General features: G+C 41.3%; 4 protein-coding genes across 8 annotated transcripts in view; 3 read left to right on the top strand and 1 right to left on the bottom strand.

The window, feature by feature from the left end:
* Positions 1 to 31,911, top strand: part of clstn3 (calsyntenin 3) — a 102,538-nt gene extending 70,627 nt beyond the window's left edge. The window contains exons 14-19 of the mRNA XM_061947868.2: positions 12,201 to 12,427; positions 15,659 to 15,820; positions 19,335 to 19,480; positions 19,558 to 19,687; positions 30,899 to 31,083; positions 31,164 to 31,911. Coding sequence (XP_061803852.1) covers positions 12,201 to 12,427; positions 15,659 to 15,820; positions 19,335 to 19,480; positions 19,558 to 19,687; positions 30,899 to 31,083; positions 31,164 to 31,322 — 1,009 coding nt within the window. The 3' untranslated portion in view covers positions 31,323 to 31,911. The remainder of the gene's footprint in view (positions 1 to 12,200; positions 12,428 to 15,658; positions 15,821 to 19,334; positions 19,481 to 19,557; positions 19,688 to 30,898; positions 31,084 to 31,163) is intronic.
* Positions 31,912 to 38,620: 6,709 nt separating this feature from the next.
* Positions 38,621 to 70,101, top strand: pex5 (peroxisomal biogenesis factor 5). Of its 4 annotated transcripts, none has more exons than XM_061947833.1 (17): positions 38,621 to 38,850; positions 48,850 to 49,008; positions 49,092 to 49,130; positions 49,204 to 49,321; positions 49,403 to 49,549; positions 54,197 to 54,281; positions 55,512 to 55,602; positions 55,789 to 55,911; positions 58,679 to 58,792; positions 59,055 to 59,138; positions 59,368 to 59,487; positions 59,583 to 59,726; positions 59,810 to 59,880; positions 61,842 to 62,063; positions 62,140 to 62,305; positions 63,461 to 63,618; positions 69,200 to 70,101. In XM_061947833.1, exons 2-17 carry the CDS (start codon positions 48,895 to 48,897, stop codon positions 69,444 to 69,446), a joined length of 2,043 nt encoding a protein of 680 aa, XP_061803817.1. In that variant the 5' UTR covers positions 38,621 to 38,850; positions 48,850 to 48,894; the 3' UTR covers positions 69,447 to 70,101. The 4 variants fall into 4 exon arrangements, with proteins under 4 accessions (XP_061803817.1, XP_061803833.1, XP_061803842.1 ...); XM_061947841.1 differs by lacking the exon at positions 38,621 to 38,850 and adding an exon at positions 42,880 to 43,047; XM_061947849.1 differs by lacking the exon at positions 58,679 to 58,792 and having other exon boundaries at positions 38,622 to 38,850.
* A 1,253-nt stretch (positions 70,102 to 71,354) lies between these two features.
* Positions 71,355 to 87,260, top strand: cdca3 (cell division cycle associated 3). The gene is made up of 6 exons (XM_061947799.1): positions 71,355 to 71,486; positions 75,762 to 75,931; positions 81,132 to 81,237; positions 81,309 to 82,088; positions 82,168 to 82,232; positions 86,975 to 87,260. The coding sequence occupies exons 2-6, from the start codon at positions 75,800 to 75,802 to the stop codon at positions 87,068 to 87,070; spliced, it is 1,179 nt and encodes a 392-aa protein (XP_061803783.1). The 5' UTR covers positions 71,355 to 71,486; positions 75,762 to 75,799; the 3' UTR covers positions 87,071 to 87,260.
* A 28-nt stretch (positions 87,261 to 87,288) lies between these two features.
* Positions 87,289 to 120,484, bottom strand: gnb3a (guanine nucleotide binding protein (G protein), beta polypeptide 3a). 2 transcript variants are annotated; one of them, XM_061947821.1, is made up of 9 exons: positions 120,235 to 120,484; positions 115,853 to 115,928; positions 109,982 to 110,127; positions 109,797 to 109,860; positions 100,004 to 100,166; positions 99,868 to 99,934; positions 95,457 to 95,658; positions 95,171 to 95,387; positions 87,289 to 88,033 (listed from the first exon to the last, which is right to left on the bottom strand). In XM_061947821.1, the coding sequence occupies exons 2-9, from the start codon at positions 115,907 to 115,909 to the stop codon at positions 87,927 to 87,929; spliced, it is 1,023 nt and encodes a 340-aa protein (XP_061803805.1). In that variant the 5' UTR covers positions 115,910 to 115,928; positions 120,235 to 120,484; the 3' UTR covers positions 87,289 to 87,926. The 2 variants fall into 2 exon arrangements, with proteins under 2 accessions (XP_061803805.1, XP_061803797.1); XM_061947813.2 differs by having other exon boundaries at positions 87,291 to 88,033; positions 115,853 to 115,966.
* Between the last annotated feature and the right edge of the window lie 9,876 nt (positions 120,485 to 130,360).

Raw genomic sequence — 130,360 nt, 5'->3', positions numbered from 1 at the left:
AGGGCTAGTTGATTCGGCAGGTGGGTTGTTACACACTCCTTAGCGGGTTCCGACGTCCATGGCCACCGTCCTAGCTGCTGTCTATATCAACCAGGGTGAGCCCCACCCCTTTCGTGAGCGCACTGCGCGCGGAGTGACCCCTGTTACGCGCCCCCGGCAATGGGGGTGGCGGGCAGGTAAGCTGCGCGGGCGGAGCGCGCGGAGTGACCCCTGTTACGAGCCCCCGGCCACGGGGGTGGCGGGCAGGTAAGCTGCTTACCTGCTGCGCGTGACGCCGGCCGCGGCGAAGGCGGACGAGGCGGGGTGTCGGTGCGGTGGGCGCGGTGGTGACCCTGGACGTGCGTCGGGCCCTTCTCGCGGATCGCCTCAGCTACGGCTCCCGGTGGGGCCCTCTCGGGGGAAGGGGCCTCGGTCCCGGACCCAGGCGAGGCGTCGGGGGCCTTCTCCGCTCCGTAAAAGTGTCCATCTCTTTTCTTTTTTTTTTCTTCTGTTGTGGCATATGCAGCAGGTGCCTGCTCGTTTTTCGTATGTGGGTAACAACATTTAACTATGTATATATATTTCCGAATTGGTTTAACTGCCACCCGCCTGAATCTATTTAAAATCTAATTGTTTTTATTTCAACCGCCCGACCCGACCCGACCCGACCCGACCCGACCCGCGGATAAAATCTAATTTTTTTAAATTTCATCCGCCCGATCCGCGGATAATCCGCGGACTCCGCGGTTGTGCCCGCAAACCGCGCATCTCTAATATACATATATATATATATATATATATATATATATATATATATATATGTATGAAATACTTGACTTGGTGAATTCTAGCTGTCAATATACTCCTCCCCTCTTAACCACGCCCCCAACCACGCCCCGCCCCACCCCCGACCACGTCCCCACCCCCCACCTCCCGAAATCGGAGGTCTCAAGGTTGGCAAGTATGGCTTTACATAGTGAAACCCAATATCTAAGTTACATTTAAACCAGTGTGGGTGGCACTGGGAGCAGGTGGGTAAAGTGTCTTGCCCAAGGACACAACGGCAGTGACTAGGATGGCGGAAGCGGGGATCGAACCTGGAACCCTCAAGTTGCTGGCACGGCCAATCTACCAACCGAACTGTACCGCATATATAGGTAAATAATGACACATTCAAAAATACCATGACCTGTTTTGGCATGCTGACGTGTTAATGATTGTGTAAAATATTAATGGATTATTATTTTTAACATTGAAATAATATATTCCAGTGTCGAACTCTTGTTCATGACATTATTAACTGTCATACGAGTGTAAAAAAAAATAGGTACTGGAAATTGTAAGACTTTTTATGACAAACTGGGAGAAAATGTGACACAAAGTGAAGCACGGTAATACACGTTCTTCATAATGTATGTCTTAGAACCTTTGTGTCAAAGTCAAGGCCCATCTATGGCCCCGAGGATGATATTTGATTAGTAATAGAACCGGCCCGCAGGCCACAGCCGCCTGCTGGTGTTTTGCACGCACCAATACTCCATCAGTGTTGGCGCTAGGAATTTTCAAAATGGGGTGTCAGGGACCCCATCAAGTCATAAAAATTGGGTGCCACAGTAAATTTTTGTTTGATCTCACTGTAGATTCCTAATGAAGCCTTAGCTTGACGCTCCTCTTTGTTGTTGCTGCGGCAACAACAAACAAAACTCCAGACGCTCCTCTTCGTTTTGTATTGTTTACTTGTGAACTTAATCATTCAAAAACGTAAAACAATAACAATGTGGGAACAAATGAATGGAAAAATAAAGCGAGTTAGAAAAAGTAAGAGTAAGGTCAAAAAACTGTGTGGCTCGATTCCCCCATACCTGACTGCCATTACCCATAATACCTTGTGTCCAAACCATATTACCACACAGCTCCTTCCGCCATATATGCAATTAAACAGTTACGTCATCAAATTATTTAGACAAATGCATACCTGCCAACTACTCCGGTTTTCCCGTAATTAGTACGGTTTTCATCAACCTATTCCGGGTTACGGTTGCAGTGATAAAAAATACGGTTTTTCATTAATTAAAAAAAAAAAAAAAAAAATTAAGTTTTATTCACAAAATCGCGTAACAACAATGATAATCGACACTGCTTCCCGTAACTTCCTATCGAGCCATTCCGAATGCCATGCGCGAGGCTATTTATAGCACCGCTGCCAAGCACGAGGCACCTGTCGCCCATTGTTTCCAAACGAGCGAACGATCATGGAATCAGCCGGAGAAAAATCGCAAACGAGTCTTAAACCGAAAAGAAAACTGCAGTCATTCCGTGAAGAATATTCAAAAGCCTATCCGGGAATAATTATCCGTTCCAAAAAGGGTGAAAACTACGCGAATTGCACCTTGTGCAGACAAGATTTTTCGATCGGACACGGAGGAATTAGCGATGTAAAAGACCACGTTGGGACAAAAAAACACAAGTCTAATGCCGTTGCTAAATTTGGATTTTAGCCACAAAAAGGTAATGACACCAATGTTATCTATTGGAATTGTTTAGTACTGTTATACTGTTAAAAGTGTTTATACTATTTATGCTTTCAAGTCCAAGTTGAAGAAATCTTGTTAAATGTTGACAGCATAACTACCAAAATACAGAAGTATGTCCTTAATATTTTTGCAGTGCTATTTCTGTTGAAAAGTTAAAATGATTACATTAGAGATGTGATGTGCCACTTTTCAAGTGTCTGATGGCTTAAATTAATTTTCATTAATTTTTCATATTTTGAATTCTTTTGAAAGGCTTACAAAAAAACTACATTTGAATTGTAATTCCATGCTATTGGCAGGACTATTAATTTTAATGAAGTTAGCTTACCATGTTTACAGTATGATAATTGTGATAGAAATGTGAATTTTAGGCACAGAATATTTTTTACAATTGAACAAGGCAGTAGATTATACAAGCTTGGACAGAAAGTTAATAATGACACCAATTTTTTTTTTAATGGAATTGTTTAGTACTGTTTTACCATTTGTTTACTGTAAAAAGTGTTTATACTGTTTATACTTTCAATTAACAAATTGAAGTCTTGTGAAAGGTTGACAGGATAACTGGCATTAACTGTCAAAATAATTTCAAACTATTGAAGTTAGTTTACAGAATAAACATGTCACTCAACCCATATGATTTTTGCTGTAATATTTTTGTTTTGAAAAGTCACTGTGACTGATAGAAAAGTGATGGTTTTAGCAACATTTTATCCTGTCTGAATGCAATCAATCATTTTGCGTCGGGGGGCGAAGAAGCCCCCCTGAACCCCCCACCAGGACTTTGTCCTGGACCTACCGGGGCCTGCGGCCCCTGGACCCTGGCTACTAGGTTTTTCTGATTTCAAAAGTTGGCAGGTATGCAAATGTAATAATTACAAATAAAGTGTACCTTATAATTATTCTAAGCATGCAAATAAAGTAAATAGTCCCCTTTTGGCTGAATAAACATAAAGCACCTTCCATAAAATGTAAATGAACTTAAACAGCATTTAGGCTCCTACACTCACATTCTATATTGTGTTTTGGAAAAACGTTGTCATAAACGTTACTTAATTCATTAAAAAAAATAATACAAAAAAACAAAATTGTAAATGTATTCAGTTATAAACATTCATTCACTTTCTTCTTTCTTTCATGGATCTAAACTTTACCGCTGCCGGTATTTTTTTCTATATTTTTATTGTAATATTTTCTATTTTTGGCCAAAGTAAGACAAAGAAAACAATTTGAAGTTGTCTTTATTTTTTAGTTTTAATGCCATGATTTTAATAGTCTGGCCCGCGGGTGCACAGATATTCCTCCATGCGGCCCCTGAGCTAAAATGAGTTTGACACCCCTGTCTTAGAACATGAGCACCACAGCTGGGCTGCACAAATATGGCTGCCAGGAGGCACAAAGACATGAAAATGCTATATTTCAAAATAATTCCAAAGCAAATAGTGTTACAGTTTGGGTTTATAATTTGTAGAAAATTAGAATAATGTTTAAGCATTATATTTTGGTAGTGTGGCCACTGTAATACACAAATATGGCGTCACAAAACTTGCTATATATTGACATACTAATACCATATTTCCGAAATCTTTTAAGCATGGTATTTGAGCACAATATGTAGGACAAAATAAGACAAAACAATTCAAGATTATACTACATTTTGTTTTTAATGTAACGTGTAACGGTTTCACTACAACACACGCCACAAATATGGCCGACACAGGGCCAAAAAAACGTAACATTTGGACTTGAAAAATTGGGTCACATCGACGTTTTTACCTATTTTTGTAGCTAGTTACAGGAACGAACGGTTAAACTCTATATTTTGTAAATAATGTGATATTTTTTTTACAATAATGTTTATGACATGGCCACAAGGTCCTGGCAACTACATTTTGACATGACAACACTATATTTTGCAACTATTTTAAGTAGAGATGTCCGATAATATCGGCCTGCTGATAAATGCGTTAAAATGTAACATCGGAAATTATCTGTATCGGTTTTTTTTATCGGTATCGTTTTTTTTTTTGTTTTTTTTTTGTTTTTTTTATTAAATCAACATAAAAAACACAAGATACACTTACAATTAGTGCACCAATCCAAAAAACCTCCCTCCCCTATTTACACTCATTCACACAAAAGGGTTGTTTCTTTCTGTTATTAATATTCTGGTTCCTACATTATATATCAATATATATCAATACAGTCTGCAAGGGATACAGTCCGTAAGCACACATGATTGTGCGTGCTGCTGGTCCACTAATAGTACTAACCTTTAACAGTTAATTTGACTAATTTTCATTAATTATTAGTTTCAATGTAACTGTTTTTATATTGTTTCACTTTTTTTTTTATTCAAGAAAATGTTTTTAATGTATTTTGTTTTATTTTATTAATTTTTTTTAAAACTACCTTATACTACCACATGGACTACCATACCTGGTTGTCCAAATTAGGCGTAATAATGTGTTAATTCCACGACTGTATATATCAGTATCGGTTGATATCGGTATCAGTAATTAAAGAGTTGGACAATATCGGAATATCAGATATCGGCAAAAAGCCATTATCGGACATCCCAAATTTTAAGGTGTGTTTAACCTTTTAATTTCATAGACCTTTTAGAGCAATTGAAGCATTTACAGCTACACACTCCACAAATGTGGTCTACTCAGTGCCATAAAATGTGACATGTATGTCTTTATTCCACTTTTTTTAGGTAGAGAATGAAACCGAAAGTTAAGTACTTTATTTTGTTAACAGTTTTTCCTTTAACATTTGCGTCACAGCAACATACTCCAGAAATATGGCTGACAAAGGACCCTGAAAATTAACTATCGTGGGATCACACTCCTCAGCCTTCCCGGTAAGGTCTATTCAGGTGTACTGGAGAGGAGGCTACGCCGGATAGTCGAACCTCGGATTCAGGAGGAACAGTGTGGTTTTCGTCCTGGTCGTGGAACTGTGGACCAGCTCTATACTCTCGGCAGGGTCCTTGAGGGTGCATGGGAGTTTGCCCAACCAGTCTACATGTGTTTTGTGGACTTGGAGAAGGCATTCGACCGTGTCCCTCGGGAAGTCCTGTGGGGAGTGCTCAGAGAGTATGGGGTATCGGACTGTCTGATTGTGGCAGTCCGCTCCCTGTATGATCAGTGCCAGAGCTTGGTCCGCATTGCCGGCAGTAAGTCGGACACGTTTCCAGTGAGGGTTGGACTCCGTCAAGGCTGCCCTTTGTCACCGATTCTGTTCATAACTTTTATGGACAGAATTTCTAGGCGCAGTCAAGGCGTTGAGGGGATCTGGTTCGGTGGCTGCAGGATTAGATCTCTGCTTTTTGCAGATGATGTGGTCCTGATGGCTTCATCTGGCCAGGATCTTCAGCTCTCACTGGATCGGTTCGCAGCCGAGTGTGAAGCGACTGGGATGAGAATCAGCATCTCCAAGTCCGAGTCCATGGTCCTCGCCCGGAAAAGGGTGGAGTGCCATCTCCGGGTTGGGGAGGAGATCTTGCCCCAAGTGGAGGAGTTCAAGTACCTCGGAGTCTTGTTCACGAGTGAGGGAAGAGTGAATCGTGAGATCGACAGGCGGATCGGTGCGGCGTCTTCAGTAATGCGGACGCTGTATCGGTCCGTTGTGGTGAAGAAGGAGCTGAGCCGGAAGGCAAAGCTCTCAATTTACCGGTCGATCTACGTTCCCATCCTCACCTATGGTCATGAGCTTTGGGTTATGACCGAAAGGACAAGATCACGGGTACAAGCGGTCGAAATGAGTTTCCTCCGCCGGGTGGCGGGGCTCTCCCTTAGAGATAGGGTGAGAAGCTCTGCCTTCCGGGAGGAGCTCAAAGTAAAGCCGCTGCTCCTCCACATCGAGAGGAGCCAGTTGAGGTGGTTCGGGCATCTGGTCAGGATGCCACCCGAACGCCTCCCTAGGGAGGTGTTTAGGGCACGTCCGACCGGTAGGAGGCCGCGGGGAAGACCCAGGACACGTTGGGAAGACTATGTCTCCCGGCTGGCCTGGGAACGCCTCGGGGTCCCACAGGAAGAGCTGGACGAAGTGGCTGGGGAGAGGGAAGTCTGGGCTTCCCTGCTTAGGCTGCTGCCCCCGCGACCCGACCTCGGATAAGCGGAAGAAGATGGATGGATGGATGGAAGGACCCTGAAAATATTACATTTTTACATGAAAAACTAATATGTTTTCATCATTTTAGTAGAGGTAGGGTTACAGTAGGCTTTGATATATTTAGAATAACATTGAAAAACAAAGTAGACACTATATTTTTTTATAATGTGACATGAGTGACCTTAAAAATGCAAAATTTTTACATGAAAACACTTTAAGGTGGTGTTTGAGAAAAATATTTAGTAGAAAATTTGACAACAAGTTGAGAACTACAAAGAACCGGTATTTTGTTTCTAATGTGACGTTAGTTCTGCAACATGAGCATCGCAGCAACACACTCCACCAAATATGGCCGATACAGTGCCATCAAATGTTACATTTTGACCTGAAAATGAATTTAATGTCGAGCTTTGTTCAAGATTTCTTAGGTAGAGAATGAAATCGAAAGTTAAGCGCTGTATTTTGGTAATGAAGTTTTTTCTTTAACATTAGTGTCACAGTAACATACTCCAAATAAGTCTGACACAAAACCCTGAAAATATTTTAAAAATTGTACACGAAAACTCAAATATTTTTTAATAAGTTCAGTACAGGTAAGGTTGCTTTTTATTTTTAAAACAAAATTTGAAAAAAAAATCAGCACTACATTTTCTTTTTAATGTGACACGCGACCCCAAAGCGAATAAGCGGTAGAAAATGGATGGATGAGAATCACTGCGGCACATTCCACAAATATGGCAACATGGTAGCTGGTAGACGGCTGCGTTGACCCTGGATCTCAGGAAACAGAGTGGACCGACACCAGCTGGACTGCTGCTGAGTGGTCCAAAGTCATGTTTTCTGACGAAAGCAAATTTTGCATTTCCTTTGGAAATCGAGGTCCCAGAGTCTGGAAGAAGACAGGAGAGGCACAGGATCCACGTTGCCTGAAGTCTAGTGTAAAGTTTCCACCATCAGTGATGGTTTGGGGTGCCATGTCATCTGCTGGTGTCGGTCCACTCTGTTTCCTGAGATCCAGGGTCAACGCAGCCGTCTACCAGCAAGTTTTAGAGCACTTCATGCTTCCTGCTGCTGACCTGCTCTATGGAGATGGAGATTTCAAGTTCCAACAGGACTTGGCGCCTGCACACAGCGCAAAATCTACCCGTGCCTGGTTTACGGACCATGGTATTTCTGTTCTAAATTGGCCCGCCAACTCCCCTGACCTTAGCCCCATAGAAAATCTGTGGGGTATTGTGAAAAGGAAGATGCAGAATGCCAGACCCAAAAACGCAGAAGAGTTGAAGGCCACTATCAGAGCAACCTGGGCTCTCATAACACCTGAGCAGTGCCAGAAACTCATCGACTCCATGCCACGCCGCATTAACGCAGTAATTGAGGCAAAAGGAGCTCCAACCAAGTATTGAGTATTGTACATGCTCATATTTTTCATTTTCATACTTTTCAGTTGGCCAACATTTCTAAAAATCCCTTTTTTGTATTAGCCTTAAGTAATATTCTAATTTTGTGACACACGGAATTTTGGATTTTCATTTGTTGCCACTTCAAATCATCAAAATTAAATGAAATAAACATTTGAATGCATCAGTCTGTGTGCAATAAATAAATATAATGTACAAGTTACACCTTTTGAATGCAATTACTGAAATAAATCAAGTTTTTCAAAATATTCTAATTTACTGGCTTTTACCTGTAAATAAACATTGAGAGTGGCCGTGCCAGCAATCGGATTGCTGGTTACTGGGGTTCAATCCCCACCTTCTACCCTCCTAGTCACGTCCGTTGTGTCCTTGGGCAAGACACTTCACCCCTTGCTCCTGATGGCTGCTGGTTAGCGCCTTGCATGGCAGCTCCCGCCATCAGTGTGTGAATGTGTGTGTGAATGGGTGAATGTGGAAATACTGTCAAAGCGCTTTGAGTATCTTGAAGGTAGAAAAGCGCTATACAAGTATAACCCATTTATCAATTATCATTTATCATTGATTGATTGATAATGTGACGTTTGTCCTGCAACAGGAACATCACAGCAACAGACTCCACTATTACGGCCGACGCAGTGCCATAAAATGTGATATTTTGACCTGAAAATGCAGTTTAATGCCTGATCTTTGTTCCAATATTAGTGAATGAAATAGAAAGTTAGCACCTTTTTTTTTGTCAATAATTTGACCTCTTTCCTTTAACATCGTGTCACAGTGGAAAAACTCCGCAAATATGGCTGACACGAGACCCTGAAAACAGTACATTTTTCCATCCATCCATCCATCCATCCATCTTCTTCCGCTTATCCGAGGTCGGGTCGCGGGGGCAGCAGCTTAAGCAGGGAAGCCCAGACTTCCCTCTCCCCAGCCACTTCGTCCAGCTCCTCCCGGGGGATCTCGAGGCGTTCCCAGGCCAGCCGGGAGAGATAGTCTTCCCAGCGTGTCCTGGGTCTTCCCCGTGGCCTCCTACCGGTCGGACGTGCCCTAAACACCTCCCTAGGGAGGCGTTCGGGTGGCATCCTGACCAGATGCCCGAACCACCTCATCTGGCTCCTCTCCATGTGGAGGAGCAGCGGCTTTACTTTGAGCTCCCCCCGAATGACAGAGCTTCTCACCCTATCTCTAAGGGAGAGCCCCGCCACCCGGCGGAGGAAACTCATTTCGGCCGCTTGTACCCGTGATCTTGTCCTTTCGGTCATGACCCAAAGCTCATGACCATAGGTGAGGATGGGAACGTAGATCGACCGGTAAATCGAGAGCTTTGCCTTCCGGCTCAGCTCCTTCTTCACCACAACGGATCGATACAGCGTCCGCATTACTGAAGACGCCGCACCGATCCGCCTGTCGATCTCACGATCCACTCTTCCCCCACTCGTGAACAAGACTCCGAGGTACTTGAACTCCTCCACTTGGGGCAAGATCTCCTCCCCAACCCGGAGATGGCACTCCACCCTTTTCCGGGAGAGAACCATGGACTCGGACTTGGAGGTGCTGATTCCCATCCCAGCCGCTTCACACTCATTTTTACATTAAAATATATACATTGTATAATACTTTCAATGCATATAAGGTAAAAGATTAGGGGCTGATTATTTAGTAGAATATTATAAGAAGAATATAAACACTTGAAAATGGCATCTGTCCTGTCTAAAGAGGCTGTTTTGCAGGATTTTAAATAAGACCACTTAGAGCTAGATCTTTAGCACATGTGACTAAATCACTCCGCTACTGTACAAGTAAAACACACGAAAGTCTTTTATCTTGGGTCAGCGCTTTCTTTACACGGCTGCGAACTGACTCTTTCTCTGGCTTTAGCGGTCGCTTTTAGCCGCTGAAATATTAATTCCCCCTCAGATTAGTGCAGTCCAGTGCATGTATGTGGTGAGTCTTTTAGATTTATATTTATACTCCAGCAAGAGAAGAAAAGCAGCCCGCTGACAAGGCACATCCCGTCAAACTCATAGCCACGTATTGCGTCTTTGGAAGGCGTGCTATAAAATGATTTCCAGCAGGCCACAGAGGCTTTTTATTAAAAAAAAAGCAATTGAAGGTTTTGGTTTTGAGCTTAAGTGTGCAATAGTTTTTCGTCTTTTTTTTTATCCTCATCAGTCATGTTTTATTGCGTGTGTGTATGTGAAGATTAGATTGATTTTGGGCCAGGAGTCACCCAGATGGCTAAACAGCAGGCCTTTCTGGGGAGGCCGATAGAAGCAGCTGCTCACTCTGATAGTGGAAATGCAACACACACACACACGCACACACACACACACACACACACACACTTTAAATATGATGCTGATTTATACTGCCGTTGAAGAAGTAGATGTCCTCAAATTGATTATGCCTTCTGAAATTGGGGGCAAAAAAGCATTGCGCTACTTGGCAGCAACCAGCAGAGGGTGCTGTTAATTCAGGGTCAATCATTGGCTTTTCTGACTGAAGAAGTTAATGACTTGCAGCCATGACTTGCCACCTTGCCGGTGGCAAGGCCCCGGGGGTGGATGAGATCCGCCCGGAGTTCCTTAAGGCTCTGGATGTTGTGGGGTTGTCTTGGTTGACAAGACTCTGCAACATCGCGTGGACATCGGGGGCGGTACCTCTGGATTGGCAGACCGGGGTGGTGGTTCCTCTCTTTAAGAAGGGGAACCGGAGGGTATGTTCCAACTATCGTGGGATCACACTCCTCAGCCTTCCCGGTAAGGTCTATTCAGGTGTACTGGAGAGGAGGCTACGCCGGATAGTCGAACCTCGGATTCAGGAGGAACAGTGTGGTTTTCGTCCTGGTCGTGGAACTGTGGACCAGCTCTATACTCTCGGCAGGGTCCTTGAGGGTGCATGGGAGTTTGCCCAACCAGTCTACATGTGTTTTGTGGACTTGGAGAAGGCATTCGACCGTGTACCCCGGGAAGTCCTGTGGGGAGTGCTCAGAGAGTATGGGGTAACGGACTGTCTTATTGTGGCAGTTCGCTCCCTGTATAATCAGTGCCAGAGCTTGGTCCGCATTGCCGGCAGTAAGTCGGACACGTTTCCAGTGAGGGTTGGACTCCGCCAAGGCTGCCCTTTGTCACCCATTCTGTTCATAACCTTTATGGACAGAATTTCTAGGCGCAGTCAGGGCGTTGAGGGGATCTGGTTTGGTGGCTGCAGGATTAGGTCTCTGCTATTTGCAGATGATGTGGTCCTGATGGCTTCCTCTGGCCAAGATCTTCAGCTCTCGCTGGATCGGTTCGCAGCCGAGTGTGAAGCGACTGGGATGGGAATCAGCACCTCCAAGTCCGAGTCCATGGTTCTCTCCCGGAAAAGGGTGGAGTGCCATCTCCGGTTTGGGGAGGAGATCTTGCCCCAAGTGGAGGAGTTCAAGTACCTCAGAGTCTTGTTCACGAGTGGGGGAAGAGTGGATCGTGAGATCGACAGGCGGATCGGTGCGTCGTCTTCAGTAATGCGGACGCTGTATCGATCCGTTGTGGTGAAGAAGGAGCTGAGCCGGAAGGCAAAGTTCTCGATTTACCGGTCGATCTACGTTCCCATCCTCACCTATGGTCATGAGCTTTGGGTCATGACCGAAAGGACAAGATCACGGGTACAAGCGGCCGAAATGAGTTTCCTCCGCCGAGTGGCGGGGCTCTCCCTTAGAGATAGGGTGAGAAGCTCTGTCATTCGGGGGGAGCTCAAAGTAAAGCCGCTGCTCCTCCACATCGAGAGGAGCCAGATGAAGTGGTTCGGGCATCTGGTCAGGATGCCACCCGCTTAAGCTGCTGCCCCCGCGACCCGACCTCGGATAAGCGGAAGAAGATGGATGGATGGATGGATGGACTTGCAGCCATTTTGACAAGAATGGACATCAAGTAATTTCAAGCATTTTGTCAGTAGTGTCTTAAAGCAATGGAGGCAAAAAGATACTTAGCATCAACCAGCAGGTTTGCAGCCAAGCCCCACGAGCATTACTGCAATCAACACTGGCATAAAAAATTAAGTTAACATTTTTTCAGAGGAAGACTTGATTGCAATTCTACATTTAAAATGGTTGCCATAGCTGTTTGGCTAATTGTCTTCTCCTCATCCACCCCTTCTCGTCCATCACATCCAGATGTTTCAACGAGGAGAGCTGTCTGTCCCTCAAACCCCTGGAAGGGTACCTGGTGGTCCTCCAGCCCGATGCTCCACAGATCTCCCTGTCCGGGGTCGGCCCCCACCTGGCTCGCCCTGCTCCCGAGTTCGAAGGTCCCCGGGGCGTCCCCCTTTTCCCCGAGTTGCGCATCGTCTGTTCTCTCACTCACGCCGTCAACACGGCTGCGCAGGGGATGGAAGGCGGCGGTGAGTGTCACTCCAAAATTTTGGCTCAGTTGGGTATGGTATGTATTTTATTGTGTTCTCATTGTACAAACCCCGTTTCCATATGAGTTGGGAAATTGTGTTAGATGTAAATATAAACGGAATACAATGATTTGCAAATCCTTTTCAACCCATTTTCAATTGAATACACTACAAAGACAAGATATTTGATGTTCAAACTCATAAACTTTATTTTTTTTTTGCAAATAATAGTTAACTTAGAATTTCATGGCTGCAACACGTGCCAAAGTAGTTGGGAAAGGGCATGTTCACCACTGTGTTACATGGCCTTTCCTTTTAACAACACTCAGTAAACGTTTGGGAACTGAGGAGACACATTTTTTAAGCTTCTCAGGTGGAATTCTTTCCCATTCTTGCTTGATGTACAGCTTAAGTTGTTCAACAGTCTGGGGGTCTCCGTTGTGGTATTTTAGGCTTCATAATGTGCCACACATTTTCAATGGGAGACAGGTCTGGACTACAGGCAGGCCAGTCTAGTACCCGCACTCTTTTACTATGAAGCCACGTTGATGTAACATGTGGCTTGGCATTGTCTTGCTGACATAAGCAGGGGCGTCCATGGTAACGTTGCTTGGATGGCAACATATGTTGCTCCAAAACCTGTATGTACCTTTCAGCATTAATGGCGCCTTCACAGATGTGTAAGTTACGCATGTCTTGGGCACGAATACACCCCCATAACATCACAGATGCTGGCTTTTCAACTTTGCACCTATAACAATCCGGATGGTTCTTTTCCCTGTTTGGTACGGAGAACACGGCGTCCACAGTTTCCAAAAACAATTTGAAATGTGGACTCGTTAGACCACAGAACACTTTTCCACTTTGTATCAGTCCATCTTAGATGAGCTCAGGCCCAGCGAAGCCGACTGCGTTTCTGGGTGTTGTTGATAAACGGTTTTCGCCTTGCATAGGAGAGTTTTAACTTGCACTTACAGATGTAGCGACCAACTGTAGTTACTGACAGTGGGTTTCTGAAGTGTTCCTGAGCCCATGTGGTGATATCCTTTACACACTGATGTCGCTTGTTGATGCAGTACAGCCTGAGGGATCTTAGCTGCTTACGTGCAGTGATTTCTCCAGATTCTCTGAACCCTTTGATGATATTACAGACCGTAGATGGTGAAATCCCTAAATTCCTTGCAATAGCTGGTTGAGAAAGGTTTTTCTTAAACTGTTCAACAATTTGCTCACGCATCTGTTGACAAAGTGGTGACCCTCGCCCCATCCTTGTTTGTGAATGACTGAGCATTTCATGGAATCTACTTTTATACCCAATCATGGCACCCACCTGTTCCCAATTTGCCTGTTCATCTGTGGGATGTTCCAAATAAGTGTTTGATGAGCATTCCTCAACTTTATCAGTATTTATTGCCACCTTTCCCAACTTCTTTGTCACGTGTTGCTGGCATCAAATTCTAAAGTTAATGATTATTTGCAAAAAAAAAAAAGTTTGTCAGTTTGAACATCAAATATGTTGTCTTTGTAGCATATTCAACTGAATATGGGTTGAAAATGATTTGCAAATCATTGTATTCCGTTTGGACATCGGGGGCGGTACCACTGGATTGGCAGACCGGGGTGGTGGTTCCTCTCTTTAAGAAGGGGAACCGGAGGGTGTGTTCTAACTATCGTGGGATCACACTCCTCAGCCTTCCCGGTAAGGTCTATTCAGGTGTACTGGAGAGGAGGCTACGCCGGATAGTCGAACCTCGGATTCAGGAGGAACAGTGTGGTTTTCGTCCTGGTCGTGGAACTGTGGACCAGCTCTATACTCTCGGCAGGGTCCTTGAGGGTGCATGGGAGTTTGCCCAACCAGTCTACATGTGTTTTGTGGACTTGGAGAAGGCATTCGACCGTGTCCCTCGGGAAGTCCTGTGGGGAGTGCTCAGAGAGTACGGGGTATCAGACTGTCTGATTGTGGCAGTCCGCTCCCTGTATGATCAGTGCCAGAGCTTGGTCCGCATGGCCGGTAGTAAGTCGGACACGTTTCCAGTGAGGGTTGGACTCCGCCAAGGCTGCCCTTTGTCACCGATTCTGTTCATAACTTTTATGGACAGAATTTCTAGGCGCAGTCAAGGCGTTGAGGGGATCTGGTTTGGTGGCTGCAGGATTAGGTCTCTGCTTTTTGCAGATGATGTGGTCCTGATGGCTTCATCTGGCCAGGATCTTCAGCTCTCACTGGATCGGTTCGCAGCTGAGTGTGAAGCGACTGGGATGAGAATCAGCACCTCCAAGTCCATGGTTTTCGCCCGGAAAAGGGTGGAGTGCCATCTCCGGGTTGGGGAGGAGATCTTTCCCCAAGTGGAGGAGTTCAAGTACCTCGGAGTCTTGTTCACCAGTGGGGGAAGAGTGGATCGTGAGATCGACAGGCGGATCGGTGCGGCGTCTTCAGTAATGCGGACGCTGTATCGATCCGTTGTGGTGAAGAAGGAGCTAAGCCGGAAGGCAAAGCTCTCAATTTACCGGTCGATCTATGTTCCCATCCTCACCTATGGTCATGAGCTTTGGGTTATGACCGAAAGGACAAGATCACGGGTACAAGCGGCCGAAATGAGTTTCCTTCGCCGGGTGGCGGGGCTCTCCCTTAGAGATAGGGTGAGAAGCTCTGCCATCCGGGAGGAGCTCAAAGTAAAGCCGCTGCTCCTCCACATTGAGAGGAGCCAGATGAGGTGGTTTGGGCATCTGGTCAGGATGCCACCCAAACGCCTCCCTAGGGAGGTGTTTAGGGCACGTCCGACCGGTAGGAGGCCGCAGGGAAGACCCAGGACACGTTGGGAAGACTATGTCTCCCGGCTGGCCTGGGAACGCCTCGGGGTCCCCCGGGAGGAGCTGGACGAAGTGGCTGGGGAGAGGGAAGTCTGGGCTTCCCTGCTTAGGCTGCTGCCCCCGCGACCCGACCTCGGATAAGCGGAAGAAGATGGATGGATGGATGTATTCCGTTTGTATTTACATCTAACACAATTTCCCAACTCATATGGAAACGGGGTTTGTACATGGTCCACATGGATGACGTATGCCGAAAGCGCCACAATTTCACCAATTAGTTCTTCCCATTCTATTCCAACAAAGGGGCAAATATGGAAATATTTTGACGATAAAAACGCCATAAAACGCTTCCGCACCAAACTTCCACTTGGGTAAACAGAACAAATGCAGCCCACAATATTTGTCTCTTATTTGGCGTTTCAGCGCTGATGTCAGACGCCGTGGCCCACACTTTGGATGGCTGTGAGGTCCAACCTTTGGGGGAGGAGCTTGACCCAGAGAGGGAGGAGCTTCTGTTGGAGATGGACGTAGTCCGAGAGCGGGGCTTGGAAATCATCAATACTACTGCCTACATTGCCATCACAGGTAAAAAAGTACACCTTTTGAAACTAGAGTGTTTTCACATACAGTCACTCGGTTGTGAATTCAGTCATGGGAGTTTTTGTTCTTGTCCACTTTAGATTACTTTATAATCTATGTGTCAAGGCCCGCAGGCCAGATTTGGCCCGTAAATTAATTATCTATGGACCCCGGGATGATATTTGATTAGTATTAAAACCAGCACGCAGGCCACAATATTCCATCAGTGTTGGCACTAGGAATTTTCAAAATGGGGTCCCAGGGACCCCATCAAGTCATAAAAATGAGGTCCCACAGTAAATGTTTGGGGTCCCACTTTTTTGTAACGGTTTTGAAAACAAATGATGAATGTATGCACTATCCTGTTATATCTCACATTCTATATTGTGTTTTGGAAAAAGGTTGTCATAAACGTTACTTAATTCATTAAAAAAAATAATATAAAATAAATCACATTTTTATGCAAATGTAAATATATTCAGTTATAAACATTCATTCACTTTCTTCTTGCCTTCATGCAGGCCCGGCCCTAACCAATCTGGCGCCCTAGGCAAGATTTTAGGTGGCGCCCCCCCACATCGGCAGTGAAGTGTATATACTCACAAGAAACCGAATAGCTTTGTCTTTGACCTTTTTTTTTACTTAAAGAAAGCAAATTAACAATCAGAATAGTTAACAAGATAAAAAAAATATGAATAAATAAATGAATGCAAAAAATAAAAAATGAATATATGAAATACAATATTTTTTACATACATATTGCTTAATTAACATTAATGATGTGCACTTTAACAACTAGGCTTACAACTATACCTAATATATAAAGGGGTGGAAAAGTGACTATTACCTGCAGGGCAAACATTAGCTAACCAGAAGGCAATAACACCTGCTTAAAAGATCTAATACAAATGTCCCTGAGGAATGTAAGGTGGGAGTACTGTAATTACCTAACGTTACATTATTATTTTCCATAACAATTTAGCCCCCTCCACAATATTAACCCGACGTTAAAACAGAACTAGCTACTTATTGATTAGCAATTGCCGAATCATGTAACATTAGCTTAATGCTAAAAAGCCAGGTTACTATCACATTCTGTAACAGACAAATAATTTCATGTAGGCTAACGTTACCTACCTGCTACCTCTGTCTTTTTCTCGTTTCTCCTCCTCTTCTTTTCTCTTTTTTCTTCCCTGGGCACCTGACAGTTTTGGCCGTTTTGACATCTTGAGTTGATTTTTTGATGTGGTGACGTCCAAAAAGAGTCATGATACGGGAAGGGAGGGGGCGCACCGTGCGGGGGGGCGTAATATTGTAACAAATAATATTTCTATTATATAGGCTTTACTTCGCATTTTAATTAACGTGGGATTATTTTTTGTATTTAGAAATAATAGTACCAACTTTTTTTTTTTTCTCCAACATTTGTGGCACTGGCGTGGCGCCCCCTGATGGACGGCGCCCTTAGCATTTGCCTATACGGCCTATGCCACGGGCCGGCCCTGCCTTCATGGATCTAAACTTTACCGCTGCCTGTATATTTTGTTCTATATTTTTATTGTAAAATTTTCAGAATGTGTGTGTTCGATTTTTGGCCAAAGTAAGACAAAGTGAACAATCTGAAGTTGTCTTTATTTTTTAGTTTTAATGCCATGATTTTAATAGTCCGGCCCATTTGAGTTTGACACCCCTGCTTTAGAATGCATTGGCACTACAACTGACTTCTGGATGGCTTTATGTTCACATTGCACAGTTTAAGCTTCGAAACCACTATGGACCACCATATCGCAGTTTGATCCAAATGAAAGTGGTCTGACTTTAATTCACACCGGTAAAAAACGCTTTTAGTTACATTGGAACACAAAATCAACAAAAAGGATTTTTTTTTTTTGTTCACATTAGGAGTTAATTTGGGAGTGGATCCGGTTATTTTTCTCGTACACTTCAAAAAGTCAGTGTTCAAAAACAAGAAAAAAAAAATACAAAACTTAGGGGTATTTTATTTGAACTAAGAAAAATTATCTGCCAATAGAACAAGAAAATTCTGCTTGTCAAGACTTTCCAAAACAAGTAAAATTAGCTAACCTCAATCAACCCAAAAATACCTTAAAATAAGAATATTCTCACTAATAACAAGTGCACTTTTCTTGGTAGAAAAAAAAGAGAGATCTTTTTGCTCAATACCGTATGTTGAAAAATATTCTTAAATTAAGTAAATGCTAGTGCCATTATCTTGACATATTGATATGCGCTCGGCATCATGATTTTTTTTTTCATGCTTGAAGTAAGAAATTATTACTTTAAAAAGTAGTTTTATACTTGTGAGTGTTAATCTTAAGGCCCAAGCTGTTTGTTTACATGCTTTTTTTTTATTTCTCTTTGCTATTTGGGCTTATTGGACCTTAATTAGAATAAAAACTAAGAATCATCTTTTTATATGATGTACTTAGTCCATAAGTACACAAACGTGTACTTCATGTTTAGTGACATGCTAATTCTTATTTTTACACTTTTTTTCCCCAAATTCCATTGTATGTTATACTCTTCTGACACCACCAGGTGGCAGTGTAAGTGTCCACATAAGCGGCCATAAGACCCCAATTCAGTAGTGTACACAATTTTGGAAATAAGAGCTAAATAAACCAATAAACTCACCTTTGATCAACACACCACGGACATTCAAAAAAGAAGTCAACAAAGACTGTCAGCCATCCGGAAACTTAAAGGACTATACGTTGCACCTCATCTCCTGTTATTACTTTACCAAAGCATTGTTCAACCCATCCTTCTGTACTGTTCCACATGTTTTTTCACCATGCTTTCTGTAACCAACCGGACCAAACTCACACGCATTACAAACATAGCAGCTAAAATCATCGGCCTACCCACACCCAACATTTCAGACATAAACCACAGGTCCATCACCCGACTGGCAAAAACAATAGTTCAGGATATCACTCACCCACTACACCAATACATCATCAATCAAATTCCGGAGGGCCCGCCTCAGGAAAAGCCTGATCCCTGTCTGACAAGCCTGTAAATGTGTGTTAGTCATGTATGATGTCTTTTTTTTTTTTTTTTTGTGTGTGATGTGTAATGTCTAGTGTTTAAATGTACGGCAGTGACAATGAATTTCCCCAAGGGGACCAATAAATCTAATCTAATCTAATCTAATCTAAAAGGTGCTGTCCATGGATGTGGCCACTAAGTCTTTAGAGTTAATGACACAGCTTTGCATCAGTTGATATTCTAGTTTCAAGCATGTTTTACTCAATATAGGTCATAAAATCTCAGCAACAAGCTGTAATATCTTACTGAGATCATTTAGGACCAAAACCCTTAAAACAAGTAAAAGACTCTAACATAAAATCTGCTTAGTGAGAAGAATGATCTTATCAGACAGAAAATAAGCAAATATCACCCTTATTTGAGATATTTCATCTTACTTAGATTTCAGTTTTTGCAGTGTACATAGTGAGTTTTGTCTACGTTCACAATCCACACTCCTGTCCTCCAGGTGCTGAATCCATCTCTGTGTATGAGGACGTCCTTCGCTCAGTCCGCTACCGACTGTCCAGAAGCTCGTCCCGCTTCGAGAGACGGTTCCGTCTGTCCTGCTCCGAGATGAACGGCAGATACACCAGCAATGAGTTGACTCTGGAGGCGAGGAAACGTTCCGCCACGACTCCTTTATAGGTGATCTCTGAATGAAATTAATAATATATTGTTTCCACTCAAAGGTGAACTTCCTCCACTCCTTGGACAGCATGTACCATCCGTCCCACCTGATGGCCTCCCAGCAACAGTTTCTCCATCAACATGCAGGCGAGCTGAGTGGGCACGCTCTGCCCAGCCAACATCGCAACACAGGTGACACCGCTTGCATTTGAATCAAGCAAAGTGTGCGTCTGTAGCAGTGCTTCTCAAACTTTTTTCACCAAGTACCACCTCAGAAAATACTTAGGTCTCCAAATACCACCATAATGCCATCCATCCATCCATCCATCTTCTTCCGCTTATCCGAGGTCGGGTCGCGGGGGCAGCAGCTTAAGCAGGGAAGCCCAGACTTCCCTCTCCCCAGCCACTTCGTCCAGCTCTTCCTGTGGGACCCCAAGGCGTTCCCAGGCCAGCCGGGAGACATAGTCTTCCCAACGTGTCCTCGGTCTTCCCCGCGGCCTCCTACCGGTGGGACGTGCCCTAAACACCTCCCTATGGAGGCGTTCGGGTGGCATCCTGACCAGATGCCCGAACCACCTCATCTGGCTCCTCTCCATGTGGAGGAGCAGCGGCTTTACTTTGAGCTCCCCCCGGATGACAGAGCTTCTCACCCTATCTCTAAGGGAGAGCCCCGCCACCCGGCGGAGGAAACTCATTTCGGCCGCTTGTACCCGTGATCTTGTCCTTTCGGTCATAACCCAAAGCTCATGACCATAGGTGAGGATGGGAACGTAGATCGACCGGTAAATTGAGAGCTTTGCCTTCCGGCTCAACTCCTTCTTCACCACAACGGATCGATACTACGTCCGCATTACTGAAGACGCCGCACCGATCCGCCTGTCGATCTCACGATCCACTCTTCCCCCACTCGTGAACAAGACTCCGAGGTACTTGAACTCCTCCACTTGGGGCAAGATCTCCTCCCCAACCCGGAGATGGCACTCCACCCTTTTCCGGGCGAGAACCATGGACTCGGACTTGGAGGTGCTGATTCTCATCCCAGTCGCTTCACACTCGGCTGCGAACCGATCCAGTGAGAGCTGAAGATCCTGGCCAGATGAAGCCATCAGGACCACATCATCTGCAAAAAGCAGAGACCTAATCCTGCAGCCACCAAACCAGATCCCCTCAACGCCTTGAATGCGCCTAGAAATTCTGTCCATAAAAGTTATGAACAGAATCGGTGACAAAGGGCAGCCTTGGCGGAGTCCAACCCTCACTGGAAACGTGTCCGACTTACTACCGGCAATGCGGACCAAGCTCTGACACTGATCATACAGGGAGCGGACTGCCACAATCAGACAGTCCGATACCCCGTACTCTCTGAGCACTCCCCACAGGACTTCCCGAGGGACACGGTCGAATGCCTTCTCCAAGTCCACAAAACACATGTAGACTGGTTGGGCAAACTCCCATGCACCCTCAAGGACCCTGCCGAGAGTATAGAGTTGGTCCACAGTTCCACGACCAGGACGAAAACCACACTGTTCCTCCTGAATCCGAGGTTCGACTATCCGGCGTAGCCTCCTCTCCAGTACACCTGAATAGATCTTACCGGGAAGGCTGAGGAGTGTGATCCCACGATAGTTAGAACACACCCTCCGGTTCCCCTTCTTAAAGAGAGGAACCACCACCCCGGTCTGCCAATCCAGAGGTACCGCCCCCGATGTCCACGCGATGCTGCAGAGTCTTGTCACCACCATAATGGCCAACAATAATTACAGTAGCATAGTAGGCCTAGGTATTCATTAAAAACAAGGCAGAGGTTTTATTTAACGAGTGTATTTAGAGATGTCCGATAATATCGGACTGCCGATAAATGCCTTAAAATGTAATATCGGAAATTATCGATATCGGTTTCAAAATTATTGGTATCTGTTTGAAAAAGTAAAATGTATGACTTCAGTGGACACATTGAGAACAACATTTTTTTTTTTTTTAAATGCAGCTCATTTTTACACTTAGCAAATGTATCCCGCGAGCCTGATAAAAGCCGTTTGCGGGCCTAATCCATGGAATATAAGAAAATAAAACACTGTACTTTAATCAATTCTTTGGCGTACCACTAGATGGAGCCCTAAACAACTAAAACCAGTAGCGTAAGAACTACCGCTGCTACTCTCCTTCTACAATTTTACTTTAGAAATCAATTTCTCATATTGACATTTTTCATCTTGTAGTATTGCAACTTTTTTTTTCCTTTTTATTGCAACGTTTTATCTCATAGCGTCTTTATTCCTCGTAATATATAAATATTATGACTTTTTTATTTTATAATAACTGTGCTTATTTTTCTCCTGATATTAAATCTGGCACTACAGTTAATAATTGGCTTTGTAGCTAAAACTGGCACATTCATAGAAATGTGTATGAATGTGGACTGTCACTGTTATTAATGAATAAATAAATAAAATGAAATAAATAACATGACAACCTTTCTCATAAAATTACAACTTTATTCTCTTAAAGAAATCTCTTTTTTTTTTTTTAAATATCTATTCTTGTGATATTACAACATATTAGTGTTTGTTCTTAACATGGCAACTTTATTCTCGTTATTGTGCTATTAATTATTGTAACTTTTAAACTTTTTTCTCATGAAAACATCTTTAATATCATATCACAACTTTTTTTTTTTTAATAAAAAACATAACATACCAACCTTTCCTCGTAGAGACAATTTGTATTCTTATAAACATTACCTAACTTTAAGATTTATAATTCTAAGATTTTTTTGGTTCAGAATCAGAAATATGACTAATTTCCTATAACATTACAACTTTGTTCTTATAAGATTACAACTTCATATTCGTAATAATAAAATTAAAAAAAACAATAAATGACTCATGATTTTCCTCCCTCAAACTATAACCGAATCCTCATAACTGAAATATTGTAGCATTACACATTTGTTCTTGACATTTCAACTTTAGTTTCATAATAAAGAAAACACTTGTCTATCTCTGATATTGTTAATTGGTAACTGTCCTGGTTGTGGTAAATACAATACAAGAAATGAAATAACGCCCACATAGTCACTTTTGTACTAATTTAATCCAATATAGTAATGCTGCCTGAAGCTGAGCCTATCAGTGGTCACGATACTGAACAGTGTGCTCTGATTGGCTTGATCTAATCTAATGGCCAAGTACCGCCTGTAGTATTGATCATTTTAGATCAGGGGTGCTCACACTTTTTCTGCAGGCGAGCTACTTTTCAATTGATCAAGTCGTAGGGATCTACCTCATTCATATAATAAGCGGTAGAAAATGGATGGATGGATGGATGAAATATATGTTTTTGTTAACAAGTTAAAGGTGTTTAATGATAATGCAAGCATGTTTAACACATATAGTTAATATTGTTAATACATTAAAGGTGTTTAATGATAATACAAGTATGTTTAATACATATAGTTAATATTGTTAACAAGTTAAAGGTGTTTAAAGATAATGCAAGCATGTTTAACACATATAGTTAATATTGTTAACAACTTAAAGGTGGTTAAAGATAATACAAGCATGTTTAACACATATAGTTAATATTGTTAACAACTTAAAGGTGGTTAAAGATAATACAAGCATGTTTAACACATATAGTTAATATTGTTAACAAGTTAAAGGTGGTTAAAGATAATACAAGCATGTTTAACACATATAGATTCCTTTCTTTCATGAAGACAAGAATATAAGTTGGTGTATTACCTGATTGTGATGACTTGCATTGATTGGAATCAGACAGTGGTGATGATAACGTCCGCATTTTCGAATGGAGGAGAAAAAAAGTCCTCCTTTCTGTCCAATACCACATGAAAGTGGTTGGTTTTTGGCATCTTATTTGTCCAGCTTCCGTACTCCTTTGTATACACTTTACAAGAAATACATTGTCGGCAAACTCCGTAGCTTGCTAGCTTGTGCACGCCAGCTTTCTGAGACTCTTATTTTGGTAGCGCAGGCAGGATGAAGCAGAGCTTTTATTGTGCAACTGTGCAGTCGGTCTTTGGAGTTTTGACGACAGGTACGGCGCCAGAGTCTGTTGAAATAAAGTGTTTCTCGCCTTCCAGTCGGTAATTTTAATGAGCTGGCAGCAGCCAGCGTCATCTCAGAAGACCCTCGGGTGCCGTGAATGTCAATCAAGTGACGAAAGTGACGTCATAGTGAAGATTTATGATCGCTCATTTTTAGGACTATTTTTTTAATGCCTGGCTGGTGATCGACTGACACACCCTCCGAGATCGACCGGTAGATCGCGATCGACGTAATGAGCACCCCTGTTTTAGATCATCTAGTATTTTTTTTTTGCTTGAAAATGCTTAATTTAGGCCAAAAATCTGTAGAATATGCATAAAAAAACAAAAACATCTGCTATAGAAGGGAAGCCACAAACTTCCAAACCAATATGGTGAGAGATGACTGTATTATGTAATTACCCCCTCATAAATGCCTCTAAATGCTTATGATATTAAAACTTCTTTAGTTGCACTTATTCGCCCATTCACAGAGTCAATAATGCTAGGCTTTCATTGACGCTATCATTAAAGTTAAAGTTAAAGTACCAATGATTGTCACACACTAGAGATGCGCGGATAGGCAATTATTTCATCCGCAACCGCATCAGAAAGTCGTCAACCATCCGCCATCCACCCGATGTAACATTTGATCAGAACCGCACCTGCCCGCACCTGCCCGTTGTTATATATCTAATATAGACGATGCAAGGCATTAGTGAGGTTATAAAGCTTTTGCCTGTTAAAGAAAGGAGACTGATCCAATGCAGCACAGACATTCGCGTGCCACGCTGTCACGACCTAGACGCACACCAGTGCGCAATCATATGGGAGCCGCGCTGAGCGCACCTCCAAGCGCGTCTCGCTGCCGGCGACGGCCGGGTATGGGCCCGACGCTCCAGCGCCATCCATTTTCAGGGCTAGTTGATTCGGCAGGTGGGTTGTTACACACTCCTTAGCGGGTTCCGACTTCCATGGCCACCGTCCTGCTGTCTATATCAACCAGGGTGAGCCCCACCCCTTTCGTGAGCGCACTGCGCGCGGAGTGACCCCTGTTACGCGCCCCCGGCAACAGGGGTGGCGGGCAGGTAAGCTGCGCGGGCGGAGCGCGCGGAGTGACCCCTGTTACGAGCCCCCGGCCACGGGGGTGGCGGGCAGGTAAGCTGCTTACCTGCTGCGCGTGACGCCGGCCGCGGCGAAGGCGGACGAGGCGGGGTGTCGGTGCGGTGGGCGCGGTGGTGACCCTGGACGTGCGTCGGGCCCTTCTCGCGGATCGCCTCAGCTACGGCTCCCGGTGGGGCCCTCTCGGGGGAAGGGGCCTCGGTCCCGGACCCCGGCGAGGCGTCTCTTCTCCGCTCCGTAAAAGTGTCCATCTCTTTTTTTTTTTTTCTTCTGTTGTGGCATATGCAGCAGGTGCCTGCTCGTTTTCCGTATGTGGGTAACAACATTTAACTATGTATATATATTTCCGAATTGGTTTAACTGCCACCCGCCTGAATCTATTTAAAATCTAATTTTTTTTTATTTCAACCACCCGACCCGACCCGACCCGCGGATAAAATCTAATTTTTTTTTATTTCATCCGCCCGATCCGCGGATAATCCGCGGACTCCGCGGTTGTGCCCGCAAACCGCGCATCTCTATCACACACACTAGGTGTGGCGAAATTATTCTCTGCATTTGACCCATCACCCTTGATCACCCCCTGGGAGGTGAGGGGAGCAGTGAGCAGCAGTGGTGGCTGCGCCCGGGAATCATTTTTGGTGATTCAACCCCCAATTCCAACCCTTGATGCTGAGTGTCAAGCAGGGAGGTAACGGGTCCCATTTTTTTAATAGTCTTTGGTATGACTCACAACCTACCGATCGATTTTTGCAGCCCTTTGAGACACTTGTGATTTAGGGCTATACAAATAAACATTGATTGATTGATTGATTGATCTCAGGGCGGACATTCTAACGACTAGGCCACTGAGTAGGTAAGTCAGTCAGTGTAATTTGCTGCATTCTGTGATTTTATACCAGGGCTCTTCAATTGGCAGCCCAAGGGCCAAATCCGGCCCAGGAATGACACAATATTGGAGTTCAGTTCAAAACTTGGGAGACAAACATTTTTTGCAGCAACTTTCTAAAAACACTCTTGTTGTATAAAGGAACATGGACCATTGTAAACCCATTGGCAGATCCTTGCATTGACATTTGTACCCTGCTAGCAAACATTGAACACTTGTGGTTTACATAACGGAGGCGTCTTTAAGTCGTCTTTTTTGGCAGTTACAATTTTTCTGTGTTGTGATTTATGTAACTAAGGTGTTGCTGTAGGTTGTTTACTTCAGATTAGGGATGTCCCGATCCAGGTTTTTGCACTTCCGATCCGATACCGACACTGACCGATACTGGCCTATCCGAGCATGTATTAAAGTTTAAAGTTATTTAGCCTACTTAGTTGTCAGAATCATGTTGAAAAGGGTTTTAGTACTCTTGATAACAACTAGCCAGCTGAATTAGGGGAGTTTGAATAATACACAATGGTTGGTAACAAGAAACTGACCTGTTTATTCAAGGATAAACACAAAGTAGACAAAATTATACATGACAAACAGAAATGGCATCATTGAACTAGGGCTGGGCGATATGGCCTTTATTTAATATTGCGATATTTTAAGGCCATATTGCGACACACGATATATATCTCGATATTTTGCCTTAGCCTTGAATGAACACTTGATGCATATAATCACAGCAGTATGATGATTCTATGTGTTTTGATTGATTGATTGAGACTTTTATCAGTAGGTTGCACAGTGAAGTACATATTCCGTACAATTGACCACTAAATGGTAACACCCCAATAAGTTTTTCAACTTGTTTAAGTCGGGGTCCACTTAAATTGACTCATGATACAGATATATACTATCAGATATATACTATCATCATAATACAGTCATCACACAAGATAATCACATTGAATTATTTACATTATTTATAATCCAGGGTGTGGAGGGGGGCGCCGGATGTGAGTGTCAAAAAGACAGCCAAAAGAGTTTGATATGAGAATAAATCTAAAGTTAAAATATAGGGTAGAAATGCACCCATTTGCAGGAAATGTAGTCTTGATTTTCAAAATTTTCTTTCAAGGCTTGCATGTCTACATTAAAACATTCTTCTTCATACTGCATTAATACATGCTACTTTTAAACTTTCATGCAGAGAAGGAAATCACAACTAAAAAAAATCAATAATTTTTTCATACGGTGTTGATGTGGAAATTTTTGCCTCAGCATTTTGATGGTGTGGACGTGTGGCACCAAATGGAGATAAGCGTCTCGACAGACGTCACAATATTTGAACAATGATGACGAAAACTGTTTTCTCTGTCGTGTCCGTGTGTCGAAAATTGTTATGCGCTTATTTTTTTATTTGATTTTGTGCGTGGCATAGATTTGCCGTGCGCAGAGGACGCTTAAACAGTGCGCAATTGCACAGGCGAGCACCTTAGAGGGAGCGTTGCTCGCACGGCTGCGCTAGCATCACAGCTAACGTTAGCCATGCTGCTACCTCTCTGCTCGGGGAGGGCGTATACGTATGTGACGTATGACGTGACAGTATGTGACGTGTGTAAGAAGGTGCGCTTGCTGTCTGTGAGAGGGAGACACAGGAAAGAGTGAGAAGAGCCTGTTGTGTAATGTCAGCAGCTAAAAGCAACTGCGTGAGAATCCACAGACGTGTGGATGTGTTGAAGGTGTGCTGGAAAATGCGGAACGGAAATTAGGGAGCAGCAGAAAAGTGGAATGTATTATTTAAATCGGTGCATTGGAAAACACGGACCGGAGTTTTTTTTAAACTGGATCTGGATCGGCATTTTCCCATGCCTTGCCGATACGCAATTTTTGGCAAATATCGGCAGCCGATCCGATCCAAATATCGGATCGGGACATCCCTACTTCAGATGCAGTCAGTAGTCATTTGTTCAACTTGAGTTATACTTGTGGTTGTTCCTCAAGGTTCCATTTCAGGTTCTCTCGTATTCATAATTAGGGCTATTCGACTGGTGGCCCGCGTGTTCAGTTAAAAAAACTTGTGAGAGACTCACATTTTTGCAGCAGATTCTCAAAAACACTAGCGTGCTGTCATACAGATGATCTTTGACCAGCTTTTTTCAGAAGGTCCTTAAAACAGCACAGCGCTCATGTAAATCTGACAAAATAATTAGAACAACATCAAATGTCTACTGTAGGGTTGTACGGTATACCGGTATTAGTATAGTACCGCGAAAGAAATGAATCATATTCGATACTATACCACCTCTAAAAAGTACCGGTGCCCCGCCCCCCCATCGTCACGTTGTGACATTGCTGGTTTACGAGCAGAGGAGCATGTTCGGCAGCGCACAATCAAGGAGTACTTACAAACAGACAGTGTGTAGACAGAAAAGGGAGAACGGACGCATTTTGGCTTAAAAACTAACAATAAAGATGAAGTTATAACACTGAAACGCCCTCAGGAAGAGGTGCTTTAAGACATGGCTGGCTGGCTAGCTAGCGGCTAAAGTCCATCCACAGTCTGCAGTGTTGTAGCTACTTCTAAATCACTAATCCTCGTCTCCATGGCGACTAATAAAGTAAGTTTCTTACAAGTATCATCCCTGCAGGACGAGGAATAGCTAAACATGCTTCACTACACACCGTAGCTCACCGGCGTCACAATGTAAACAAACGCCATTGGTGGATCTACACCTAACATCCATTGTAATGATACCAAGTACAGGGGCGTATCTAGTCGATACTACTATGATTACATCCAGAGGTGGGTAGTAACACGCTACATTTACTCCGTTACATCTACTTGAGTAACTTTTGGGATAAATTGTACTTCTAAGAGTAGTTTTAATGCAACATACTTTTACTTTTACTTGAGTATATTTATAGAGAAGAAACGCTACTTTTACTCCGCTACTTTTATCTACATTCAGCTCGCTACTCGCTACTAATTTTTATCGATCTGTTAATGCACGCTTTGTTTGTTTTGGTCTGTCAGACAGACCTTCATAGTGCCTGCGTTTCAACAAATACAGTCACTGGTGACGTTCACTCCGTTCCACCAATCAGATGCAGTCACTGGTGACGTTGGACCAATCAAACAGAGCCAGGGGTCACATGACCTGACTTAAACAAGTTGAAAAACGTATTCGGGTGTTACCATTTAGTGGTCAATCGTACGGAATATGTACTGTACTGTGCAATCTACTAATAAAAGTTCCAATCAATCAATCAATCAAAAGTGTGAAGGAAAAAAGACCCTTTTTTATTTTAACCGTACATCCCGTCAAAAGCCTAAAGACTGACTGCACAGTTCCTGTCTTCACAATAAAAGTGCCGCTCCATCGCGCCTGCGCTTTCAAAATAAGAGTCTCCGAAAGCCAGTGCAAACAAGCTAGCAAGCTACGGAGTTTGCCGCCAATGTATTTCTTGTAAAGTGTATAAAAACGAATATGGAAGCTGGACAAATAAGAAGCCAAAAACCAACCACTTTCATGTGGTATTAGACAGAAAGGAGGAACTTTTTTTCTCCTCCATTTGAAAACGTGGACGCTATCATCACTACTGTCTGATTACAATCAATGCAAGTCATCAGAATCAGGTAATACACCAACTTATATTCTTGTTTTCATGAAAGAAAGGAATATATATGTGTTAAACATGCATGTATATTCATTAAAACACCTTTAACATGTAAACAAAAACGGCAAAATAAATAAATATAAATTATATACTGTATATATCAATGTATGTATACATATATATATGTGTGTGTATGTATATATATATATATATATATATATATATATATATATATATATGTATGTGTGGGAAAAAAATCACAAGACTATTTCATCTCTACAGGCCTGTTTCATGAGGGGGGGTTCCCTCAATCATCAGGAGATTTTAATGGGAGCATTCACATACCATGGTTTATATAGGGCACAGAGTGGGTGGGTACAGGCTGGCGTAGGGGCGTGGTGATTGGCTCATGTGTTACCTAGGAGGTGTTTCCGTCTGTGGCGGCATGCTGTTACAATTTCGCTGCGCTTGTTGAGGGATGACAGGTCTGGACGGTAAATAATAAACAGTTTCTCTTTCAAGCATAGGTTGCATTTTTATTACCACTATTGTAAGGTGTGCTGGATGCGAGAATTTGCCATGTTATTGAATATTCAACATTATTGTCTTTGAGGTCCCAAATGTGTTTGCTGAGTTCTGTGGTATTCCGCAGGTTTTGGTTCCTGAAAGAAGCCTTGTGATTGTTCCATCTGGTTTTGAACTCCCCCTCGGTTAATCCTACATATGTGTCGGATGTGTTAATGTCCTTGCGTGTTACCTTAGATTGGTAGACAACTGATGTTTGTAAGCACCCCCCGTTGAGAGGGCAATCAGGTTTCTTTCGACAGTTGCAGTCTTTGTTGGTTTTGGAGTCGCTCTGTCCGGGGGCCGACGGCTCATTTGCAATTGTTTTGTTGTGGTTTGAGATAATTTGTCGTATATTGTTCATACAGCTGTAGCTCAATTTAATGTTGTTCTTGTTGAATACTTTTCTTAGGGTGTTGTCTTTGGGAAAGTGTTTGTCAATCAGATTGAGGAATTTGTGTCCAATGTTAGTTGAGACGTTTTTGCTGTATGGGGGGTTGTACCAGATGATGTCGTTTCGTTTTCTGTTCTTTTTTGGCTGGTTTCCTGGCGTGGGTTCATAGGTGAGGGTGAAATTGTATCCGCTTTCATCAAGGGCTTTTTGGTACGGGGGGGTTGCTTGGTCAAATTCAGCTTTGCTAGATGACAGCATCGATAGCCTTTTATTAATTCCGGTAGGTATTCTTTTCGTGGTGGTGGGTGGGTGGTTGCTGTCATGGTGTACGTATTGGAGTGTTGTGTTGGGTTTCGTGAATGGTTGGTAGCTGTTATTTCTCATATATATATATATGTGTGTGTATATGTTACTCATCAGTTACTCAGTACTTGAGTAGTTTTTTCACAACATACTTTTTACTTTCACTCAAGTAAATATTTGGGTGACTACTCCTTACTTTTACTTGAGTAATAAATCTCTAAAGTAACAGTACTCTTACTTGAGTACAATTTCTGGCTACTCTACCCACCTCTGATCGGATCGGAAGTGCAAAAACAATATCGGTATCGGATCGGGAAGTGCAAAAACCTGGATCGGGACATCCCTAATCCAGACAACACTAGTCTACTGTAGAGGACACTGGTTCTCAGGGATGTACAAAATAAGACTAAGTGAAGGGAGAAGTCCATATTCCATATTTTACTATATATGAGATATCTGTTGCTGTTTGTTTATCAGTGGTACCTGGGGCCGCCACCGTCATCATCATGGTGTGTGTGGGCTTCCTGGTCGTCATGGTGATCCTCGGCGTTTTCCGAATCCGCTCCATCCATCGCCGCAGCGAGGAGGCCCGGGAAGCGGCGAAGGAGGGAGGCTGCCAGTGGGACGACTCCGCCCTCACCATCATCGTCAACCCCATGGAGGTAAAAAATAAAATAAAATTAAAAAGTGGTCCACATGTATGGAAAAAGAAGCGCGCTCACTCTGCCCTTCACATTTGCAGTCGTACGAGTCTCGCATGGGCATCTCTGCAGACACGGAGGGAGAAGGCGAGGAGGAGGAGGAGGAGGATGAGGTGGCGGAGTCGCCTGACAACACCAGCGACGACCAGCGGATCATCATCAAGAAGGAGGGGAGAGACGGCAACGCCCGCCGCTACTGAGCTAAATGTAAACCCTGCACTCCCTTCTCATGGAAACCACCGGTCACGATACTTTTATGATCATGTAAGGAATGTATACCTGCAAACACCATGCACAACACATCCAATGTAATATACCCGGCCACACACACCACGCCATACGTGACCTATAGCCAACGACGGGGCGCTTGTTCTCCACTTAAATGTTCAGTGGCACAATGTACACAGTCAATGTCAAATAATGGTGTCAGCCACCTAAATAATTTGTGGTGCATTACAATGGTAATGTGTCTGTATAGCGCGATGCTGGATGAATGAGGTTGCGTTCTTTTTTTTTCTTCTTCTTTTCTTTTAAGATTGTATTGTGTTTGGTTATCGACCACACAATTTCAATACTCGCTCTCCACATGCAGACAATGACTTACAAAGTCAGCGCACAAGCTGTCTCGTCCCTCCTCGCGATCTCTCTCGACACATTCCGTACCAAACTTACGTTTTGTAAAGCATTCATCAACAAAGAAGAAGTAGCGCCATGTTGAAAAACAGAAAAAGGATCAATGCGTCAAATTACCAGAATGTAAGTATGAGAAAACAGTAAAATGCTATTAAAAAAAAACTTGTACGAGGAAGAAAAGTAGTATTTTTAAAAAGTGATCATGCATTCTAATGGTTTACTTGTTATTCACAGAACATACTTGTTCATGGAATATTACAATTTAATTCAGGTAACACAATGCCATTATTCTTGTAATTGTAGTAAAAAACAACTATATTCTCATTATGTTGCGACCTTTTTGATACTATTATGACTTTACAGTCATAACATGACAACGTTATTGCAAGTTTTTCTCTTAATGTTGACTTTATTCTAGTAACATGACAATATTATTCTTGTAATATTACGAATTAATTTGAATAACATTCTAATTTAAGTTTTCTCAGAAAAAAAAGACTACTTAACGACTTTTGTCCTTGTTCATTCTTGCAACATCGCAAGCTTTTTCTCACAATGCAACAGTATTCTCATAATACAACTTAATTCACAGAACATTAGCGCATTATTGTATCAATGTTACGGTTTTTTTTTGCTAGGAAATACATTCTAATAATATTCCTGACTTCAACATTCTTAGAACTATGTTTTTATTTTTATAAGTTTCCCACTTATTTGTGTAACATTCCTACTTTTTTCTTGTAATGATTGAGGCGTTTATCTCGCAATAATATACCATGTTACTTTATTCTCATAAAAATTAGGCTATATTCTCGTAAAAGTTGGACTTCATTCTAATGTTACGACTTCTCTCCGCAAAATAACATTACAACTTTTAAAAAAATATATAACTATATAGAATATAGAACTTTGAACATGTCACGAGGGAGGTGCTGGACATTGAGTCCGAATGGACAATGTTCCGCGCCTCTATTGTCGAGGCGGCTGATTGGAGCTGTGGCCGCAAGGTAGTTGGTGCTTGTCGTGGCGGTAATCCTAGAACCCGTTGGTGGACACCGGCGGTGAGGGATGTCGTCAAGCTGAAGAAGGAGTCCTATCGGGTTCTTTTGGCTCATAGGACTCCTGAGGCAGCGGACAAGTACCGACAGGCCAAGCGGTGTGCGGCTTCAGCGGTAAAAACTCGGACATGGGAGGAGTTCGGTGAGGCCATGGAAAACGACTTCCGGACGGCTTCGAAGCAATTCTGGACCACCATCCGCCGCCTCAGGAAGGGAAAGCAGTGCACTATCAACACCGTGTATGGTGAGGATGGTGTTCTGCTGACCTCGACTGCGGATGTTGTGGATCGGTGGAGGGAATACTTCGAAGACCTCCTCAATCCCACCAACACGTCTTCCTATGAGGAAGCAGTGCCTGGGGAGTCTGTGGTGGGCTCTCCTATTTCTGGGGCTGAGGTTGCTGAGGTAGTTAAAAAGCTCCTCGGTGGCAAGGCCCCGGGGGTAGATGAGATCCGCCCGGAGTTCCTTAAGGCTCTGGATGCTGTGGGGCTGTCTTGGTTGACAAGACTCTGCAGCATCGCGTGGACATCGGGGGCGGTACCACTGGATTGGCAGACCGGGGTGGTGGTTCCTCTCTTTAAGAAGGGGAACCGGAGGGTGTGTTCTAACTATCGTGGGATCACACTCCTCAGCCTTCCCGGTAAGGTCTATTCAGGTGTACTGGAGAGGAGGCTACGCCGGATAGTCGAACCTCGGATTCAGGAGGAACAGTGTGGTTTTCGTCCTGGTCGTGGAACTGTGGACCAGCTCTATACTCTAGGCAGGGTCCTTGAGGGTGCATGGGAGTTTGCCCAACCAGTCTACATGTGTTTTGTGGACTTGGAGAAGGCATTCGACCGTGTCCCTCGGGAAGTCCTGTCGGGAGTGCTCAGAGAGTACGGGGTATCGGACTGTCTGATTGTGGCAGTCCGCTCCCTGTATGATCAGTGCCAGAGCTTGGTCCGCATTGCCGGTAGTAAGTCGGACACGTTTCCAGTGAGGGTTGGACTCCGCCAAGGCTGCCCTTTGTCACCGATTCTGTTCATAACTTTTATGGACAGAATTTCTAGGCGCAGTCAAGGCGTTGAGGGGATCTTGTTTGGTGGCTGCAGGATTAGGTCTCTGCTTTTTGCAGATGATGTGGTCCTGATGGCTTCATCTGTCCAGGATCTTCAGCTCTCACTGGATCGGTTCGCAGCCGAGTGTGAAGCGACTGGGATGAGAATCAGCACCTCCAAGTCCGAGTCCATGGTTCTCGCCCGGAAAAGGGTGGAGTGCCATCTCCGGGTTGGGGAGGAGATCTTGCCCCAAGTGGAGGAGTTCAAGTACCTCGGAGTCTTGTTCACGAGTGAGGGAAGAGTGGATCGTGAGATCGACAGGCGGATCGGTGCGGCGTCTTCAGTAATGCGGACGCTGTATCGATCCGTTGTGGTGAAGAAGGAGCTGAGCCGGAAGGCAAAGCTCTCAATTTACCGGTCGATCTACGATCCCATCCTCACCTATGGTCATGAGCTTTGGGTTATGACCGAAAGGACAAGATCACGGGTACAAGCGGCCGAAATGAGTTTCCTCCGCCGGGTGGCGGGGCTCTCCCTTAGAGATAGGGTGAGAAGCTCTGCCATCCGGGGGGAGCTCAAAGTAAAGCCGCTGCTCCTCCACATCGAGAGGAGCCAGATGAGGTGGTTCGGGCATCTGGTCAGGATGCCACCCGAACGCCTCCCTAGGGAGGTGTTTAGGGCACGTCCGACCGGTAGGAGGCCGCGGGGAAGACCCAGGACACGTTGGGAAGACTATGTCTCCCGGTTGGCCTGGGAACGCCTCGGGGTCCCACAGGAAGAGCTGGACGAAGTGGCTGGGGAGAGGGAAGTCTGGGCTTCCCTGCTTAGGCTGCTGCCCCCGCGACCCGACCTCGGATAAGCGGAAGAAGATGGATGGATGGATGGAAAAAATATATATATATATATTACGACTTAATTCTGGTAACATGGCAACATTTTATTCTTCATAAACAATTTCTCGTAACATTATGACTTTATTTTCATATAGCACGACAACTTAATTTTCATTATGTCACAGGTTTTTTTCTCTGACAATGTGTACATAGCATGACTTAATTTAATTTTAGAATGAATGAAAATGTTACTATTGTAACATTACGACTTTTTTTTCTCTCATTATTTGACTGAATTCTTATAATACAATGACAACTTCATTGTCATAACATACAACTTTATTTGCGTAACATCCTAATGCTTTTTCCACATACATCACAGCTTATTATAATGCATACGCATGCAAACTGGTCCTTCTGCAATACTCATGGTGCATTTGGCGCTTGGTTACATTACTGTCTTTAATAAAACTGCTTGACTTGAGCTCTAATGCATCTTACACTGACCTCTAGAATGTCTCCAAAAAACACACACACACACACACGCACACATACGCCACAACACTACCCCCGCTGTCCCCGGAATGTCCGCTCAGCTTGGGCAGTTTTGATTGTATTTATGTAATGAATTTTATGTACATACAATGATAAATACTATGATCATATAATTATTATTATAAATTGTTAGCATTGCAGCAGCCACTTTTTCCAGCACATTTCGAGAGGGAGACGAATAAGTCATTTCCTTTTTTTTGTTAATTCCAGCATCAAAGAAATAAGTAGGAATATGATACTATATAGTAGTAGTGGTAAGGATGATAACTCCTGGCTTGATGAGTGTCTCTTACTTTTGTGTGTGATAATGTTGTAATTAAAAGAAAAAAACACAGAAAGGCACATTTGTTGTGATACCTGCAACTTTAGATAAATGTCTCATCTTTTGCACTCTTTTCACCTTTACAACCGACTTTCTACGTTCTTTCTTCTACCCGATATTTGGGTTCAGTGAATGTGACTCCCCAACTGTCCCCCCCTCCCGTGTCTCTTGCTGTCCGTCTGTGTAGCCTATCAATGTGCAGTGCTAAAATCCTGTCAGTAAATAAATGAAAAAGCCTGTTTTTTTTTTTTCGTTTTGTTTTTTGAGTGTGATGTTACAAAGGCGTACACATTGCATTGAATAACTTATATAATTATATTATCCTCACTCCTGGAACAATATTACCTTCAATTACTGGTGCAGTTTAAGGGCATGGATTGTGCCCAAGAGAGACCACTGTCAACAAAATTCATAATAAAATCAATAAATGACAATTCCATGAGAAGCCTGTTTTTTTTAGAGTTTTAAAAACACAAAAATCTATCATAATATCAAGGAATGGAATATATTTCAGAAACCAAATAAAATATTTTAACTGTATAGAACTAGGCAATAAAGTGTCATACATGATCCATGACATGTGCATAAAGTGTAAAAATAAGTTAAACTCTGTAAAATGTACAAACGACAATACACTTTCAAATATATCAAATACTGGACTTTACTATTTTACACAGTGGTGTGCCGTCAGGGCCAGCAAGGCCTTCTCTGCTGGCCTAACATAAATCATGATAATTAATTAATAAAAGTTAATTTTATTTTTAATTGATTTTCCATAAATATATAAAAGTATTCATCATATTCTCTTCATGTCATATTAGGCTCCAGTGTTGCTTTTTTAAGTTAGAGCTTTTAACCAATCAAAATTCAGCTAACTACCATATTTTCCGGACTATACAGGTAAAAGCCAGTAAATTAGAATATTTTGAAAAACTTGATTTATTTCAGTAATTGCATTCAAAAGGTGTAACTTGTACATTATATTTATTCATTGCACACAGACTGATGCATTCAAATGTTTATTTCATTTAATTTTGATGATTTGAAGTGGCAACAAATGAAAATCCAAAATTCCGTGTGTCACAAAATTAGAATATTGTGTAAGGGTTCAATTTTGAAGACACCTGGTGCCACAAACTAATCAGCTGATTAACTCAAAACACCTGCAAAGGGCTTTAAATGGTCTCTCAGTCCAGTTCTGAAGCCTACACAAACATGGGGAAGACTTCAGATTTGACAGCTGTCCAAAAGGCAACCATCGACACATTGCACAAGGAGGGAAAGACACAAAAGGTTATTGCTGAAGAGGCTGGCTGTTCTCAGAGCTCTGTGTCCAAACACATTAATGGAGAGGCAAAGGGAAGGAAAAACTGTGGTCAGAAAAAGTGTACAAGCGATAGGGATCACCGCGCCCTGGTCAAGATTGTGAAAAAAAACCCATTCAAAAATGTGGGGGAGATTCAGAAGGAGTGGACAGCTGCTGGAGTCAGTGCTTCAAGATCCACCACCAAGAGACGCTTGAAAGACATGGGTTTCAACTGCCGCATACCTCGTGTCAAGCCACTGTTGACCAAGAAACAGCGCGGAAAGCGTCTCACCTGGGCTAAGGAAAAAAAGAGCTGGACTGCTGCTGAGTGGTCCAAAGTCATGTTTTCTGACGAAAGCAAATTTTGCATTTCCTTTGGAAATCGAGGTCCCAGAGTCTGGAGGAAGACAGGAGAGGCACAGGATCCACATTGCCTGAAGTCTAGTATAAAGTTTCCACCATCAGTGATGGTTTGGGGTGCCATGTCATCTGCTGGTGTCGGTCCACTCTGTTTCCTGAGATCCAGGGTCAACGCAGCCGTCTACCAGCAAGTTTTAGAGCACTTCATGCTTCCTGCTGCTGACCTGCTCTATGGAGATGGAGATTTCAAGTTCCAACAGGACTTGGCGCCTGCACACAGCGCAAAATCTACCCGTGCCTGGTTTACGGACCATGGTATTTCTGTTCTAAATTGGCCCGCCAACTCCCCTGACCTTAGCCCCATAGAAAATCTGTGGGGTATTGTGAAAAGGAAGATGCAGAATGCCAGACCCAAAAACGCAGAAGAGTTGAAGGCCACTATCAGAGCAACCTGGGCTCTCATAACACCTGAGCAGTGCCAGAAACTCATCGACTCCATGCCACGCCGCATTAACGCAGTAATTGAGGCAAAAGGAGCTCCAACCAAGTATTGAGTATTGTACATGCTCATATTTTTCATTTTCATACTTTTCAGTTGGCCAACATTTCTAAAAATCCCTTTTTTGTATTAGCCTTAAGTAATATTCTAATTTTGTGACACACGGAATTTTGGATTTTCATTTGTTGCCACTTCAAATCATCAAAATTAAATGAAATAAACATTTGAATGCATCAGTCTGTGTGCAATGAATAAATATAATGTACAAGTTACACCTTTTGAATGCAATTACTGAAATAAATCAAGTTTTTCAAAATATTCTAATTTACTGGCTTTTACCTGTATTGCAGGATTACCATGAATTGATTTAAGTGGACTCCGACTTAAACAAGTTGAAAAACGTATTGGGGTGTTACCATTTAGTGGTCAATTGTACGGAATATGTACTGTACTGTGCAATCTACTAATAAAAGTCTCAAAGGATAGTTAAATATTTTTTGATGGCGGAGTAACAGAGTAGTAAAGTTTTTTTTTCTAATACTGACAAGAATATTATGTCCTTCCATTTTGTTTTCGGATGTAATAAACGACTGCGGTCAATTAGTAAACAAAGAAATCACGTGGTTGCGTGATTGCTCAATGCCTGATAAATTTGCGTAACGCCACATTGCGCGTAACGACTGATAACGTTTTGGTTAGAATATAAAAAAAAACACCAACGATAACACGAGCTGATTTATTAAAAATCAGCATTTCTTGTCCGATGGTTGTTTTTAAAATAGTGGCAACTTTTGAACTTTGATTTTCTACGCTTGATATTGTTTACGTAACTCCTTTACTCAAGCGCCAGTGAGCGTACGTAAAGACCGTTCGAGAATATCCTCCCAGTAGTTGATTAACGAGCGCTTCTTCTTGGTACCAGAGTAGCGTGCAACGTTAGAGTGATTGGAACATGGAGGAGGAAGGTAAATAAAGGCGCTAACACACGACGGCTGATTACTTTTGATTATTTTTTTTTCCCCCGTGGGAGATGGCAGTCTGACAGCGTCAACGTTTCGATTGTGAGAGCAGTACTGGAAGTGGACAGACCGTAGTGGAGGGACAACCAGCGGGATTCTATCAGCGGTGAGGTGCACGCCATGCCAGCCGTCTCTTCTTGCGTCTTAAGCGGCGTGCTGTCTTCTCCACCACCGCTGGCTTTAGCAAGCTAGTTGGCTAAGCTAGCTAGCATTCAGCTAGCTTGCTATGGCTGGATTTTTTTTTTACAGGCTTGTTTCTCGAACATTCTGCGTTCTGTATACTTAAAATAAGCAATAATATTCCATTACAACAAACTTATTTTTGTGTGTGTGTCTGGGTAAATGCACTGTGTTTATTAATCAGTGTCTACCAGTCAGTTGTAACACATGACAATCAACCCTCTTCGCACAGGTGACGAACAAATACTGGGGAATATGTTATATATTATACATACTTTAAAGTAAATGTATGAGGATTAAAGGTGAAAGAACAACTTAACAGTCAATGGGTCAGTGGTGTGTAAACAGACAGGTGTAACCTTGGCCTATTTGTAATGCACTCAGACAATTCATTAGGAACACCTGACAATCGGATTGACACCCAAATTTGTGGTATCATCTAAAGCAGTGGTTCTTAACCTTGTTGGAGGTACCGAACTCCACCAGTTTCATATGCGCATTCACCAAACCCTTCTTTAGTGAAAATAAAAGTTTTTTTTTTCAAATTCAAGACAAAGTTATATGTTTTTGGTAACACTTTAGTATGGGGCAGAGGTGGGTAGAGTAGCCAGAAATTGTACTCAAGTAAGAGTACTGTTACTTTAGAGATGTATTACTCAAGTAAAAGTAAGGAGTAGTCACCCAAATATTTACTTGAGTAAAAGTAAAAAGTATGTTGTGAAAAAACTACTCAAGTACTGAGTAACTGATGAGTAACATACACACACATATCATATATATATATATGTATGTGTGGGGAAAAAAAATCACAAGACTATTTCATCTCTACAGGCCTGTTTCATGAGGGGGGGTACCCTCAATCATCAGGAGATTTTAATGGGAGCATTCGCATACCATGGTTTATATAGGGCACAGAGTGGGTGGGTACAGGCTGGCGTAGGGGCGTGGTGATTGGCTCATGTGTTACCTAGGAGGTGTTTCCGTCTATGGCGGCATGCTGTTACAATTTCGCTGCGCTTGTTGAGGGATGACAGGTCTGGACGGTAAATAATAAACAGTTTCTCTTTCAAGCATAGGTTGCATCTTTTATTACCACTATTGTAAGGTGTGCTGGATGCAAGAATTTGCCATGTTATTGAATATTCAACATTATTGTCTTTGAGGTCCCAAATGTGTTTGCTGAGTTCTGTGGTATTTCGCAGGTTTTGGTTCCTGAAAGAAGCCTTGTGATTGTTCCATCTGGTTTTGAATTCTCCCTCGGTTAATCCTACATATGTGTCGGATGTGTTAATGTCCTTGCGTATTACCTTAGATTGGTAGACAACTGATGTTTGTAAGCACCCCCCGTTGAGAGGGCAATCAGGTTTCTTTCGGCAGTTACAGTCTTTGTTGGTTTTGGAGTCGCTCTGTCTGGGGGCCGACGGCTCATTTGCAATTGTTTTGTTGTGGTTTGAGATGATTTGTCGTATATTGTTCATGCAGCTGTAGCTCAATTTAATGTTGTTCTTGTTGAATACTTTTCTTAGGGTGTTGTCTTTGGGAAAGTGTTTGTCAATCAGATTGAGGAATTTGTGTCCAATGTTAGTTGAGACGTTTTTGCTGTATGGGGGGTTGTACCAGATGATGTCGTTTCGTTTTCTGTTCTTTTTTGGCTGGTTTCCTGGCGTGGGTTCATAGGTGAGGGTGAAATTGTATCCGCTTTCATCAAGGGCTTTTTGGTACGGGGGGGTTGCTTGGTCAAATTCAGCTTTGCTAGATGACAGCATCGATAGCCTTTTATTGATTCCGGTAGGTATTCTTTTCGTGGTGGTGGGTGGGTGGTTGCTGTCATGGTGCACGTATTGGAGTGTTGTGTTGGGTTTCGTGAATGGTTGGTAGCTGTTATTTCTCAGGTTGAAAGTGACGTCAAGGAAGTTGACGGTTTGCTTGTTGGCTTCAATCGTGATCCGTAGGCCGTTCTCTTTGAAAATTTGGCATATACGCTTCTTGGTATTCTCGCTGCTCCTTGGCGAGGCGCCAACAAGCAAACCGTCAACTCATCGTGTAAATAAAAACTTCTCCCTGTCGGCGTATTACGGATACGGCAACAGCAGAAGTCACACTGATTTGCAGGTGTGTAATTTGTTGTGAGTTTATGCACTGTGTTGGTTTTGTTCTTTGAACAAGGTGATGTTCATGCACGGTTCATTTTGTGCACCAGTATAAAAACATGGTAACACTTTAGTATGGGGAACATATTCACCATTAATTAGTTGCCTATTAACATGCAAATTAGTAACATATTGGCTCTTAACTAGTCATTATTAAGTACTTATTAATGCCTTATTTGACATGGCCTCATTATAACCCTAACCCTGGCCCTAACCCTCTAACTCTAACCCTAACCAAATAACTCTAAATTAAGTCTTTGTTACTTAGAATATGTTCCCCTATAGTGTCCAAAAAACTCTAAATTAAGTCTTTGTTACTTAGAATATGTTCCCCATACTAAAGTGTTACCAAAAACATATAACTTTGTCTTGAATTTGAAAAAAAAAACCTAAATTTTATTTTTCACTATAGAAGGATTCGGTGAATGCGCATATGAAACTGATGGGGTTCGGTACCTCCAACAAGGTTAAGAACCACTGCCTTTGAGAGACCAGTTCAGATATGCGTGGCTTCACTTTGGTAAGTGCCACTCTCATGTCATTTTAAAGATAAAATAGAATTATTTATTTATTTTCCCAGCAAAGTCTGTTCCTTTTCTTCGTTTTCCACCCAGACATAAAATACTAGTACACAGCTCACGAAAAAAAAATATTTTTTGTTATTGTCATTGTAAGTGGGCCAAAACACTTATATTAGAAAATAATCTCATGGAAATGACAGCTGTCGTTTCATTATAATAATAAAACATTACATTTTTAGTCAGGTTTGGGACAGGTGTTCTTACATGTGCTCCACTTTTAGAGGGAACATTGTTTGAGGGTATCCATAATACGCCGATAGGGAGAAGTTTTTATATACACGATGAGTCGGGTGTGTCTGGACCTCCGCGGCGGAGGCTCCGCCGAACCCCTAAGGTTCGATCGAACCCAGGTTAAGAACCACTGATCTAAAACTAATGTAAAGCATCCAAACAACAGGAGAATAAGTGATTATTACATTTTAACAGAAATGTAAATACAACATGTTAAAAGAGAAAGTAAGCAGAAATTAATAGTGAATGAACAAGTAGATTAATAATTAAATTTCTACCACTTGTTCTTAATAATGTTGACAAAATAATAGAATGGAAAATGATACAATATGTTACTGCATATGTCAGCAGCTAAATTAGGAGTCTTTGTTTGCTTATTTACTACTAAAGGACAATTTTCTTGTATGTTCACTATTTTATTTAAGAACAAACTTGCAATAAGAAACATATGTTTAATGTACTGTAAGATTGTTTGTTAAAATAAAGCCAATAATGCAATTTTTTGTGGTCCCTTTTTTTTGTGGAAAGTATCGAAATACATTTTGGTACCGGTACAACACTAGTCTACTGCAGAGGACACTGGTTCTCAGGGATATACAAAATAAGACTACGTGAAGGGAGGATTCCATATTCCATATTATACTGTATATGAAATATCTGTTGGTGTGTGTGGGCTTCCTGGTCGTCATGGTGACCGAATAAGGTCCAATTTCAACAATATATGATAATGCTCAGCTTTGTAGTATTAATTTAAATGGATGCTCATTATTGTGGTTGCAGAAATGTTAGTCAACATGTTCCAATATGTGGTCCTCCTCATGTGTCAACAAAAGAGAGCATGATTATTATCCTCAAAAAGGCAGATTATGTTATTCCACTCCTGTATTGTCTCTAATGTTGTGGACAACGCCTGTGATGAGAGAATACTAATGTCTAATCCTCTTACATCGATCCTGATCATCATATCGCAGCCATGTAAATTTGCCTCGCATTTATAGCCTGACTGTGTAATTGATAACAGAAGATGGGCTGCCTTGTGCAATGCTTTATGTGCTCGCATCGCAGGAAAGAAGAATTTTGCACATGTGATTTATTTGTATTCCTGACAGTTCATTCTGGAAATTAGAACTCATCTCCGCGTGCGTTGGGGAAGCAGATTAGGTAAGAGAGGATTGTTGTTGGAACTATAAGGTGTGAATGTGGGTCACTGGGATGTATTGGAGAACTGCTTTGTGGATGTTTTAATTACGATTATGATAATTACAATAACGGCATAAATTATGATAATTACGATACACCAATCATTTATTTTAAGTATCAACACTGATACTTGATTTTACTATCTCGGAGCTAGTGATGTGCGGATCTATTCTGAAATATAGATAGCGCCGATATCAGATCTATATGCGCTAATATCGATTCTCAAATGAAAATATCGCTACTTCTGGTACTTAAGTTATTTAAGATTATGTATATCATTAACAGGAACACAGTGTAAAGTAACTAAATCAGTGGGATTGTATCTACAAACCCCAAAACCAGTGAAGTTGGCACGTTGTGTAATTCCTAAATAAAAATTGAATACAATGATTTGCAAATCCTTTTCATCCATCCATCCATCCATTTTCTACCGCTTTTAATTTATATTAAATTGAATACACTGCAAAGACAAGATATTTAATGTTCAAAATGAGAAACTTAATTTTTAATTTTATTGCAAATAATCATTAAATTAGAATTTAATGGCAACAACACATTGCAAAAAAGTGGTCACGGGGCATTTTTACCACTGTGTTACATGGCCTTTCCTTTTAACAACACTCAGTAAACGTTTGGGAACTGAGGAGACACATTTTTGAAGCTTTTTATGTGAAATTATTTTCCATTCTTGCTTGATGTACAGCTTAAGTTGTTCAACAGTCCGGGGTCTCTGTTGTGGTATTTTGGCTTCATACTGCGCCACACATTTTCAATGGGAGACAGGTCTGGACTAAAGGCAGACCAGTCGAGTACTCGCACTCTTTTACTATGAAGCCATGCTGTTGTAACACATGGCTTGGCATTGTCTTGCTGAAATAAGCAGGGGCGTCCATGGTAACGTTAATTGGATGGCAACATATATTGTTCCAAAACCTGTATGTACCTTTCAGCATTAATGGTGCCTTCACAGAAGTGTAAGTTACCCATGCTTTGGGCACTAATACACCCCCATACCATCACAGATGCTGGCTTTTGAACTTTGTGCCTATAACAATCCGGATGGTTCTTTTCCTCTTTGTTCTGGAGGACACAACATCCACAGTTTCCCAAAAAAATTTGCAATGTGGACTCGTCAGACCACAGAACACTTTTACACTCCAAATGAGCTAATATTTGCAAAAATTAATGTTTTCCAGTTTGAACGTTAAGTATCTTGTCTTTGCAGTCTATTCAATTGAATATAGGTTCAAAAGGATTTGCAAGTCATTGTATTCTGTTTTTATTTACGATTTACACAACGTGCCAACTTCACTGGTTTTGGGTTTTGTATATCTCGTAGATCTTTCATTGTGTATTTTTTTTGCATTTGAGTCATTCCAGATGCGCGAATGCGCTGGTGATGCGATCCACAGTCTCGCGCACAGAATTAAGTTTCAGAATGCAAATGTCTGTTGTCTAGATTGCGATTGTTACAGATTATAGATGTGTGCTGCTGGTCCAACACATTGCACGCAGGTCTCCGTCTCCATAGTAAAATCCCCGTATGCATGCTATATATTCAGTCTGCACTACTTTTTCAATTGCACATGCAGTGTTAGTAGATAACATGCAACACTTCCACTCGTAGTACACACATATATATTTTTTAGCACACGCTGTCCAGCACGTGGTATTTGGATTCTTAATAAATCAGCCCTTCAGTCTGCTCACTCAACTGCGCCACTTTTCAGATATACACCCACAGTTAAGGTGAATAAGCATGTTTGCTCAAAATTGGTGTTATTAATTTGTGTTTATACATGATTATTGCAATACGTTTTTGTGTTTAATGATTAAATGAGTTAAAGTACCAGTAGAATGGAAAAAAAGTTGCTTCTATATTGAAGCTATTGTCATATATCTGAGTTATGACACCAAAAGACTTACAAAATTTGCGAGTAAAGCGATAAGATCAAAATAGTATCAAGCTCTCGGAGATTCCCAAGCCATTTTGAGAAATAATGAGCAAGCCAGTCACATGAGCTTCCACTTCCACTCCATTACCTTCATCTGGGTTCAGTCCCTGAGGATACAAACTTCCACTCTATCACCTTCATCTGGGTTCAGTCCCTGAGGATACAAGCTTCCACTCCATCACTTTCACTGCCAGCTTCCTCAGCCAGACACTCAACATTTTAAAGGTGTGTTTAGGCACCTTATCATATTGGAAAACTGTCATGCGGCCTATTTTCCTAGAAGTGGGAATCATGTCGCGTGTCGCAAAATCTCAGTACAAGTTGGAATTAATGTTTTTCCTCAATGAACTCACAGCTCACCAGTGGTGGCAGCAATCACGCACACTCAAGTCATGCTTGACTGTAGACTAGACACAATTATCTCCCTACTGACTAGTATGACAGTATTGGCTGTGTTGTCATTTTCAGTGAAACTGACTACTCTGAAGTTTTATCTGGATAGTATTGTCCCTTGAGAAGAGAGCGTAAACTGTCAATGTCTGCTGATAAGTGAGAGATGTACTCACTTTTGTTAGATGTTTTTTTACTGTGGCGTTTTCTTGAGAAAGGCTCATGGTATTCCCCTTCAGACCTCAACAGAGAAAAATTCCCAAATCAAACAGAATGTGGTTTGGCTGCTTGTCTATATTTTGGTCAATTGTTTTATTTAAAATCCTCATTTAAATAGGGCGGTCTGCACCACGTTTCAATTGCACATGCAGTGTTAGTAGATCACACGTAACACCTCCACTCGTAGTACACGCAATTTATTTTTGAGCGCGATATTTGAATCTTAGTAAACCAGGCCCTTAGTCTCCTCAGTCAACCCGCGCTGCTTTTCAGATATACACCCACGGTTAAGGTAAAGAAACACGTGTGCTCAAAAATAAATTGCGTGATTAATCTGCGTTTATACATGATTAATGCAATACTTTTTTGTGATTAGATAGGCTCCAGCGACCCCAAAGGGAATAAGCGGTAGAAAATGGATGGATGGAGCCCTAATTTTCATACAAGATATTGAAGTAGGGGGTCCCCGCTCCATCTGTTCTTCATCAATTTGGGGGTCTTTGGCCTGGGAAACCTTGTCGACCCCTGTACTTCAGTAGGGAAGCAAACTAATAACCGGTTTTAACATTAACCATGATTAAAAACGTCTTAGTGATTCAATTGCAAAGGCTCCACTATATTGTGTTTTTCAGTCCTCCTCATTCACTATAAACGAACATTAAGCTACCTATCTAGAGACACGCTAATATGCTAGGTTAGTTTAGAAATGGCAGTAGGAAAAAGCAAAAAACTCTGAAAAGCTGAAGTCGGCAAAGTGGAAACATTTCGGGTACTTAAAAATTTACCCAGAAGCCGTTGAAGACCCATTTGCCAAACCTACCAAAATTGAAGCTAAAGGGTCTAAAACGTCCAATATGGTGCAGCATTTGTGGGACCGCCACCCAGCTTTACATGCAAAAGTATGGGTAAGACATAATAACGGTTAAATTATGTTAGTGGTAAGATACTTAATTGCAAATTTAATACACTATCTACCACTTACAATCAGTATCTTAGCTTAGTCAGTTCAGTGTAAACAAACAGCAACAAGTACTCCTCAAAGGCTTCTTCAGTGACCATTTTATGTTAAGTGTTTCTTCCTGTCTGTGTTCAATAAACTATGGGCATTTTAAGTTAATAAGCAAGTGTAAAATATTAACATAACATCAGGAGCTTGTAGAATAACAGAACTATACCATGAAATCTAATTATTTACATTCCAGTTATTAAAACAGGATCAAATGAAATATTAAAAATGAATAAATAAGCATGGATGACAGTCGATGACAATATTTTCCCCAGGGGATTAACAAAGGTAATCTTAATCTTATATTAATATTCAAATACTTTACAAAACCCAAAACCAGTGAAGTTGGCACGTTGTGTAAATCGTAAATAAAAACAGAATACAATGATTTGCAAATAATTTTTCAACTTATTCAATTGAATCCACTGCAAAGACAAGATATCTAAGGTTCAAACTGAGAAACTTGTTGTTTTTTTTTGCAAATAATCATGAACTTAGAATTTAATGGCGGCAACACATTGCAAAAAAGTTGTCACAAGGGCATTTTTACTTTTGTGTTACATGGCTTTTCCTTTTAACAACACTCAGTAAACGTTTGGTACTGAAGAGATCAATTTTTGAAGCTTTTCAGGTGGAATTATTTCCCATTCTTGCTTGATGTACAGCTTAAGTTGTTCAACAGTCCGGGGTCTCTGTTGTGGTATTTTATGCTTCATAATGCGCCACACATTTTCAATGGGAGACAGGTCTGGACTACAGGCAGGCCAGTCTAGTATCCGCACTCTTTTACTACGAAGCCACGCTGTTGTAACATGTGGCTTAAATAAATAAATGATAAATGGGTTGTACTTGTATAGCGCTTTTCTACCTTCAAGGTACTCAAAGCGCTTTGACACTACTTCCACATTTACCCATTCACACACACATTCACACACTGATGGAGGGAGCTGCCATGCAAGGCGCTAACCAGCACCCATCAGGAGCAAGGGTGAAGTGTCTTGCTCAGGACACAACGGACATGACGAGGTTGGTACTAGGTGGGGATTGAACCAGGCACCCTCGGGTTGCGCACGGCCACTCTTCCACTGCGCCACGCCGCCCCGCTTGGCGTTGTCTAGCTGAAATAAGCAGGGGCGTCGTTGATAACGTTGCTTGGATGGCAACATATGTTGCTCCAAAACCTATATGTACCTTTCAGCATTAATGGTGCCTTCACAGATGTGTAAGTTACCCATGTCTTGGGCACTAATACACCCCCATACCATCACAGATGCTGGCTTCTGAACTTTGCGCCTATAACAGTCCGGATTGTTCTTTTCTTCTTTGGGCCGGAGGACACGACGACGTCCACAGTTTCCAAAAATAATTTGAAATGTGGACTCGCCAGACCACAGAACCCTTTTCCACTTTGCATCAGTCCATCTTAGATGAGCTTGGGCCCAGCGGAGCCGAGGCGTTTCTGGGTGTTGTTGATAAATGGCTTTGGCTTTGCAAAGTAGAGTTTTAACTTACACTCATAGGTGTATAGGTATAGTGACGAACTGTAGTTACTTACAGTGGTTTTCTGAAATGTTATGTGAAATGTGATAATTATGAAACCGTGATTATTACTCAGACTATAATCGTACAGTCAAAATGTACAATCGTTGCATCCATATTCAACACTGTGTTATGTTGTATATTCAGTTAAGATGTATGTTGTTACACAGTATGTATTGTTTAGTTTTGCATTGTTGCTGGTGATGCTGAGTAAAAAACCGGAGCTTTAAAATTTGGCCTTTGTTGCCGTCCAAAAAGGTATTTTCAGAGGCAAATATCCATCCATATATCTCAACTGGCGGTGCATGCCTGTGTGTTCTGGCTTGTTCCAGTCTCATTATTCATGGTTCAGCCGAGCAAGGAAATCGCATGGAAAACAGCAGATGGAGCTTTAGCATGGTTATGTGGCATCAGATATCTGGGGCACAAGTTTCACCTCGCTTGGCCTTTCCGCTGTTAGAGGATGTCTAAAAACATGTTCATCAGATTATAGTGTTTTATATAAGATATTAAAATGGTCATTCTCAGGATAACCTGTTTATGTTGTATGTATGACAGTGACTGTCAATGTAATGGCCCAACACAATAAAACAAATTACTTATTTTCTATACAGATATAAACTGCTGAATTGATCTATTTTTCTTTCTTTTCAGATATTTCAGGTGGCCTCGTTGGGTTTGCTTCATTCTTGTGTTGCCATGGCGATGCGAGAGTTGGTGGAGGCAGAATGCGGTGGCGCCAATCCCCTCATGAAGTTGACCGGTCACATGACCACGGAAGGCGGGGCATGGCGACACCGCTCCACACCTACAGTGAGCTTCTTTTTTTCTACCTAATTTTAAAGTTAGTTTATGAATAAAATGAAAAGGCTAATGTTAACATTTTTTCATGCTAGATTCCCCCAACTTCCATTGAAATTGCCACTGAGGAAGAGGTGAGCGCTCATGTTTTCAATTTTGCCAGTGTGGTGATTTAAGCCAGTACTAAGGTGTGTTCTGGGGTTCCAGCTTGTCAATGAGTTTCTCCAGGCTCCCCCACGCCACCCACAGACATTCGACATGGGTCAGCTGTTGGAGGAGATGCAGCAGATCGACCAACAAAGCTACAGACAAGCTCCACAGAGAGGTACTTCTCTTACTCCTCTCTTTAATCATCAAATTAACCTCACAGATGTCTCCAGTGGTTTTTCTTCTTCGTATGCTTCAGCTCCAGATGTGGCAGCCCTGGCTCTCTCAGGTGCCTGGGCAGCAGAGTTCGTCTCAGGCTCAGAGTCGGCATCAACCCCGGGCCTCATCGCACTCGGCGACGCAGCGGATGCCGACTGGACAAAAGAATTCATTGCTGAGGCTGCAGGTAGTTTAAAATCACCCTTTCTCACAGTCAATACACATTTTATAGATAACCATACATAATTACTCATCATACATTACTATTGCAAATCTCTACTGTGTTTAGGATGAACTTAGGGTGTTATTCCATCCTGGTCATATGCTTTACAAACTACATACAGTACAGGCCAAAAGTTTGGACACACCTTCTCATTCAATGCCTTTTCTTTATTTTCATGACTATTTACATTGTAGATTGTCACTGAAAGCATCACAACTATGAATGAACACATGTGGAGTTATGTACTTAACAAAAAAAGTTGAAATAACTGAAAACATGTTTTATATTCTAGTTTCTTCAAAATAGCCACACTTTGCTCTGATTTCTGTTTTGCACACTCTTGGCATTCTCTCGATGAGCTTCAAGAGGTAGTCACCTGAAATGGTTTTACAACTGTCTTGAAGGAGTTAGCTTATCGAGAGAATGCCAAGAGTGTGCAAAGCATTAATCAGAGCAAAGGGTGGCTATATTGAAGAAACTAGAATACAAAACATGTTTTCAGTTATTTCACCTTTTTTTGTTTGTTTGTTTGTTTAAAATAGCCACCCTTTGACCTGATTACTGCTTTGCACACTCTTGGCATTCTCTCGATGAGCTTCAAGCACACCTGGGAAGTGATAACCATTTCAGGTGACTACCTCTGGAAGCTCATCGAGAGAATGCCAAGAGTGTGCAAAGCAGTAATCAGAGCAAAGGGAGAAACTAGAATATGTTTTCAGTTATTTCACCTTTTTTTTGTTAAGTACATAACTCCACATGTTCATTCATAGTTTTGATGCCTTCAGTGACAATCTACAATGTAAATAGTTATGAAAACACATTGAATGAGAAGGTGTGTCCAAACATTTGACCTGTACTGTATGTAACAATATACTAATATCATAGCTGTTTTGGAAACATTCTCTGGCACTCAAAGTCACAGTAGACACAAACTATGTTTCCATGCACTAAATTAGTCTGATTTCTGAAATAGTTTGTTTTTTTGTATTTTCACACCTACATGTGAAGTCCCAGTGTCCTTGCATGCTCTAATGCAAATATTGGTCATAAGCTGTGTGCCTCCCATACACTGAGGGGCGCTTATTTCCTTTTAGTGTGAATAAATGTATTGCTTTTCCGGTTGACTATGACTTCACACCAGGCATTTGCGGAATTGTGCATTTTTTTGCATTTGAGTCGTTTCAGACACCTAAATGTGCTGGTGATCTGATCCACAGCCCTGCGCAAAGAATTAAGTGTCAGAATGCATATGTTTCTGTTGTCCAGATTTCAAAATGTTACAGATTATAGATGTGTGCTGCTGGTTCAACACATCGCACACAGGTCTCCGTCTCTGAAGTAAAAGTCCCTTATCCATGCAAAATCCTCATTTAAATAAGGCGATCTGCACCACGGATCATGCAACACTTCCACTCATAGTGCACACAATTTATTCCTTGGACTGGGAAATGTTGTTGACCCCTATTCGATTAACTGGTTTTAGTATTAAGCATGATTAAAAACTTCCCAGTTATTTAATTGCAAATGCTCCACTATATCATATGTTTCAGTCCTCCTCTCTCGCTATAAACGGACATTAAGCTTATACGTACAGTACCTTTCAAAAGACACACTAATTTGCTAGAGTAGTTTAGAAACGGCAGTAGGACAAAGCAGAAAACATTTCACACCCCAAAAAAAGCTGAAGGATGTAGAAACATTTCCGGTACTTTAAATTAACAAGGAGTTGTTGAAGACAATGGGTTGCTCCTTTGCTCATCCCTGCCAAAACAAAGTTATATATATATGTATATATGTATATATATATATGTATATATGTATATATATATATATATATATATATATATATATATATATATATATATATATACAGGTAAAAGCCAGTAAATTAGAATATTTTGAAAAACTTGATTTATTTCAGTAATTGCATTCAAAAGGTGTAACTTGTACATTATAGTTATTCATTGCACACAGACTGATGCATTCAAATGTTTATTTCATTTAATTTTGATGATTTGAAGTGGCAACAAATGAAAATCCAAAATTCCGTGTGTCACAAAATTAGAATATTACTTAAGGCTAATACAAAAAAGGGATTTTTAGAAATGTTGGCCAACTGAAAAGTATGAAAATGAAAAATATGAGCATGTACAATACTCAATACTTGGTTGGAGCTCCTTTTGCCTCAATTACTGCGTTAATGCGGCGTGGCATGGAGTCGATGAGTTTCTGGCACTGCTCAGGTGTTATGAGAGCCCAGGTTGCTCTGATAGTGGCCTTCAACTCTTCTGCGTTTTTGGGTCTGGCATTCTGCATCTTCCTTTTCACAATACCCCACAGATTTTCTATGGGGCTAAGGTCAGGGGAGTTGGCGGGCCAATTTAGAACAGAAATACCATGGTCCGTAAACCAGGCACGGGTAGATTTTGCGCTGTGTGCAGGCGCCAAGTCCTGTTGGAACTTGAAATCTCCATCTCCATAGAGCAGGTCAGCAGCAGGAAGCATGAAGTGCTCTAAAACTTGCTGGTAGACGGCTGCGTTGACCCTGGATCTCAGGAAACAGAGTGGACCGACACCAGCAGATGACATGGCACCCCAAACCATCACCCAACCATGCAAATTTTGCATTTCCTTTGGAAATCGAGGTCCCAGAGTCTGGAGGAAGACAGGAGAGGCACAGGATCCACGTTGCCTGAAGTCTAGTGTAAAGTTTCCACCATCAGTGATGGTTTGGGGTGCCATGTCATCTGCTGGTGTCGGTCCACTCTGTTTCCTGAGATCCAGGGTCAACGCAGCCGTCTACCAGCAAGTTTTAGAGCACTTCATGCTTCCTGCTGCTGACCTGCTCTATGGAGATGGAGATTTCAAGTTCCAACAGGACTTGGCGCCTGCACACAGCGCAAAATCTACCCGTGCCTGGTTTACGGACCATGGTATTTCTGTTCTAAATTGGCCCGCCAACTCCCCTGACCTTAGCCCCATAGAAAATCTGTGGGGTATTGTGAAAAGGAAGATGCAGAATGCCAGACCCAAAAACGCAGAAGAGTTGAAGGCCACTATCAGAGCAACCTGGGCTCTCATAACACCTCAGCAATGCCAGAAACTCATCGACTCCATGCCACGCCGCATTAACGCAGTAATTGAGGCAAAAGGAGCTCCAACCAAGTATTGAGTATTGTACATGCTCATATTTTTCATTTTCATACTTTTCAGTTGGCCAACATTTCTAAAAATCCCTTTTTTGTATTAGCCTTAAGTAATATTCTAATTTTGTGACACACGGAATTTGGGATTTTCATTTGTTGCCACTTCAAATCATCAAAATTAAATGAAATAAACATTTGAATGCATCAGTCTGTGTGCAATGAATAAATATAATGTACAAGTTACACCTTTTGAATGCAATTACTGAAATAAATCAAGTTTTTCAAAATATTCTAATTTACTGGCTTTTACCTGTGTATATATATATCGCCGAGAAAGACTGGTGCGAAAGAGAGTTGTTTCAAAAGGAATTTTCGGATGGAGAATCATGGAAATAAAACTTTTGAATGTCTCTGAGTTCATTCAAAAGGCTCTGTAGATTGGTAGGAGTTTTAAATCCAAAGGAAAATACTATTTGTGCCCCGATACTGCTCCAGAGTGTTGGTGGGCTGCTATTACTGTGGACAAGCTCTCCAGTTGTGTGGAATACAGAGTTGTTACTAACCAGTTTGGAGTGCACAAATGCAGCGTGAAGAGGTTTGTGTACACTTCATTTTTTTGCCTTCACTATATGCCTGCTTCTCTTCCTCGTTCATTCGTTTTTGTTCGGTAGTCTGAATGAAGCCGCATTCTCCATTGCCTTAGTTACCTTCGGTTTCTTTTTTCCCCCCATTGATGCGCTTCAAAATATTCAGTTTTAGTTTGTGAAGCAAATAAAGTGTCCTCTTAATTCCAGTTGTTGCCTGCTTTGATTAAATGGTACCTGCTTTCGTGTAGAGACTGGCACATGTCAGAGAAGAGATAGATCTGGTTTTCAATCGCATAAGCCAGGTGTTTGTCCGACGTTTCAAAAACCGAACACAATCGGATGAAAGTGTTTCAATGGTTTTTAGTATGTTTATTTAGAGCCAAACTATTTGTGAAATCAGACTAATTTAGTCCATGGACACGTACTGACAGTAGACATCTTAACCTCATCACCAGCACAGCAGACATTGCATCTGTAAAGCTGATGGTGGAGCATGCTGTTGAAAAAACTGCTGTCACTGACTCAAAAAGAAGAAGGAAGTGGAAAAAAAGAATAAAGAATCACACCAGAATCCTATACAGAATGATACCATTAATTCAAATGTTGTAATTTATCTGTGAATAATATATTTTCTGATTTATTTGTATTATTCTCTTATGTTATTTTGACATAATTTACCCCTGATAGGCACCTCGTACTTGTGCAGTAAACACCTCCAGGCTGCTGTACGGGGAAATAGCAGTATATGTATTTATACTATCTGACTATTGGTGCTGTGAGGTCGTCATAAATCTTTATGTCCCCACTATTTTTCTACAGTGTAAGGGAGGAGGGATCTTAATGTGTGTTCCCCTGATGTGTTTTATTTTCTCTTTCAGATCCTGGACGGTGGGCTGAGGAATATTTGGAGAAGTCTGAGGAGAAGCTGTGGCTGGGAGACTTTGGAGACAAGGAGAATGAGTGGTAAGGAAAAAAAGAGGACATAAGTGTTATTGTTAAGATGCTATCATTCTCTAAAGTAGAGGTGTCAAATGTGTGTTTTTTGAGCAATTAGTACATAAAAAAAATCAGATTAGACCAAAAAAACTAACACAAAATGTTGCCAAGTGCATAATGTAAAGCAGTGTTTTTCAACCTTTTTTGAGCCAAGACACATTTTTTGCGTTGAAAAAATGCGGAGGCACACCACCAGCAGAAATCATTAAAAAAACGAAACTCAGTTGACAGTAAAAAGTCGTTGTCGCAATTGTTGGATATGACTTTAAAGCATACCCAAGCATGCATCAATATAGCTCTTGTCTCAAAGTAGGTGTAATGTCACCACCTGTCACATCACACCCTGACTTAGTTGGACTTTTTTGCTGTTTTCCTTTGTGTAGTGTTTTACTTCTTGTCTTGCGCTCCTATTTTGGTGGCTTTTTCTCTTTATTTGCTTTTTTCCTGTAGCAGTTTCATGTCTTCCTTTGAGGGATATTTGCCGCATCTACTTTGTTTTAGCAATCAAAAATATTTTAGTTGTTTTTATCCTTCTTTGTGGGGACATTGTTGATTGTCATGTCATGTTCGAATGTACATTGTGGACGCCATCTTTGCTCCACAGTAAGTCTTTGCGGTCGTCCAGGATTCTGTTTTTGTTTACTTTGTAGCCAGTTCAGTTTTAGTTTCGTTCTGCATAGCCTTCCCTAAGCTTCAATGCCTTTTCTTAGGGGCACTCACCTTTTGTTTATTTTTGGTTTAAGCATTAGGCACCTTTTTACCTGCAAGCTGCCTCTCGCAGTTCCCGACATCTACAAAGCAATTAGCTACCTGCTGCCACCTACTGATATGGAAGAGTATTACACGGTTACTCTGCTGAGCTCTAGACAGCACCGACACTCAAAAATTATTTTTAACCCAAATAGGTGAAATTAGATAATCTCCCACGGCACACCAGACTGTATCTCACGACACAGTGGTTGAAAATCACTGATGTAAAGAGAAAAAAAAATAAATGTTGATACTAATGACAACTATATAAATATATATTATACAAAAATACATACAAATACAGTTTTATTAGCCTTTTTCCAAAATTTAAAAAAATATTTAATAATATCAAAGTGTCCGCCAATGGCTTTTTCATGGTTTGGACAGTCTTGCTTTTATAAAAAAGAGTAGACCTTTGTTTAAAGACTAGATATGTTAATTAAACAGGACAAAGGAGTACCAGCCAGGAGAGGAGTTGAAACAGACAGCTAATGAGCTTGTGGCAAAGGTCGACGATCCAAAGTTACAAAACACAGAGGTGAGTAACAACTTCCTGTCAACCCGCCAGCCATCCTATCCCCGTTCATGCCACATCTATCACTGTACTCTTTCTCCCCATTCCTTTTATTGTTGTTTTCAAGTTAGAATTTTATTGAACTAGTAATGGTAATTTTTATTTGTATCGCATTTTTTTTTTCCTGTTTTGTTTTCCATTGGTGTGTAGTTCCTGCGGTTCATTAGGCAAATTGGCGAGGGCAGTGTGACAGTGGAGAACAGGACAGACAAACAGCTCACAGATAAAGTTCAGGCCGAGGAGGCTAACCACTGGGCTTCCAACCTCAACCAGGTACGCTGTCCCCTTGAGGATGAGGTGCTTCTGGCGGATCTCTCCCTTGCTGTAATACTTTCCACCAAATGTATTTACTACTCCTGTAATATGAATCGTGAGGGTGCGCTGTAGCATCTAACGTATACTCGCTGGTCTTTCAAAGTCAACTATGGTATCTCACAAAAGTGAATACACACCTCCCAGCAACCATTTTATATCTTCTCAAGGGCAAGAAAGAGTACATAAAACGGTATATATGTCCAAATTATGTAGATATTTAGTATGAGCACCATTGTTATCCAGCACTGCTTTAATCCTCTTGGGCATGACATTCACTAGACCTGCACAAGTTGTTATTGAAATTCTCTCCCACTCCTCCATGTTGACATCCCTGGTGGAGCAGGTGGACGTTAGACACATTGCACTCTTCCACCCTTTTTCTATCTACTCCATCACCTTCACGTTTAACTTCCTCAGCCAGACACTTAACATTTTAAAGGTGTGTTTCGGCACCTTATGTTGGGAAACTGCCATGCAGCCTTTTTTCCGGAGAGTGGGATTCATGTTGCGCTTCACATAATCCTAGTACAAGTTGGAATTCATGTTTTTACTCAACAAAGCACAGCTCACCAGTGGTGGCAGTACTCATGCACCTTCCAGTCATGCTTGACTGTAGTCTAGATACAATTATCCCCCAACTGACTAGTTTAACAGTATTGTTTGTGTTGTTAAGTAATGTTCAGTGAAACGGACTACTCTGAAGTTTTATCTGGATAGTATTGTCCCTTGAGAAGAAGGTGCGAACTGTCATAATTTTGTTTGCTGGTAAGGGAGAGGTGTACTCACTTTTGTTAAATGTTCATACCTGCCAACTACTCCGGTTTTCCCGTAATTAGTACGGTTTTCATCAACCTATTCCGGGTTACGGTTGCAGTAATAAAAAAATACGGTTTTTCATTAATTTAAAAAAAATATATTTTTTAAAGTTTTATTCACGAAATCGCGTAACAACAATGATAATCGACACTGCTTCCCGTAACTTCCTATCGAGCCATTCCGAATGCCATGCGCGAGGCTATTTATAGCACCGCTGCCAAGCACGAGGCACCAGTTGCTATTGTTTCCAAACGAGCGAACGATCATGGAATCAGCCGGAGAAAAATCGCAAACGAGTCTTAAACCGAAAAGAAAACTGCAGTCATTCCGTGAAGAATATTCAAAAGCCTATCCGGGAATAATTATCCGTTCCAAAAAGGGTGAAAACTACGCGAATTGCACCTTGTGCAGACAAGATTTTTCGATCGGACACGGAGGAATTAGCGATGTAAAAGACCACGTTGGGACAAAAAAAACACAAGTCTAATGCCGTTGCTAGCGATACTGCAATTGAATTGTAGTTCCATGCTAATGATGCTATTGAATTACATTTTAATGAAGTAAACTTATCATAAAGTTACCATATCATTTTTGCAGTATGATCAATCTGATAGAATAAATTTGGATTTTAGCCACAAAAAGGTAATGACACTAATGTTATCTATTGGAATTGTTTAGTACTGTTATAAGTGTTTATACTATTTATGCTTTCAAGTCCAAGTTGAAGAAATCTTGTTAAATGTTGACAGCATAACTACCAAAATACAGAAGTATGTCCTTAATATTTTTGCAGTGCTATTTCTGTTGAAAACTTAAAATGATTACATTAGAGATGTGATGTGCCACTTTTCAAGTGTCTGATGGCTTAAATTAATTTTCATTAATTTTTCATATTTTGAATTCTTTTGAAAGGCTTACAAAAAAACTACATTTGAATTGTAATTCCATGCTATTGACATGACTATTAATTTTAATGAAGTTAGCTTACCATGTTTACAGTATGATAATTGTGATAGAAATGTGAATTTTAGGCACAGAATATTTTTTACAATTGAACAAGGCAGTAGATTATACAAGCTTGGACAGAAAGTTAATGTCACCAATTTTTTTTAAATGGAATTGTTTAGTACTGTTTTACCATTTATTTACTGTAAAAAGTGTTTATACTGTTTATACTTTCAATTAACAAATTGAAGTCTTGCGAAAGGTTGACAGGATAACTGGCATTAACTGTCAAAATAATTTCAAACTATTGAAGTTAGCTTACAGAATAAACATGTCAATCAACCCATATGATTTTTGCTGTAATATTTTTGTTTTGAAAAGTCACTGTGACTGATAGAAAAGTGATGGTTTTAGCAACATTTTAACCTGTCTGAATGCTAATAATCATTTTGCGTCGGGGGATGAACCCCCCACCAGGACTTTGTCCTGGACCTACCGGGGCCTGCGGCCCCTGGACCCTGGCTACTAGGTTTTTCTGATTTCAAAAGTTGGCAGGTATGAATGTTGTATTTTTACTGTGGTGTTTCCTTGAGAAAAACTGATACTAAACTTCCATGGTATTCCCCTTCAAATCTCTGCAGAGAAAAAAAGTCCCAAATCAAACAGAATGTGGTTTGGCTGGTTGTCTTTATTTTTGTCAATTGTTTTATGACATTTTGGTGTTCTTTCACTGCGAGAAATAGGCTCATTGGGCTTTACTGTGCATGTGTGTGTGTGAGGAGTACCTGCTCATAACCAGGGTGCTCTAACTTTTCCATGTACTCTTCCCACTTTTGACCCTTCCAACGTGCCGTCCCGTTAATTAACAACCACCACCATTCATCCGCTCTCCTCCTCTCTACTCCCACCCTTTTAAATAAACTCCCACAATGACCCCCTTAATCACCCCGCCTCCTCGCCGTAGTTCCTGACGGAAACAAGGGGAGGGAGTCTTCCCTTGGAATCCACAGAAAAGAAGGAGACCCTTGAGAAAGCTAAAGCTAAGCAGGCACAGCAGTGGGCCAAGGTCGTCAGGCAGGTAGGACGGCTGTGGTCGTGCCAGCGATAGGCTCTTGTCTTGTTGCACACATTCTTTAGACGGACACATACTATAAAGGAGAAATAGGCGACATCATTAGGGACAGTTGTATTAGCCTTTTCTCTGTTTCATCTCTTCTATCTTTTCATTCACTTTCCATTATATTTTTCCTGATTTACTGCCCCCTCCACACATCCCCATTTCCAAGTTGACTTAGCAGACTCCAAGCAACCAATTGTGTCATTGCTGGCTACTTACTCAGGTGTCGGAGGAGTCAGCCGAAGCCTGGGTGGACCAGTTCACCGCATCGGGACCTGATTTCCACCAAGCCAAAGCCGCAGTGGAGGTGAGACAAAGCCAAACCACAGAGTGCTAATTGGATGCAGGGATAGGAAACGGAACAGAAGGCCGATTGGAAAACTGCAAGATTTGAAAATGAATTATGTCACAAGCAGACATAGGGAAATTCCTCCTCCTCCTCCTCCTCCTCTCTTCCTCATAAATCAGTTTTAAAGATGAGGACCATGTGTGCCTTCTCGGCTTGCCTCAGTAATGATTTACTGTCATTTTATCAGAGCGATGTGGATTTTTGGGAGAAGCTGCAGCAGGAGTGGGAGGAGATGGCCAAGCGGGACGCAGAGAGTCATCCCTGGCTCTCAGACTTCGATCAGCTACTGAGCTCGTCTTACGACAAGGTAAAACTCACTTCAGACCTTTTTATTTAGTTGTTGCATCCACATTATTTAACCCCAAAATGTCTAAAGCCTCCTCTCTCTGTCCTTCCTGTCAGGGCTACCAGTTTGAAGAGGACAACCCTTACTTGACTCACCAGGACCCTCTGACAGAGGGTGTGAAGAGGATGGAGGCCGGAGACATCCCTGGTGCCGTGCGCTTTTTTGAAAGCGCAGTGCAGAAAGAACCAGAAAACCAGCTGGTGAGAATCTGAAAGCATCCTCTAACAGAAAGCATTTGTGAGACTGCCACTGATGATTTTTTTACTTTTTTTTATTTTTGCAGGCTTGGCAGTATCTGGGTACTTGTCAAGCAGAAAACGAACAAGAATTCGCCGCCATCAGCGCCCTCCGCAGGTTATAAACTGCAATTTTAAGTGGCATTTTGCATACAGTAAAATACATTTAATTCCTTAGTACTAGGATAAATTATTAAATATTACACCTCCTCATCATTACATTTTTCTTTATGTGGCCCTCGGTGGAAAAAAGTTGGGATACCTCTGCATTAAACACTCTAATTATAGCTTGTGATGTTATATTTTACTTTATGTGAAAACTCATCAAAACAAGTCCATTTTTTAAACTTCAATAATGGTTTGGATTGCGTGAGAAAGTAGGGTAACATATTGATACTAGTGGACAACTTTATTGCACAACACAACATCAACAAAACCAACATTGGAGCAAACTGCTCAGCCAGCATTATTCCACTGAGGAATGTATAAAGAACTGTATGAGTTGACCCCAACGTTTAAGTAGTGCAACCAACATTTTAAAGCTCTTGAGAGGTACATTGGCTAAAGCCAGAGGCGCTTCTCCCTCCATGTGACTTAAGCGACTGCTAGAGAGCCCCCTCCAAACACTGACATCATTAGTAATTATCTTAAGCGGGGTACACACATAAAGACAATAGGGCTGTTTTTGTCCCCATTTTCATCCTTCTGACCAAAGACAGTAAATGCCCGATTATCGTATGTGTTTTCAATATTGTTTTGTGGTCTGGGGTGTGTAAAGAGTGTATTGGTCCCTATATTTGGCTCCAAAACGGTTCGGCCGTCCAAAACTCTTCATATCTGTAGGGAACGCAGACGCATTGAGTCATCACTCCGTGAATTGTGAAGAGTACAGAAAGCTTAAAAAAAAAAAAAGCGTGTTAGCTATTTTGTTGAGATCATACTCACCATTAGATCGCTCAGTAGATTAGAGTCTGTGTGCACGCTGTCTCCATTACCTTTTTTTTTTAAATTAGGGACTTTTTTTTTTTTCCAAAAACAGTCACATGATCATCATCATTCTCTCCTCTCCTACGTCCTTTTATTGTTAGATCACTAGCTGTGTGTAATACTATCGATCAGATACCAAGTAAATACAGGGCTTGTATCGCCGATACTGATACCAACAGGTTTTGATTTGAAACGTCATGATTATTGAATCACTTTTTGAATTTGCCTGCAGTTTGTTGATTATGAGAACACAGGAAAAATATGTTCTGCAAATAAAACTATTTTTATAACTACATGCAACAATTTAAAACAATTTAATAGTATATAAATTATCCATTTTCAATTGTACTACACGCAATTGTTTGAGGAAAAAAAGGCAAAATTGCAAAAAAAAGTAACCATGTTACAAAATTATGAACTTTAATGTATAAACCAAACCACTAAATAACACTGTTTGCACCGACAGACTACAAGAGACGCTGAAGTCGAATAAACTCTGTGAGAAAAATTGAGTAATTTGCTGGACGTATAAAAGAAAAACTACAACAAAAATATCAATCCCACCACGCTAGTATCGCTACGATACCAAAACCAACTTTGGTATTGATACTATCTATATTTAGATCGATACGCCCAGCCCCTTGTTTGTTCACAACATTTCGGGCTTCGAAGACGAGAGTCTGGCTCCATGATGGGACAGAAAAGTCGCGTGTGTGCTGTGCTGTGTTGGTATTATCGGAGCACACCACACACACAAAGATCAAAGATGCTTGATTTTTTTTGTCTTTATGTGTGGGGTCTTCAACAGATAAAAAATATATTTTTACAAAATCTTCAACCCCTGCTGGCAAAAGCTTCTGGATGCTGACATGCATCTGTGCTGTCATCTTGTGGAGTTAGAAAGGCTGTAAAAAACGACATTAGGAAGTTGCCTACAGTCACAGCTGTTCATGCCAATGCTTTTGGACCTGGCATTATTTTGAGGTTATTTGCTTTTGAGGACCACACACATGGTGGCTGTTCTGGTGGATTGAATTGAAGCATTAATTGGAGCATGAAGCAAATATAACATTAAATGTGTCTTTCTGTTAGGTGTTTGGAGCTAAAGAATGACAACCTGACTGCTCTGATGGCGCTGGCTGTCAGCTTCACCAACGAGTCGCTGCACAGGCAAGCCTGTGAGACTCTTCGCGATTGGCTAAAGCACAACACAAAATACCGTGCCGTGTGGGAGCAACATGAGCTGGAACGCCAGAGGGAAGCTTCAAGAGAAAGGGACAAGGTGCAAGAGCGGTTTGGCTCTCTGCTGCCTGAGTGAGTATCAGTCAGCTCCTGTACAGTCGATATTTAGTCATTTTAAATGTTTCAAATGACTTGCCTGTCTTTGCAGATCTTTGTTTACAGACGTGCAGACTTTATTCCTCCGTGCAGCTAACACAGACCCCGCTCAGGTGGACCCTCAGCTACAGTGTGGTCTGGGGGTCCTCTTCAACCTGAGTGGAGAGTACGACAAAGCAGTGGACTGTTTCAGTGCAGCTCTTTCTGCCACGCCACAGGTGGGTTCATGTCGGTCTAGACCTGCACGGTAGAGATGCGCGGTTTGCGGGCACAACCGCGGAGTCCGCGGATTATCCGCGGATCGGGCGTATGAAATTTAAAAAAATTAGATTTTATCCGCGGGTCGGGTCGGGTCGGGCGGTTGAAAAAAAAAAAAAAAAGATTTTAAATAGATTCAGGTGGGTGGCAGTTAAACCAATTCGGAAATATATATACATAGTTAAATGTTGTTACCCACATACGAAAAACGAGCAGGCACCTGCTGCATATGCCACAACAGAAGAAAAAAAAAAAAAGAGATGGACACTTTTACGGAGCGGAGAAGGGACGCCTCGCCGGGGTCCGGGACCGAGGCCCCTTCCCCCGAGAGGGCCCCACCGGGAGCCGTAGCTGAGGCGATCCGCGAGAAGGGCCCGACGCACGTCCAGGGTCACCACCGCGCCCACCGCACCGACAACCCGCCTCGTCCGCCTTCGCCGCGGCCGGCGTCACGCGCAGCAGGTAAGCAGCTTACCTGCCCGCCACCCCCGTGGCCGGGGGCTCGTAACAGGGGTCACTCCGCGCGCTCCGCCCGCGCAGCTTACCTGCCCGCCACCCCTGTTGCCGGGGGCGCGTAACAGGGGTCACTCCGCGCGCAGTGCGCTCACGAAAGGGGTGGGTCTCACCCTGGTTGATATAGACAGCAGGACGGTGGCCATGGAAGTCGGAACCCGCTAAGGAGTGTGTAACAACCCACCTGCCGAATCAACTAGCCCTGAAAATGGATGGCGCTGGAGCGTCGGGCCCATACCCGGCCGTCGCCGGCAGCGAGACGCGCTTGGAGGTGCGCTCAGCACGGCTCCCATATGATTGCGCACTGGTGTGCGTCTGGGTCGGGACAGCGTGGCACGCGAATGTCTGTGCTGCATTGGATCAGTCTCCTTTCTTTAACAGGCAAAAGCTTTATAACCTCACTAATGCCTTGCATCGTCTATATTAGATATATAACAACGGGCGGGTGCGGTTCTGATCAAATGTTACATCGGGTGGATGGCGGATGGTTGACGACTTTCTGATGCGGTTGCGGATGAAATAATTGCCTATCCGCGCATCTCTACTGCACGGTGTTTGTTTAGTCACTTTTGACACTTTGCTTCGCCCCTTCTGACTGTCAGGACTACTTGCTGTGGAACAAGCTGGGCGCAACACTAGCTAACGGTAGCCGCTCAGAAGAAGCTGTGTCCGCCTACAGGAGAGCCTTGGAGTTGCAGCCAGGATTTGTGCGCAGTCGCTATAACTTGGGAATCAGTTGTGTCAATTTAGGAGCACACAGGTGAGCATGCGGCGCCGTACTACTGCATTAAACACATGTACGCACATGTACTTCCATAACCTAACAAGTGGTCTGCAACTATACTGCATCATACTGGGAGCTAGGGGTGTAACGGTACGTGTATTTGTATCGAACCGTTTCGGTACGGGGGTTCCGGTTCGGTTCGAAGGTGTACCGAACGAGTTTCCACACGGACATATTAAGTAGCGTAGCGCACGTTGTGTAAACAATGCACACTGAGGCACAACACATGGCATGCTAGCAGCGACCTGGCTAAGACCACATATAAAAGCCAGAGCTGGAAGACAATCCTGCCTCGTTAAGATCTGCCGTTTGGGAACACTTCGGCTGCGCGGTGCGATACAACAATGGAGGACGGAGGTTTGCCGACATTGTTCAGCAGCGGTAAGGCATGCTTCTGCCAACACGTCAAACATGCTAACCCATTTGAAGCGGCACCACCCCCAAGTGAACATCGCTTCAACAAAGATAAAGACGAGCAAACAGCTCCCACCTCTTACTGCAAAGTTAGCCATGCTGGGGGGGGGTTAATCTTAGGTTGAGTTGACTTGAAACTGTTTAATGTTGCACTTTTAATATGTAGAAGAAAAGTTTTGTCATTTTATTTAATCTGAGCAACAACTTGAAGCAGTTCATTGTTGATTAAGGTGGACCCCCGACTTAAACAAGTTCAAAAACTTATTGGGGTGTTACCATTTAGTGGTCAATTGTACGGAATATGTACTGTACTGTGCAATCTACTAATAAAAGTCTCAATCAATCAATCAAAAAAAACACTTAATACGTAGAAAAGTTTTGTTAAGAAACCATTCTGAGCCTTATCTTATTTAGTTTTTATTTTATATATGTTGTCCACATTAACCCTGGCAATGGACCCTGTGTGTGTATGTAGGTTATGTCATTGTTTACAAATTTGGTAAATAAATAACCAAAACATTTATATTTTGTTGTTTTCTTACTGTACCGAAAATGAACTGAACCGTGACCTCTAAACTGAGGTACGTACCGAACCGAAATATTTGTGTACCGTTACACCCCTACTGGGAGCTGTCTTAAATATTAACCTCAGCAATTGGAATAATGTTAAATTAATCATTGAGAATGGTTACCTTAGAAAATGTTGGATTTTTTGTGAATGTTGTATCTCACATATGAGTCTTAGGACAATGGTGAACATTTCTTCAAAGGAGGAGAGAAACGTCATAATGTTACAAACCCCGTTTCCATATGAGTTGGGAAATTGTGTTAGATGTAGATATAAACGGAATACAATGATTTGCAAATCATTTTCAACCCATATTCAGTTGAATATGCTACAAAGACAACATATTTGATGTTCAAACTGATAAACATTTTTTTTTTTGCAAATAATCATTAACTTTAGAATTTGATGCCAGCAACACGTGACAAAGAAGTTGGGAAAGGTGGCAACAAATACTGATAAAGTTGAGGAATGCTCATCAAACACTTATTGAGTGTTTGATGAGCAATGTTTAATGGATAAACCACAGCAACCTTGGCTTTATTATTTTTACACATATGTGTGTGTGTGTTTTATTTATATATAAACTGCACACTTTGAATACATTATATATATATATATATATATATATATATATATATATATATATATATATATATATATCAAACCAAAATAACAAGGTGAGAATAGCTCAACAATCAATTTTCTATCCAAACAACAATACAGTAAGCTTAAATGTCAAAACTGAACACACGCACACAAAAGTCTTGTTGGTGCGCTCCAAAAAAAAAAAAAGATAAATAATTTTACCTTGCCTTGTGTTTGCGAATATTTGTGGCATTGTTGAACTCTCTGGGAGTTTCTGAGTTATATACGAGCAGTGATTTCATGTAGTCACCACTAGCGTTAGGACAAACTAGAAGTGTGATGCATGCACTTCATCGGCTTGTGTCATGGTAGTGCCTTCTACTTTGCTGTAACAAAGGTTCCCTCTGGTATCTTTTTCGGTCTCATCACAATTAAAAACGTATTCCGGAACAAAGCCCTCTTCGCTGATAAAATCCTCAAAATTAAATTTAAAAAAAAATCCTCCAAAATAACTGAGCAAGCTAAAATGTTTGCTCAGTGGTTGTCTAGCAACCCAAAGCTATATAGCGAGACTGTGAGAGTTTGGACACATTTAAAGCATTTCTGATAGCACAAAGTGATCTCTAAGACAGCCAGCCTCACACAGCTGTGACCGGCGCAAGGTATGACAGTTGTGGAAATAAACTTGTCAAAACTGCAGTTAGCCTCAAAGTTCTTCGAAATGGCTGCGCCGGTGTGTACAGGATGTAAACGGGATCTGACGTAGGGTGCCCCGCCTCTCCAAAATGGCTATGCCCACGTGTACAGGAAGTGATGTCATCAAAATCGCAGCCCCCGTAGGGATTCCAGTGGCACACAAGATGAATGAATGGATAAACACTGAGCCATCGTTTACACACAGACACATATTTGGCGCGATGCAAACGTTCGTTAACCGAAAAGGACGAAAAAGAGGCATTTGTAAATGGTGGTTCCACTGTATTCATAAATACATTGATAACGACAGTTATCCATCCATCCATTTTTCTACCGCTTGTTATAATCTTGAAAAATTACTTTCTTTTTCTAAAGTTACAACTTTAATAGTTTTACTGAATTAAGAAATAATTAATAAAACAATTATAATCATGAAAAATGACCTAATTTCCCTAAAATTACAACTTCTTTTAGAATTAATACTGTGTATTGTAAATGCATTTTTGTTTCCTGTGATTTTGGCTTTCGTCTCATACAATTTTCTTTTTTATGTGGCCCTAATACCCATGGTGTTTTGTCTCTCAAACTATTCAAGTCTTCCCTGGTAATTGTTAACTAAGTGCAATTCCAAAAGCAAGATGTTGTTCATCTTTGACCTACCGTATTTTTCGGAGTATAAATCGCTCCGGAGTATAAGTTGCACCGGCCGAAAATGCATAATAAAGAAGGAAAAAAACATATATAAATCGCACTGGAGTATAAGTCGCATTTTTGGGGGAAATTTATTTGATAAAACCCAACACCAAGAATAGACATTTGAAAGGCAATTTAAAATAAATAAAGAATAGTGAACAACAGGCTGAATAAGTGTACGTTATATGAGGCATAAATAACCAACTGGTATGTTAACGTAACATATTATGGTAAGAGTCATTCAAATAACTATAACATATAGAACATGCTATACGTTTACCAAACAATCTGTCACTCCTAATCACTAAATCCCATGAAATCTTATACGTCTAGTCCAGACCTGGGCAAATTAAGGCCCGGGGGCCCACGCGACCCGTTGAGCTTTTCAGTCTGGACCGCCGGACATTCCCAAATAATTATTCTAGATGTTTAAGATAGAAAGTGTAGCTGCCATTACGATGTGCAGTGATGTTTTCTAATGACCGTAAGTCTCCAACTATACGAAGTCTTTCAATGCTTGGAATCTGCATGGTATACTAGTTACTATGGTCATCTAATTAGTTACTATGGTCATCTAATTACTTACTATGGTCATCTAATTAGTTGCTTTGGTCACTATGAGATATCTCAGATTGTAGGTGTTTTTTTTGTTTTTTTTTTACCCTTCACTATGTTTGTTACATTTTGGTTGTGTTTCGGTTGATTGTAAAATATGTTATCAATATTCAGTGTTTTATCCTTCATAGTTAATATTGTAAATCTCACATTCTTTATTTTCATGTACATTCTGGGTGTCTAATTCAGTTAAAAAAATGTCAAATTCCATTCTTTTTTTTAAGGCGGTCTGTCATAACGTTTTTAGCTCTCAATCATTATTGTGAGGTTTTAAATTAGTGTTCCTAAAAAAAGATATACCGGCCCCCAGACACACTTTTTTATCTAAATCTGGCCCCCTTGAGTCAAATAATTGCCCAGGCCTGGTCTAGTCTTTTACGTGAATGAGCTAAATAATATTATTTGATATTTTACGGTAATGTGTTAATAATTTCACACATAAGTCGCTCCTGAGTATAAGTCGCACCCCCGGCCAAACTATGAAAAAAAACTGCGACTTATAGTCCGAAAAATACGGTATATAATTTTGTTCATCCATCCATTTTCAACTGTGTGTCCCTCTCGGGGTCACTGGTGGGCTGGAGCCTATCCTAGCTGCACTTGGACAAGTCGGTACCTCGTGGCAAGGCCGAGACCAATAGACGGATCAGTTATCTTAATTGCAAAGTTGCAACATTTACAGTCTGGTAGAGATGTGCGGTTTGCGGGCACAACCGCAGAGTCCGCGTATTATCCGCGGATCGGGCGGATGAAATTTAAAAAAATTAAATTTTATCCGCGAGTCGGGTCGGGTCGGGTGGTTGAAATAAAAAAAAATTTGATTTTAAATAGATTCAGGCGGGTGGCAGTTAAACCAATTCGGAAATATATATACATAGTTAAATGTTGTTACCCACATACGAAAAACGAGCAGGCACCTGCTGCATATGCCACAACAGAAGAAAAAAAAAAAAAAGAGATGGACACTTTTACGGAGCGGAGAAGGGACGCCTCGCCGGGGTCCGGGACCGAGGCCCCTTCCCCCGAGAGGGCCCCACCGGGAGCCGTAGCTGAGGCGATCCGCGAGAAGGGCCCGACGCACGTCCAGGGTCACCACCGCGCCCACCGCACCGACACCCCGCTTCGTCCGCCTCGTCCGCCTTCGCCGCGGCCGGCATCACGCGCAGCAGGTAAGCAGCTTACCTGCCCGCCACCCCCGTGGCCGGGGGCTCCGCCCGCGCAGCTTACCTGCCCGCCACCCCCATTGCCGGGGGCGCATAACAGGGGTCACTCCGCGCACAGTGCGCTCACGAAAGGGGTGGGGCTCACCCTGGTTGATATAGACAGCAGCTGGACGGTGGCCATGGAAGTCGGAACCCGCTAAGGAGTGTGTAACAACCCACCTGCCGAATCAACTAGCCCTGAAAATGGATGGCGCTGGAGCGTCGGGCTCATACGCGGCCGTCGCCGGCAGCGAGACGCGCTTGGAGGTGCGCTCAGCGCGGCTCCCATATGATTGCGCACTGGTGTGCGTCTGGGTCGTGACAGCGTGGCACGCGAATGTCTGCGCTGCATTGGATCAGTCTCCTTTCTTTAACAGGCAAAAGCTTTATAACCTCACTAATGCCTTGCATCGTCTATATTAGATATATAACAACGGGCGGGTGCGGGCGGATGCGGTTCTGATCAAATGTTACATCGGGTGGATGGCGGATGGTTGACGACTTTCTGATGCGGTTGCGGATGAAATAATTGCTTATCCGCGCATCTCTACAGTCTGGCAGTCAAGTCATTAGTTTAAACAATGATTGCAATTCACTGTATGTCCACCAGATGGCACAAGCGGTACTTTGAAAGCTGCTGGTCAAAAGATTCATTGCACTGAAAGCACAGTACTGTATTCAATATGCGTTTAATAAGCTATGTTATGTTAACCACTAACATGCGTGTAATGTTAGTCGTCAATGCCAAAGTTCTTCAAAGTCAATTGTTTCCCTAATGTTCCAGGGAGGCCGTGGAGCACTTCCTGGAAGCCCTATCTCTCCAGCGCCAGGCTGACGGCGACGAAGCAAGAGCTGTGCGAGGCCCCGGAGGCGTCGCAGCCACCTTAATGTCCGACAACATCTGGTCCACCCTGCGTATGGCTCTCAGCATGATGGGAGAGAGCTCGCTTTACTCGGCCGCCGACCGCCGGGACTTGGACACGTTGCTGGCTCATTTCTGCCAGCGGGAGGTGGAAGGAAGCCATGAATGAAGGTCCATCTGGGGAGGACTGATTGAGTGTGAATGTTCTTTGCATGGAGGCAAATGTCCGAATGAATGAAAGGGATAACGACTGGGGGAAAACACTGTGAATCATCCTCCAGCCGGTGCACATCTGGGACAAATGCAGTATTAGTTTGTGAAATAGCAGCTGACTTTATTTTTGCTTTAATGACGAGTCCTTGTTTTCTCTTACAATGTAAGTCTTGTAGGTCTCTTAACTTCCATCATGTACAATAGATTTATGGTACAATTTTACTTTCTATAATAAGTACTTGCTCATGGTTTGATTGTCAATGTAATCATAAGTCCTAGTTTGCTTTTTTTATATCAATATTTAATTTTGTAGTAATCAAGCCGGACAATGAACTGACAACCAGTGCGACTGTTACTCATAATGTTTGTGTGCACCAGGATAAGCAAGGACGTTGAATGATAACATCATAAAAGTGTCATGATTGGTTTCTCTGGGCTCCTCCCTCACTTTCAAATCTCTTGTAAAAAAAAAAAAACCACACTTTTCCCTCATTGTAATTTAACCATTATATGTATTGTAATTGTTGCACTATAATTGTTGTCTGGCAGGGTTTTGGCCTGACTGCAATGTTTAATATAATAATCAGCAATAAAGCTTTGATTCCATAGTTGTCAAATGTTGATAAATATAATACAAAATGTTATATTACTCGATTACTGTAACGTATTATTTTCGGGTCTCCCTATGTCTAGCATTAAAAGATTACAGTTGGTACAAAATGCGGCTGCTAGACTTTTGACAAGAACAAGAAAGTTTGATCATATTACGCCTATACTGTATATACCTTTATATACCTACAGTATATATATATATATACCTATACTGGCTCACCTGCACTGGCTTCCTGTGCACTTAAGATGCGACTTTAAGGTTTTACTACTTACGTATAAAATACTACACAGTCTAGCTCCAGCCTATCTTGCCGATTGTATTGTACCATATGTCCCGGCAAGAAATCTGCGTTCAAAGAACTCCGGCATATTAGTGATTCCCAGAGCCCAAAAAAAGTCTGCGGGCTGTAGAGCGTTTTCTATTCGGGCTCCAGTACTATGGAATGCCCTCCCGGTAACAGTTAGAGATACTACCTCAGTAGAAACATTTAAGTCCCATCTCAAAACTCATTTGTATACTCTAGCCTTTGAATAGCCCCCCTTTTTTAGACCAGTTGATCTGCCGTTTCTTTTCTTTTCTCCTCTGCTCCCCCCTATCCCTTGTGGAGGGGAAGACACACAGATCCGGTGGCCATGGATGGGGTGCTGGCTGTCCGGGGTCGGGACCCGGGGTGGACCGCTCGCCTGTGTATCGGTTGGGAACATCTCTGCGCTGCTGACCCGTCTCCGCTCGGGATGGTTTCCTGCTGACCCCACTGTGGACTGGACTCTTACTGTTATGCTGGATCCACTATGGACTGGACTCTCACAATATTATGTTAGACCCACTCGACATCCATTGCATTCAGTCTCCCTAGAGGAGGGGGGGGGGTTACCCACATATGCGGTCCTCTCCAAGGTTTCTCATAGTCATTCACATCGACGTCCCACTGGGGTGAGTTTTTCCTTGCCCTTATGTGGGCTATACCGAGGATGTCGTTGTGGCTTGTGCAGCCCTTTGAGACACTTGTGATTTAGGGCTATATAAATAAACATTGATTGATTGATATTGTTAATCTACTTGAACGCATCATGTGAAATGTACATGATTTACAAAAAAATTTTTCTTTTAAATGTTTTTTTTGGGGATGAGTCACGTGTGCAAACGTCAGTTTGTTTAAAAAAAACGCAGCCACCCGCCCCGCCCACCTGTCGATCATAATCATTGTAACCAATCAGCGTCGGGCAGTGGGTCCGTACCCACTCGCTGATTGGTTAGTTCAAAAAAAGCATGGCGTTTACCTCACCATTTAAATGTATGAAGAGGCTCCAGTGTTTATTTCGAGTTGGGCGTTTGAAGCAAGTGTTTTTTAACAGCGCACACTCGACTGTCGACCTCTTGACGGTAAGCTTGAATATATTCCCTTATGTCAACTTTGGCTGTTACAAAATGATATCTGTAAAAAAACAATGGTGAAATGAAATGAGGACACGAGCCTTTAGCCGACATTAGCCAAACTAACTTGCGAACTACTAGCTAGCGTTAGCCTACAATTATTCCTTCCTAAATGACTTGTTAAGAAGAAATGTGTTCGTAGCTCTTACTTTTGACTAAATAAATACATTTAACCGAATGCTAGAGCATTTACAAATGTTTTAAACATACGTATATTTCGAACAAAATGCTATCTGCCCGAAAATAAGTTCTGTAACAAATGTAAGGTCAGAGTGAAGTAAAACAGCTTTTCGCTGCTTCTGCTATTTGTTGTACTTTATTTATTGTCACAAATTGTAAGAGAGAAAATACCGTCCGTTTTAATGCAATAAAGAAAAAAATAGCATTGTGAGTAAATTATCATTTTTTTAGCAGCTGTTTGCTTCTCTAAAAGTATCAAAGTCCACCTGAGGAGGACTTAAAGTTGGCATTAAATTACAACTATCAACTGTATTTTGAATTTTAAATACATTGTTCTTAATTCCTATATGTGTACAGCTCCACTAAATTGGAGTGTTACTTTCAAAGGCAAAATTAAAGTATTGCTAGAAAAATAATTTTATATGGGATTTTATTGTATTATATGTATAGTACATGTTTCAACAAAAAAAAAAGAAGCATAAAACACCACCAGAATTAAAGATACTACAAGTCAAAGTGATGAAGCTTAGTGTTACGCTCATGACTTGGTGTAACTAAACATTACCCTATAACAGGGGTAGGGAACCTATGGCTCTAGAGCAGTGACGTGCGGTGAGGTTGATGGCTGGTGAGGCACTGACTTCATCACAGTCAGATTTACAAACATATGAACCCTAAAGAGTATCTTATTCACCATTTGATTGGCAGCAGTTAACGGGTTATGTTTAAAAGCTCATACCAGCATTCTTCCCTGCTTGGCACTCAGCATCAAGGGTTGGAATTGGGGGTTAAATCACCAAAAATGATTCCCAGGCGCGGCGCCACTGCTCCCCTCACCTCCCAGGGGGTGATCAAGGGGATGGGTCAAATGCAGAGGACAAATTTCATTACACCTAGTGTGTGTGTGACAACCATTGGTACTTTAACTTAACTTTAACTTTACACATACAAACTGTAGCACACAAAAAAGCACATTTAATAAAAAAACCGTTATTATGGTCTTACCTTTACTTAGAAATTAAGTCCATGCGCCGCAACTAAAGCCCTCACTTAAACTTTCCACGTGCAAGATTGAATCTATTTAAAAAAAGTGTAACCGAGGGTTTATAAATGTCGCCTATACTGTATGAAACTACAAAATAACAAACACGGAGGCTCCAGTTTACACGAGGACCACTTTATTTATTCTTTCAAAAACCTCCGCAACGTGACATCACTTCCGCTCTTAGCGCCTTCAAAATAAGAGCTCAAGGCATATACTGTATAACAGCGCATTATTGGAACTAAACATCACAAAGAGAAAAGCCCATGAAAATAGGTTACAAAAGTTATTTAATAAGAAGCCAAAAAGTGCAAAAACAATAATGTTCGTGTTGGAGGAGTTGTGAATTAGGTACACCTGCAATCTGCAGGTGTATCTAATGTTGTGTCCCTGCAGTCATTCACAACTCTTCCAACACCAACATTATTGTTTTTGCACTTTTTGGCTTCTTATGAAATGATTTTTCAAAATAGATTCAATCTTGCACGTGGAAAGTTTAAGTGTGGGCTTTAGTTGATATAACAATTCTACGGCGGGGGTGCAGGAGGCGAGCCTCAGCCAGTGCGTCTTTTGCAGCCGTTTTATGATCGCTCAGCACAAGAAATACTTTACACACATACAGTTGTTGACAAAATACACTGTACATTATATACCTCAGCTAACTAAACTATGGAAATGTATAATATAGTTCATATAGCAATACAGTCTCACTGCACAGCAGGCCAGCAGTTAGCCGAGTCATTGCACAATCCATGTTGCGGCACTGAGTGACGTGCCTCAACTGGCTGCTGTTCACCGCACCGTCTCTTCTCAGTATTTGAACGGCAAATGTGAAAATTCAGCGATTTTGAATAAAAATAATCTAAAACTGGTGAAGTTAAATGGAAAATAACTTTATAGTAAAATCACTGGATACATATAACAATTTAAAAAAAATAATTTTCTCTTTCCATGAAAAAAAATTTAAAAAGTCACTGCTCTAGAGCAGTGACTGCACGTCACTGCTCTAGAGCCAGATGTGGCTCTTTTTATGACTGCATCTGGCTCTCAGATAAATCTTAGCTGACATTGCTTAACACGATAAGTAATGAATAATTCAGCTGGTAATCACAGTGTTAATAACATTCAAAATATAAAACATTCTCATGCATTTTAATCCATCCATCCGTTTTCTACCGCACCTGTTCAAGAAGTCGCATTAATGGTAAGAAGTATTTTATTTATTATTGGTTAGCTTCAGAATAACAATGTTATTAAAAAGAATAAGATACTTATTATACTCTAAAAATGTTGGTCTTACTTAAAAATGCACGCATCTAGTTGTATTCAGTGTTAAAAAATATGATATGGCTCTCACGGAAATACATTTTAAAATATTTGGCTTTTATGGCTCTCTCAGCCAAAAAGGTTCCCGACCCCTGCACTATAAGATGAAGGCAATTGCATTTTATTGATATTTGAAATGTATTCAATGTTTATAAATGAATATTTAAATATACTAAATGTAAAAGGAATAACTATTCAAAATAAGATCATTAAATGAAATCCAGTTTGCTTACACCAGTGGTTCTCAACCTTTTTTCAGTGATTTACCCCCTGTGAATTTTTTTTTAATTCAAGTACCCCCTAATCAGAGCAAAGCATATTTGGTTGGAAAAAAAGAGATAAAGAAGTAAAATACAGCACTATGTCATCAGTTTCTGATTTATTAAATTGTATAACAGTGCAAAATATTGCTCATTTGTAGTGCTTTCTTGAACTATTTGGGAAAAAAAGATATAAAAATGACTAAAAAGTTGTTGAAAAATAAACAAGTGATTCAATTATAAATAAAGATTTCAACACGTAGAAGTAATCATCAACTTAAAGGGCCCTTTTTGGGGATTGTAATAGAGATCCATCTGGATTCATGAACTTAATTCTAAACATTTCTTCACAAAAAAAGAAATCTTTAACATCAATATTTATGGAGCTTGTCCACAAAAAAATCTAGCTGTCAACACTGAATATTGCATTGTTGCATTTCTTTTCACAGTTCTTTTTGACAGATATTTTAGTGAGGGTCAAACCATCATGGCATGGGGGAAACTCTGGGTTTAGGGTAATGAATGGAATAGCCTACTTGATTTGATGTTCAGTTTATGAACTTACATTCATATTTTGTTGAAGTATTATTCAATAAATATAATTATAAAGGATTTTTGAATTGTTGCTATTTTTAGAATATTTAAAAAAAATCTCACGTACCCCTTGGCATACCTTTAAGTACCCCCAGGGGTACGCGTACCCCCATTTGAGAACCACTGGGTTACACCATCATGAGCGCAACACAAGGTTGTAAAAGTTTCAACTACAATTCTAAATAAGATGTCAAAAGCAAACTGAAATCAAATACACACAGCTTAAAGTTTGATCAATACTTATTTAAATTTAGTAATACATAAATATGATGATTTATCAAAATATAAAAGAAATATACCTGAACAGAACGCTCATGAGGGTTACCCCAAAAAAGTAACGCTATGAATTGCGTTTTTCCAAGTTTTTTTGGGCATTTTTATGCTATTTCCAAGCATCTCCTTTTTATTGTCGTTGATTTTAAATGGTCAAACTAATACATATTATATATGCATGCTCTAGTAAACACAAAAAAAGTCATATTTATTTTGATTGTTACATTTTGAAGTACATTTGTGCATTGGTGTACCACATTTGTTTGAGACATTATATTGTGATTATACAACTTGCATGTGTTCTTTCTTGACAGGATAAAGTACCGTATTTTTCGGACTATAAGTCGCAGTTTTTTTTCATAGTTTTGCCGGGCTCCAGTGCAACTTATGTTTTTTTTCCTTCTTTATTATGCATTTTCGGCAGGTGCGACTTATACTCCGATGCGACTTATACTCTGAAAAATACGGTAGTTATTAGAAAATGATTAAATTGCACTTTTCGCTGTCAAGTGTGTTGATAAAGTTGTATTGTGTGGATTTTGCACCCAGGTTTGGAATATTACTAATACTCAAAACAAGTAGTAATTATGGGATCCAGTGAAAGTAAGATGACCGTGTGTGCTCCAACCAAACCTGAAGCATCCATCAAGAACGCCTGTGTTGCCCATCTGGTGGATCCACGTTCTCCGTCGGTGGCCATTGACCGCACTCCTATTCAGGTAGAGTACACACCTGTGTTATGGTGCCGATGCTACAACTAGCCCAGGGGTCGGCAACCCAAAACGTTGAAAGAGTCGTATTGGACCAAAAATGCAAACAACTAATCTGTCTGGAGCAGCAAAAAATTAAAAGCCGTATATAAGTCTTATAATGAAGGCAAAACATGACGAAAGTGTCTATATTACCGTATTTTCCGCACCATAAGGCGCCCTGGGTTATAAGCCGCGCCTTCAATGAACGGCATATTTCAAAACTTTGTCCACCTATAAGACGCCCCGTGTTATAAGCCGCATCTAACTGCGCTAAATGAATGTCAAAAAAACAGTCAGGTCAGTCAAACTTTAATAATATATTAAAAACCAGCGTGATGTGGGCGCGCACGGAGTCGTATATCAACATGGACGGAGCTGCGTGAAAAAAGCCACCCGGCCTCTTCGCGTAAACTTACCTTAACCACTCGCTCATCTTTTCTTCATCCATCCCTTCGAGTTAGCTTTTATGATGACGCCGGCTGGAAAGGTCTCTTTTGGCAAGGTCTTCCTTTTGAATATCACCATGGGTGGAAGTTTCTGGCCATTAGCATGGCAAGCTAGAACCACAGTGAAGGATGACTTCTCATTCCCTGTGGTACGAATATTCACCGTACGTGCTCCCGTTGTATCCACAGTGCGGTTCACAGGAATATCAAAAGTCAGTGGAACCTCGTCCATGTTGATAATGTTCTCTGGCCGGATCTTTTTTTCAGCTATCTTGTTTGTACAATATGCACGGAAAGTAGCCAGCTTTTCTTGAAAGTCTTTAGGCAGTTGCTGTGAAATAGTAATCCGTGTGCGGATGGAGAGATTGCGTCTTTTCATGAACCGGATCCCTGTCGCTTAGTAGGAGCCATTTTGTGGTCTTTACAGATGTAAACACACAAAGGAAATGAAACGTAATATTCGCGCGCTTCTTCTTCTACGCGGGCGGGTGGTTGCTTACAGTAGAAGAAGAAGCGCTTCCTGTTCTATGGGGGCGGGTGCTTACCTTGGCGGTTGCTTGCGTAGAAGAAGAAGCACTTCCTCTTCTACGGGGAAAAAAGATGGCGGCTGTTTACCGTAGTTGCGAGACCGAAACTTTATGAAAATGAATCTTAATATTAATCCATATATAAAGCGCACCGGGTTATAAGGCGCACTGTCAGCTTTTGAGAAAATTTGTGGTTTTTAGGTGCGCCTTATAGTGCGGAAAATACGGTAGCTATAATAGCCTACTATCAAAATGACTATGTGTCGCAGGCTGAAGCAAATCTTCGTTGACAGAAATGTTGAAATGTAATATTGATTCTACACATTTTACAACATTAGAAACCATTAGTAAATCAGAGGCAACTCAGAAGGTGAGAACTCCTTGAAATTACTGGCTTTTAATGGCCAAAGGTATAGATGTGTGTGTCCAAGTTAAGGCTGTCTTCTTTTAAGAGATTTATTAGAATCTTTGGCAAGCTTGGTAATGTTTGCTGTGGTCTGGAACAAAATGGCACACAAACAACTGAAATGCAGCCAATATTACATACAGATAATGTGGTCATGAGACATGCACAACTAAATTATATACAAAGAGTATAAAAGTAAAGGATATTAAATGAGCTCAAATATACGTACAAATGACGCATAATGATGCAATATGTACATACAGCTAGCCAAAATAGCATGTTAGCATTGATTAGCTTGCAGTCACAAACTGACCAAATATGCCTGATTAGCACTCCAATAAGTCAATAACATCAACAAAGGGCACCTTTTGTGCATTCACGCGCAGCATGACACTTTTGGTGGACGAAATGAGACAAAGGAGTGGAAGATTTTACATGTAAACAAACTGTTGTGTGGCAGGCCACAGTATGGTGAGTTCAAGAACCGCCAAAATTAGTAGGACAAACCGATGTTCACCAAATACTCTCATCAGTGAAGCATACACACAAACATATTAAACAGTGGGCAATTAGGAAGGTTTGTGTCATGTTTGTCCTCAAACAAAAAACATACTACCGTATTTTCCGCACTATAAGGCGCACCTAAAAACCTCAAATTTTCTCAAAAGCTGACAGTGCGCCTTATATATGGACCAATATTGAGCCACAACAGGTCTCGCAACTACGGTAAGCAGCCGCCGACTTCATTTTCCCCCGCAGAAGAAGAAGCGCGCAGTGCATGCTGGGATATATGACTGCGAGAATTGAACATTAACGAATCAATGAAGAACAAAGATGACCTGCGCCAAGTAAAGAAGACTAAACAGAGTTTCCGAGGGAACAAAGCGAGATGGCTTCAGTTGGAGGATAAACTTGAACAGTGGGTTGTTGAACAGAGAGCAGCAAGTAGAAGTGTCAGTACAATCACTATTCGAATGAAGGCAACAGCACTAGCAAGCGAACTTAACATTAATGTGTTGTGTGACATTAACGTTTGAGCAACGTTGAGTTATTGATATATTGTTATTGCTCTGCACTATTTGAGTGTTACTATATTGTGATTGCACTGACGTTTGATTTACCGTAACAGTATCAGACTGTTTTTTACGTGTTTATTGAATCAAGGAAAAGTTCCCCTCCACTATGTGATATAAATGTTGCACTACATGTTATACCTTGCTGTTGTTAAAAGATAAACAAAACACCACGTCACTGACTTTACCTCGGGGAAAATAATAAAACAGCTGTTTATTCATTTTGGGAGTGAACGGAGTTGTCAGAACGCTGGTTTGTAATCTATTAATAAAGTTTGACTGACCTATCTGACTGTTTTGTTGACATTCCCTTTAACGCAGCTCCATCTAATGCAGACCTGGGCATGCGGCCCGTTGAGCTTTTCAGTCTGGCCCACCGGACATTCCCAAATAATTATTCTAGATGTTTAAGATGGAAAGTGTAGCTGCCATTAAGATGTGCAGTGATGTTTTCTAATGACCATAAGTCTCCAACTATACGAAGTCTTTCAATGCTTGGAATCTGCATGGTATACTAGTTACTATGGTCATCTAATTACTTACTATGGTCATCTAATTAATTACTTTGGTCACTATGAGATATCTCAGATTGTAGGTGGGTTTTGTTTTTTTACCCTTCACTATGTTTGTTACATTTTGGTTGTGTTTCGGTTGATTGTAAAATATGTTATCAATATTCAGTGTTTTATCCTTCATAGTTAATATTGTAAATCTCACATTCTTTATTTTCATGTACATTCTGGGTGTCTCATTCAGTGAAAAAATGTCAAATTCCATTCTTTTTTTTTTTGGGCGGTCTGTCATAACGTTTTTTGGATTTAAATTAGTGTTCCTAAAAATAGATATACCGGCCCCCAGACACACTTTTTTTTTTATTTAAATCTGGCCCCCCGAGTCAAATAATTGCCCAGGCCTGATCTAATGGATGCATAATGTAACCCCAGCCTCTACTGTTGCGTCTATTTTATGCGCCTTATAATGCGGTGCGCCTTATATATGAACAAAGTTTTAAAATAGGCCATTCATTGAAGGTGCGCCTTATAGTGCGGAAAATACGGTAAAACAAAATATTTTTCCCCAATCTTTTTCCATTTTCAATCCTTTTTTAAAAATGCTCCAAGGAGCCACTAGGGTGGCTCTTAAAGTGGAACATTATCACCAGACCTATGTAAGCGTCAATATATACCTTGATGTTGCAGAAAAAAGACCTTTTTTTTTTTTAACCGATTACCGAACTCTAAATGGGTGAATTTTGGCGAATCAAATATTCGCTCTCTTAGCGATGACGTCACGTTGTGACGTCACATCGGGAAGCAATCCGCCATTTTCTCAAACACCGAGTCAAATCAGCTCTGTTATTTTCCGTTTTTTTGACTGTTTTCCGTACCTTGGAGACATCATGCCTCGTCGGTGTGTTGTCGGAGGGTGTAACAACACGAACAGGGACGGATTCAAGTTGCACCAGTGGCCCAAAGATGCGAAAGTGGCAAGAAATTGGACGTTTGTTCCGCACACTTTACCGACGAAAGCTATGCTACGACAGAGATGGCAAGAATGTGTGGATATCCTGCGACACTCAAAGCAGATGCATTTCCAACGATAAAGTCAAAGAAATCTGCCGCCAGACCCCCATTGAATCTGCCGGAGTGTGTGAGCAATTCAGGGACAAAGGACCTCGCTAGCACGGCAAGCAATGGCGGCAGTTTGTTCCCGCAGACGAGCGAGCTAAACCCCCCTGGATGTCTTGGCTCACACCGTCCCAAGATGATCAAGAGAAGAATATCGACCCTAGCTTCCCTGGCCTGCTGACATGAGGGTATGTCTACAGAATATATTAATTGATGAAAACTGGGCTGTCTGCACTCTCAAAGTGCATGTTGTTGCCAAATGTATTTCATATGCTGTAAACCTAGTTCATAGTTGTTAGTTTCCTTTAATGCCAAACAAACACATACCAATCGTTGGTTAGAAGGCGATCGCCGAAGTCGTCCTCGCTTTCTCCCGTGTCGCTGGCTGTCGTGTCGTTTTCGTCGGTTTCGCTTGCATACGGTTCAAACCGATATGGCTCAATAGCTTCAGTTTCTTCTTCAATTTCGTTTTCGCTACCTGCCTCCACACTACAACCATCCGTTTCAATACATGCGTAATCTGTTGAATCGCATAAGCCGCTGAAATCCGAGCTAATGTCGCTATAGAGGGGAGGGGGGGGGTTACCCACATATGCGGTCCTCTCCAAGGTTTCTCATAGTCATTCACATCGACGTCCCACTGGGGTGAGTTTTTCCTTGCCCGTATGTGGGCTTTGTACCGAGGATGTCGTTGTGGCTTGTGCAGCCCTTTGAGACACTTGTGATTTAGGGCTATATAAATAAAGATTGATTGATTGATTGATAGCTTGCTGTTCTTTCCGCCATGTTTGTTTGTATTGGCTTCACTATGTGACGTCACAGGAAACGATGGTTAAAATCAGGCACTTTTAAGCTTTTTTTTAGGGATATTGCGTGATGGGTAAAATTTTGAAAAAAACTTCAAAAAATATAATAAGCCACTGGGAACTGATTTTTAATGGTTTTAACAATTCTGAAATTGTGATAATGTTCCCCTTTAGGAGCCGCGGGTTGCTGACCCCCGAACTAGCCAAAAATCCAGCATTTATTCATGTGTGGCTGGTGTCAGCTCCTCCATAATGTTATTGATAATAAATATCCCCCCTAGGTTGTTGGGCTTAAGGTGAGAAATGAAGATTGTCCTTTGGGGTCAAGTGACCCTCGCTCTCCCACTGTCGGCATTTCTCGCACACCTGTGAGGGCGGTCATGAGAGGTAAGAGGTTTGCTGAACAAATGAGCGCAGTCTTCTCGTGGGTTGTGGAATTAATCAATGTGACGTTGCAGCCAAGGTGGACTCCTTCGCCCGTCGCCTGGGCATGCTCTTCCACGCGGAGGCTGAGGGCAAAGTCCCCCGACATGTCTCCAGCGACGCCGTCCAGGAGGAGGAGACCGTCCACAAGAAGGATGAGTTTGGTTCCACGGTGCCCCTCCTCAGCCCGCAAAGAGTGGACACATTCTGCTCCTTGGCGGAGCATGCTAACCTCTTAGCGACGCCTGTCCACGGCGTAGACGCCCCCAGCCCTTTTGTGCTCCTGGAGCAGCACCAAGTGGAGGTGGAGGTCGAGGCCGACGTCAGCCTGGAGGAGGCACAGGAAGCCAGGGAGTCTCCACTTCACAAGAGGCTGAGCATGAGTCTCATCACCTGCCACGAAGGCGCGACCGCGGCCGAGGTGCACTTTGAGAGCAGCCCTGCCTCGTCGCCGCACGTGGAGGATCCAGTCTCTCGGGGGGTAGACCACCTCTACGCTCTCCCTGCTATCACACTCGAGGACTCTCCAGACCTTGTCACTCCTGCAGAACCCGCCACGGAAGATTCCGTGGCGCCCATCCCCGTGCTGCCTCAACCGCTCACTGCTGGTGTACCCCGCCTCACCTTTGACCCCAAGAGCCCAAGTCAGCTGGTGTTCAAACCTCAGTGGTTGGGCAAAGGGTTCGGGCCCACGGGGCTGAGAACCAGAGCAGTGCAAGGTGGGAAAGGAGGGTCCTCTCCTCTCGCTGTGTCCGTCGCCATTAAGAACACCAACAATGAAAACAAGGGAAACTCTGGGAAACAAAAGCAGAAAGGTAAATAAATTAAAATATTTTATCAACATTCTATCTCTGATAACAATTTTCTTTTTGTTATATTTCTACCTTGTTTTAGGTACAGAAGGCCGCTCCCCACTACAGATCCTCAAGGAGACCAATTCTCCCAGAGGGCGTCCTCAGGTACTGCACACTCACTGCTATCATTCAAAAACAACTTTATTGTGCACTTTAGTGACAAAGTTAATCATTTAAAACTAATTTGTGTGTTCCAACAGAACATATTGTTGCCCTCATAACACCGCAAAGGTGACAAAAGTCGTCCTTTTTAATGTCATGATAAAAGTATTCATCCTGTAACCTTGCTAGCTACATACCTGCCAACTACTCCGGTTTTCCCGTAATTAGTACGGTTTTCATCAACCTATTCCGGGTTACGGTTGCAGTGATAAAAAAATACGGTTTTTCATTAATTAAAAAAAAAATTTTTTTTTAAATGCGCGAGGCTATTTATAGCACCGCTGCCAAGCACGAGGCACCTGTTGCCATTGTTTCCAAACGAGCGAACGATCATGGAATCAGCCGGAGACAAATCGCAAACGAGTCTTAAACCGAAAAGAAAACTGCAGTCATTCCGTGAAGAATATTCAAAAGCCTATCCGGGAATAATTATCCGTTCCAAAAAGGGTGAAAACTACGCGAATTGAACCTTGTGCAGACAAGATTTTTCGATCGGACACGGAGGAATTAGCGATGTAAAAGACCACGTTGGGACAAAAACACACAAGTAATGCCGTTGCTAGCGATACAAGTGGAAAACTTTCAACGTAAATTTGGATTTTAGCCACAAAAAGGTAATGACACCAATGTTATCTATTGGAATTGTTTAGTACTGTTATACTGTTAAAAGTGTTTATACTATTTATGCTTTCAAGTCCAAGTTGAAGAAATCTTGTTAAATGTTGACAGCATAACTACCAAAATACAGAAGTATGTCCTTAATATTTTTGCAGTGCTATTTCTGTTGAAAAGTTCAAATGATTACATTAGAGATGTGATGTGCCACTTTTCAAGTGTCTGATGGCTTACATTAATTTTCCTTAATTTTTCATATTTTGAATTCTTTTGAAAGGCTTACAAAAAAACTACATTTGAATTGTAATTCCATGCTATTGACAGGACTATTAATTTTAATGAAGTTAGCTTACCATGTTTACAGTATGATAATTGTGATAGAAATGTGAATTTTAGGCACAGAATATTTTTTACAATTGAACAAGGCAGTAGATTATACAAGCTTGGACAGAAAGTTAATAATGACACCAATTTTTTTTTAAATGGAATTGTTTAGTACTGTTTTACCATTTGTTTACTGTAAAAAGTGTTTATACTGTTTATACTTTCAATTAACAAATTGAAGTCTTGTGAAAGGTTGACAGGATAACTGGCATTAACTGTCAAAATAATTTCAAACTATTGAAGTTAGCTTACAGAATAAACATGTCAATCAACCCATATGATTTTTGCTGTAATATTTTTGTTTTGAAAAGTCACTGTGACTGATAGAAAAGTGATGGTTTTAGCAACATTTTAACCTGTCTGAATGCAATCAATCATTTTGCGTCGGGGGGCAAACCTGAACCCCCCACCAGGACTTTGTCCTGGACCTACCGGGGCCTGCGGCCCCTGGACCCTGGCTACTAGGTTTTTCTGATTTCAAAAGTTGGCAGGTATGTAGCTAGTATCTATTACTAACATTTGTTGTATATTTGTAATCCTAATAATGAATCCCATTTTATTTTGCGTTTTTCAAAGTACTCAAAGCATTAAATAAGTATAGATGTTAAGCTCCCTTTAACCATCCATAACAATCTATCACTAGTTATAATGATCATTTCACTTCTTGATGTATACTGTCGCTCTTTATTTATCTATTTGTAGCTGTAGCTAATTATCAGTACATCTTTGGGTTTATTCATCTATCAACCAGCTGTATCTGCTCCTTCAGCTATAACTACTTGCTATCCATTGTAGATTAATGGCTATTGGGGATGGGAATAAATTATAATTAAACCTGTCAAAACAGGTTACTGGATACAAAAGTTCCTCTTGGCTGCTGCCGTATATGGCCTAAAAAAATTAAAAATTAATATATATATTTATTATTGGATACAATGAATTAATTTAGGCTTGGAATTAAAAAAAATATTTTGATGTGAATATTTTTTCCCCCAGCACCCCTAATAGTTATAGACTGAAAGGTGTATATATAGCGTTTCAATGTGTGTCACTAGTTGTTACTAGCTCTGCTCGCTCCCATATACGCTTCATACTTATGTTTCATCTACTGTATATATCTCTAGCGCGCGTGTCTTAGTTTTAGCTGGCTAGCTATACAGTCATGTGGAAGAAATCAGACACCACAGGGTTTAACTTTTATTTTATTATTTTTGTGACTAATACACCACACGATGGCGCTGTTTTTTTTAAATTCCAGAAGTCAAATAGACTTGAAATTTTCCCCACAGCTTTACAAGACACTCAATGTTACTTTAAGGTCTTCAACTAAATGGTTATATTTGTTTTTAAGGAACTGAAAATAATGTGTATCAAATTTTAACAAGATTGTCTCAAAAGCTAAACTTGGCAACAAATTGCTCAAGTCATTTACCGTTTGTCAAATGAATATAAATCTTTGAGGATTATCTGTAGGGATGCAGTTATCATTTATTTGAGCAATCTATTGATTAGTTTGAGTACGGTAGTCTGATTAACCACACTAGCTTCCATGTGTATTTTAGAAAAAAAAATTGAAATAAATGTTCTCCTGGTTTCCAGCCTACAACACTCATTCTTTTCTGATAAATGTACATCAACATAGAAATTGCACTTCTAACATGTGTGCATTAAAGGGGCTGTTTGCAACATTTACACAGATGCCTAGAGGGCGCCAACTTTCCAATGTGTTTTACACAGTATATCAGCCCTCTTACGTCTTCTCGTACATACAGGTAAAAGCCAGTAAATTAGAATATTTAGAAAAACTTGATTTATTTCAGTAATTGCTTTCAAAAGGTGTAACTTGTACATTATATTTATTCATTGCACACAGACTGATGCATTCAAATGTTTATTTCATTTAATTTTGATGATTTGAAGTGGCAACAAATGAAAATCCAAAATTCCGTGTGTCACAAAATTAGAATATTACTTAAGGCTAATACAAAAAAGGGATTTTTAGAAATGTTGGCCAACTGAAAAGTATGAAAATGAAAAATATGAGCATGTACAATACTCAATACTTGGTTGGAGCTCCTTTTGCCTCAATTACTGCGTTAATGCGGCGTGGCATGGAGTCGATGAGTTTCTGGCACTGCTCAGGTGTTATGAGAGCCCAGGTTGCTCTGATAGTGACCTTCAACTCTTCTGCGTTTTTGGGTCTGGCATTCTGCATCTTCCTTTTCACAATACCCCACAGATTTTCTATGGGGCTAAGGTCAGGGGAGTTGGCGGGCCAATTTAGAACAGAAATACCATGGTCCGTAAACCAGGCACGGGTAGATTTTGCGCTGTGTGCAGGCGCCAAGTCCTGTTGGAACTTGAAATCTCCATCTCCATAGAGCAGGTCAGCAGCAGGAAGCATGAAGTGCTCTAAAACTTGCTGGTAGACGGCTGCGTTGACCCTGGATCTCAGGAAACAGAGTGGACCGACACCAGCAGATGACATGGCACCCCAAACCATCACCCAACCATGCAAATTTTGCATTTCTTTTGGAAATCGAGGTCCCAGAGTCTGGAGGAAGACAGGAGAGGCACAGGATCCACGTTGCCTGAAGTCTAGTGTAAAGTTTCCACCATCAGTGATGGTTTGGGGTGCCATGTCATCTGCTGGTGTCGGTCCACTCTGTTTCCTGAGATCCAGGGTCAACGCAGCCGTCTACCAGCAAGTTTTAGAGCACTTCATGCTTCCTGCTGCTGACCTGCTCTATGGAGATGGAGATTTCAAGTTCCAACAGGACTTGGCGCCTGCACACAGCGCAAAATCTACCCGTGCCTGGTTTACGGACCATGGTATTTCTGTTCTAAATTGGCCCCCCAACTCCCCTGACCTTAGCCCCATAGAAAATCTGTGGGGTATTGTGAAAAGGAAGATGCAGAATGCCAGACCCAAAAACGCAGAAGAGTTGAAGGCCACTATCAGAGCAACCTGGGCTCTCATAACACCTGAGCAGTGCCAGAAACTCATCGACTCCATGCCACGCCGCATTAACGCAGTAATTGAGGCAAAAGGAGCTCCAACCAAGTATTGAGTATTGTACATGCTCATATTTTTCATTTTCATACTTTTCAGTTGGCCAACATTTCTAAAAATCCCTTTTTTGTATTAGCCTTAAGTAATATTCAAATTTTGTGACACACGGAATTTTGGATTTTCTTTTGTTGTCACTTCAAATCATCAAAATTAAATGAAATAAACATTTGAATGCATCAGTCTGTGTGCAATGAATAAATATAATGTACAAGTTACACCTTTTGAATGCAATTACTGAAATAAATCAAGTTTTTCAAAATATTCTAATTTACTGGCTTTTACCTGTAGTCACACACACACACACACACTAGGTGTGGTGAAAATTAACCTCTGCATTTGACCCATCCCCTTGTTGCACCCCCTGGGAGGTGAGGGGAGCAGTGAGCAGCAGCGGTGGCCGGGCTCGGGAATCATTTTTGGCGACTTAACCCCCAATTCCACATATACTGTATATTTGCTAGCATTTATTCCTAAAACATAAATGTAATTTTTCCACATGACTGTATATGTTTAGAAGTAATCCATTAAAAATGCATCTGTCATAGTCGTCTATTCATATAGTATGTCTAGCAGCCAAAATTTTAGGTTAAGAAGTAACATTTATTCATTTCAGACAAAGCTGAAGGCTTCTTCCATGCAAGAGAAGCCACGTCCTGCACATATGGACCACAGAGTTCTGGCCATGTCTCTGGACAAGGAGAATCGATGATTCACTAACACTGTTTGCTTTCAAAGATCTGTCCATTTTTTTAATCTTAACATTTTTATGTGTACAGTTTCCTTGGGAACTGACTTTTTTTTCCTGTTTGCTTTTACTGCCACATTATAGTGCAACTCTTTTACCCTGTTTTGTCCCTTCTGTAAATATTAATAAAATTATTTTTGTTCACAGAAAAAAAGTCCCACAAGTAGAATCTTTATCTTTTTATTCGACAGTCTTTTAAGAAAACCAACCCTAGACACGTGTGCTAAACGTGGTATACTAATATGAAAATCTTGAAGCTTTGCTAGTATTTACAACCGATTCGTGCACAATAGCTGTTGGCATCCACTGAAGACAAATAGGTCATGGCTTATTGTATGCTTAGTGAAACCATTTTTATTGTCCCATCTGCCAGATGTCTGACAATTTGTACGTGCTGCAACAAGAACCCCTAATCTTCATCAAATCCGTCAATCACATTCAAAACAAACACAAAAACATCTATTTAGAAAAGGAAGTAAGCATCTAAAAAGGGGGAAGGGCAACTGTCTGCTTTACTTGATATAAAACACAGCATACCTTATAATGTGCAGCAACATCACTTTTTGCAGCGTTATCTCGCTCCCATTTTTTTTTTTGTGACCACTCAACTGCAGCAGCAAATGTGCTAAAATCCACTAAATAATGGAACAATTAAGGACATTACAGAATTATCTTTCATTTGCATTACAACCAAACTTTCAAGAGCACTTGGCATAATTTAAATACACCCCCCCATTATGTCATTCTACACGACTCCTTGACCCAAAACCTCCTTTTTGTAGTTATACAATTTTCAACCCACAAGCAGGTGATAGTGGCCTCAGTTCCAGATTTTGAGGAAGCTATCCCAGGACCCTGTGCAGCACGCCATGCCGTCTGTGGACACGCCAATGCAGCTCACTCTGTTGTCGTGACCAGCCAGCACACCTGGGCCACCACATGAGAGGAAAAACGGCAGATTTAGAAAAATCGAATTAGTAAATCTGATTTTTTTTTTAAATTGTTTTCCACCTGGTTCCATACTTGCCAACCTTGAGACCTCCAATTTCGGGAGGTGGGGTGTGGGGGGTAGGTGCGGGGGGCGTGGTTAAGAGGGGAGGAGTATATTTACAGCTAGAATTCACCAAGTCAAGTATTTCATATATATATATATATATATAAAAGAAATAATTGACTTTCAGTGAATTCTAGCTATATATATATATATATATATATATATATATATATATATATATATATAAAGAAAAGAAATACTTGAATTTCAGTGTTCATTTATTTACACGTATACACACACACATAAAACTCATCTACTCATTGTTGAGTTAATGGTTGAATTGTCCATCCTTGTTCTATTCTCTGTCACTATCTTTTCTAACCATGCTGAACACCCTCTCTGATGATGCATTGCTGTGTGGCACGCACAAAAGTGCTTTCATCAAATGCACTAGATGGCAGTATTGTCCTGTTTAAGAGTGTCACAACATTGCTGTTTACTGCAGACGGACTGCTTTACTGTAGACGTTCTTTATATTGTGGGAAAGCGGACTCTAGGTCCGCATGGAGCTGGAGGGGGCGTGGCCTCCAGCTCCAACTGAATTTCGGGAGAAAATTTGTCCCGGGAGGTTTTCGGGAGAGGCACTGAATTTCGGAAGTCTCCCGGAAAATCCAGGAGGGTTGGCAAGTATGAGCCTGGTTCAATCAATCAATCAATGGTTATGTTGCCGACTTTTCAGTCAGTATTGAAAACTCCTACCGTACTTAAATGCATTCCGACAATCCACGTGACCCCGCTTTTTTCTCCAATTGGTCAGCAGTGGGCGCGCAATGACAACCGGAAATGGGTCACAGCGATGTGTTTGCGAAACGGCGCAAATTGTGCAAAATTAGTCGTTTAATAATTAAAGCAAGTTGTAATACACAAGCAAATAGGCAAGGACATTTTAAGGGGATGTTGTGAGGACATTTTCCTCCGTTGTGCTGTTAGAGTAGAAAAGGAGGCGCAATGCTAACAAGCTAAAACCAAGCTAGGTAAGTCACCATCACTTCTAGTGATGGGTTGATGAGGCGTCATGAAGCGTTTCGACACATTGCAAAACTGTATTGATACTGTGTCACTAAATACTGACATCTGCTGGACATTAAAAATCCCTACAGGCAACCTATGGACCGACTCAACTGACACTGATTTGATGCCCTAGTACAGGGGTCACCAACCTTTTTGAAACCAAAAACTACTTCTTGGGTACTGATTAATGCGAAGGGCTACCAGTTTGATACACACTTAAATAAATAAATATATTGTCATTTGTAAGTTACACGTAAGTGTGATTCAAACAAGAATAGCTAAATAAATAAATTTATATATATAAAAAAAATGGGTATTTCTGTCTGTCATTCCGTTGTACATTTTTTTTTTCCTTTTACGGAAGGTTTTTTCTAGAGAATAAATGATGAAAAAAACACTTAATTGAACGGTTTAAAAGAGGAGAAAACACGAAAAAAAATCAAATCAAATGTTGAAACATAGTTTATCTTCAATTTCGACTCTTTAAAATTCAAAATTCAACCGACAAAAAGAAGAGAAAAACTAGCTAATTTGAATCTTTTTGAAAAAATAATTTATGGAACATCATTAGTAATTTTTCGTGATTAAGATAAATTTTAGAATTTTGATGACATGTTTTAAATTGGTTAAAATCCAATCTGCACTTTGTCATAATATTTAACAAATTGGACCAAGCTATATTTCTAACAAAGACAAATCAGTATTTCTTCTAGATTTTCCAGAACAAAAATTTTAAAAGAAATTCAAAATACTTTGAAATTAGATTTAAATTTGATTCTACAGATTTTCTAGATTTGCCAGAATAATTTTTTTGAATTTTAATCATAGTAAGTTTGAAGAAATATTTCACAAATATTCTTCGTCGAAAAAACAGAAGCTAAAATATTTATTCTTTACAATGAAAAAAAATAAATTTACTTGAACATTGATTTAAATTGTCAGGAAAGAAGAGGAAGACATTTAAAAGGTAAAAAGGTATATGTGTTTAAAAATCCTAAAATCATTTTTAAGGTTGTATTTTTTTCTCTAAAATTGTATTTCTAAAAGTAATAAGAAGCAAAGTAAAAAAAATAAATGAATTTATTCAAACAAGTGAAGACCAAGTCTTTAAAATATTTTTATGGATTTTCAAATTCTATTTGAGTTTTGTCTCTTTTAGAATTAAAAATGTCAAGCAAAGCGAGACCAGCTTGCTAATAAATAAATGACATTTAAAAAATAGAGGCAGCTCACTGGTAAGTGCTGCTCTTTGAGCTATTTTTAGAACAGGCCAGTGGGTGACTCATCTGGTCCTTACGGGCTACCTGGTGACCGCGGGCACGGCGTTGGTGACCCCTGCCCTAGTATATACAATAATATAAACCAAGTCATTGTATTTCATTTAGGATTATTTCATATCTTCATTTAAATAAAAATATATTTGTATCTTTTTTAGATACAGTCAATAAATAATGTGAACTGGGAATTTATTTTATTTTATTTTTTTACACATTTTTATAAAAAATAAAAAATAAAAGTTTTTCCGACGTATTACATTTTAGACGATTTCTCTTCTTAGTTATTATTTCTCGGGCTGTAGAAAAGACCCGCTCACAGGGCACAGAGGAGGCGTCAGTGCGACACAGTTCGCGTATCGGTCACGTGACCAAAACAGCTCATGATCGGTCACGTGACTTTCTAAAAGCGGTACGCGCACCGACACAGGGTTTCGCTCTATGAGCTCGACGCATGCGCCGATTCATCGGTGTTGCCGGACCCATCACTAATCACTTCCAATAGCTAAATGTCAAAAAGTGTTTTCTGACTGTAACGTTTTAAATACATGTCTTAGACGTGACAGTTCCAGCTATTTACATTAGTATGGGAGAAAATAGTTTTACACCTGGTTATGTTACCGACTTTTCAGTCAGTATTGAAAAGTCCTACCGTACTTAAATGCACTCCGACAATCCACGTGACCCCGCTTTTTTCTCCAATTGGTCAGCAGTGGGCGCAATATAAACCGGAAATGGGTTTTTTGATTGATTGATTGATTGAAACTTTTATTAGTAGATTGCACAGTACAGTACATATTCCGTACAATTGACCACTAAATGGTAACACCCAAATAAGTTTTTCAACTTGTTTAAGTCGGGGTCCACGTAAATCAATTCATGGTCACAGCAATGTGCTTGTGAAACGGCGCAAATTGAGCAAAATGAGTCGTTTAATAATTAAAGCGAGCTGCAAATAGGCAAGGACATTTTTCTCCGTTGTGCTGCTAGAACAGGAAAGGAGGCGCTATGCTAACAGGCTAAAACCAAGCTAGGTAACTCGCCATCACTTCCTATAGCTGAATGTCAAAATTATGCTTGCATCTATGAAGTGTTTTCTTACATAACAGTGACGTTTTAATTACAGGTTTTGACGTTACAGTTCGAGCTATTTAAGGAGAAAATTGTTTACAAATGTTGAATTGTAGTCAGGCGTTTATATAAGCAGGGCTTTAATTTGAATTGGAATAATACTGAAATAATATTTAAAAAACAAGCAAAAAAATTAACATAGATCCATTTTACAGTTGATCCCTCATTTACTAGGACGTTATATCACACTTTTCAGTCAGTATTAAAAACTCCTATCATACTAAAAACCAGAGGTGGGTAGTAACGCGCTACATTTACTCCGTTACATCTACTTGAGTAACTTTTGGGATAAATTGTACTTCTAAGAGTAGTTTTAATGCAACATACTTTTACTTTTACTTGAGTATATTTATAGAGAAGAAACGCTACTTTTACTCCGCTACTTTTATCTACATTCAGCTCGCTACTAATTTTTATCGATCTGTTAATGCACGCTTTGTTTGTTTTGGTCTGTCAGACAGACCTTCATAGTGCCTGCGTTTCAACAAATACAGTCACTGGTGACGTTTACTCCGTTCCACCAATCAGATGCAGTCACTGGTGACGTTGACCAATCAAACAGAGCCAGGCGGTCACATGACCTGACTTAAACAAGTTGAAAAACTTATTGAGGTGTTACCATTTAGTGGTCAATTGTACGGAATATATACTGTACTGTGCAATCTACTAATAAAAGTTTCAATCAATCAATCAAAAGTGTGAAGGAAAAAAGACCCTTTTTTATTTCAACCGTACATCCCGTCAAAAGCCTAAAGACTGACTGCACAGTTCCTGTCTTCACAACAAAAGTGCCGCTCCATCACGCCTGCGCTTTCAATACAAGAGTCTCCAAAAGCCAGCGCAAACAAGCTAGCAAGCTACGGAGTTTGCCGCCAATGTATTTCTTGTAAAGTGTATAAAAACGAATATGGAAGCTGGACAAATAAGATGCCAAAAACCAACCACTTTCATGTGGTATTAGACAGAAAGGAGGAACTTTTTTTCTCCTCCATTTGAAAACGTGGACATTATCATCACTACTGTCTGATTACAATCAATGCAAGTCATCAGAATCAGGTAATACACCAACTTATATTCTAGACTTCATGAAAGAAAGGAATCTATATGTTAAACATGCATGTATATTCATTAAAACACCTTTAACATGTAAACAAAAACAGCAAAATAAATAAATATAAATTATATACTGTATATATCAATGTATGTATACTTATATATATGTGTGTGTATATATATATATATATATATATATATATATATATATATATATATATATGTGTGTGTGTATATGTTACTCATCAGTTACTCAGTACTTGAGTAGTTTTTTCACAACATATTTTTTACTTTTACTCAAGTAAATATTTGGGTGACTACTCCTTACTTTTACTTGAGTAATAAATCTCTAAAGTAACAGTACTCTTACTTGAGTACAATTTCTGGCTACTCTACCCACCTCTGCTCATGACTATGTGCGTGTGAAATTGAGCAAAAATAGTCGTTTAATAATTAAAACAAGCTGCAATACACCAGCAAATAGACAAGGACATTTTAAGGGGATGTTGTGAGGACATTGTAGATTCCTAATGAAGCCTTAGTTTGACGCTCCTCCACTTTCTCCTGCTGCCGCTTGTTGGCAACAAAAAACAAAACTCCAGACGCTCCTCTTCGTTTTGTATCGTTTACTTGTGAACTCAATCATTCAAAAACGTAAAACAATAACGACATGGGAACAAATGAATGGCAAAACGAAGCGAGTTTGTTACAGTAAAAAAGAGTTGGAAAAAGTAAGAGTGAGGTCAAATAACTGTGTGGCTCAATTCCCCCGCACCTGACTGCCATTACCCATAATACCTTGTGTCCAAAGCCACTTTACCACACAGATCCTTCCGCCATATATGCAATTAAACAGTTGCGTCATCAAATTATTTAGACAAATGTAATCATTATTCTAAGCATGCAAATAAAGTAAATAGTCCCATTTTGGCTGAGGAAAACATAAAGCATCTTCCATAAAAAATGTAAATGATCTCAAACAGGAGGGTGTGTTCCAACTATCGTGGGATCACACTCCTCAGCCTTCCCGGTAAGGTCTATTCAGGTGTACTGGAGAGGAGGCTATGCCGGATAGTCGAACCTCGGATTCAGGAGGAACACGGTTTGGTGGCTGCAGGATTAGGTCTCTGCTTTTTGCAGATGATGTGGTCCTGATGGCTTCCTCCGGCCAAGATCTTCAGCTCTCACTGGATCGGTTCGCAGCCGAGTGTGAAGCGACTGGGATGAGAATCAGCACCTCCAAGTCCGAGTCCATGGTTCTCTCCCGGAAAAGGGTTTAATGCCATCTCCGGGTTGGGGAGGAGATCTTGCCCCAAGTGGAGGAGTTCAAGTACCTCGGAGTCTTGTTCACGAGTGAGGGAAGAGTGGATCGTGAGATCGACAGGCGGATCGGTGCGGCATCTTCAGTAATGCGGACGCTGTATCGATCCGTTGTGGTGAAGAAGGAGCTGAGCCGGAAGGCAAAGCTCTCAATTTACCGGTCGATCTACGTTCCCATCCTCACCTATGGTCATGAGCTTTGGGTTATGACTGAAAGGACAAGATCACGGGTACAAGCGGCCGAAATGAGTTTCCTCCGCCGGGTGGCGGGGCTCTCCCTTAGAGATAGGGTGAGAAGCTCTGTCATCCGGGGGGAGCTCAAAGTAAAGCCGCTGCTCCTCCACATCGAGAGGAGCCAGATGAGGTGGTTCGGGCATCTGGTCAGGATGCCACCCGAACGCCTCCCTAGGAAGGTGTTTCGGGCACGTCCGACCGGTAGGAGGCCATGGGGAAGACCCAGGACACGCTGGGAAGACTATCTCTCCCGGCTGGCCTGGGAACGCCTCGGGATCCCCTGGGAGGAGCTGGACGAAGTGGCTGGGGAGAGGAAAGTCTGGGCTTCCCTGCTTAAGCTGCTTCCCCCGCGACCCGACCTCGGATAAGCGGAAGAAGATGGATGGATGGATGGATCTCAAACAGCATTTAGGCTCCTACAGACATTTTCCTCCGTTGTGCTGCTAGTGTAGGAAAGGAGGCGCTATGCTAACAGTCTAAACTCAAGCTCAGTAAGTCGCCATCACTTCCTATCGCTAAATGTCAAAATGATGCATATGTCTGAAGTGTTTTCTTACATTACAGTCACGTTAAAATCTTACAGTTTTAAATACAGGTTTTGACGTGACAGTTCGAGCTATTTACATTCCCCTACAGGGGGTGGGGTGTTACCCACATATGCGGTCCTCTCCAAGGTTTCTCATAGTCATTCACATCGACATCCCACTTGGGTGAGTTTTTCCTTGCCCTTATGTGGGCTCTGTACCGAGGATGTCGTTGTGGCTTGTGCAGCCCTTTGAGACACTTGTGATTTAGGGCTATATAAATAAACATTGATTGATTGATTGATTGATAGTATGGGAGAAAATTGTTTACAAATATTTGAATTTTAGAAAATGCTGTAGTCAGGCGTTTGTATACATCTGGAGGTTGCCTACAGCCGCAACTTTGTAGTGCACGCACCGGGCAACTATAAGATGTTTTTCAGCACCCTCTAGTTCAACTCACCCACTCTCTCCGCCTTCAGCGAGTCCCATATGTTGACGTTAAAGTCGTCGTAGCCGGCCAGAATGAGGCGTCCGGACAGGGAGGGCGCCAGTGAGGTGACGCCGCACATGATGCCGGAATCCTGATAGGTGAGGAGCTCCTGGTCAGCCCTCATGTCGTACAGTTTACAGGTGGCGTCATCGGAGCCTGTGATGACTGCGTTGCCGTTGGGGAAGAACTGCAAGGAGAGAAAAGGGTTGAGGAACTATGATTATAGCATCCGACGTCACACAGCCTCTCTTCTCACCCCGATAGCGTTGATGTCGCTCTCGTGGCCCCCGAAGGTCTGTCTGCAGGTACCCTCTCTGATGTCCCACAGCTTGGCGGTGAAGTCGCACGCTCCCGAGATGAAGAACTTGAAGTCCGGGGACACGGCCAAAGACATGCAGTCCCCCTGGTGGCCTGCAAAGATGGTCTTTTGGGTCCCTGTCTCGATGTCCCATAGCACACTGGAACCAAGAGCATTTGGATTTTTGGCTACAGCCATGAAGGTGCATTTTATTTAAAATATAGTGAAGTACTTTGACTGGCATTTTTACTGTAATTCCTTCAAAGCAAAACCGTGCGCGTGTCATATAGAGCAGGGGTCCCCAACTTTTTTTGCACCAGAGACCAGTTTAATTAAGCATTATCTTACACGGACTGGCCTTCCATGAGTGGCACATTAATACAGCAAAAATAAGTACATTAAAAATACAACGCACCATAATGCTGAATTAGTGTGAGTCCCGGGCTTGGTTTTTTTCGATGAAATGATTCCCAGCAGGTTTATGGTGTATATACAGTTTACACCAATTTATACAATGTAGTATATAGTATATACTCGGGTTGTGAATCTTTGGGCAGTACACGGTTCGATTCAGTTCAAGTTTTTTAATAACATTGGTAGCCAGTTCTATGATTTACTAAATTCCTCCATAAATAGACAAACAGCTCTGATAAATTTCAAAATCTGGTTTTGTTTTATACCATTGTACTCAAACATTTAATAATGTCAAATACAAATAAGACTACAAGAGACGCATCCCCAGAGGTGGGTAGTAACGCGCTACATTTACTCCGTTACATCTACTTGAGTAACTTTTGGGATAAATTGTACTTCTAAGAGTAGTTTTAATGCAACTTACTTTTACTTTTACTTGAGTATATTTATAGAGAAGAAACGCTACTTTTACTCCGCTACTTTTATCTACATTCAGCTCGCTACTCGCTACTAATTTTTATCGATCTGTTAATGCACGCTTTGTTTGTTTTGGTCTGTCAGACAGACCTTCAAAGTGCCTGCGTTACTGGTGACGTTTCGCTCCGTTCCACCAATAAAATGCAGTCACTAGTGACGTTTGACCCCGTTCCACCAATCAGATGCAGTCACTGGTGACGTTGGACCAATCAAACAGAGCCAGGTGGTCACATGACCTGACTTAAACAAGTTGAAAAACTTATTGGGGTGTTACCATTTAGTGGTCAATTGTACGGAATATGTACTGTACTGTGCAATCTACTAATACAAGTTTTAATCAATCAATCAAAAGTGTGAAGGAAAAAAATCACTTTTTTATTTCAAACGTACATCCCGTCAAAAGCCTAAAGACTGACTGCACAGTTCCTGTCTTCACAATAAAAGTGCCGCTCCATCGCGCCTGCGCTTTCAAAATAAGAGTCTCCGAAAGCCAGCGCAAACAAGCTAGCAAGCTACGGAATTTTCCGCCAATGTATTTCTTGTAAAGTGTGTGAAAACGAATATGGAAGCTGGACAAATAAGATACCAAAAACCAACCACTTTCATGTGGTATTAGACAGAAAGGAGGAACTTTTTTTCTCCTGCATTTGAAAACGTGGACGTTAAGCACCACTGTCTGATTCCAATCAATGCAAGTCATCAGAATCAGGTAATACACCAACTTATATTCTTGTCTTCATGAAAGAAAGGAATCTATATGTGTTAAACATGCATGTATATTCATTAAAACACCTTTAACATGTAAACAAAAACGGCAAAATAAATAAATATAAATGATATACTGTATATATCAATGTATGTGTATATATGTATGTATGTATATATATATATATATATATATATATATATATATATATATATATATATATATATATATATATATATATATATATATGATATGTGTGTGTGTGTATGTTACTCATCAGTTACTCAGTACTTGAGTAGTTTTTTCACAACGTATTTTTTACTTTTACTCAAGTAAATATTTGGGTGACTACGGTACTCCTTACTTTTACTTGAGTAATAAATCTCTAAAGTAACAGTACTCTTACTTGAGTACAATTTCTGGCTACTCTACCCACCTCTGCGCATCCCACACTTCTCTTTTCTAACGTTAACCTGTACAGCAGATATAGGCATCTCAAACAACAATATGATTTGCCGGACAGGACAGATTAGAAAATAAATCGATTGGTTCGAAAAAAAATATATACATTTTTTGACATTCCTAGTATATACCCTTGATGGTATTTACCAGACCTGGGCAAAATATGGCCCGCGGGCCACATGCGGCTCATTAAAATGTTCAATCTGGCCCGCCGGATGTTCTACATCATTTTTTTTTAAACCTTTAACATCAAAACTGTAGCCGCCATTATGATGTGCAGTGCTGTTTTTAAATGACCGTAAGTCTTGGACTATAGAAAGTATTTCAATGTTTGAAATCTGCACTTTTCAGTGTTATACGAGTTATTACGGTAATCTACGTCACAGCAGCTCAGACGAGGAAAAAAGCAGAGTGGGCGGGGTTTGTTTTCAGAGCAGCCAGCCCCAAACGCGTGTGTCAGGAACAGATGCGGAAGCAAATATTTACAACACATTTCTGCTTAAAAGGGATAATATATCATATTGTAGGTGTTTATTACCTTTTGCATTCATATTTTGCTGTTTGTTAAATTTTTTGTTGTTTTGCTTGATTGTAAAATATATCTATGGAGGAGCTGGTCTGAGAAGTAAAAGAGGAGCAATGTTCATATGTTGTTAATATTCAGTCTTTTATTGTTCATAGTTTATATTGTAAATCCCATTTTCTTTATTTTCATGTCCATTTTTGGTGTCCCATTCAGTAAAAAACTGTAAAATTCCATTCTGGTTTTTTGAGGTGGTCTGTCTTAACTTTTTTAGAATTCTATCGGACATTGTGACTTTTGGTATTAGTGTTCCTGAAAAAAAGGGACCCAAACACACATACTGTACAGCATATTTTTTACAGCTAAATGTGTATATATGTCATGTCTGTGTAATCATGTTTTGTTTTAAGTCATGTTTTGTTTAGTTATAGGACTCTTTAGTTTCTGTCTTTTCACTCCCTTGTCTTGTTTCCATGATTACCCCATTAGTTTCACCTGTTCCACGTTTGGACTCATTGTGCACTCTTGATTGTCACCATAGCAACCCATTAGTTTTCACCTGTCACGTCACGCACCTGTTTCACGTCTTGAGTCACGCACCTGTTTTCGTTAATCATGTCTGTAGTATTTAAGTTCAGTGTTTTTCAGTTTGTCTTTCTGACGACCTCACCACATTTATGCTCTGTCCATGCCTGGCACTTCTTCCCATGTCCATTCTTCATGCAACTATTTTTGTCTAAGCCAAGTAAGTTTTTGCTCCATGTTTATAGTCTTTTTGTTTTTCATAGTTTGTTCTCCGCCACTGTGCGTGCTTTTCATTTGTACTTTTTTGCTATAGTCTTTTGGTTTCATAGTTTATTCTCCGCCAATGTGCGCGCTTTCATTTATTCCTTTTTTTTGATAATAATAAATAAATCATGTACCTTCATTCCCGTCTCGCCCGAGCCAACTTTCCGTTGCATCCCGGAAAAGCACACACCCAGGACCAAGTCTTGACAATATATAATTTATACACACATACACATTGGCCCCCCGACGCATTTTTACTCTCAATGTGGCCCCCGAGTCAAAATATTTGCCCAGATCTGGTATATGCAGATGAAAATTAGCCTTCAGCTACAATCTGGCACATTTACATTTTTTGGTCATTAGTGTGCATTGTCCAAAATAATACAAATATAACTAATGACAACTTCCTATCAGGAGTTTTATTACACATCTATGAACAAGTCTATTTGTGTGTCTAGTGGGACAGGCGAAAGTTAAGTCGGAGAAAATGTGGTCATTTATAAAATATTTAATGTTTCTGTGCAACCCGGTAGCAAATGCGTCACGGACCAGTTTCTCAGACCGGTGGTTGGGAACCACTGATTTTTTTACTGTAGGCCCTTCAAAAAAAGGACTCCTGTTGTATTGATGATCTTTGAGTAGCATTTTCACTGTAGGTCCTTCAAAATACAAGAACGCTCCTGTCATACCGAAAGTCTTTGACCAGCATTTTTACTGTACGTCATAAAAAATAGAAGCTTTCTGTCACAGAGAGGATTTTTGACTGGTGGTTTTGCAGTAGGTCCTTTTAAAACAAAAGTGTGATCCTCTCATCTACTACAGAATTTTTAACGAGCATTATCATGAAAAAAGGCAGAGCGCGGTTGTCTTGGACTGTTTTTGCAATAGATCCTGAAAACCACCAGGTTGCTCCATAACAGTATCAATCAAAACTACACTTTATTGTCTTTGCATAGGCAGACTCTTTGATGAAGGATGTCCCTAAAGATGTCTCTCACCAGGTGCAGTCTCCAGAGCTGGTGATGATCTCGCTGTCACTGATGAAACGACAGCAGGAGAGGTAACCTGCAATGACCACATTGACAATACTTTGCCATAATAAGTCACAGGACATGTCCATTTATTGGCACTCGCCTGTGTGTGCCGCCAGCTCGCGCATGACCTTGACGTTGCCGTCTTTGCCCTTGAGGTTATAGATGGAGCACATGTTGTCCAGACCTCCACAGGCCACAAGGTTGCCCGAAGGTGCGTATGCGCAAGTCATCACCCACGATGACTTGAGTGGGATGGCGTTCACCTGGAGAAAAAACAGAGAATATATTTTTTTAAACTGTGGGTCATGGGCCAAAATGAATCAGTTGCTGAGTTTCATAGGAAAATGTATTGTAAACATATATATTGATCAAGCAGGCACACTTAGCAAAGGGCTTTTTTCAGTCAGAATTTGTGGTAGTAAATTCATGTGTTCTTTATCAATTTATGTACAGCACATGTCAATGGTGTGGCATTTGTACAATTTACAATACAATAATATATAGTATACGGCAGAGGTGTGGACTCGAGTCACATGACTTGGACTCGAGTCAGACTCGAGTCATGAATTTGATGACTTTAGACTCGACTTGACAAAATGTAAAAAGACTTGCAACTCGACTTAGACTTTAACATCAATGACTTGTGACTTCACTTGGACTTGAGCCTTTTGAATTGACATGACTTGACATGACTTGCTACTTTCCCCAAAACCCAAAGATGAAAAAGTTATTCGGGAGCGCTCCGTATTTTTCATTGTGTACTTGTCTATCAGCGTTGCGTGTGTCAGCTGGTGTGGTCTCAGTACAACAGCCAATCAAATTAGATCTACTTTGTTTTCATCACACAGCATTCATCCAATCAAATTGCAGGACAACCAACGAAGAAGACATGTCCAAACCACACGCCAGTGAACAAAAAATGATACCTAAAATTATTTCGTTTGGGTATAAAAATTACGAGGTGGTCAACACAAAACGGTTTGCAGTATGCAACACATGCGGTTCGAAAATTACTGATGGAGAGGCAACAACTTCCAACTTCGTCCGACATTTGAAGTTGCACAAAGAACGGTAAGTTTTGAATGTAAGATAACGTTTATTGGCTAAGTACCGTGACTTTTATTTGCTGTGTAGTTAAATCAGTGAGGCTGTAAACTCACTGCTAACGTTATAACGTTATTGCAAACACGGGAATCTGTTGCAGTTCACTACCTTATTCATACTTTTTGTTCAGTGATTTTTTTTAAGCAGGGTTACGTTAGTCAATATATCACACGTAACGTTAGACGGCGGTCAGCAGCACCGCGTATTTTAGCCACCTAAAAAAAGACAAAAATAGTAAAATAAAGGTCAGTTAAAATGTATACTATATTATGAATATGTGTACCGTTTTAGCTAGCTTTCTGACATACTGTTGGTTGTTTACCTCAGTGGTCCCCAACCACCGGGCCGCGGCCCGGTACTGGTCCGTGGATCGATTGGTATCGAGCCGCACAAGAAATAATTTTTTTTTTCTTTCTTTTTTTAATTAAATCAACATAAAAAACACAAGATACACTTACAAGTAGTGCACCAACCCAAAACAACTCTCTCCCCCTTTTGTTCTGGGCATTGAACATGAAGACTCTTCCTTCACTGTTCCGAGTGGCCATGAGAGTCTTGGCAGTGCCTGCCTCCAGTGCTCCAGTGGAGCAAGTTTTCAGCCATGGTGGCATCATACTACGCCCCCATCGTGCACAAATGACTGACAGACTCTTGGCTAATTTGGTCTTTTGCAAATGCAATGCAGCATAGGGCCCTGACATATAAAAAGTACAACTTTTTTGTTATGTTCACGTATATGTCATGTTTTTTCAATGTTAACACTTTTGTACAAATAAGTACATTTGCACTTTATTTTTCAATGTGTTTGTTCTGTAAAGGAATGAGTTAATGTTTAAAATGACTGGTTAATAGTGCTATTATAAAGTGCAATGTCAGCACAATTTTCTTTCCTGCAATTTAAAATGCACTTGTTTTAATTAATAAATACAGCGTTTGAAAAGCATACACAATCTGTGTTAATATATTAGTCTGTGGTTAAAAGGACTTGAAAGGACTCGAAACTCAAAATGCAGGACTTAGGACTTGACTTGAGACTTTCCAGTCTTGACTTTGGACTTGACTCGGGGCTTGCCTGTCTTGACTCGGGACTTGACTCGGACTTGAGGGCAAAGACTTGAGACTTACTTGTGACTTGCAAAACAATGACTTGGTCCCACCTCTGGTATACGGTAATACAATGATTTATTACACCATATTGGGGAACCCTTCATGTTATCTGCACAGTAATTTAGCAATGTTTATTAATGTCTTTGTAAAAATGCCAGTTTACTTATTTCATTGTTGAATGAATACTATAATATTTATTACAAAAATCATACCAGATTAATACATATTTATACATTATATTAATCAAAATTAAATGCATTTAATTAGATTTAATTCAAATATAGAATTAAAAAAATTATTTGGGTATGGTACAGATTTTACATACAGTAACAAAAGTACAATTTGATTTAAAAAAAATTAAAAACTACAAATGAGTAATAATAATACCACTATTTTCAACCTATTCACATATATAAATATTGCACCTCGCTAAATGATTGCACTATGTATAAATAAGAAAACCAAAACACTATCTTGACACATTTTGCACACTGAGCGATATATCCATCCATCATAACTCATTCTCCTTCTATGCCACTTCAATATGGAATGCACTCCCAACAGGTGTAAAAGAAAGTGCATCTCTATCATTCAAAACCGCACTAAAAGAACACCTCCAGGCAGCATCAACCCAAGCCTAACCCCATCCCCCCCACCACATCCCACCTCCCTGGATTATAAATAATCTAATGTATATACTTGTTCTTATGCTTTCTGAGCTCACTATGTTCACTGCTCGTTGTACATATCCTACAAAGTGAGACCTACACTGTTGCAATGTCCATTTCTCTGATGATATAATTGTTGATGACCAGTGTTGGGTTAGTTACTGAAAACCAGTAACTAGTTACAGTTACTAGTTACTTTATTTCAAAAGTAACTCAGTTACTAACTCAGTTACTTACACCAAAAAGTAATGCGTTACTGTGAAAAGTAACTATTTAGTTACTTCTTTTTTTCTTCTTTTTTTTTTAAAGCTCCCATTAATGCCCTTTTTGCCTTCATTTCAGTACTGTTATTGCACTGGAGAATAATACAATCTGTTGATCAACTTGACATACATTTTTATTTTCCTTTTAACATAATTAATGAAAAACAGTGCAACATAAAAAGGCATTCCTCCTTTCTTTAAACTTGGACCAATGACCATTAATAAAAAACAAGTTTAAGTGCAACATAAGAAGAAACATCATCTTCCTTGAAACGTAAAGCCTGACATCTGGAGTGATGCTGCTGTCTTCCACACTTGGAGCCATGGATTGTAGAATCCTTGTTTTCAGTGGCAGGATCATTGACACAGATGGTGAAGTTTCAGTGCTCAGTAGAGATGGAACACTTTTGAGGGGTTTAAGCACCTGGAGGACCTCATCTGCCACTCTCACATCATCATCAGACAGGGTGACATTTGTCTTCAGGGTGTTGTGGGTCAATGCAGAGTATATAGCTGCCTGCTGCTCCAACATATCATAAGTGGAGTTCCACCTCGTTGGGACATCATGTATGAGCAGGCAGCTTTAGCATTTCTTGCTTTGTCTTAAGCACATGAGCAGCTGTTGTGCTTGGGTGGAAGTAAGAAACCTTCCTGATCCTCCCAAAGAGGCGCTCCATCCTATTGACTGAGATTCCCTTCTGTGATGCCAAATTCACTACATGTGCAAAGCACCTATCTGTGGTCCCAGTCCTGCCTCATTCTCTGTAATTATTTGATTTTTGGCATTATCACGTGTGACTGGGATATCTTTATCTTCCATTCCTCCACTGCTTGTGTCAGCACCTGCGCAAGGTGACTCTCGTAGAGGGGGCGTGTCTTCTCATCTCCCAGTCTGCTGTGATGAAGTGAGCGCTTATAGTTCCGCTGGACGTCCACCCGTCTGTCATGATGCTGATGCTCGGGATAGTTCATCCACAACTTTTTTCTTCTCCTGCTCATAAGGATCTGGCACAATCTTATTGCTGAAGTGGGTGCGCGACGGGATGTCGTAACGTGGTTCAAGCACGTTCAGCATGTGTTTAAAACCCTCGTTTTGCACAACCGAGTCTGCACTTATAAACACACCGATTCAATGGCGGGGCGTTCAAGCTCCTCCGTTACTCCGCTCGCCATGACCACGCTGTGTGTGGACTGAACGTGACAACAACTTTTTTTTGTTTGTTTCATATATCAAACCGCGGATCACCTCCCCCCACACACACACACATAGACCGCGCCTCTTTTCTTCTCTCCGGCTTGTGACAGAGGAAGATTCAGAAGAACGACACCGCAGCGCTTCTGTTTCTAGCCGATACTACATCAAAAGTAACGTAAAATAACGCAGTAACGCATCATGTAGTAACGGTAACTAAATTACTGAATAAAAAAAAATAACGCGTTAGATTACTAGTTACCGCCGAAACTAACGGCGTTACAGTAACGCGTTACTTTGTAACGCGTTAGTCCCAACACTGTTGATGACTGAAGTATGCCGATAGCTCAGGACTACTCAGGACCTTTGTATTGTGAATAATAATTCATGCTGCCCTGAGCGATATAGAGAATCTGAAATTATTAATTCAAATGTATTTATATAATAATTAAATGTATTCTTATTTACATCTTCAGGGTGGTGTGGTTTAGATGGTAGAGCGGCTGGCCAGAAACTTGAGGGTTCTGATGTGGGATCTGAGCCAAGGATGTCCTTGTGGCTTGTGCAGCCCTTTGAGACTTTTGTGATTAAGAGCTATATAAGTAAACTTTGATTGATTGATTGATTCCTGGTTCGAATCCAGCTTCCGCCATCCTAGTCACTGCTGTTGTGTTGTTGGGCACGACATTTCACCCACCCTGCTCCTTTCAGTGCCACCCACACTGGTGTAACATATCTTAAAATGTAGATAATGGGTTCCTTTCAGTGCAAAGCGCTTTGAGTCACATGAGGAAAAGCACTCTATGAAAAATACTTCACTTCATTTTATGTATACAGTGTGTATATATATATATTTTTGTGTATTATATTTGTGTATTTCTGAAAAATCAAGTGTGCATGCTTGATGAAATGGTACAGTCGGTATCGAGCTCAGTGCACTCAAATCTACAGTATTTGCAATTTTTTTACTCTTTCAGCTTTTTCCTTTGTTTTTAGTTTGTAGATACAAAAGATAGCTAGCTCGCTAAATTAAACTAAACTAAAATAGCTTGTTCTCCAGTCAAACTCTCGTACATGCCGTTAAACATGACATAGTTTGCTTTATTTGACAAATTGTATTTATTTATTTTACAGACAATTTTATATGACATTATTGTTTCTTTTGTTAATGTCAGAGTTCGTTCTGCAAAAGGGTAATCCCTAGAAGTGCACAGTTTATGGAGAGGGACCCAGAGTTAAAATATACATCATCATATAGCCCGCCGCGACCCCGAATGGGATAAGCGGTAGAAAATGGATGGATGGATATAATACACAAAATTCAGTAGAATACAATTAATTTCAAAATCTACCCACCCTATACCCATTTACAATTCCATACCAACCTAGCAACAGGTTGACATTTACAAAAAAGGAATCTTTAAATCCACCAAATCAGTCTCGATATCCTATTTTTTAAATTTGATTAAATTTGCATCTTGAAGATTTGCGATCATTTTTTCATACATACAGAGGCGAAAACCAAAATTATGCGACAATTGTGAAATCCTCACCCATGTGGGGTGTGCTAAATATACTAAGCATAACACAGCAATACATTTTGCTTAAAACGCTTTTTAAAAATTTATAAAAAATGTCATTCATTTACAGTGTTGGGTTAGTTACTGAAAACCAGTAACTAGTTACAGTTACTAGTTACTTTATTTCAAAAGTAACTCAGTTACTAACTCAGTTACTTACACCAAAAAGTAATGCGTTACTGTGAAAAGTAACTATTTAGTTACTTATTTTTTTCTTCTTTTTTTTTTAAAGCTCCCATTAATGCCCTTTTTGCCTTCATTTCAGTACTGTTATTGCACTGGAGAATAATACAATCTGTTGATCAACTTGACATACATTTTTATTTTCCTTTTAACATAATTAATGAAAAACAGTGCAACATAAAAAGGCATTCCTCCTTTCTTTAAACTTGGACCAATGACCATGAATAAAAAACAAGTTAAAGTGCAACATAAGAAGAAACATCATCTTCCTTGAAACATAAAGCCTGACATCTGGAGTGATGCTGCTGTCTTCCACACTTGGAGCCATGGATTGTAGAATACTTGTTTTCAGTGGCAGGATCATTGACACAGATGGTGAAGTTTCAGTGCTCAGTAGAGATGGAACACTTTTGAGGGGTTTAAGCACCTGGAGGACCTCATCTGCCACTCTCACATCATCATCAGACAGGGTGACATTTATCTTCAGGGTGTTGTGGGTCAATGCAGAGTATATAGCTGCCTGCTGCTCCAACATATCATAAGTGGAGTTCCACCTCATTGGGACATCATGTATGAGCAGGCAGCTTTAGCATTTCTTGCTTTGTCTTAAGCACATGAGCAGCTGTTGTGCTTGGGTGGAAGTAAGAAACCTTCCTGATCCTCCCAAAGAGGCGCTCCATCCTATTGACTGAGATTCCCTTCTGTGATGCCAAATTCACTACATGTGCAAAGCACCTATCTGTGGTCCCAGTCCTGCCTCATTCTCTGTAATTATTTGATTTTTGGCATTATCACGTGTGACTGGGATATCTTTATCTTCCAGTCCTCCACTGCTTGTGTCAGTACCTGCGCAAGGTGACTCTCATAGAGGGGGCGTGTCTTCTCATCTCCCAGTCTGCTGTGATGAAGTGAGGGCTTATAGTTCCGCTGGACGTCCACCCGTCTGTCATGAGCGCAACAGATGATGCTCGGGATAGTTCATCCACAACTTTTTTCTTCTCCTGCTCATAAAGATCTGGCACAATCTTATTGCTGAAGTGGGTGCGCGACGGGATGTCGTAACGTGGTTCAAGCACGTTCAGCATGTGTTTAAAACCCTCGTTTTGCACAACCGAGTCTGCACTTATAAACACACCGATTCAATGGCGGGGGCATTCAAGCTCCTCCGTTACTCCGCTCGCCATGACCACGCTGTGTGTGGACTGAACGTGCCAACAACTTTTTTTCCCCACACCCACACACACATAGACCGCGCCTCTTTTCTTCTCTCCGGCTTGTGACAGAGGAAGATTCAGAAGAACGACACCGCAGCGCTTCTGTTTCTAGCCGATACTACATCAAAAGTAACGTAAAATAATGCAGTAACGCATCATGTAGTAACGGTAACTAAATTACTGAATAAAAAAAAAAAACGCGTTAGATTACTAGTTACCGCCGAAACTAACGGCGTTACAGTAACGCGTTAGTCCCAACACTGTTCATTTATAAAGCTATTAATCTCATTCCAGATCATCTGGCCTATACAGGCTATACTAAAGCTAGTACACTTTAGATGAGGATTTTCCCTCTTAATAAAGGTTTACTTCTAGTCTTTTATGTCTACTACTCAGTGGCCTAGTGGTTAGAGTGTCCGCCCTGAGATCGGTAGGTTGTGTTTCAAACCCCGGCCGAGTCATACCAAAGACTATAAAAATGGGACCCATTACCTCCCTGCTTGGCACTCAGCATCAAGGGTTGGAATTGGGGGTTAAATCACCAAAAATGATTCCCGGGCGCGGCACCGCTGCTGCCCACTGCTCCCCTCACCTCCCAGGGGGTGAACAAGGGGATGGGTCAAATGCAGAGGACAAATTTCACCACACCTAGTGTTGTGTGTGACAATAATTGGTACTTTAACTATGAGGAGTGGTCACTGGAATGAGCTGGCAGAGTCTAGAATTTAATTATTGTACTACGTTATACATAAAACAAGCACTGGAATCTGTTGCACTCAGTTAGCTTCAGAAGATTGTGCCCATAAAAAAGAGGATCTGAGCGTTAAAGTTTGCCCATGATATAACACGTATGGCTTTCTTCTAAAGAATCTCCAGTTTTTTAAGATAACTAGGATACGTGTTACACCATATGACCTTGCAATAGTTTATATGTGGTTCAAATAGTCTGATATAGAATTAAGAGAGCGTTATAAGGAAGAAAGTGCTTCAATTTTGAGAGTAAACCGACGTATTTAGATAATTTATTCAGTAAATATTCGATAAGGCTTTTGAAATTTGTAAACCCATCTATGTATACTCCAAGGAATTTAGTGCTCTCAACTCTCAATTTTTTTACCATTTATTTTAATCAGTATGTTATCAACGTTTTTCTGGCTTCTATTCGAAAGAAATATAACGTTTTTTTTAAAATTTATATTTAAAGATAATTTATTACATTAAAACCAATTATCTACTTTAACTGATTCATTATTGACAATAGTTTGAAGGCTTTCAGGATTTTTGTGTGACATGAATGCATTTGTGTTATCAACAAAAATTACTTTGTGAAGAGTAATTGATGAGTTCACAAAGTCATTTACCCGTATTTTCCGCACCATAAGGCGCCCTGGGTTATAAGCCGCGCCTTCAATGAACGGCATATTTCAAAACTTTGTCCACCTATAAGCCGCCCCGTGTTGTAAGCCACATCTAACTGCGCTAAAGGAATGTCAAAAAAACAGTCAGATAGGTCAGTCAAACTTTAATAATATATTAAAAACCAGCATGATGTGGGCGCGCATGGAGTCGTATATCAACATGGACGGAGCTGCGTGAAAAAAGCCACCCGGCCTCTTCGCGTAAACTTAAACTTACCTTAACCACTCGCTCATCTTTTCTTCATCCATCCCTTCGAGTTAGCTTTTATGATGACGCCGGCTGGAAAGGTCTTTTTTGGCAAGGTCTTCCTTTTGAATATCACCATGGGTGGAAGTTTCTGGCCATTAGCATGGCAAGCTAGAACCACAGTGAAGGATGACTTCTCATTCCCTGTGGTGCGAATATTCACCGTACGTGCTCCCGTTGTATCCACAGTGCGGTTCACAGGAATATCAAAAGTCAGTGGAACCTCGTCCATGTTGATAATGTTCTCTGGCCGGATCTTTTTTTCAGCTATCTTGTTTTTACAATATGCACGGAAAGTAGCCAGCTTTTCTTGAAAGTCTTTAGGCAGTTGCTGTGAAATAGTAATCCGTGTGCGGATGGAGAGATTGCGTCTTTTCATGAACCGGATCCCTGTCGCTTAGTAGGAGCCATTTTGTGGTCTTTACAGATGTAAACACACAAAGGAAATGAAACGTACGGTAATATCCGCGCGCTTTTTCTTCTTCTACGCGGGCGGGTGGTTGCTTACAGTAGAAGAAGAAGCGCTTCCTGTTCTATGGGGGCGGGTGCTTACCTTGGCGGTTGCTTGCGTAGAAGAAGAAGCACTTCCTCTTCTACGGGGAAAAAAGATGGCGGCTGTTTACCGTAGTTGCGAGACCGAAACTTTATGAAAATGAATCTTAATATTAATCCATATATAAAGCGCACCGGGTTATAAGCCGCACTGTCAGCTTTTGAGTAAATTTGTGGTTTTTAGGTGCGGCTAATAGTGCGGAAAATACGGTATATATAATATATAAATAAGTGGTCCAATATGGAGCCTTGTAGAACTCCACATGTTTGCAGAGAAAAACCGGCTGCACACTGTCTGCTCAGCAAACACTTGTGAACGGTACATGTTATCTCCTCAGGAGGAGATTACACAGAGTTTGTCTTACCTTATTGGTCGTGATGCTGTCCCACACGATGAGTTTTCCATCTTGTGACGCACTGACGCACAGCCTAGTGGCACATTAACAGACAATCTCATTTGTGCGCAGTTTTCTGGCATCTTTCTGTGTGATTTTTGCAGCAGGAGATTTCACTTTTTGGCACTAGTGTCATCAACACCAACAGTACTCACCTGGAGTCAGTGGACCAGTGCATTGCATAGATCTTGGCCAGGTGACCCCTCAGGGTTTTCCTGGTCTTCAGCTGGACTCGGCCCACCACATTGATACTGGCCGCAGCCTCCTGGAGGGTGGTGTCCTGCATCACCTTACGCGCCGCCTATAACGGGGAGGGGAAAACAAACAGAAGCCCTTTTTACACTGTAAAATCTGTCATTTTATAAATCCGGCATTGTGAGGTTCTATCAGAGCTGTGACAGACTTGTTATTCTCACTTGTACCCACCCTGCTTTGTTGAAAGCAATCGTCGCAGGCTGTTACACAAACTTACAATTACAGCAATATACTTTTTGTTGTAGTTCTGTGAAAGGCAATATATCTTCTGTTAAGGTTCGGATGCAGCTATTTTGCTGTGTAAAACTGGCTCGTGAGAGTATAAACCAAGGGGTTTCAAATGTCAGGCTCTGTGATCATTTGGTTTTTTTTGGCCTGTGCAATGTTTAAAGAAATACTTTAATCAATTAATTCAAACATTCCAAAATCCAATTATGAGATGTATTGGGAAGGAAAAATTAGACATGTCTTCACTTTGATCCTTTAATCAGATAACTTTTTTGCACAATTACAAAATGAAACGGAGAAGATCACAGCACCTCAACCACAAATGGCTCAAAAGTCAAACAAAACTGTGTGACGTCAGTAAAATGTTGTAAGACTTCACAGCTCATGGAGCATCTAAGGCACAGGTGTCAAACTCTAGGCCTGGGGGCCAGATCTGGCCTGCTTCAGCATTTTATGTGGCCCAGTTAAAGTTTGGAAAAAATGTGCATCAATAAAGCACTGCATCTTTTTTGAAAAACATATTTGTTCTTTCAATTTTGACAGGAAAACAAAGATTTGCGTACAATTGCATATCTTCTATACTTTATAATTTTCTGTTCATGCAACAAGATATTTGAAACATTTATTTGTTATCAAAAATTAAATACCTACAATAAATAAAACTTTTTCACTACTCATACGATTTTTTGGATAATGGATAAAAAAGAAAGTGCATCTCTATCCTCCTTCAAAACCGCACTAAAAGAACACCTCCAGGCAACTTTTTTTTTTTTTTTCTTCTTTTTTTTCAACTTTTTTTATTGGCATTTTCAAACAGACAGAAAAAAGTACAAGTCAAAACAGTACAATTTTAAAGGCAGTAAATGATTCACACCCTTTCCCTTAAAACCCAAACCACCCACCCACCCTCCCACCCCACTCAGGTCCCACTAACGAGGGACAAATGGCGCAATTGTGTAACAAGTAAGACGACAAAGACAGACACATTCTCTCACACACACACACACACACACACACATACGCGGCCAGAGACAGACAGATATATATATATAAAATATATATATATATATATATATATATATATATATAATAATAAAATAAAATAAAAATTAATAATAATAATAATAATATATAATAAAATAAAAAAATAGAATAAAATAATACTAATAAATAAAAGGGAGATTATTCCTCATCTGCGTCTGGGCATAGGTCAAGAGAGTTGACATACAGCAAAAAAGGGCTCCATGAGCTTTCAAATGCTTGAACCGAGCCCTTTAGCGAAAACCTAAGTTTTTCCAGTTTTAGATTGTAGAGAACCTCTCTAATCCAACGGCCGTGTGATGGGGGGCGAGCCAGCTTCCAATTAAACAAGATCAATCGCCTGGCCAGCAGGGTCGTAAAAGCAACAGCACGTTTTAGTGGTACCGGGCACATGTTATCGGGGCACCTCCAGGCAACTTTAACCCTTGACTAACACCCTCCCCCCTCCACATCCCACCTCCCCGGATTGTAAATAATCAAATGTATATACTTGTTCTTATGCTTTATGAGCTCACTATGTTCACTGCTCGCTGTACATATCCTACCAAGTCAGACCTACACTGTTTCAATGTCCATTTCTCTGATTATGCAATTGTTGATGAAGCCCCCCGCCCCTAGCACCACATCCGACCCCCCGGATCAAAAATAATGTAAATAATTCAATGTATATACTCTGATGATTAACTTGTGTGATGACTGTATTATGCTGATAGTATATATTTGTACCATTAATTGATTTACTTGAACCGCGACTTAAACAAGTTGAAAAACTTATTCAGGTGTTACCATTTAGTGGTCATTTGTACGGAATATGTACTATACTGTGCAATCTACTAATAAAAGTTTCAATCCATCAATGAATGGAGCCTTGACTATTGGCCGATACCCACATTAGTCCGATACAATATTAGAATGAATCATAGTACATACTAATATTATTTTGTAGACTAAAATGTTTGTTCAAGTGAAATTAGTCAAACAGAACAATAACCTGTTAAACTATTAATCTTATGAGAGACTTATACTGTCTGTATATTGAAGTAGAGTGGTAATTTGTTGTTGGCTACATAACTGGCCACAGTAGTTTAAAGATAAAATGTGCTGCAGGACTGCTTGTTTCAGCGCTCATATTGGACGTTTTACATGCAAGCCAATATCATCCAATACTTGCTTCTTTTTTTTTTGCTGATATTGGACTGATAATATCGAATCGGGACATCCCTAACCTAAATATCTCCTTGTCACCCTGACTTATGATTTCAAATCAAGTCATCCATCTGTAAAAAAAAATATAAGAAATATGAGGTGATTATATATTTACTAGAGATGTCCGATAATATTGGCCTGCCGATTATAAATGCTTTAAAATGGAATATCGGAAATGATCGATATTTGTTTTGTTATTATCGTTTTTTTTTTTTTTTTTAATTAAATCAACATAAAAAACACAAGATACACTTACGATTAGTGCACCAACCCAAAAAACCTCCTTACCCCATTTACACCCATTCACACAAAAGGGTTGTTTCTTTCTGTTATTAATATTGTGGTTCCTACATTATATATCAATATATATCAATACAGTCTGCAGGGATACAGTCCGTAAGCACACATGATTGTGCGTGCTGCTGGTCCACTAATAGTACTAACCTTTAACACTTAATTTTACTCATTTTCATTCATTACTAGTTTCTAGGTAACTGTTTTTATATTGTTTTACTTTCTTTTTTTATTCAAGAAAATGTTTTTCATTTATTTATTTTATTTTATCAATTTTTTTAGAAAGGACCTTATCTTCACCATACCTGGTTGTCTAAATTAGGCATAATAATGTGTTAATCCCACGACTGTATATATCGGTATCGGTAATTAAAGAGTTGGACAATATCGGATATCGGCAAAAAGCCATTATCGGACATCCCTAATATTTACATTCCTGTACAGTTTATTTACTGTTACAACTTAGCAACATCTTTGAGTGAAGCCATAATGACCTAATGGCCATAATGACCTACTCAGTGGCCTAGTGGTTTGAGTGTCCGCCCTGAGATCGGTAGGTTGTGAGTTCAAACCCCGGCCGAGTCATACCAAAGACTATAAAAAAATGGGACCCATTACCTCCCTGCTTGGCACTCAGTATCAAGGGTTGGAACTGGGGGTTAAATCACCAAAATGATTCCCGGGCGCGGCCACTGCTGCTGCCCACTGCTCCCCTCACCTCCCAGGGGGTGATCAAGGGTGATGGGTCAAATGCAGAGAATAATTTCGCCACACCTAGTGTGTGTGTGACAATCATTGGTACTTTAACTTTAACTTTTAACTTTAATTGTGATGTGGCCCTCAAAGAAAACTAGTTTGACACCCCTGTTCTAAAGCAAGAGGTTACTTAGTGCGGTCCTCAGCTATTTTTGTATAGTTATACAATCAATCACATTTACATCTTATATGTTCATTAATGTGCATTATCCCATGTAATAAAGATATAACAAATCAGGAGTGTTATTATAAATATGAACAAGCTTATCGGTGTGTAGTAGGACAGGCAAAAGTAAAGTTCGGATGAAATGCGATCATTTATAAATAATTGAATGTTTCTTGGTAGAAAATGCATCACTGTTATTACCTCTGTATGAGTGTGTTTTTTAATTAATTTTTTAGCTTTTTCGTAATGCGTTGTGGTAATTGCGAGATGCACTTTGGACAACCCTGGCCTACAAAGTAGATGTGTTTCCATAGTAACAGTTTTACGCTGCAGCAGATGAATTCACATGCTATCTTATCTTACTGACAGGATGCAGTGCGTCTCCCATAACAATGTGACCTCGGACTATGTTAAGGTAACGTGCGGAGTCCCCCAAGGTTCGGTTCTTGGCCCTGCACTCTTTAGTATTTACATGCTGCCGCTAGGCGACATCATACGCAAATACGGTGTTAGCTTTCATTGTTATGCTGATGACAGCCAACTCTACATGCCCCTAAAGCTGACCAACACGCCGGATTGTAGTCAGCTGGAGGCGTGTCTTAATGAAATTAAACAATGGATGTCCGCTAACTTCTTGCAACTCAACACTAAGAAAACGGAAATGCTGATTATCGGTCCTGCTAAACACCGACATTTATTTAATAATACCACCTTAACATTTGACAACCAAACAATTACACAAAGCGACTCAGTAAAGAATCTGGGTATTATCTTCGACCCAACTCTCTCGTTTGAGTCACACATTAAGAGTGTTACTAAAACGGCCTTCTTTCATCTCCGTAATATCGCTAAAATTCGTTCCATTTTGTCCACTAGCGACGCTGAGATCATTATTCATGCGTTCGTTACGTCTCGTCTCGATTACTGTAACGTATTATTTTCGGGTCTCCCTATGTCTAGCATTAAAAGATTACAGTTGGTACAAAATGCGGCTGCTAGACTTTTGACAAGAACAAGAAAGTTTGATCATATTACGCCTATACTGTATATACCTTTATATACCTACAGTATATATATATATATATACCTATACTGGCTCACCTGCACTGGCTTCCTGTGCACTTAAGATGCGACTTTAAGGTTTTACTACTTACGTATAAAATACTACACGGTCTAGCTCCAGCCTATCTTACCGATTGTATTGTACCATATGTCCCGGCAAGAAATCTGCGTTCAAAGAACTCCGGCTTATTAGTGATTCCCAGAGCCCAAAAAAAGTCTGCGGGCTGTAGAGCGTTTTCTATTCGGGCTCCAGCACTATGGAATGCCCTCCCGGTAACAGTTAGAGATGCTACCTCAGTAGAAACATTTAAGTCCCATCTCAAAACTCATTTGTATACTCTAGCCTTTGAATAGCCCCCCTTTTTTAGACCAGTTGATTTGCCGTTTCTTTTCTTTTCTCCTCTGCTCCCCCCTATCCCTTGTGGAGGGGAAGACACACAGATCCGGTGGCCATGGATGGGGTGCTGGCTGTCCGGGGTCGGGACCCGGGGTGGACCGCTCGCCTGTATATTGGTTGGGAACATCTCTGCGCTGCTGACCCGTCTCCGCTCGGGATGGTTTCCTGCTGACCCCACTGTGGACTGGACTCTTACTGTTATGCTGGATCCACTATGGACTGGACTCTCACAATATTATGTTAGACCCACTCGACATCCATTGCATTCGGTCTCCCTAGAGGGGGGGCGTTACCCACATATGCGGTCCTCTCCAAGGTTTCTCATAGTCATTCACATCGACGTCCCACTGGGGTGAGTTTTTCCTTGCCCTTATGTGGGCTATACCGAGGATGTCGTTGTGGCTTGTGCAGCCCTTTGAGACACTTGTGATTTAGGGCTATATAAATAAACATTGATTGATTGATTGATATTGTTTGGTATGGGAATGCCAAGATTGTAATCGAACCTAGAACTGAACCAGTGTCACATTGTTGAACTCGGGAAGTTCCACTGTTGTCCATATCCGGGCTTCTCTTGCTGTATTTGACGTGTTAAAGTGTAATAAGGTGTGAGCTACTTACAGTGATCTGATCTTTGAGGTTGTCCGCCTCCTTTCGCAGTTGCTCCATTTCACCCATGGTGATGCTCGTTTAGGCACTGTCACCACCGGAGACAGGGATGGGATGGCAGGAAAACTGAGTAAAATGAACACAATAACAACAACAACAATGACTCGTTCAAACTAAATCAACGATTTCCCCGTGTGGTAATAACGCTGCATTGTCAGCTGTTGCAACATGAGTGTTTGCCTACACTGCAGGTCCCACCTCTCCCTAGGAAGTTAACGATTTTGCAAGTCAAACTTGCGCTCTTGGCTGCTTTGCAAACTTTAATAAACACACAGAAACCGGTATGGCACACCCCCCCCCCCCACAACCGTCATCCTCCACACACACGCACATCTAGTCGCTCATACAACATGAACGTATGAATATTCATGTGGAAGATTTAAAGAAGTGAAAGTATTTGCTCTTCTGATGATCCGCCCTGTGTGTACACACAAACCAGTACGTCCTGTCATAATGTCATCACCTACGTCTATGAGGCACTATTAGAATTGTGCATGTGTGTGTGTTTGTGTGGGGCGGGGGGGCGTTTAAGCATTCAAAATGTTGATTGCTATTGAATCTGGTAATGTCGTGATTACAAAATAGGCTGCAGTCAATTCTCTAATGGACAAAATCAGTGAGTGTGAGAATCGTCCAGCATGGCAGCACATCCTGACACGTCTTTTGCGGATGCAAAACCACATAAACCTGAGCGCCCCGCTTGCTTAAACATCGCTCAGATTCAGTTTAGAGCTCCCTCTCTTGAAAAACAAGACAATAGTGATGGTTTTCTCTTGATCTTCCACTTTCTCTCTCCCAATTTGAATTAGATTGGCTTGTAAAAGACAAGACCACATGGATTTGCCTCTCATTTGTGTAAAGGGAAAAAGTCCAATGTCTGTGTGACTTTTGGGCCATCTGGAAAGCTGCTAGTGAATGCACCAACATGTTCAAATGATGGCTTAGCCCCTTAAACTTGTCAATAAGGTCATTTTAATGGAAGTCCCATGCTGTCTGGCCTGCCACGGTTGTGTTTGTGATTAAATGGCTGCAAGAATAGGGAGGGCAGTTGGGGGTGGCAATGGTAGTGGCGAGGTTGCTGGATGGTAAAGTGCATTAACACCATTGGAGAGAGAGAAAGGGACAGTCTGGAAGGGTAAGAGGCGAGTTTAGGAGAGTGAGTTTTAAATCCCCGCCGACTGAGATTTTTAAAGAGGGTAGGGCGGGTGGTGGGGGTGTGCTTTTTGAATCAAATCTGCGTTCATCCGATTACTGACTGCTCTTTGCATGTGGTTAATAGATGGAGGGAGGACAGGACAGGGGATGGGGCGGATGACACCCAGGGCAGGGGATGGGGAGCTAGATGGAGACAGAAGGTAGGATATTACCTTTTTAAACAGCAGACATTTGAGTTGAGTTGAGTTTGAGTTTATTTCGAACATGCAAGTATACAACATGATACATCACAATCTCCAGTTTCTCTTTTCAACATGTTCGAAAAGGAGTAGGAAGAAGCAGAGCTTATTTAATCCTACCCCTTTTCTTTTACATAACAGTTGCTAAAACTTTTGTTCACTTCCTGTTCTCAATTTATTCACAATATACTCCATAAGTAATCACAATAAAATAAGTAAATAAATGATAATTGGTGAAGTAAGTTACATTTCATATGTTGAGATAAGTAAGATTATTTTGTGAGTGAAAGAATGGATGAGTTAAATACATTCAGAATGTTTATCATGGTTCTTCTTCTTTGTACTTTGTAAACACTTTCAGTTTGAAGAGTTTCTTGAAGTGAATCATATTAGTACATTGTTTGATTTCTTTGCTTAATCCATTCCATAATTTAATTCCACATACTGATATACTGAAGGTCTTAAGTGTTGTACGTGCATACAAATGTTTTAAATTACATTTCTTTCTAAGATTATATTTCTCCTCTTTTTTTGAGAAGAATTGTTGTATATTCTTGGGTAGCAGGTTATAGTTTGCTTTGTGTATCATTTTAGCTGTTTGCAAATTCACTATGTCGTAGAATTTCAGAATCTTTGATTCAATAAATAAAGGATTTGTGTGTTCTCTATATCCAACATTATGTATTATTCTAACTGATCTTTTTTGTAACACCGTTAATGAATGAAGTGTACTTTTGTAATTATTTCCCCATATTTCTGCACAATAACTCAGATATGGTAACACTAGTGAGCAGTAGAGAATATGAAGTGATTTTTTTGTCTAAAGTTAAAGTTAAAGTACCAATGATTGTCACACACACACTAGGTGTGGCGAAATTATTCTCTGCATTTAACCCATCACCCTTGATCACCCCCTGGGAGGTGAGGGGAGCAGTGGGCAGCAGCGGTGGCCGCGCCCGGGAATCATTTTTGGTGATTTAACCCCCAATTCCAACCCTTGATACTGAGTGCCAAGCAGGGAGGTAATGGGTCCCATTTTTTATAGTCTTTGGTATGACTCGGCCGGGGTTTGAACCCACAACCTACCGATCTCAGGGCGGACACTGTAACCACTAGGCCACTGAGTAGTCTAGAACATGTTTTGCTTTATTCATTATTGACGTGTTTCTTGCTACATTAATTGTATTACAACAAACATGTATTGTACATGTAAATCAAGAATCAGACTTTCACTCCATCCTAGTTAATGCATACAGTTTGGTAACCCTGCCACTAAGGAGATACTTGGCTTAGATCAGGGATGCCCGAACTGCTTGCCTCCAAGGACCAAAGTGAAAATGTGCCAACGGCTACACTCAGTAACTGTAAGCGTTCAGCGGCATCATGAGTGTACGGATTGTAAATAATTCTATGTATATACTCTGATGATTATCTTGTGTGATGATTGTATTATGATGATAGTATATATCTGTACCATGAATCAATTTAAGTGGACCCCGACTTAAACAAGTTGAAAAACTTATTCGGGTGTTACCATTTAGTGGTCAATTGTACGGAGTATGTACTGTACTGTGCAATCTACTAACAAAAGTTTCAATCAATCAATCAAAGTGAGGGGTTAAGTCCCATACTGCCATATGTAAAGTAGAGATCATCATGTTCAATAGATGGCAACTAGTTAGCCTTATTGTGAACATGCCATCAATATTTATGTGAGCTTGAAAGGGGTCAGTAAGAAAATGTATTTGGGAAGCCACCCTTTGGCGAGCCAAACAAAACATCTCGGCCCATGAGATGGGGGCACCCCTGCTTTTTTTTAACAAAATGTTTTTTTAATTTTTGTGTCTTTTCAAAAAATGCCATAGTAAGGGTTCATTCTAAGCACCAAGCACTATACTAACAATGTGATGCTATGAAATCAATAATAGTTATAATAATATAAACATAATCATATTCAACCATTAGCTAAATTGCCCAATAAAAACAGATTCATCCCTTTAATCTAGTTCATTGACGGTTTTGTATTTCAGACATGTTTTCAGCCATTGAGAAATCATCCAATGTGTATTTAAATCAAATGATTGATTACTTAAATAGGCATTGTTATGGATTGTAATATATTGTGTGTCCCAATTAATTAAATATACATTTTTATTTTGATATTTTATTATACACTAAATTGGCCCTAGTGTGTGGATGTGAGTGTGAATGTTGTCTGTCTATCTGTGTTGGCCCTGCGATGAGGTGGCGACTTGTCCAGGGTGTACACCGCCTTCCGCCCGATTGTAGCTGAGATAGACTCCAGCGACCCCAAAGGGAATAAGCGGTAGGAAATGGATGGATGGATTATATATGTCTCTATCTGTGTTGGCCCTACGATGAGGCGGCGACATGTCGCGAGTGTACGCTGCCTTCTGCCCAAGTGCAGCTGGGATAGGCTCCAGCCCCCCCGCAACTCCGAAAGGGACACACGGTAGTGTAATGATGGATGAATGGATGGGTTAATCTTTAAATCTATTTTTTTTGGCACATTTTACAAAACAGGAAAAGCTGCCTAAAAATATTAACACAAGTATAAAAAAAAATATATAAAAAAAAAAGAGCCTTGTTTAAATTACAAAATACATTTTTCAGTAATAAATAAATATATTTTTATATTTCATAACATACTATTTTGGTGATTTTAATGTATTATATATTTAATTGTAATGTTTAATGTATCTTTATATTTATTTTGAATTATCTTTGGTATTTATTTTAGAGTAACATTTTAATTTTGTACACTATATTTACTATATGTAGTGAGCAACACATTAAGATATTGTTCCAAAAATGCCAAACAAAACTTAAATGATTTAGCGCCAAATTAATTACCATTTTTGGATGTGAAACATCAACATAGCAACAAGCAAACACGTCAAAAAACAAAATGGGCCTCACCAGTTTGGAGACTCCCGTCAGGATGTTCCAGAAGACTTTCAATCACGCTCGTGCAGCCGTCACTCTCTGAATGTTGTCATGAGACTTTTTAGCACTTTCCATTCACTTTATGCCGGGGGACACGACACAGCCGGCGTGATGCTCCCCTTTGTAAGTCACTCTCTCCTGTCGTCCTAGGAGGAACAGATGAGGATTGGAGGGATGAAGGGAGATCAAGGACGAGGGGATAAACCCTGGCATGGACAGTGAGAGGTGTGGGCTGGTTGGTGGTGGTGGTGGTGGTGGGGGCTGACAAAAAGGGAATGGACACAGGGAGGGAGACCAAAGAAGGTGTTGGCGTACAGTGCAGGGGTCACAAGACACGAGCATGGGGTGAATCAAGGAATGGAAACAATGAAGGGGAGGGGTGGAAGAAGCAAAATAAGAGAGTCTGGGAATATGACTTTTTATGGTGACGAGGGAGTCCTGAAACTTCCATGACTACTATCAATGTTTTAGAAACCTAAGCGGAGAGCTAAGATTAGAAAGATAATAGGACAGTGAGGGAGAAAAACACAACATAACCATAGCTAAAATAACAGGTCGAGTACATACAGTATACAACCCAATATGTTTATTGCCATTTGTACAGGTACAGTACAGATACATTGGAATTCTTGTGCGTTAGAAAATGGAATGGCATTGAAAAAAGATATAGATATGTTGTATTTACAGGTAAATAAATTAAACTAAACTGTACAGAAGTTATACACAGTGCCAGTAATGCAAATAAATAAAATAAAAGGAATAATGAGGGGAACACTGTACAATTCAATCAATCAATCAATCAATGTTTATTTATATAGCCCTAAATCACAAGTGTCTCAAAGGGCTGCACATAAGGGCAAGAAAAAATTCACCCCAGTGGGACGTCGATGTGAATGACTATGAGAAACCTTGGAGAGGACCGCATATGTGGGTAACCCCCCCTCTAGGGAGACTGAATGCAATGGATGTCGAGTGGGTCTAACATAATATTGTGAGAGTCCAGTCCATAGTGGATCCAGCATAACAGTAAGAGTCCAGTCCACAGTGGGGTCAGCAGGAAACCATCCCGAGCGGAGACGGGTCAGCAGCGCAGAGATGTTCCCAACCGATATACAGGCGAGCGGTCCACCCCGGGTCCCGGCCCCGGACAGCCAGCACCCCATCCCTGGCCACCGGATCTGTGTGTCTCCCCTTCCACAAGGGATAGGGGGGAGCAGAGGAGAAAAGAAAAGAAACGGCAGATCAACTGGTCTAAAAAAAGGGGGGCTATTCAAAGGCTAGAGTATACAAATGAGTTTTGAGATGGGACTTAAATGTTTCTACTGAGGTAGCATCTCTAACTGTTACCGGGAGGGCATTCCATAGTGCTGGAGCCCCAATAGAAAACGCTCTACAGCCCGCAGACTTTTTTTGGGCTCTGGGAATCACTAATAAGCCGGAGTTCTTTGAACGCAGATTTCTTGCCGGGACATATGGTACAATGCAATCGGCAAGATAGGCTGGAGCTAGACCGTGTAGTATTTTATACGTAAGTAGTAAAACCTTAAAGTCGCATCTTAAGTGCACAGAAAGCCAGTGCAGGTGAGCCAGTATAGGCGTAATATGATCAAACTTTCTTGTTCTTGTCAAAAGTCTAGCAGCCGCATTTTGTACCAACTGTAATTTTTTAATGCTAGACATAGGGAGACCCGAAAATAATACGTTACAGTAGTCGAGACGAGACGTAACGAACGCATGAATAATGATCTCAGCGTCGCTAGTGGACAAAATGGAACGAATTTTAGCGATATTACGGAGATGAAAGAAGGCCGTTTTAGTAACACTCTTAATGTGTGACTCAAAGGAGAGAGTTGGGTCGAAGATAATACCCAGATTCTTTACTGAGTCGCTTTGTGTAATTGTTTGGTTGTCAAATGTTAAGGTGGTATTATCAAATAAATGTCGGTGTTTAGCAGGACCGATAATCAGCATTTCCGTTTTCTTAGTGTTGAGTTGCAAGAAGTTAGCGGACATCCATTGTTTAATTTCATTAAGACACGCCTCCAGCTGACTACAATCCGGCGTGTTGGTCAGCTTTAGGGGCATGTAGAGTTGGGTGTCATCAGCATAACAATGAAAGCTAACACCGTATTTGCGTATTAAATAAAGTAAATATGTTTTCTTATTGCACTTATCTCTTATTGCACACATTTTACATATTGTATATTAACACTGTATTGTTTTTATTGTTCTATTTTTTTAGGTTAATATTGCACACAAAGACATGCACCTGGCGATAGGTTGATTGGCAACACTAAATTGGCCCTAGTATGTGAGTGTGAATGTTGTCTGTCTATCTGTGTTGGCCCTGTGATGAGGTGGCGACTTGTCCAGGGCGTACCCCGCCTTCCGCCCGATTGTAGCTGAGATAGGCTCCAGCGACCCCGAAGGGAATAAGCGGTAGAAAATGGATGGATGGATATTGCACACGTGAGACGATCGCACGTTTGTCAACGAGGTGTATAATGAAGTATTTCCTTCCCATCTTAATGTCTTGTGCTAAAAGTCTCACAGCAGCTGGGAAACAGCTGTTGTGGTAGCAAGCCTTGTGGGTAGAGATACTCTCTGGCCTGTAATGTCGCAGGTTGTGACCCGGGTCCTTCCTCCGGAACAGAGCATGTGCTAGGTGTTGTTTGTCCTTGAGGATGCTCTGTACTTTTCCCCTGCAGCGATATGTGTACAGTGTGTCCATGGAGGGGAGGTTGGAGCCAGTGACTCTCTCTGCAGTCTTTAGGACCCGTTGAAGCGATTTCATCTCAGCCAGTGTGGTGTTTCCAAACCACACAGTGATTCCGCTGGTGAGGATGCTTTTAACGAGTCCTCTGTAGGCTTTTTTTGATTGATTGAAACTTTTATTAGTAGATTGCACAGTACAGTACATCCATCCATCCATCCATTTGCTACCGCTTATTCCCTTCAGGGTCGCGGGGGGGCGCTGGAGATATTGTAACACCCGAATACGTTTTTCAACTTGTTTAAGTTGGGGTCCTAGGTAAATCAATTCATGGTACACTTATATATTCCATCCATCCATCCATCTTCTTCCGCTTATCCGAGGTCGGGTCGCGGAAGCCCAGACTTCCCTCTCCCCAGCCACTTCGTCCAGCTCTTTCTGTGGGACCCCGAGGCGTTCCCAGGCCAGCCGGGAGACATAGTCTTCCCAACGTGTCCTGGGTCTTCCCCGCGGCCTCCTACCGGTCGGACGTGCCCTAAACACCTCCCTAGGGAGGCGTTCGGGTGGCATCCTGACCAGATGCCCGAACCACCTCATCTGGCTCCTCTCGATGTGGAGGAGCAGCGGCTTTACTTTGAGCTCCCCCCGGATGGCAGAGCTTCTCACCCTATCTCTAAGGGAGAGCCCCGCCACCCGGCGGAGGAAACTCATTTCGGCCGCTTGTACCCGTGATCTTGTCCTTTCGGTCATAACCCAAAGCTCATGACCATAGGTGAGGATGGGAACGTAGATCGACCGGTAAATTGAGAGCTTTGCCTTCCGGCTCAGCTCCTTCTTCACCACAACGGATCGATACAGCGTCCGCATTACTGAAGACGCCGCACCGATCCGCCTGTCGATCTCACGATCCACTCTTCCCTCACTCGTGAACAAGACTCCGAGGTACTTGAACTCCTCCACTTGGGGCAAGATCTCCTCCCCAACCCGGAGATGGCACTCCACCCTTTTCCGGGCGAGAACCATGGACTCGGACTTGGAGGTGCTGATTCTCATCCCAGTCGCTTCACACTCGGCTGCGAACCGATCCAGTGACAGCTGAAGATCCTGGCCGGATGAAGCCATCAGGACCACATCATCTGCAAAAAGCAGAGACCTAATCCTGCAGCCACCAAACCAGATCCCCTCAACGCCTAGAAATTCTGTCCATGGACACTTATATACTATCAGCATAATACAGTCATCACACAAGTTAATCATCAGAGTATATACATTGACTTATTTACATTATTTACAATCTGGGCGGGGGTTCGGGGGTTAGGTTTGGTTGATATCAGCACTTCAGTCATCAACAATTGCATCATCAGAGAAATGGACATTGAAACAGTGTAGTTCTGACTTGGTGGGATATGTACAGCGAGTGGTGAACATAGTGAGTTCAGAAAGCATAAGAACAAGTATATACATTAGATTATTTACATTTGATTATTTACAATCCGGGGATGTAGAGGGGGGAGGGTGTTAGTCAAGGGTTGAAATTGCCTGGAGGTGTTCTTTTAGTGCGGTTTTGAAGGAGGATAGAGATGCCCTTTCTTTTACACCTGTTGGGAGTGCATTCCATATGGATGTGGCATAGAAGGAGAATGAGTTAAGACCTTTGTTAGACCGGAATCTGGGTTTAACGTGGTTTGTGGAGCTCCCCCTGGTGTTGTGGTTATGACGCTCATTTAAGTTATGGAAGTAGTTTGACATGTACTTCGGTATCAGGGAGGTGTAGCGGATTTTATAGACTAGGCTCAGTGCAAGTTGTTTTACTCTGTCCTCCACCCTGAGCCAGCCCACTTTGGAGAAGTGGGTAGGTGTGATCTGGGGTGGAGGTCTAAAAGTAACCTGACTCGCTTGTTCTGGGATGTTTGGAGTTTAGATTTGAGGGTTTTGGAGGTGCTAGGGTACCAGGAGGTGCAAGTGTAATCGAAAAGGGGTTGAACGAGAATTCCCGCTAGAATCTTCATGGTGCTTTTGTTGACCAAGAAGGAGATTCTGTAGAGAAATCTTGTTCGTTGGTTGACCTTTTTGATTACCTTGGTTGCCATTTTATCACTGTCGTTTGAGTCCAGTCTTCTTCAGCAGCCTGCTAAAATAGAGCCGCTGCTGAGATTTCTTTGTTGTTTTGGTAGTGTTTTGAGCCCCGCTCAGAAGAACCATGTAATTTCTCCCAACCAACAACAATGAATGGCAAAACAGTATAATGATAGTGGAAAGTTTGTAATCAAATATTATAAAGGAATTTCACGAGATTTATCACAAGATTTTAGATTTTGGAATCGATCGTGAGATCGACAGGCGGATCGGTGCGGCGTCTTCAGTAATGCGGACGCTGTATCGATCCGTTGTGGTGAAGAAGGAGCTGAGCCGGAAGGCAAAGCTCTCAATTTACCGGTCGATCTACGTTCCCATCCTCACCTATGGTCATGAGCTTTGGGTTGTGACCGAAAGGACAAGATCACGGGTACAAGCGGCCGAAATGAGTTTCCTCCGCCGGGTGGCGGGGCTCTCCCTTAGAGATAGGGTGAGAAGCTCTGCCATCCGGGGGGAGCTCAAAGTAAAGCCGCTGCTCCTCCACATCGAGAGGAGCCAGATGAGGTGGTTCGGGCATCTGGTCAGGATGCCACCCGAACGCCTCCCTAGGGAGGTGTTTAGGGCACGTCCGACCGGTAGGAGGCCGCGGGGAAGACCCAGGACACGTTGGGAAGACTATGTCTCCCGGCTGGCCTGGGAACGCCTCGGGGTCCCACAGGAAGAGCTGGACGAAGTGGCTGGGGAGAGGGAAGTCTGGGCTTCCCTGCTTAGGCTGCTGCCCCCACGACCCGACCTCGGATAAGCGGAAGAAGATGGATGGATGGATTTTAGATTTTTTGTTTAATGTTTTTAATTACAATTAGAAAATTATTTTTGAAGTTATAGTTTTTAATATAGGAAACATCTGATAATATATTTTCTATATAATGCATCCATCCATTTTCTACCGCTTGTCCCTTTCGGGTACAATTTAATTTTGACTTTGTTGCATATTGTTATTAAATATTCTAGTGTCATTACTTTATTTTTATTTTAAGTGTTGTAGTTTATTAATACAATATAATGCTTAAATAATTTATATATGTCCTAAAGTTAGTAAATATTTTTTTTAGTATTTTATACATTGTTACCTCAACTTAAGAATGTCTTGAGATAAGATCTGTCTCTTATTTCATTTTTATGATTTCAATTATAAGCATCTGGTCGATCTACTTTCCCATCCTCACCTATGGTCATGATCTTTGGGTTGTGACCGAAAGTACAAGGTCTTTAGTACCGGCGGCCGAAATGAGTTTCCTCTATCGGGTGGGAGCTCAGAGTAAAGCCGCAGTTCCTCCACATCGAGAGGAGCCAGAGTAGGTGGTGCGGGCGCCTAGTCAGAATGCCACCAGAACGCCTCCCTGAGGAGGTGTTTAGGGCACGTTCGACCGGTAGGAGGCCACGGGAAAGACCCAGGACTATGTCTCCCAGCTGGCCTGGGAATGCCTCAGGATTGTCCAGAAGAAGCTGGACGAAGTGGTTGGGGTTAGGCGAGGGAAGTTTCGGCTTCTCTGCTTAGGCTGCTGCCCCCGCGACCCCACCTTGGAAAAGAGGAAGAAGATAAATGGATAAACGGCATCCCTGCCATTAGTTGGCACAGTGAACGCAAAATGATTCTAATGCCACCATAGAATGTTGAAATAATATCTAAACATAAGACATTTATCTATGAAAATATGGAAAAGCTGCTGATGGTGTGAGAAGTAGCTGGAAGGAGATACCGTAGAAGTCTGCTCTCCAAGATAAATGCTGTACATTATTATTACATTACTTCATGAAATGACTTTCGTTGTTCATAGAACATTCTTTTGTATTGTTTTATACAATAGTTTTCCTCTAAAAGTGTGTTTTTGAAAAGGCAAGTTGAATGTTAAAATTGTGCTGTTTTGGAAGGCAAGCTGGAGGCGTGTCTTAATGAAATTAAACAATGGATGTCCGCTAACTTCTTGCAACTCAACACTAAGAAAACGGAAATGCTGATTATCGGTCCTGCTAAACACCGACATTTATTTGATAATACCACCTTAACATTTGACAACCAAACAATTACACAAAGCGACTCAGTAAAGAATCTGGGTATTATCTTCCACCCAACTCTCTCCTTTGAGTCACACATTAAGAGTGTTACTAAAACGGCCTTCTTTCATCTCCGTAATATCGCTAAAATTCGTTCCATTTTGTCCACTAGCGACGCTGAGATCATTATTCATGCGTTCGTTACGTCTCGTCTCGATTACTGTAACGTATTATTTTCGGGTCTCCCTATGTCTAGCATTAAAAGATTACAGTTGGTACAAAATGCGGCTGCTAGACTTTTGACAAGAACAAGAAAGTTTGATCATATTACGCCTATACTGTATATACCTTTATATACCTACAGTATATATATATATATACCTATACTGGCTCACCTGCACTGGCTTCCTGTGCACTTAAGATGCGACTTTAAGGTTTTACTACTTACGTATAAAATACTACACGGTCTAGCTCCAGCCTATCTTGCTGATTGTATTGTACCATATGTCCCGGCAAGAAATCTGCGTTCAAAGAACTCCGGCTTATTAGTGATTCCCAGAGCCCAAAAAAAGTCTGCGGGCTGTAGAGCGTTTTCTATTCGGGCTCCAGTACTATGGAATGCCCTCCCGGTAACAGTTAGAGATGCTACCTCAGTAGAAACATTTAAGTCCCATCTCAAAACTCATTTGTATACTCTAGCCTTTGAATAGCCCCCCTTTTTTAGACCAGTTGATCTGCCGTTTCTTTTCTTTTCTCCTCTGCTCCCCCCTATCCCTTGTGGAAGGGGAGACACACGGATCCGGTGGCCATGGATGGGGTGCTGGCTGTCCGGGGTCGGGACCCGGGGTGGACCGCTCGCCTGTATATCGGTTGGGAACATCTCTGCGCTGCTGACCCGTCTCCGCTCGGGATGGTTTCCTGCTGACCCCACTGTGGACTGGACTCTTACTGTTATGCTGGATCCACTATGGACTGGACTCTCACAATATTATGTTAGACCCACTCGACATCCATTGCATTTGGTCTCCCTAGAGGGGGGAGGTTACCCACATATGCGGTCCTCTCCGAGGTTTCTCATAGTCATTCACATCGACGTCCCACTGGGGTGAGTTTTTCCTTGCCCTTATGTGGGCTATACCGAGGATGTCGTTGTGGCTTGTGCAGCCCTTTGAGACACTTGTGATTTAGGGCTATATAAATAAACATTGATTGATTGATTGATTGATTGAAGCACCAATTCAATTAATTTCACTGGGAGATCTTGATTTGAAATACGAGTGTTTTGATTTAAGAGCTCTATCACAAAACCAATTTGTTGAATATTGGGCCTGTAGGAAAAGTCAATTTGAACCGTAATAGTATATTCATTGTCATGATAATGATTCAGTTAAAAACATTTATTTTTAATTAAAACATTAAAAAAAAAAATATTACTGCTCTTTCCCATTTTAATAATTTCATATGTGGGTTACTATTTTTTTTAAATATATATATTTTTTAAACTGTTTAGTTGAATCATTATCATGACTATGAATATACTATTACAGGGGTTAGTGCCTGTGCCTCACAATACAAAGGTCCTGGGTTTGATCCCCGGTCTCGGTGTCTTTCTGTGTGGAGTTTGCATGTTCTCCCCGTGACTGCGTGGGTTCCCTCCGGGTTCCGCGGTTTCTTTACACCTCCAAAGACATGCACCTTGGGGAATAGGTTGATTGGCAACACTAAATTGGCCCTAGTGTGTGAATGTGAATGTTGTCTGTCCATCTGTGTTGGCCCTGCGATGAAGTGTACTCGGCCTTCCGCCCGAGTGCTGCTGGGATAGGCTCCAGCACCCCTGTGGCCCCTATAGGGACAAGTGGTACAAAATGGATAACATCATTATGTTATTTACAGTATATTGGAATTATTTATTTCGTAACCAATCGACTGATTGTAGGAGCAATGTTTCATTGCCCATTTATATTTCATTATTAAATTGCATATGTTACTTATTTATGGTAGCACATCATCAGTTTTTGGCTGTAAGTAGAAAAAGAGACCACATTAAGACTTGTGTGCTGAATTCTAAAGCTCATAATGTGTTGCCTACTTCCTGGTGACCTTTAATCACTCAGTCGACACGAGTGACGACAGCGGCTGCTGGATTTGGTGACGTTGAGGGAAAGCGACTTTATTTCACAAGTGAACGACAGCTGATGTTTTTTTATTTGCGGACAATTTTTTTCAAAAAAATGTTTTGTGCTTTTTTTGAACCCATCAATATTCTGTATTTGAAGGAAGTGTCAATATTTTCTTTTTCAAGCATATATCCTGTAAAATACTCATAAGAGTACCGGTAGTATCATTTGTGTCTTTCACCCAGAACCTAACAACAATACCATTGCAACTCTGTGCACTTTTTCATTGTGACACCACAGTGCAAGCAGGTGTCAGAAAAAAGTGATCATCTTTTTTTTATCACGCCAGAGGGTAAAACAAAATCGGGAAAATGAGAGACAAAGTCAACACAGTATTGCTGTAACTGAGGTGGGACTCCGGCCGGGTTCTGTATGAAAGGCACAATGATGGCACAACTTTTACGGATCCATCCATCCATCCATCTTCTTCCGCTTATCCGAGGTCGGGTCGCGGGGGCAGCAGCCTAAGCAGGGAAGCCCAGACTTCCCTCTCCCCAGCCACTTCGTCCAGCTCCTCCCGGGGGATCCCGAGGTGTTCCCAGGCCAGCCGGGAGACATAGTCTTTCCAACGTGTCCTGGGTCTTCCTCGTGGCCTCCTACCGGTCGGACATGCCCTAAACACCTCCTTAGGGAGGCGCTCGGGTGGCATCCTGACCAGATGCCCGAACCACCTCATCTGGCTCCTCTCGATGTGGAGGAGCAGCGGCTTTACTTTGAGCTCCCCCCGGATGGCAGAGCTTCTCACCCTATCTCTAAGGGAGAGCCCCGCCACCCGGCGGAGGAAACTCATTTCGGCCGCTTGTACCCGTGATCTTGTCCTTTCGGTCATAACCCAAAGCTCATGACCATAGGTGAGGATGGGAACGTAGATCGACCGGTAAATTGAGAGCTTTGCCTTCCGGCTCAGCTCCTTCTTCACCACAACGGATCGATACAGCGTGGTGTGACGTTTATATGTTGTCAATATTCAGTGTTTTATCCTTCATAGTTAATATTGTAAATCCCACATTCTTTATTTTCATGTACATTCTAGATTTCTCATTCAGTAAAAAAAATGTAAAATTCCGTTCCGTTTTTC

This window comes from Nerophis lumbriciformis, linkage group LG04 (genome assembly GCF_033978685.3).
Source record: "Nerophis lumbriciformis linkage group LG04, RoL_Nlum_v2.1, whole genome shotgun sequence".
NCBI classification, from domain to species: domain Eukaryota; kingdom Metazoa; phylum Chordata; class Actinopteri; order Syngnathiformes; family Syngnathidae; genus Nerophis; species Nerophis lumbriciformis.
Note: the sequence above shows the minus strand (reverse complement) of the source record. Positions and strands in the feature narration are given on the sequence as shown.

Excerpts from the sequence above, each read along its gene's own strand:
- pex5 (XM_061947833.1), top strand. The coding sequence starts at position 48,895 with ATGGCGATGCGAGAGTTGGTGGAGGCAGAATGCGGTGGCGCCAATCCC. Across the intron at positions 55,603-55,788 it reads CAAAGTTACAAAACACAGAG|TTCCTGCGGTTCATTAGGCA; the intron begins GTGAGTAACAAC and ends ATTGGTGTGTAG. Across the intron at positions 58,793-59,054 it reads GGGCCAAGGTCGTCAGGCAG|GTGTCGGAGGAGTCAGCCGA; the intron begins GTAGGACGGCTG and ends CTACTTACTCAG.
- cdca3 (XM_061947799.1), top strand. The coding sequence starts at position 75,800 with ATGGGATCCAGTGAAAGTAAGATGACCGTGTGTGCTCCAACCAAACCT. Across the intron at positions 81,238-81,308 it reads TGTGAGGGCGGTCATGAGAG|CCAAGGTGGACTCCTTCGCC; the intron begins GTAAGAGGTTTG and ends GTGACGTTGCAG. Across the intron at positions 82,233-86,974 it reads CTCCCAGAGGGCGTCCTCAG|ACAAAGCTGAAGGCTTCTTC; the intron begins GTACTGCACACT and ends TATTCATTTCAG.
- gnb3a (XM_061947821.1), bottom strand. The coding sequence starts at position 115,909 with ATGGGTGAAATGGAGCAACTGCGAAAGGAGGCGGACAACCTCAAAGAT. Across the intron at positions 109,861-109,981 it reads CACTGGTCCACTGACTCCAG|GCTGTGCGTCAGTGCGTCAC; the intron begins GTGAGTACTGTT and ends ATGTGCCACTAG. Across the intron at positions 99,935-100,003 it reads CGAGCTGGCGGCACACACAG|GTTACCTCTCCTGCTGTCGT; the intron begins GCGAGTGCCAAT and ends TGGTCATTGCAG.